At 44.8% G+C, this 144,179-nt stretch overlaps 2 protein-coding genes across 4 annotated transcripts; one reads left to right on the top strand and one right to left on the bottom strand.

The window, feature by feature from the left end:
- Positions 1-51,573: 51,573 nt before the first annotated feature.
- On the bottom strand, positions 51,574-99,844 carry GPS1 (G protein pathway suppressor 1). 2 transcript variants are annotated; one of them, XM_069752475.1, is made up of 14 exons: positions 99,710-99,844; positions 95,054-95,146; positions 93,370-93,551; positions 92,904-93,068; positions 92,337-92,472; positions 92,125-92,202; positions 79,152-79,212; positions 61,542-61,627; positions 61,360-61,454; positions 61,170-61,275; positions 57,432-57,512; positions 55,389-55,526; positions 55,176-55,310; positions 51,574-52,272 (listed from the first exon to the last, which is right to left on the bottom strand). In XM_069752475.1, exons 1-14 carry the CDS (start codon positions 99,740-99,742, stop codon positions 52,198-52,200), a joined length of 1,464 nt encoding a protein of 487 aa, XP_069608576.1. In that variant the 5' UTR covers positions 99,743-99,844; the 3' UTR covers positions 51,574-52,197. The 2 variants fall into 2 exon arrangements, with proteins under 2 accessions (XP_069608576.1, XP_069608575.1); XM_069752474.1 differs by lacking the exon at positions 99,710-99,844 and adding an exon at positions 95,286-95,436.
- Positions 99,845-99,897: 53 nt separating this feature from the next.
- Positions 99,898-118,017, top strand: RFNG (RFNG O-fucosylpeptide 3-beta-N-acetylglucosaminyltransferase). 2 transcript variants are annotated; one of them, XM_069752478.1, is made up of 9 exons: positions 99,898-100,068; positions 101,853-102,274; positions 103,090-103,138; positions 105,021-105,123; positions 109,534-109,687; positions 111,061-111,146; positions 111,231-111,396; positions 115,274-115,359; positions 115,438-118,017. In XM_069752478.1, the coding sequence occupies exons 2-9, from the start codon at positions 101,906-101,908 to the stop codon at positions 115,502-115,504; spliced, it is 1,080 nt and encodes a 359-aa protein (XP_069608579.1). In that variant the 5' UTR covers positions 99,898-100,068; positions 101,853-101,905; the 3' UTR covers positions 115,505-118,017. The 2 variants fall into 2 exon arrangements, with proteins under 2 accessions (XP_069608579.1, XP_069608580.1); XM_069752479.1 differs by having other exon boundaries at positions 99,925-100,065.
- The last annotated feature ends 26,162 nt before the right edge of the window (positions 118,018-144,179 follow it).

Here is a 144,179-nt window from a genome sequence, read left to right as displayed (position 1 = left end):
TCGGTATTATACGGCTTTCTACGGCCGTAGAACATCGCAGCATGCTGCGTTTGTCACCGTATTGCGCAAATAAAACGTCAATGAAAGTCTATGGAAGCCCCAAAAATACGGATTACACACGGACCAGCAGTGTGACTTGCGAGGAATACGCAACGGTGTTAGAGAGAAAAGCCGGCAATTCAGTGCGGTGTACAGTAAAATCACACTGAGCTTACAGTAGAATAGGTAGAATAAATGTGGACACATAGAATAGGTATATATATATATACAGTGGGGCAAAAAAGTATTTAGTCAGTCAGCAATAGTGCAAGTTCCACCACTTAAAAAGATGAGAGGCGTCTGTAATTTACATCATAGGTAGACCTCAACTATGGGAGACAAACTGAGAAAAAAAAATCCAGAAAATCACATTGTCTGTTTTTTTATCATTTTATTTGCATATTATCGTGGAAAATAAGTATTTGGTCAGAAACAAACAATCAAGATTTCTGGCTCTCACAGACCTGTAACTTCTTCTTTAAGAGTCTCCTCTTTCCTCCACTCATTACCTGTAGTAATGGCACCTGTTTAAACTTGTTATCAGTATAAAAAGACACCTGTGCACACCCTCAAACAGTCTGACTCCAAACTCCACTATGGTGAAAACCAAAGAGCTGTCAAAGGACACCAGAAACAAAATTGTAGCCCTGCACCAGGCTGGGAAGACTGAATCTGCAATAGCCAACCAGCTTGGAGTGAAGAAATCAACAGTGGAAGCAATAATTAGAAAATGGAAGACATACAAGACAACTGATAATCTCCCTCGATCTGGGGCTCCACGCAAAATCCCACCCCGTGGGGTCAGAATGATCACAAGAACGGTGAGCAAAAATCCCAGAACCACGTGGGGGGACCTACTGAATGAACTGCAGAGAGCTGGGACCAATGTAACAAGGCCTACCATAAGTAACACACTACGCCACCATGGACTCAGATCCTGCAGTGCCAGACGTGTCCCACTGCTTAAGCCAGTACATGTCCGGGCCCGTCTGAAGTTTGCTAGAGAGCATTTGAATGATCCAGAGGAGTTTTGGGAGAATGTCCTATGGTCTGATGAAACCAAACTGGAACTGTTTGGTAGAAACACAACTTGTCGTGTTTGGAGGAAAAAGAATACTGAGTTGCATCCATCAAACACCATACCTACTGTAAAGCATGGTGGTGGAAACACCATGCTTTGGGTCTGTTTCTCTGCAAAGGGGCCAGGACGACTGATCCGGGTACATGAAAGAATGAATGGGGCTATGTATCGTGAGATTTTGAGTGCAAACCTCCTTCCATCAGCAAGGGCATTGAAGATGAAACGTGGCTGGGTCTTTCAACATGACAATAATCCAAAGCACACCGCCAGGGCAATGAAGGAGTGGCTTCGTAAGAAGCATTTCAAGGTCCTGGAGTGGCCTAGCCAGTCTCCAGATCTCAACCCTATAGAAAACCTTTGGAGGGAGTTGAAAGTCCGTGTTGCCAAGCGAAAAGCCAAAAACATCACTGCTCTAGAGGAGATCTGCATGGAGGAATGGGCCAACATACCAACAACAGTGTGTGGCAACCTTGTGAAGACTTACAGTAAACGTTTGACCTCTGTCATTGCCAACAAAGGATATATTACAAAGTATTGAGATGAAATTTTGTTTCTGACCAAATACTTATTTTCCACGATAATATGCAAATAAAATGTTAAAAAAACAGACAATGTGATTTTCTGGATTTTTTTTTCTCAGTTTGTCTCCCATAGTTGAGGTCTACCTATGATGTAAATTACAGACGCCTCTCATCTTTTTAAGTGGTGGAACTTGCACTATTGCTGACTGACTAAATACTTTTTTGCCCCACTGTATATATATATATATATTTGTCAGTGAGACACATATATGTATATATATTATTACTTCATCCAGCGCGATATAGCAGAAAGCCGGTAATTCAATTACCGGCTTTTGCTTTCTCCTTCCTAAACCCGACATGATATGAGACCTGGTTTACATACAGTAAACCATCTCATATCCCCATTTTTTTGCATATTCCACACTACTAATGTCAGTAGTGTGTCTATGCAAAATTTGGCCGTTCTAGCTAGTAAATTAAAGGGTTAAATGGCGGAAAAAATTGACGTGGGCTCCCGCACAATTTTCTCCGCCAGAGTAGTAAAGCCAGTGACTGAGGGCAGATATTAATAGCATGGTTACTGGCCCCCCCTGGCTAAAAACATCTGCCCCCAGCCACCCCAGAAAAGGCACATCTGGAAGATGCGCCTATTCTGTCACTTGGCCACTCTCTTCCCATTCCCGTGTAGCGGTGGGATATGGGGTAATGAAGGGTTAATGTCACCTTGCTATTGTAAGGTGACATTAAGCCAAATTAATAATGGAGAGGCGTCAATTCTGACACCTATCCATTATTAATCCATTACTAGTAAAGGGTTAAAAAACACACACACATTATTAAAAATTATTTTAATGAAAAAATCACAAAGGTTGTTGTATTAATTTATTCTACTCTCAATCCACTCACTGAAGACCCTCGATCTGTAAATAAAAAAAAAATAATAAACCAACAATATACATACCTTCCGAGGATCTGTCACGTCCAACGATGTAAATCCATCTGAAGGGGTCAAAATATTTTGCAGCCACGAGCTTTGCTAATGCAACGTTGCTCATGTCTGCAAAACCCCGGAGAATGTAGGTAAAGTAGGTCATTGACTTATATTTTCCTGCATTTGCGGTGAGGCTCCCTCTGCTGGCTGTTCCTAGATCGTGGGAACTTTCCTAGAAAGCTCCCTGGCTCGAGTTCATATGAGGACAACCAGCAGAGGGCGCCTCTTATGATCTTATGATAACCCTCTCCAGGCTATTAATATCTGCCCTCAGTCACTGGTTTTACTACTCTGGCGGAGAAAATTGTGTGGGAGCCCACGCCAATTTTTCCGCCATTTAACCCTTTAATTTACTAGCTAGAACGGCCAAATTTTGCATAGACACACTACTGACATTAGTAGTGTGGAATATGCAAAAAAAATGGTGATATGAGATGGTTTACTGCATGTAAACCAGGTCTCATATCATGTCGGGTTTAGGAATGAGAAAGCAAAAGCCGGTAATTGAATTACCGGCTTTCTGCTATATCGCGCTGGATGAAATATTAATATATATACATATATGTGTCTACTGACATATATATATATATATATATACAGCATATATGTTTTTTTTTTTTTTTAACACATGGATCCCTTGTATAGCCGTATGTCGGTTTTGCAAGCCTGCGATAAAAACACGCAGTACGGATGACATACGGATTACATACGGAGGATGCCATGTACAAAAAACGCTGAAACACCCTGCCTACGGAGGAGCTACGGACCACTATTTTGGGGACTTTTCAGCGTATTACGGCCGTAAAAAACGGACCGTATTTTCATACGCTGAGTGTGAAGCCGGCCTAAGACAAAACCAGGAGTGGGTGATAAATACAGAAGTGGGGACGTGTTTCTATTATACTTTTCCTCTGATTGTTCCTCTCCTGCTTTTGGCTTACAGATACTGAGGTAAAATACTGACCAAATACTGTTAGTGTGACTGTAGCCTAAGTCACCTGTGTGCATTCTAAGTGTCACATGGTCTGTCAGTATGTACACACCTTTTCTGGAAGGCCACAGAGGCTGAAACACCATTAAAGCCTCTTTCACACATCCAGATAATTTTGGTACCGGAGTTATCCGTGTCCGTGTGTCCGTGTGCTCACGTAGCACATCAGTGTGGCACACGTGCGGCAGCCGTGTGCCGCCTGTGTGCCGACTGAGGACCACACGGACCGTGCAGGAGACAGCGCTACAGTTAAGCGCTGTCCCCTGCTTTTGGTGCTGAAGCCGGCATTCATTCCTTCTCCCCAGCAGCGTTCACTGGAGAAAAGGAATGAAAAATCAAGGGTTTTTTTGTGTTAAAAATAAAGTTTGTGGGTCACCTCCCGCCTCCCATCCCCTGTGCGCTCGCCCGCTTGCTGAGAAATACTCACCCAGCTCCTGCGATGTATTCTCTTAGCGCCGGCAGCAGGTCCTGTGTAAGTGGTCACATGGTACCGCTCATTACAGTGATGAATATGCGCATATTCATCACTGTAATGAGCGGTACCATGTGACTGCTCACACAGGACCTGCTGCCGGCGCTGAGAGCATACATCGCAGGAGCTGGGTGAGTATTTCTCAGCAAGCGGGCGAGCGCACAGGGGATGGGAGGCGGGAGGTGACCCACAAACTTTATTTTTAACACAAAAAAAAAACCTTGATATTTCATTCTCTCCAGCGAACGCTGCTGGGGAGAAGGAATGAATGCCGGCTAAAGCACCACACGCAGGGGGGACAGCGCTTACTGTAGCGCTGTCTCTCCTGCGGGCGGTACGTGCACATGGAGGAGAGTGCACACTGTTCTCCGTGTGCATGTGTGCAGAACGTATTGCGGTACGTGCTGCCGGAGAAAAGCGGACATGTCTCCGTGTTTTGCACACGGACACATGGTCCGTGAAAACACGGAGACATGTGTATAGACCCATTCTTTTGAATGGGTCTACGTGTCTCAGTGTCTCCAGTACGTGAGAAAACTGTCAGTACGCGTACCGGAGACACTGACGTGTGAAAGAGGCTTAAGAAAGAGACACCTCTAACCAAACAACACCATGAAGACCAGGGAGATCTCCAAACAGGTCAGAGATAATAAAGTTGTTGAGAAGTACAAGTCAGGGTGGGCTTATACAAAAAAAATCCCAACCTCTGATGATCCCCTGGAGCCCCATCAAATCCATTATCATTAAATGGAAGGAGCATGGTACCACAACAAACCTGCCAAGAGAGGGCAGCACACCAAAACACTTAGCCCAGGCAAGGAGGGCATTAATCAGAGAGGCAGCACAGAGACCAAAGGTAACCCTCAGGGAGCTGCAGAGTTCCCAATCAGAGACTAGAGTATTTGTCCATATGAGCACAAAATGAGCTGTCCACGCCATAGAGGTGGCCTTGATGGAAGAGTAGGCAGAAAAAAGCCTTTACTTACACAAAAATTGTAAGGCTCATTTTAAGTTTTCCAGAAGATATGTGGGATACTCTCCAAAGGTATGGAACAAGGTGCTGTGGTCAGATGAGACCAAAATTGAACTTTTTGGCCAGCAAAGTAAAAGCTACGTGTGCCGTTAAAGCAACACGGCTCATCACCCCAAGAACACAATCCCCACAGTGAAAGATGGTGGTAGCAGCATCATGTTGTGGGGATGTTTTTTGGCAGCAGGGACAGGGAAAATGGTCCATGTCGAGGGGAAGATGGATGGTGTGAAATACAGGGATATTCTTGAGCAAAACCTGTTTCAGTCTGTCAGTGATTTGAGAAAGGGACCGAGGTTCATCTTCCAACAAAACAATAACCCAAAGCATACTGCTAAAGCAATACTTGAATGGTTTAAGGGAAAGCATGTAAATGTTTTTGCGTGGTTATTCAAAATCCAGATCTTAATCCAATTGAGAATCTGTGGTCAGACATGAAGATTGCTGTTCACCAGAGGAAACCATCTAACTTGAATAAGCTGAAACAGTTTTGCATTGAGGAATAGGCAAAAAATCCCTGTAGCAAGATGTGGAAAGCTCTTGGAGATGTATGGCAAGATGTGGAAAGCTCTTGGAGATGTATGACTTGCACCTATAATTGCCACAAAAGGAGGCTCTACAAAGTACTGACTTGGGGGGGGGGGGGGGGGCTGGGGGAGGAATAGTTATGCACACTGAAGTTTTCAGCTATTTTGCTCTATTTGTTTGCTTCATAATAAAAATAAAACCAAATGTTCACAGTTATTGGCATGTTCTTTACATGAAATGATGCAAAACTAATGATGAAAACTGCCAAGGGGGAGAATACTTTAGCAAGCCACTGTGTATGATGCAGCCAACATTTTAATTCCATTTTAAATTGCTATTTCAGTGATGCATGTGAATCCTGAATTCTACTTTAGCCACACCTGGTAGGTGACGCTAAAACTGAGGTATAAGAAACACAGATGAGGCAGCAACAGCAAGTGAAGAGGCTAGTGGTGTTGAAAAATCACCTAAAATATGAAGTGGCAGTAGGTATGGGCTCCCAATGCATCAGTCATTAAAAGGAGCTTGTCACGTGACAAAAAAACATTATTAACCTCCAGATATAAGATTAATCTGCATTAAAAGTGTTCTGAAACTGTCCGATGCCAGCACTTAGACCCCCGCTGCTGGGAGGAAATACTTTATTCCTCCCGGTAGCATCCTAATTTCAGTGACAGGGATGGTGTCGGCTAGGTTCAGTCACCCCTCTGTGTATAGAGAGCAGTGGCTGTAACTGCACCCTCGGCACTGACTGACAGCAGCTCAGCACTAGACCCAGCTGTCAGTCAGTGTCGGGGTACGGTTACAGCCACTGCTCTTTATACAGAGTGGTGACTGAAGCCGTGCCGGCTGCCCCCTATATCTGAAATCGGAACTAATATCTCATAAATAGAATTTAATAGTGTTTTTTCCTGTGACAGGTTCCCTTTAAGTTAGCCACAGTCTATTGTCATGTTTTCTTACATTCACTGCTCTGTAATGGGCACAGATGCCGCTCAGCCAGGCGTGCATACAACAGGGTGAAAGCATCTCCTGGCACCAGGAAAGGTCACTTGTGTTAAAGGGACTGTCAGCACATGATGGCTGTTCAAACCAAGTAGAGGCGCTCGGTGCATTACGGTGAGGACAAACATTTATATATACCCCCCACCTACTTGTTTTCCACCTGTATGGATGCATGCAATGAAAAAATACTGCAGCAGAGTCTACAGAACAAATATAGCTATGATGTACAGTATATTAGGGAATTTCTATGCATACAATCCCTAATATTAAAAAATGAATCTTAATATTTTTCACTTTTTTTTTAACATAAAATATGAAATCAAGATTACCAGAAAAAAATCACCTTTATGTTTTAAACAAAGCTTTTATTTCTTGACAACATCGCCAAGCCGCGCTACAGCTCAGAGGGTGGAGCTGCTGACTTTTTACAGTGCCGCAGGTGCGGTGACATATTACATTTTTCAAAGACAGCAATGTTACATAGATCCAGAATGTAGCGTTTGCACAGAGCACAGTCCAAGGCTACTGCAGACTCAAGCCTTCCTGCTTGTCGTATAAGTGCAGGCATAGCCTCTCTTCTTGGTGGCTTGGTGTTCACGCTTATGTCTATGTATTACTATGCAGCAAACACAAAAGGGGGAAATATTACTGTTTGCACAAATGGAGGCAACTTAAAAAGTGTCGGGAACCAAGAACGGAACTATTACTGTGTGGACATGAATGGGGGGATACCAACGTTTTGTTGGGTGCCAAAAGAGGCAAAACACCTTTATAGACCCACGCAACATAACTGGGCCCCACATCCAAACATCAAATTGGTGGGTGAGGGGTCCCACTCCAAAATTTTCTCCCGGACCCCTTTGTATTCTAGTTACATCCCTGCATGTGAGCAGTTTGTGGCCAGACGGCTGAGTTTCAAAGAATGGCATCAAGAGCCACAGGTTGTGCAGCCCTGTTCTAAAAAAATAAACAAAATTACCAACCTAAACCACTAGTGATGTAACATCTTTACTTCCTAAGGGTTGTGAGCGAAATACCCTCTCTCCTATGCCTTTTGAACTCCAAATTAATAAGGTTTGATTTACGAGCCCTCGGGAAATCAATACAGCACAGCCTTTTATGGTGTACCGAGGATTTCAGTTTTTTTAGCACGTGTAGGCACTTTAAATAGTGTCACAGACAAAGGACAAGTTATGAGCCAATAAGAACTTTAGGGGCATGAATAGAAATGTGAAACCTCCCCTACCACATACTCAGAAAGAATTCTGTTCTCTTACAGGGTCCTGTAATATGAATTCTTTGACTGATGTCGACTAAAAATATTTAAAATACAACTTTTATTTTTATGCTTAAAATAATGTTGTCATATCCGCCGTGCTTGTTCCAGTCTATCCACTATGGACTTTCAAATTACATCCAGTTCATACGGCTCATATCATGGCCGGGAGTGTGAGTTCCAAAAAGAATGTACAGCACTAAATTGATTATATCACACAGTTAATAAAATCTATACAGTACCTAATGATGTGCCCATCACAGAGAGGGATGGGTGAAACGCGTGGTAGCATCTATATAGATAGCATGGGGATGGAAAAATGTCTCAAATGCTAAATGAATTACTGTCATGAAAGAGGGAATGGATAATCCTCAATAGGCAGTGGATTATAGATATAACATGGTGACTATACGATAGTTATTGTATGAAATAGTGACTCGGAATTAATACAATAGGAGCGACGAATGCACAGTGAGCAACTGTGTGACCGATATATGGAAGGGTATGGAAATAATGGCTCTCTTTCTGTGTTACCCCTATAAATAATATTAATCATTATTGCACTGAATTAGAGAGGCCCCCTAGTATGATACAATTATTAATAAGGGCAGTGTGCAATATCCCAGTTTATATATTACTAATACCTTAGTATAGAAATATGAAAAAGAACAAAAAAACTATGTCTGAACCAACACGTACCAAGTGGTTTGATATCTACAGGTACGTTTGGGATAAGTGCAATAAAATAACCATCACTAAGTGACGGCTATTGATAGTGATTCTGAGGAAATAGGTGAGGATATATACTGCTGAAAAGGATCTGAGAACAGACATATTAAATGTGTCACAAGGAGGATCTTTATATAGGAAGACCAGTACATGGAGATAGAAGAAATGACTAATAGTCTGCTAAATAAAACAGAAAGGGATGTAGTGGTTTCTGTTTATTTATTATTTATATTGTTTTTATTATTTATTATTATTATATTATTATGTATTTATTATTATTACATATTTATTATATATTATTATCTAATATATAATTGCCTAGAATACTACTTCCTGCAATTTGTGCCAACTTCCTGTCCGGAGCTAATGTCCGGAGCTAATGTCCGGAGCTAATGTCCGGAGCTAATGTCCGGAGATAAGTGACGTCAACAGTGTCCAGTGTCTGATTGGTTGCCGCCTGCTGTGAGCGACCAATCAGAAACGTGCCGTACTGTGACACACTCCGCCCGCCATTTTGGTGTGATTTTTGAATTTTTACCTCACAGCAAGTTTCTACTGCGTGGAGGCGGGCCCAGTGACGTTGCTCTTCAAGCTCCTGCCGAATTTCGTAAAAAAAATGATAATACCATTTACCAAAACTATATATATTTAGTTGTGAAGTTGTTCAGTGACATTTTCACACCAATTTTGAACTTTTGTTTGGTGTTTTCTCCATATACTGCCTATTATTTTTGTTCTTTCTTACTATTATTTATTAATTGTATTATTCTTACATTTGAATAAATAAAGTATATATGGATTCTAGACTCCCGATTCTTTAGAATCGGGCTGCCATCTAGTTTATATTATATTTATAGATTTTTTTTATATACTGTATATATATATAATTTATTATATTTATATACATTTATTAATCGTTTATATTATTTTATATTATTAGTATTCACAGAATGGCCTGGATGTTATTTGATAGGCCATAGTGGATAGACTGGAACAAGCACAGTGGATATGACATTATTTTAAGCATAAAAATAAATGTTATATTTTAGTGGGAATGTGTCACTACATTTGACCTATCTGACCTATTAATACGGGCATACATGTTATAGACAGCTGAAAAAAGTCCTGTATGTTTCATATCAGATGCCTTGTGGCTGAGAAATCATCTTTTATCACTTTACATAAGTGACCTCTTCCAGGCTATGTGGAGGACGTTGCCTGGAAGATACAGTATCTCAGCCTCCAGAGTTTATTTTACATGAAGGGGAGTTACTAGACTGAGACAAGTAAGGCATCTTTCCCACTTCCGTCTTTCTTTTTCAGTCACAATGCGTCGCTTTGTGAAAAAAACAGATCCAGCAAATGTTTCTGCTGGATCCGTTTTTTTCTCATGGACTTGTATTAGCGATGGATTGTGACGGATGGCCATCCGTTTCATCCATCGTGCACTGGAGCCGTCGTAAAATTGCTGTCCGTCGGGCGGTAGGCATAGGGGAACCTCAAGAGATGACCGCACTGTTATTGAAAATATATCTCCTTCCAAATACCAACACTGACATTATTGCCATATGGTGACATATAGTGGTAGGTACCAGTGCTGCAGAATATATAGAGATTACAGTACAGTTATTGATGGTGACTTACAGCCGATGTTCTTTCTGATGGAATCGTTCACTTTTCCCATCTTTTCCATCTGGTCCAGACCAACATGTCGACTTCTCCAGCCAAGACTCTGCTGTGGAGATTACAACAACGAAACATCTGACTTCCCACATTTCCAGCCGTCTCCATCTATTCCCACCCTGCACAAACCTCTCATCCTGCTAATACCCCAATACTGAGCCTCGTCTGCCTTATGTGTCCCTATTACTGCACCTGCTGTGTGGTACAAAAACAGCGCTCCTCTTAGTGTCCCACTTAGTAATGCCACCACTGTGCCCCTTACATAGTAATAACGCCTCCTTTGTGGCCCCTAGATGGTAAATTTGCCTCCTAGAAAACATTAATTTCCTGTGCATGTGCCCTCCACATTTTGTCCCTAGAAAGTAATAATGTAATCCATGTGCAACTTTGATGGTCACAATATTGAGTGCCCCTCTTTATAACAATGTTTAAGTGCCCACTTAACATTTAATAATGTCCCCTGAGTTCCCCATGTACAACTCCCCTATACAAAGTATGATCCCATAGCTCCCCTATATACCATATGATGTCCCCACTGCTCCTCTATATACAGTATAATGCCCCCAGAGCTCTCCTATACACAGTATAATGAGTCAACAGCTCCCCGATACATAGTATAATGCCCCCACTGCTTCCTTGTACACAGTATGATGGGCATACAGCTTCCTTATACACAGTATTATGGGCCCACAGCTCCCCTACACATAGTATTAGGTCCCCCGAGAGTTCCTCTATGCATTGAATGATGTCCCCACTGCTCATCCAAAACACAGTATAATGACTCCCACAGTAGTCCTCTCACTTTATGATGGCCCCCACACTGTATATTGGCATGCACAGTAGCCTCCACAATGTTTATTGGTCCTCACAGCAGCCCCCATACTGTATAATGTCACTCACATTTCATAATAGCTGCCAAAGTAGTCCCCACACATTATGAGGGCCATGCACAGTAGTCCACACACTGTATAATGGCCCTCCCATTAGCTCCCACACTGTATAATGGCACCCACAGTACTCCCCACACTGTATATGGGCCCCCACATTGTATAACGGCCCAAACTGTATAGTGACCCTGTTGTTAGCTCCCACTCTGATGCTCAGTTTTTCAGTGCGGCTGTAACTGCACCTCAGCACTGACAGCCAGGTCAGTAACATGTGCCGTCCAACGTTTGCCTACAAATAATAATGCTTCTTAAGTGCCTAGTAAATATTTAACAAAGAGTCCCCCTATGTATAGTAATAATAGCCCCATCATTGCTGATGTGTGCAGGGGTGACGATTCCTTCGGCTTCTCCCAATTATCTTCTATTGAGAGAAGTCAAACTTATCTAGTCGACACGTGCAAATAGCAAACGTGGTTGCATGACCACCTGATAACGCCAGTGGTACTGGGGTCTCATGACATCAGGTGCACCCTATCATGATTTGGTAGTCTGCAGATTCAGAGTGACTGCAGACATTTATCCCAAGCCTTTAACCCCTTAATCCCATATGACGTACTATCCCGTCAAGGTGACCTGGGACTTAATTCCCAGTGACGGAATAGTACGTCATATGCAATCGGCCACGCTCACGGGGGGAGCGCGGGCGATCGCGGCCGGGTGTCAGCTGACTATCGCAGCTGACATCCGGCACTATGTGCCAGGAGCAGTCACGGACCACCCCCGGCACATTAACCCCCGGCACACTGCGATCAAACATGATCGCAGTGTTCCGGTGGTACAGGGAAGCATCGCGCAGGGAGGGGGCTCCCTGCGTGCTTCCCTGAAACAATCGGTACAAGGCGATGTGCTCACCTTGTACCGAGCGTCTCCTCCCTGCAGGCCCCGGAACAAAAATGGCCGCGGGGCTACTTCCGGGTCCTGCAGGAAGGTGGCTTACCAAGTGCCTGCTCAGAGCAGGCGCTGGTAAGCCAGGAGCCCTGCATGTCAGATCGCTGATCTGACATAGTGCTCTGCAAAGTGTCAGATCAGCGATCTGTCACTATACAGTGATGTCCCCCCTGGGACAAAGTAAAAAACATTTTTTTTTAAATGTCTAAAAAAAAAAAAAAATTTCCTAAATAAAGAGATAAAAAAAATATTGTTCCCATAAATACATTTCTTTATCTAAATAAAAAAAAACAATAAAAGTACACATATTTAGTATCGCCACGTCCGTAACGACCCGACCTATAAAACTGGCCCACTAGTTAACCCCTTCAGTGAAAACCGTAAAAAAAAAACGAGGCAAAAAAACAATGCTTTATTATCATACCGCCGAACAAAAAGTGGAATAACACGAGATCAAAAAGACGAATATAAATAACCATGGTACCCGCAAAAAACGAGCCACCATACAGCATGATCAGCAAAAAAACAAAAAAAGTTATACTCCTCAGAATAAAGAGATGCAAAAATAATAATTTTTTCTATAAAATAGTTTTTATCGTTTAAAAGTGCCAAAACATGAAAAAAATCTAAATGAGGTATCACTGTAATCGTACTGACCCGAAGAATAAAACTGCTTTATCCATTTTACCAAATGTGGAACGGTATAAATGCCCCCCTCCCCCCAAAAAAAAGAAATTCATGAATAGCTGGTTTTTGGTAATTCTGACTCACAAAAATCGGAATAAAAAGCGATCAAAAAATGTCACATGCCCAAAAATGGTACCAATAAAAACGACAACTGGTCCCGCAAAAAACAAGACCTCACATAACTATATGGACCAAAATATGGAAACATTATAGGTCTCAAAATGTGGTAACGCAAAAACATTTTTTGCAATAAAAAGCGTCTTTTAGTGTGTGATGGCTGCCAATCATAAAAATCCGCTAAAAAATCCCCTTCATCACTGCCTTAGTTAGGGACGCATAAAAAAATTTAAAAAATGTATTTATTTCCATTTTCCCATTAGGGTTAGGGTTAAGGCTAGGGTTAGGGTTTGGGCTAGGGTTAGGGTTAGGGTTGGGGCTTGGGTTAGGGCTAGGGCTACAGTTAGGTTTAGGGCTGCAGTTAGGGTTGGGGCTAAAATTAGGGTTAGGGTTGGGGCTAAAGTTAGGGTTGGGGCTAAAGTTAGGGTTATGGTTTGGATTACATTTACGGTTGGGATTAGGGTTAGGGGTGTGTCAGGGTTAGGGGTGTGGTTAGGGTTATGGTTGGGATTAGGGTTACGGGTGTGTTTGGGATAGGGTTTCAGTTTGAATTGGGGGTTTCCACTGTTTAGGCACATCAGGGCTCTCCAAACGCGACATTGCGTCCGATCTCAATTCCAACCAATACTGCGTTGAAAAAGTAAAGCAGTGCTCCTTCCCTTCCGAGCTCTCCCGTGCGCCAAAACAGAGGTTTACCCCAACATATGGGGTATCAACATACTCAGGACAAATTGGACAACAACATTTGGGGTCCAATTTCTCCTGTTACCCTTGGAAAAATAAAAAACAGGGGGCTAAAAAATAATTTTTGTGGAAAAAAATTTATTTTTTATTTTCACGGCTCTGCGTTATAAACTGTAGTGAAACACTTGGGGGTTCAAAGCTGTCAAATCACATCTAGATAAGTTCCATAGGGGGCCTACTTTCCAAAATGGTGTCACTTGTGGCGGGTTTCAATGTTTAGGCACATCAGTGGCTCTCCAAACGTGACATGGTGTCCCATCTCAATTCCAGTCACTTTTGCATTGAAAAGTCAAATGGCGCTCCTTCCATTCCGAGCTCTGCCATGCACCCAAACAGTGGTTTACCCCCACATATGGGGTATCAGCGTACTTAGGACAAATGGCACAAAAAAAATTGTGGGCAAAAAGATCATATTTGTGAAAAAATATGATTTTTTATTTTGACAGCTCTGCATTATAAACTTCTGTGAAGCACTTGGTGGGTCAAAGTGCTCACCACACATCTAGATAAATTCCTTAGAGGGTCTACTTTCCAAAATGGTGTCACTTGTGGGGGGTTTCAATGTTTAGGCACATCAGGGGCTCTCCAAATGCAACATGGCGTCCCATCTCAATTCCATTCAATTTTGCATTGAAAAGTCAAACGGCGCTCCTTCCCTTCCGAGCTCTGCCATGCACCCAAACAGTGGTTTACCCCCACATATGGGGTATCAGCGTACTCAGAAAAAAATTCTACGACAACTTTTGTGGTCCATTTTCTCCTGTTACCCTTGGTAAAATAAAACAAATTGGAGCTGAAGTAAATTTTTTGTGAAAAAAAGTTAAATGTTCATTTTTTTTAAACATTCCAAAAATTCCTGTAAACACCTGAAGGGTTAATAAACTTCTTGAATGTGGTTTTGAGCACCTTGAGGGGTGCAGTTTTTAGAATGGTGTCACACTTGGTTATTTTCTATCATATAGACCCCTCAAAATGACTTCAAATGTGATGTGGTCCCTAAAAAATATTGGTGTTGTAAAAATGAGAAATTGCTGGTCAACTTTTAACCTTTTTAACTCCCTAACAAAAAAAAATTTTGGTTCCAAAATTGTGCTGATGTAAAGTAGACATGTGGGAAATGTTACTTATTAATTATTTTGTGTGTATACTAATGCTAGAAGCCTCGCCAACAAAATGGATGAATTAGAATTAATGTTGTTGGAGCATAATTATGACATGGTGGGGATATCTGAAACGTGGCTGGATGAGAGCCATGACTGGGCTGTTAACTTGCAGGGCTATAGCCTTTTCAGAAATGACTGTACAGATAAGCGAGGGGGAGGGGTGTGTCTGTATGTAAAATCGTCCTTAAAACCCATCCGGCGTGATAATATAGGTGAATTTAATGAAAATGTAGAATCCCTGTGGGTGGAGATAAGGGGAGGGGGAAAAATAATAAATTACTGATAGGGGTTTGTTATAAATCTCCAAAAATAATGGAAGCAATGGAGAATATCCTCGTAAAGCAAATAGATGAAGCTGCGACTCAAGGAGAAGTCATTATTATGGGGGACTTCAACTACCCTGAAATAGATTGGGGAACAGAAACCTGCAGTTCCAGCAAAGGTAATCGGTTTTTGACAACTATTAGAGACAATTACCTTTTACAACTCGTTCAGGACCCAACAAGAAGGGGGGCACTGCTAGACCTAATATTAACCAACAGGCCAGACCGCATATCAAATATAAGGGTTGGGGGTCACTTGGGGAATAGTGATCACAAAATAATAAGTTTTCATGTATCCTTTAATAAGATGTGTAGTAGAGGGGTTACACGGACACTAAACTTCAGGAGGGCAAATTTCCAACGGATGAGAGATGATCTTGGTGCAATTAACTGGGACGATATCCTGAGGCATAAAAAAACACAAAGAAAATGGGAGACGTTTATTAGCATCCTGGATAGGACCTGTGCACAGTATATACCGTATGGGAATAGGAGGAAACCAATATGGCTAAAGAGAGCTGTAAGGTGCGCAATAAGTGACAAAAAGAAAGCATTTAGAGAATTAAAGGAAGTAGGTAGTGATGAGGCATTAAATAAATACAGAAAATTATATAAAGTCAGTAAAAAGCAAATCAAGGCAGCAAAGATTGAGACAGAGAGACTCATTGCCAGAGAGAATAAAAATAATCCCAAAATATTCTTTAACTACGTAAATAGTAAGAAACTAAAAAATGATAGTGTTGGCCCCCTTAAAAATAGTCTGGGTGAAATGGTGGATGAGGAAAAAGCCAATATGCTAAATGACTTTTTTTCATCAGTATTTACAAAAGAAAATCCCATGGCAGACAATATGATCAGTGATAACAAAAATTCCCCATTAAATGTCACCTGCTTAACCCTGCTGTTTTGTTCGCATTTACTATACACTTGTAGTGTTCCGGGTCACTATGACCCGGCTTATTAAACCTTGATTTTAGACACTCTAACTCAATTTTTTAATACTTTTTGCTTACTAGACTGTTTGTGAACATGTTTGGTAGTAAAAAAAAAAGAAAAATGAACTAGAAATCTTTTTTTTTTGTTTTTATTCTGAAAAAACAGATCCATCCAATGAGCTAAACTACACATATTTTGTAAAAAAAAAACAAAACAAAACAATCAAATCAAACATTTTGTGATAAAAAATTAAAGATAATAAACATTACAATGTGAATATATTTACATGATCATATAAATTTATGGATTCTTGCATGAAAAACAATACACATGATTTTTGCATAGAAATGTTTTACAGCCAGAACATGTTATACTCGTCTTGTTGTCAAAAGTAGAAGGGCAATAGCTGCATCTTTTTCTTTTGATGCCGGAAGAGGCCATGGGGCTAGAAGCACACAGCTGCTCTCCAAAGAAACTGAAAGGTAACATGTCTGGGCTAGCATATGTGTACTGATAAGAGCAGAGAAGATAAGAACCCTTCTGAAAACAAGCAGATAAGCCAGGAAGACAGACTTACTTAGCAAAAAAAAAATTATTTGCAAGACTTTACAGCTCAGCTTTACAAAAAAAAAGTCTTAGACAGCGCGTTCTGAGCAGTCCGTTCTGAGCATAATATACACGTGTAGTGCACACCTAGTGATCTCTCCGGATGCACTCTACATTTTAGAATAGACTGCGCACCAAAAATAATCAATATAAAGCCATTTTTATGGTGCGCAGATCTCAATGCATACCCCCGGTAGAGCGCGTGTACGACCCCATTGAAATAATTTAGGAAATAAATCAATTGATATACAATAGTAGATGCAATAAATAGACCCAACTGAGGTTATAACTCCTTTATTTCACTGAAAATATGGCCTCACAGCTGTAAAAAACGATGTCGGGTCACTATGACCCGAACACAACAAGTGTAACTTTTTGCGTGTAGCAAAAAGTAAACGAAAAAAAAAAAAATACTCATAGGTAGATCCCCCCAAATGAGGAAAAGTCAAGGAGTCTCAAATTTTAGAGACTTACAGAAAAAAATCTACAGGGCCGCAAAAAGTCTGTTCGGGTCACTATGACCCGAACAGAACAGCAGGGTTAACCCAGCAGGAAGTACGGCAGCGTCTATAAATCACTAAAATTGACAAATCTCCGGGCCCGGATGGGATACACCCCCGCGTACTGCAGGAATTAAGTACAGTCATTGATAGACCATTATTTTTAATCTTTAAAGAGTCCATAATAACAGGGTCTGTGCCACAGGACTGGCGTATAGCAAAAAGGGGACAAAAACTGAACTCGGTAATTATAGGCCAGTAAGCTTAACCTCTACTGTGGGTAGAATCATGGAGGGCATTCTAAGGGATGCTATACTGGAGTATCTGAAGAGGAATAACCTCATGACCCAGTATCAGCACGGGTTTACTAGGGACCGTTCAAGTCAGACTAATTTGATCAGCTTCTATGAAGAGGTAAGTTCCGGACTGGACCAAGGGAACCCAGTGGATGTAGTGTATATGGACTTTTCAAAAGCTTTTGATACGGTGCCACACAATGATGCATAAAATACATATAATGGGGATAGGGGATAATATGTGTAAGTGGGTTGAGAGCTGGCTCAGGGATAGGAAACAAAGGGTGGTTATTAATTGAACACACTCGGATTGGGTCGCGGTTAGCAGTGGGGTACCACAGGGGTCAGTATTGGGCCCTCTTCTTTTGAACATATTTGTTAATGACCTTGTAGGGGGCATTCAGAGTAGAATTTCAATATTTGCAGATGATACTAAACTCTGCAGGGTAATCAATACAGGGGAGGACAAGTTTATATTACAGGATGATTTATGTAAACTAGAAGCTTGGGCTGATAAATGGCAAATGAGCTTTAATGGGGATAAATGTAAGGTCATGCACTTGGGTAGAAGTAATAAGATGTATAACTATGTGCTTAATTCTAAAACTCTGGGCAAAACCGTCAGCGAAAAAGACCTGGGTGTATGGGTGGATGACAAACTCATATTCAGTGGCCAGTGTCAGGCAGCTGCTACAAAGGCAAATAAAATAATGGGATGCATTAAAAGAGGCATAGATGCTCATGAGGAGAACATAATTTTACCTCTATACAAGTCACTTGTTCGACCACACTTAGAATACTGTGCACAGTTCTGGTCTCCGGTGTATAAGATTGACATAGCTGAACTGGAGTGGGTGCAGAGAAGAGCGACTAAGGTTATTAGAGGACTGGGGGGTCTGCAATACCAAGACAGGTTATTACACTTGGGGCTATTTAGTTTGGAAAAACGAAGACTAAGGGGTGATCTTATTTTAATGTATAAATATATGAGGGGACAGTACAAAGACCTTTCTGATGATCTTTTTAATCATAGACCTGAGACAGGGACAAGGGGGCATCCTCTACGTCTGGAGGAAAGAGGGTTTAAGCATAATAACAGACGCGGGTTCTTTACTGTAAGAGCAGTGAGACTATGGAACTCTCTGCCGTATGATGTTGTAATGAGTGATTCGTTACTTAAATTTAAGAGGGGACTGGATACCTTTCTGGAAAAGTATAATGTTACACGATATATACACTAGATTCCTTGATAGGGCGTTGATCCAGAGAATTAGTCTGATTGCCATATGTGGAGTCGGGAAGGAATTTTTTTCCCCAAAGTGGAGCTTACTATTTGCCACATGTTTTTTTTTGCCTTCCTCTGGATCAACATGTTAGGGCATGTTAGGTTAGGCTATGGGTTGAACTAGATGGACTTATAGTCTTCCTTCAACCTTAATAACTATGTAACTATGTAACTATATCTCTGTGATTTAAGGGCATACAAATTCAAAGTTGGAAAATTGCAAAATTTTCAAAATTTTCGCCAAATTTCCATTTTTTCACAAATAAACGCATGTTATATCTAAGAAATTTTACCACTATCATGAAGTACAATATGTCACGAGAAAACAATGTCAGAATCGCCAAGATCCGTTGAAGCGTTCCAGAGTTATAACCTCATAAAGGGACAGTGGTCAGAATTGTAAAAATTGGCCCGGTCATGAACATGCAAACCACCCTTGGGGCTTAAGGGGTTAATAACTTTATAATAATAAATTGCTTATTATGAAATTATAAAATAGAATGCAGCTCATGGCTACTATACTGTTATACTTGTTAGGGGGCAGACAGATGGACGCATTTCTTATGCAAGGATCTCATCGCAATGATCGGACCGTCGGCTCTTCTGACCTGAGCGTGACAGCTGCATAGTAATCCATCACACTGTCACGCTCATGTCAGGAGAAGTGTCGGACAAATCCGACGATTGTAAGGTGATCCTCACATGAGTTATACAGCCGTCTGTCCGTGCCCTTATGCTAATACTTATCCTTGTTATACTAATTCTTAAACATTAACATATTATTAACATATTAACGCTGTTAACCTATATTGTTGTACTTGCTATACCAATAGTTATAAAAGACCCAGCTCGCAAGTATAAAAGTCTCCCTAACTCCCCATCTCCAGCCCCCCAGATAGCAACTATTACATGTAATGGAGGGCATATAATCTCCTAACAAAACAGTATAATACTCAGCCCCCTGTCCCATCCCAACAACTACAATACCCCCATTCTCTCACATTCACCCTACAGTGCCCGGTCCCCCTCCCTCACAATACCCCATCCTCTCACATTCACCCCACAGTGCTCAGTCCCCTCTCCCCCACAATCCCCCATCCTCTCGCATTCACCCCAGTGTGGTGTCCACCCTCCCCCACAATACCCTTATCTTCTCACACTCACCCCCCCCCCCCCCAGTGCTCTGTCCCGATCTCCACTTCAGCCCCCACAATACCTTCATCCTCTCACATTCACCCTACAGTGCCTGGTCCCCCCTCCTCCACAATAACCCCATCCTCTCACATTCACCCCACAGTGCCTGGTCCCCGCACAGTACCCCAATCCCCCCATCCTTTCACATTCACCCCCAGTGCCCTGTCCATCCTCCCCACAATACTCCTATCCTCTCATATTCACCCCCCAGTGCTCTGTGACATGCCTACATTGAATTATTGAATCAATCTAATTAATAAATCCCATCCCCACTTACCGATGAAATTTGCAGGTTGTGAGGGAGGTCCAAGAAGTGTCCAGTTAAATGCAAGGTGGGCACTAAGACCCAGAGTGCCTGAGCCAATCAGTTTCTCGCTGTGCAGGATCTAACTGTAGCTGCTGTTGCCAGCCTGGAAGAAGCTTCTGGGGTGAGATACCATCATACACTGCACGGATTGAGGCTCTGCATCCTGCCACCAAAGATGGTTACTACCTGACCATCCCATAATACCCACTTTCCATGGTCTTCCCAAAACCCACATCCCATCCGCTCCATTATTTCGGCATTGATTCCTTAAACGAGAACTTAAGCTAATGGCTGGATGAGCATCTCCAGCCACTAGTCATTAGGATCCCTGGTTATTTGAAAGACACTACTACTGTACTGAGTGTTTTTGAACATTTTACATAGACGGACGACTACTGGTTCATTATATGCGACGTGGTGAACCTTTACTCTACTATCCCCCACAATCAAGCTGTTTCAGCCATTTGACACCATTTGGACAAGTACAACAACTATTCCGTTAATTTAAAACAATTTATCATTATGGTTCTTCAGTATTTACTATGTCACAAATTTTTAATGTTTGACTCCAAATACTTTCTCCAGGTTCTGGGCACCCCGATGGCCTCGAAATTCTCTCTGGAGCTAAACTTTATATGTGCTGGTAGAAAGAAACTTTCATATTTTTCAGTAACAACCCTTTTTTCATGAAATCAAATGGTTTGGAAGGTATCTGGACGACCTGACTGTAGTTTGGCAAGGAGACTTGCGGCGCCCCAGTGTCCTGGTCGTCGCAGTGATGTCATTATCCTTTCAGGGGAGAAGTGATGTCATGTCTGAAGGCAATGAAAGACAACCACATCCAGGTATTACACACATACAACATGTTCACACTCCAGACCAGAAGGGGGAGCTCTAAGCCTGTTTAGGGTGAAATTCCCTATTTAACATCCTGATCTGGAGGGAAAGAGTTCAGTTCCTGTCAGGCAGACTGAAGAAGAGGAGCACTGCTGGCATGAAGTGCTGTAACTCCTGGGAAAAGACACTAAAAGGTGAACATACTGCAGAGAGTGTGCAGGAAAGCAGGGCACAGGAGAGAAATACCGGGAGATCAGCCAGGAACAAGCTGCTCCTTTCTGAAGCGCAGGAGCCGGTAGCCAGGGACACAGAGGGAGCAACTGTCTCTAAGCCTTGCTCCAGAGACTGGAAGGGCAGTCAATTCCAAGTTAGCTGTCTGACCTAAACACCTAAGAAGACACGGTGGCAACTTATGGGGGTCGGGGCGTCTCTAGTGTCCCTATAAACAAGCCTCAGGCCATCAGTCATATGGGTTTGTCCTATCCACACCATCTGGGGGACAGAGAGGAAGAAACAACATCCAGAACATCTACAAGAGTTGTGAGGACCTTACCGAGAAGCTCAGCAGGGAGGTACTACAACACCCAGGCGCTAGTAGGAAGGCTACTGATTTCCACCTGGATAAGGGGACTCTGGAATTGCCTTCAGACCAACCGGACTTTGCCTGCCCTGTCATCTGGCGCTCCGGGCTGAGGATACCATCTGAGGTCTTCAGTAAACAAGGTAAAAGACTGCAAACCTGTCTCCTCGTTCTTTACTGCACCTTGCCCCTATATAAACTCTTTTACTGGACACCCCTGAGGGCCACGGACCGGGTCAGCCACCGTGACATCCCCCGAACCGCAGGACCCGATGCCGAGTACCCCATTGCCCTACTCTGGGGGGGCGATCCAGATTCACTTAACCCCTTTACCCCCAAGGGTGGTTTGCACGTTAATGACCGGGCCAATTTTTACAATTCTGACCACTGTCCCTTTGTGAGGTTATAACTCTGGAACGCTTCAACGGATCCCAGTGATTCTGACATTGTTTTCTCGTGACATATTGTACTTCATGACAATGGTAAAAATTCTTTGATAGTACCTGCGTTTATTTGTGAAAAAAACGGAAATTTGGCGGAAATTATGAAAATTTCGCAATTTTCCAAATTTGAATATTTATGCAATTAAATCACAGAGATATGTCACACAAAATACTTAATAAGTAACATTTCCCACATGTCTACTTTACATCAGCACAATTTTGGAACCAACATTTTTTTTTGTTAGGGAGTTATAAGGGTTAAAAGTTGACCAGCAATTTCTCATTTCTACAACACCATTTTTTTTTAGGGACCACATCTCATTTGAAGTCATTTTGAGGGGTCTATATGATAGAAAATACCCAAGTGTGACACCATTCTAAAAACTACACCCCTCAAGGTGCTCATAACCATATTCAAGAAGTTTATTAACCCTTCTGGTGCTTCACAGGAATTTTTTTAATGTTTAAATAAAAATGAACATTTAACTTTTTTTCACAAAAAATTTAATTCAGCTCCAATTTGTTTTATTTTACCAAGGGTAACAGGAGAAAATGGACCACAAACATTGTTGTACAATGTGTCCTGAGTACGACAATACCCCACATGTGGGGGTAAACCACTGTTTGGGCGCATGGCAGAGCTCGGAAGCGAAGGAGCGCCATTTGACTTTTCAATGCAAAATTGACTGGAATTGAGATGGTACGCCATGTTTCGTTTGGAGAGCCCCTGATGTGCCTAAACATTGAAACCCCCCACAAGTGACACCATTTTGGAAAGTAGACCCCCTAAGGAACTTATTTAGAGGTGTGGTGAGCACTTTTACCCACCAAGTGCTTCACAGAAGTTTATAATGTAGAACCGTAAAAATAAAAAATCATATTTTTTCACAAAAATTATCTTTTCGCCCCCAATTTTTTATTTTCCCAAGGGTAAGAGAAGAAATTGGACCCCAAAAGTTGTTGTACAATTTGTCCTGAGTACGCTGATACCCCATATGTGCGGGTAAACCACTGTTTGGGCGGATGGGAGAGCTCGGAAGGGAAGGAGCGCCGTTTGACTTTTCAATGCAAAATTGACAGGAATTGAGATGGGACGCCATGTTGCGTTTGGAGAGCCACTGATGTGCCTAAACATTGAAACCCCCCCAAGTGACACCATTTTGGAAAGTAGACCCACTAAGGAACTTATCTAGAGGTGTGGTGAGCACAAGTGCTTCACAGAAGTTTATAATGCAGAGCCGTAAAAATAAAACAAAACATTTTTCCCACAAAAATTATTTTTTTAGCCCCCAGTTTTGTATTTTTCCGAGGGTAACAGGAGAAATTGGACCCCAAAATTTGTTGTCCAATTTGTCCTGAGTGCGCTGATACCCCATATGTGGGGGGGAACCACTGTTTGGGTGCATGGGAGGGCTCAGAAGGGAAGGAGCTCCATTTAGAATCGAGACTTAGATGGAATGGTCTGCAGGTGTCACATTGCATTTGCAGAGCCCCTAATGTACCGAAACAGTAGAAACCCCCCACAAGTGACACCATTTTGGAAACTAGACCCCCTAAGGAACTCATCTAGATGTGTTGTGAGACCTTTGAACCCCCAAGTGTTTCACTACAGTTTGTAACGCAGAGCCGTGAAAATAAAAAAAAAATCTTTCCCCCAAAAATTATATTTTAGCCCCCAGTTTTGTATTTTCCAGAGGGTTAGAGGAGAAATTTGACCCCAAAAGTTGTTGTCCAATTTGTCCTGAGTACGCTGATACCCCATATGTTGGGGGGAACCACCGTTTGGGTGCATGGGAGGGCTCGGAAGGGAAGGAGTGCCATTTGGAATGCAGACTTAGATGGAATGGTCTGCAGGCGTCACATTGCGTTTGCAGAACCCCTAATGTACCTAAACAGTAGAAATTCCCCACAAGTGACCCCATATTGGAAACTAGACCCCCCATGGAACTTATCTAGATGTGTTATGAGAACTTTGAACCCCCAAGTGTTTCACTACAGTTTGTAACGCAGAGCCGTGAAAATAAAAAATCTTTTTTTTCCCACAAAAATTATTTTTTAGCCCCCAGTTTTGTATTTTCCCGAGGGTAAGAGGAGAAATTTGACCCCATAAGTTGTTGTCCAATTTGTCCTGAGTACGCTGATACCCCATATGTTGGGGGGAACCACCGTTTGGGCGCATGGGAGGGCTCGGAAGGGAAGGAGTGCCATTTGGAATGCAGACTTAGATGGAATGGTCTGCAGGCGTCACATTGCGTTTGCAGAACCCCTAATGTACCTAAACAGTAGAAATCCCCCACAAGTGACCCCATATTGGAAACTAGACCCCCCATGGAACTTATCTAGATGTGTTGTGAGAACTTTGAACCCCCAAGTGTTTCACTACAGTTTATAACGCAGAGCCGTGAAAATAAAAAAATCTTTTTTTTTCCCACAAAAATTATTTTTTAGCCCCCAGTTTTGTATTTTCCCAAGGGTAACAGGAGAAATTGGACCCCAAAAGTTGTTGTCCTATTTGTCCTGAGTACACTGATACCCCATATGTTGGGGTAAACCCCTGTTTGGGCACACGGGAGAGCTCGGAAGGGAAGAAGCACTGTTTTACTTTTTCAACGCAGAATTGGCTGGAATTGAGATCGGACGCCATGTCGCGTTTGGAGAGCCCCTGATGTGCCTAAACAGTGGAAACCCCCCAATTATAACTGAAACCCTAATCCAAACACACCCCTAACCCTAATCCCAACAGTAACCCTAACCACACCTCTAACCCTGACACACCCCTAACCCTAATCCCAACCCTATTCCCAACTGTAAATGTAATCTAAACCCTAACCGTAACTTTAGCCCCAACCCTAACTGTAGCCTTAACCCTAGCCCTAACCCTAGCCCTAGCCCTAACCCTAGCCCTAACCCTAACCCTAGCCCTAATGGAAAAATGGAAATAAATACATTTTTTTAATTTTTCCCTAACTAAGGGGGTGATGAAGGGGGGTTTGATTTACATTTATAGCGGGTTTTTTAGCGGATTTTTATGATTGGCAGCCGTCACACACTGAAAGACGCTTTTTATTGCAAAAAATATTTTTTGCGTTACCACATTTTGAGAGCTATAATTTTTCCATATTTTGGTTCACAGAGTCATGTGAGGTCTTGTTTTTTGCGGGACGAGTTGACGTTTTTATTGATAATATTTTCGGGCACGTTACATTTTTTGATCGCTTTTTATTCCGATTTTTGTGAGGCAGAATGACCAAAAACCAGCTATTCATGAATTTCTTTTGGGGGAGGCGTTTATACCGTTCCGCGTTTGGTAAAATTGATAAATCAGTTTTATTCTTCGGGTCAGTACGATTACAGCGACACCTCATTTATATCATTTTTTTATGTTTTGGCGCTTTTATACGATAAAAACTTTTATAGAAAAAATAATTATTTTTGCATCGCTTTATTCTCAGGACTATAACTTTTTTTTTTTTGCTGATGATGCTGTATGGCGGCTCGTTTTTTGCGGGACAAGATGACGCTTTCAGCGGTATCATGGTTATTTATATCTGTCTTTTTGATCGCGTGTTATTCCACTTTTTGTTCGGCGGTATGATAATAAAGCGTTGTTTTTTGGCTTTTTTTTTTTTTTTCTTACGGTGTTTACTGAAGGGGTTAACTAGTGGGCCAGTTTTATAGGTCGGGCTGTTACGGACGCGGCGATACTAAATATGTGTACTTTTATTGTTTTTTTTTTTTATTTAGATAAAGAAATGTATTTAGGGGAATAATATTTTTTTATTTTATTTTTTTCATTATTTAGGAATTCTTTTTTTTAATTTTTTTTACACATTTTGAAATTTTTTTTTTAACTTTTTTACATTGTCCCAGGGGGGGGACATCACAGATCAGTGATCTGACAGTGTGCACAGCACTCTGTCAGATCACTGATCTGACATGCAGCGCTGCAGCCTTCACAGTGCCTGCTCTGAGCAGGCTCTGTGAAGCCACCTCCCTCCCTGCAGGACCCGGATCCGCGGCCATCTTGGATCTGGGCCTGGAACAAGCAGGGAGGGAGGTAAGACCCTCGCAGCAACGCGATCACATCGCGTTGCTGCGGGGGGCTCAGGGAAGCCCGCAGGGAGCCCCCTCCCTGCGCGATGCTTCCCTGCACCGCCAGCACATCGCGATCATCTTTGATCGCGGTGTGCCAGGGGTTAATGTGCCGGGGGCGGTCCTTGACCGCTCCTGGCACATAGTGCCGGATGTCAGCTGCGATAGGCAGCTGACACCCGGCCGCGATCGGCCGCGCTCCCCCCGTGAGCGCCGCCGATCGCGCTGGACGTACTATCCCGTCCGTGGTCATAGGGGCCCACCCCACCTTGACGGGATAGTACGTCCGATGTCAGAAAGGGGTTAAAGTAGATCATTTTTCAACCTCCATAAATTCACATAATCTCAGTCTCAAATTCACTGTTAGTATGCCCTGTAATGAAATTCTTTTCCTGGACCTTTTCTTGTCCGGCAATTCACACACCAAAAAAGTGGATACAACAGTTTTTAGGAAGAAAATTAGTGGCAACTCCCTTTTACATCGATCCATTCACATCCAAATCACACTATGCGTTCTATACTGTATGGTGAATTTTTTTGTGCAAAACGGATCTGTTCCACCAAAGATGCATTCATTAAAAAAGGTGCGGTCATTAGTAAATGTTTGAGAGAAAGAGGTTATAATAACCTGCAGGTTAAAAACACTTTTAAAACTTTATTAAACAAACCCAAACCCTCTTTATCTAATAAAATTATTTTTTCTCTCCCTCAAGACAATCGATCATCTATCACGTTTTCGATTCCATACAGCACACAGTTTAAACAAATAAAAGACATTCTATACACCAAAATAAAAGAGCCTGAACCGCACCTCCAATAATCGTACAATAATCTAATGCCGCTAGGCCAAAATATATACTGTATATAAAAGCCCCAAATATCAAAACAAAAAACCCTTTTAAAAGTTAATTTTACATTTTTTTTTTTTAAACCGGTTTGTTACAGTACAGGTAAAGTGCCACAGAGTTCCACATTTGATGGAGTGAATTCAAGTATTCATGCCCCAAAACAGAAGCTTAACTGAGAAATAAGGAACAGCCAATGAACATTTGTGCCCTAGGAGTCGTCGAGGGAATGCTTTTCCAGTTCATATTTAATCAACCTCCTCAATTGTGGGCCCAGATGAGGCACCGCCGGAGGGAGCGCCACCTGCTCCTGGGAAGTCCCCGAGCATTCCTCCTGGCATGCCACCAGCACTCTGGTACAGATTGGTGATTATGGGGTTGCAGATCTTCTCCAGCTCCTTCTGCTGATGCTCGAACTTTACATTTTTTAAATTTTTTAAAGTTTTAGATAAAAAAATACCACAGCTACTGGCAATGAGGCACTGCGTGACGCAGTCGGGATGGGGTACCAGTCCCTTGAGATTATGAAGCCACATAATCTGTATATTTGATCATGTGTCATTTGACTATTCCTTCTGTGTTGGGGTGGTTTTTAAGAAACCTGTTGTGAATTCCGCTCTTGGGCTCCCTCCGGTGGTTGTAAGTGGCACTTTTGTGAGTTCTGCTCTTGGGCTCCCTCCTGTGGTTTCTAGTGGTATGGCTGCTCCTTGGAGTTAGCGGTCATCAGCTGCCTCCACTTATCGTCTCTTCTGCTCTGCTATTTAAGTCTGGCTCTTTCTTCAGCCTGTGCCACTTGTCAATTTTTCCTGGCTGGATTCACATCTCTGCTTGGATTCTCCTGGTTTCCTGACCAGTTCTGCAAAGATAAGTTCTGGCTTTGCTCATTTCAGTCCACATGTTGTGGACTTATTGTTCTGTGCATTCTATATTTGTCCAGCTTGTCAGTATGGATTATTTCTGTTAGCTGGAAGCTCTGGGAAGCAGATTTACCCTCCACACCTTTGGTCAGGTGTGGAGATTTTGTAAACTCTGTGTGGATTGTTTTCTAGTTTTTATACTGACCGCACAGTATCCTTTCCTGTCCTATCTATCAAGCTAGACTGGCCTCCTATGCTAAAATCTGATTTCATTTCTGCGTATGTTATTTTCCCCTCCTCTCACCGTCAATATTTGTGGGGGGCTATCTTTCCTTTGGGGATTTTCTCTGAGGCAAGATAGGTTTCTTGTTTCCATCTTTAGTGGAAGTTAGATCTTAGGCTGTGTCGAGGGGTCTAGGGAGCGTCAGGTACCCCCCACGGCTATTTTTAGTTGCGCTGCTAGGTTCAAGGTTTGCGGTCAGTACAGATACCACCTCCTTCAGAGCTTGTCTCATGTTGTTCCTAAGCCACCAGATCATGACAGAAACCCTTGTGAAAATACATCTACATGCTTTGAGTGTTCCTCTAATTGGAGGGTATAATTAACCCCCCTCTCTCATTTCTCATCATTGGGATATTAATGGAAACAGGAATATTAACCAATGTCGTATCTTTGTGAGCTATACCTTTGCCTAGAAGGCTCATGACAGATTACAGCTATGTGGTCACTCTGCATGTCCCCAAGACACTGAGCTCCATTGTCTGCACAGCTCAGCAGTAGTGATGAGCGAGTGTACTCGTTGCTCGGGTTTTCCCGAGCATGCTCGGGTGACCTCTGAGTATTTGCTAGTGTTCGGAGATTAAGTTTTCATCGCGGCAGCTGAATGATTTACAGCTACTAGACAGCTTGATTACATGTGAGGATTCCCTAGCAACCAGGCAACCCCCACATGTACTCAGCCTGGCTAGTAGCTGTAAATCTGTAAGGAGGTGAAGCACAAGGAGAGTCTGGGGGCAGTTACCTTCTCCGCTCTGTGCCTGGAACCATTGAGCTGTGCTGCAGGTTCCCCAGGGGGCAGATTTAGAGACTGGGACAGGAAGAAAGCGAGGCAGAGAGCGGGAAAGGCATGCACGCAAGGCACAGAGCAGCGTGAGCAGCGGTCAGAGCAGGGTGCAGCTGCGCTCCGAAGAGAGAGAGAGAGCTCCCGGTCAGAGGACAAATACAGGGAGATTGCCCAGAAAGACTGCATCTTGTGAGTACCTGAAAGCGGACTCTGCTGTGACTGGTGAGGGGCGCTTTGAGACCCGTGTAGAGACATTGGCCCGTGTAGAGACTGCGACCCCCTGGTACCCGTGGTATCAGTACAGAGACTGTGATTCCTGGTGAGAGACTTAACAGTGCAGAGCCCCTGATTCCTGGCTGTGCTGTAAAAGCTAAAGACTCAGAGCCTGTGCATATCACATTCACTCTCAAAACCCCAGGCAGCGGGCTCCTAGAGACTACTCAGCTCACGGACAACAGAGGGACGACAAGTGCCGCTGTTTCTCGGCACCTACACTGAAGAAGACGACCCTTCAAGCAAGTCCTCATCAGACTGATAAGTGTTCTTTTCTCAAGAAAATCCTGCTTAATTCTGTTACACTGTTTGACTCCCATATTTTTGCACTGTTTTATTTCTAGTTATTTCCCACTGCTTCCTCCCTGCGAGGAGAACCTTATTCCTGTTATTAAACCCCTCAACTGTTGGTCTGTCTGTTCCGTGGTGACATACTCAGTACCTGCATGCTATTACAAATCATTCAGCTGATTCGATGAAAACTTAATCTCCGAACACTAACAAATACTCGGAGGTCACCTGAGCGTGCTCGGGAAAACCTGAGCAACGAGTACACTCGCTCATCACTATTCAGCAGTCATCAGGCACCAAGAAACAGACCAACTAGTTTTTTTGCACTTTATTTGGTGTTTGGTGGTGGCTTTGATAAGGAGTCCTGGTGAGGGTCATTGAGGGTCAGCCGACGTGGAGCGGGGGCGCCAGTTCGCTACCCAGGGTGCCAACCTCCGCTGATAGGAAGGGCTACCTTTAGGGAGAGGCACAATTTATCCTCCCTAGATATTTTCCTATTGTGTCAATTTTTTTATTTATTGTGCCATTGTTGCATAACCCGGTGGTTAGCTTTCCACGGGATTATTGCCTCAAGACCCTACACCTATTCCTTTTTTAAGACCTGTGGTATTTTTTTTATCTAAAAATTAAAAAAAAATTTAAAGTTAAATTTTAAAAGAGTTTTTTGTTTTGATATTTGGTTCTTTCCTATTACCAAAACCCTACACCATTTATTGCTTTTGGTTTTCGAAAAATATATATATAACTGATCATGAGGTTCTTAGTTTAACATTCTGATCAGACTATATGAAGCCCACTGCCATGTCATAGCGAACCTCTTAGTGGGTCCTACCGCCATAACAGAGCTGAGACAGGCAGACGGCCTGGCGCCTCACAGCAGTAGGCTTCATACAGTCTGATCAGAATGTTAAACTAAGAACCTCATGTTCATTTATATATATTTTTGCCTAGCGGCATTAGATCAATGTATGATTTTTGGAGGTGCAGTGCATGTGCCTTTTTTTAAAAATAAAAGACATTATCTGCAAGTACTTACCTGCTATTAATCAGGACGATACTGTGCAATATAATTGATGGTGGATATAGATGTGTTGCGAGGTGTGGCGTCACCCTTGGCAACATGTTGCCACCCAGCTTTTCCAGATGTTTTGATTCCACCTCTAATTGGTTAACAATAAAAAGCTTCCACAAGTGTGGCGGCACCAGATGTAATGTATGCCCCTTTGCGTTGGTCCACAAAAAAACATTTCCGATATCCCCCACAATAAATCGTCAGATATCCACTTTTATTATGATACCAGACACATGGTGTACTGCATTCACTGCTCTTCATGCCAAGACAAATACATCAGCTGCACGATCCGTAAAATCACAAAGAGGATCTCCAAACATGTCGCTAATATCAGCACCAACAATAGCTCCTGCTCTGGAGCAACAGAACATTTTCTTTCTATCCATAAGGGCGACCTCACTAATTTTACATGTTTTGCCACAGAAAAGGTCAGTTGTCCCAGACGAGGAGGGGACTGGCATAAATATTTATTGATCAGAGAAGCTTATTGCATATTGCGCCTAAATACGAAATTCCCCAAGGAAATGAATTATAAAAGCGATTTGTTCTATATCTATTGATTCTATTAACCATTTACCGTCATGCCCTCCTATGTTTTGTGCTACAGCTGCTGCATTTCATTAAGCAATTATTTTTATTATTTTCTTTGCTCTGATTGGTGCTTGTTCCTTATTTATATCTGTCTGTTTGTTCTCACTATAGCCTATGACTAAGGATGCACCATTGCACCAGAAACACGTGAGGTTGTTTTTATTGTTTTATTTTTAATCATGTCCAAATAAACTTTTTTCATTTTAACTGGTCAGTGTTCCGGAAACATATCCTCTCATTTCCTACGTTTGCTGAATGCACCAGCAGGATCGGCATCCACCAGACACATGCTAGCAAACTCGCTTGGATTCCAGCTGGATACTGCTCACGTGGAGACTCCCTGTCTCTCTTCCCTGCCTAACTAACTTAATCATATGCCTTTGGAAAGTTATGAATCTCTGTAATATATTCCATTACCTTATCATCTTTTTTTCTCTCTCTCAGACACAAACATGAAAGTGCTGTGATGTGAACTCTGCTCAGACCAGTGTTTGTAAATAGTGTTTGAGTATGGATTTTTTGTAGCGCAGCAGTTCAAAGTGACTTCTAAAGGAGCATGAAGAAAGGCAGTTAAAACAGCCTTTCAGCTTGGGGTTTAAAAGAAAAGGAATCAAAATATGGCAACAGAGTATACATTTTTAAAAAGTTTAGTTACCAGGTACTCAGCTGTGGAGACACAGGGGGTCAGCGGGCACCCCGGTCCACTAGCCAGAACCGCATGGACCAGGGATCTTCCTGCCGAATGCCTGCTCTCCCTTTAACGTGGGCATAACGCTGCTCAGACAACACAGGGTGAAGGTAAAACTGTGTGGCAATGCTTTATTGAACCACAAAACATTCATTTTTTTCTCATCAATGTACACTCTGCACCCCATCTTGACTGAGAAAAAAAGCCAAAAATGTCGAAATTTTTGCAAATTTATTAAAAAAAGGAAAACTGAAATATCACATGGTCATAAGTATTCAGACCCTTTGCTCAGTATTGAGTAGAAGCACCCTTTTGAGCTAGTACAGCCATGAGTCTTTTTGGGAATGATGCAACAAGTTTTTCACACCTGGATTTGGGGATCCTCTGCCATTTTTCCTTGCAGATCCTCTCCAGTTCTGTCAGGTTGGATGGTGAACAGACATTTTCAGGTCTCTACAGAGATGCTCAATTGGGTTTAGGTCAAGGCTCTGGCTGGGTCAGTCAAGAATGGTCACAGAGTTGTTCTGAAACCACTCCTGTGCTATTTTAGCTGTGTGCTTAGGGTTATTGTCTTGTTGGAAGGTGAACCTTCGGCTAAAGGTACCGTCACATTAAGCGATGCTGCAGCGATCTAGACAACGATGTCGATCGCTGCAGCGTCGCTGTTTGGTCGCTGGAGAGCTGTCACACAGACAGCTCTCCAGCGACCAACGATGACGAAGTCCCCAGGTAACCAGGGTAAACATCGGGTTACTAAGCGCAGGGCCGCGCTTAGTAACCCGATGTTTACCCTGGTTACCATTGTAAAAGTAAAAAAAAAAACACTACATACTTACATTCCGGTGTCTGGTCACGTTCCTCGCCTTCAGCTTCCCGCACTGACTGAGCGCCGGCCGTAAAGCACAGCGGTGACGTCACCGCTGTGCTTTGCTTTACGGCCGGCCGGCGCTCACAGTCAGTACGGGAAGGAGATTTATCTATATCCTACTTCCCAGTTCCGGATTGGAACCTGCAGCTCTCTGGCGCCTCCCTTACCCTCAGGTCAGTCAGGGTATTGCAATAAGATAATTAGTCGCTAGAAAGGCTGCCTTACTTTGTACTGGCTAATGGGCACACTGCAGCATCGGTGATATAACTACTCCCACTCAGGCGGGAACAATAATTTATTAACGCCATCAGTCGCTACAAAGCCCCCAATCGCACAGAACAAATTCTGCTGCCACCAGCTCCGATTTCCTAATTATTAATGGGTCTGGAGCCAACCCAGATTAGTAGCACAATTCACTTCAGAGGACGCGACAGTTCGTTATAGAGCAAAGAGAGACAAGCTTGTAGTTTTTATATTTTACTCAAAAAAAGGTAGGCAGTGTTTACAGAGGTATAAAAGGTATTATAAAGAAGACAAATATCATATGTACAATACAATTACAATTAAAATGGGATTAACGTTGAAAAATCACTTACATTTCGTTATGTCATCTTATCTCATGGCCGACTGTGTGTTGTGGAGGAGGGGATACAGATGCATAGCAGGCATCTGTACAGCAGCTAGACCCCCAGACAAAAGACACTGAAGACTGCTTGCTTCCCTCACTTATTTCCTAGCCTAAACCCAAGGCACTCCCCCTGTGGTGACCTCACTTAGAGGCAGAACCCTCCCCTTAGCATTATGTAAACCATTTTATGCCTAGCTTCAACATTCTTGCACCCGGGATTGAATGTGATAAGAGAAATTAAACAAGGACCATCTGGCGGGAATTAATCGTTTAGCGGTTTCAAAGGAAACTAGATTTTTGTGATCAGTGACCACAGTAACTTGATAAACCACCCCCGACAAAAAATGTCTCCATTCCTCAAAGGCCAATTTAACAGCAAATAACTCACGGTTCCTAGCATCATAATTTCTTTCAACAGAAGAGAGTTTTTTAGAAAAAAAAATGGATACAGGTTAGTCAGAGTTTTGGGCCCTGCGATAAAGCTTACTCTGAAGCACCAACCACAACAATGAATGGTTCTTGGAGATCAGGATGGATTAACACAGGAGCAGAAATAAAATACTCTTAAGTTTTCAAAAATCCTGATAGCATCAGGCGACCAAACCTTGACATTTGCCTCTTACATGTAAGGTCAGTAAGAGGTTTAGCAATTGGAGGAAAACCCTCAATAAATTTCCTAGAATAGTTGGCGAATCCAAAAAACATAATGCTTTATGGTCACGAGGTTGAATCCAATCAACTATGGCTTGCACCTTCCCAAGTCCGTCTCAAACCCCTCTGTTGACAAGATAAATCCCAAAAATGACATTTCCTGTACAGAAAAAAAAACATTTCTCTAGTTTTGCAAACATAGTTCTCCTTCAACCCCTGCAATACTACATGGACATGCTACTGGTGGGAGTCCAAATCCAGAGAGAAATTATCGTCTGGGTACATCACAACAAATCTTTCAATGCAATCAGAAAAAATATCCTTCATAAAATTTTGAAACACTGTTGGTGCATTGAATAACCCAAATGACATAACAAGATTTTCAGACAGACCCTCTGACATCAAGACTGCAATTATTCACTCATCACTCTTCTATATGCGCATTAAATTGTAAGCCCCTCTAAGATCAGGTTTAGAAAACCATTTAGCCTCCAGAAGCTGATTTAAATACAGTGGAAGTGGGTATGTATTTTTAACTGTGATCTTGTTTAGTTCTCAGAATCAAAGCAAATATCCAGCAGCTACAGGGTAGGAGGAAGGACTGATATGACCTAACTGATATGACATAAACTTTCATTAACATATTCTTTCCTGGCACTCTGTTCATGCCCAGACAAAATGTAAAGGTGAGCTTTGGGTAATTTGGCTTCAGGGACAAGACTGATAGCACAATCAAAAGGACAATGGGGAGGTGCTATCCCCGCCTCTTTTTCCGAGAACACATCTCCGAAATCCTTCAGCTACCTTGGCAGATTCTTCAGACTTATTGAATAATAATGAGAATTGACATAAGGAAAAAGTATTGAATATGCTTACTGAAATGTATTTACTTCGTTCAAAAGCCTTGGTTGGTGATGATGACAGCTTCAAGACGTCTCCTTTGTGGAGAAACTATTCGCATAATCAAAATGTATCATTCATTATCTATCCACAGTAAGGTCTCGCTCACAATGGCGAGCTGCCAGCATATAACATGGACGAGTGCTACCAATGTTATACTATGGAGCAGTGCCGACTAGCGGTTATTTTCTCATGCCAAGTTGGCGTGGGAAAAAAATTGCTGCATGCTGTGATGGGCAGTATAAATTGGACAGCGCACACTCATACAAGTCTGTGGGTGCATTCAAAACGTCGGACTGAAGTGGGATGTCATGCGAGTGCAGTCCGATATATGCTGCCTCATAAAATAGAGAAATTAAGTTCTCCATCTTATCCATACCTATAATCTGCTTCTCGTATGCAAGAATATGATCACAGTAAATTAAGACTCGGCTCACGAGTGGAGCTGAGAGTAATTTGCAGATAGCATCCAATTCTCTCGCATGAGCAAATCATCAGATGCTACTCGCCAGTGTGAGCGCGCTCTAAAGGTGAATAATTTCTTATTGCTTGAACCCTCACTGATCCCAAGAGCATGGGTTCTGAGTCACCCCACATCTCTTCACCACCCAGCCACATTGAGAAGTCTTAATAATCTGTTGGTAAAAAATGCACCATGTTCCTCCATTTAATGTCTAAGGAAATGACAGTGAGAGCCACTGGAGGGAGACCTCTGAATATATTATACTGAAAGACCACTTATTACCAGTGTGTAGTTGTTCTTTAAGAATCAATGGCAGCGATGATCTGATAATATATCTAAATAGCAATTATTATCAAAAATGATAAGCGCCCCTAATGGCCCCAGGGAAAACCAAACTTTTTAGCGAAAGCAGGGTTCGAACTTCTGGGTTGTGCAATCCCAACACACAGAGAGGGTTCCCCCAACCCTCCATGGCCCCTCTGACATTGAAAGTGCAAGATCTTGTGTGTTATTGCAAGATCTTGACATCAAGAAACCTACAACTTACTGTATATGGCAGTAAGGAGTCGGGAGAGGTATGATATCAGGACAAGGACCCAACAATGAAGGACGCCTTGACGTTGGCCGTTGGGCTTACATATATATTGGTCAATCTATGCACTAAGTACTGTGTTTTTTACTGGAAGTTTTCATAGCAATACTGCAGTTTCATTTTTCCAATATTCCATATGCACATAATGTATCATTTTCCTGTTTTCTATGGCAGTAATGCAGTTCAAATGTTCTACAGTTATCACTCTTAGGAATTCAGGGTGCAACATATGCAAATGCCAATTTTTAATTATTTGATCCAATAGATTAAATTTGTGGCTAGATTTTTCTCATCACCAATTTAGAATATTTAAGGTACCGTCACATTTAGCGACGCTGCAGCGATCCAGACAACGATCCCGATCGCTGCAGCGTCGCTGTTTGGTCGCTGGAGAGCTGTCACACAGACAGCTCTCCAGTGACCAACGATGCCGGTCCCCTGGTAACCAGGGTAAACATCGGGTTACTAAGCGCAGGGCCGCGCTTAGTAACCCGATGTTTACCCTGGTTACCAGCGTAAACGTAAAAAAAAACAAACACTACATATTTACATTCCGGTGTCTGTCCCCCGGCGCTGTGCTTCTCTGCACTGACTGTGAGCGCCAGCCGGAAAGCACAGTGGTGACGTCACCACTGTGCTCTGCTTTCCAGCTGGCCGGCGCTCACAGTGCAGAGAAGCACAGCGCCGGAGGACAGACAGCGGAAGGTAAGTATGTAGTGTGTTTTTTTTTTACATTTACGCTGGTAACCAGGGTAAACATCGGGTTGCTAAGCGCGGCCCTGCGCTTAGTAACCCGATGTTTACCCTGGTTACCAGTGAAGACATCGCTGAATCGGCGTCACACACGCCGATTCAGCGATGTTTGCGGGAAGTCCAGCGACGAAATAAAGTTCTGGACTTTCTGCTCCGACCAACGATGGCACAGCAGGATCCTGATCGCTGCTGCCTGTCAAACTGAACGATATCGCTAGCCAGGACGCTGCAACGTCACGGATCGCTAGCGATATCGTTCAGTGTGACGGTACCTTTAGTGCTGATCCATCACACACAAATCGGATCACAAAAATATTTAAACATAGGTTGTAATGTAACAAAATAGGTAAAAAGCCAAGGTTAGCAAAAAGCCAATACGTTAGCAAGCCGCTGTACATGCAGGTCTGAACCGGTATGATAATTAAAGTAATTCAATCGTGCTTCTCCGTGTATAGAGGTAAATGGTTGGTAATTGGTTTGTTTAATTCACTGGGACACACAGGCAAAAGCAAACCCAAAAGTGAGAGGGGAAAAAACATTACAAAAGTATAAAAAAGCCAAAAGTTAGAAACTATGTAGTCTGGATAGCAGAAAAAGTGCACGAGTAATGAGAAAAATTGGGACGGTAGAATTAACAGATAAATATCAGGACGGTATCAATAGAAATAAATATGTTGTTCATAACATGTTATTATTAGTTTTAGAATTTGTGTTATCTGAATGAACGTGTGTTCGACTTGTTCGGTATTTCCTTCTTTATCATTCTAATTACAATCATGCTGAAATGTACATCTTGGTCATGACAGTAATGTCTTTATGCACCTTAATGCTCCAAACGTTGCACACTCCAAATAGTCTTTCACTGAACATACTGTATTCATGCTTGCTTTCATTATCATTATTATAACAATTTTTCTTATTTCAATTTTTTTCTTAATGACATTTTGTAATAGTTATTAGCTAGGAAAATTGATTACTGTTATCTAATTTTGTATGCCACATGCATTTGAGATAATTATTGAGACCATTATATCTAACTGCTTCCCAGATTACAACAATCATACAGCATATTTTCCTCTATAATAACTTAGGATAGACATATTTATTTGTACTGGGAGCATGCTGATTATCTGTTAATTCTGCTATTCAGACTGCATAGTGTAACTTTTTTGTACTTTGTATTTTTTTTTTGTTTTCAGCTCACTTTTGGGTTTGCTTTTGCATGTGCGTCCCAGGGAATTAAACAAACCAATTACCAACCATTCAACTGTATACATGAACAAGTACTAATGAATCACTGTAATTATGATGCCAATGTCCATAGGGACAGACGGTCTACTGTCACCGACAGCGGGCAACTCCAGGAGCTTCCCCCACTGCCACCCGCAAGATTACCGGCGGATACCGGATCTAGCTATCACATACCCTTGCCATTAAGGGATCACATTACTTAAAGGGAACCTGTCACCAGAATTTGGCGTGACTGGTTTTGGGTCATATGGGCGGAGTTTTCAGGTGTGTGATTCACCCTTTCCTTACCCGCTGGCTGCATGCTGGCTGCAATATTGGATTGAAGTTCATTCTCTGTCCTCTGTAGTACATGCCTGCACAAGGCAAGATTGCTTTGCGCAGGCGTGTACTATGGAGGACAGAGAATGAACTTCAATCCAATATTGCAGCCAGCATGCAGCCAGCGGGTAAGGAAAGGGTGAATCAAACACCCAAAAACTCCGCCCATATGACCCAAAACCAGTCCCGCCAAATTCAGGTGACAGAGTCCCTTTAACACTCGACATCCATATACCCAGTATATGGTCCACTTAGGGCAGATAACTATCTCCTGAGCAGGAAAATTACAAGCTTATACTTAAGACATCATACTACTTCAATACTTTATTTCCCAAGCAGTCGGTACGCTGAGGAAGGTCAGTGATTGACCGAAACGTTCTGTTGTACTACTTTTGGATTTCATTAAAGTCTTCGCAGCATATCACTACAAGTTACAAAAACACAAGTTAATCATAAAATCTTTATACTAGTTTTTATTTCCACACATTGGGAACATTGCTCACTGTTTTCTAATTCAAAACATGAATAGAAATGTATATAATTTTTTAACTACTTTACAGAAAATAAAAAAATGAACATTGGGCTTGTTATTCCAGCCTAGGATGCTTGGACTACATCCTGCAATTTGTTGTCATTTGTCAGCTTTGCCTCAGAAATGACATGTTTGCTATCACCCCACAGGTGTTCTATTGGATTAAGGTGTGGGGATTGGGCTGCCCACCTCATAACCTTTTGCTGGACTGGAACCAAGATTTTGCTCATCTACTAGTGTTTCAGGGTTGTTGTCTTGTAGAAACACCAATTTCAAGGGCATATCCTCTTTAGCATAAGGCAACATGGCCTCTTCAAGTATCTATAATATAACGCTGGGAGCGTCACTCTGTCCGAAGCCTCTATAGACTGCGCAAGCGCAAGCGCCGGCGCAGTCTGGGCCTCACAGAGCGACGCTCCCGGGAGATCGCGGTGTGCGTTTACACTGAACGCACACCGCGATCTCCACCGCAGAAGCAGGGACCGCCAGGAGGGTGAGTATCGCCTATATTCACCTGTCCCCGTTCCATCGCTGAGCGGCGCCATCTTCCCGGTCTTCGGCCTGTGACCTTCAGTTCAGAGGGCGCGATGACGCGCTTAATGCGCGCCGGCGCCGCCCTCTGACTGAACAGTCACAGCCAGAAGACCGGGAAGATGGCGGCGCTCAGCGATGGAACGCCGGACAGGTGAGTATAGTAAGTGCTGGGGGGGCCTGAGCTGGCGGCGATACCGGCACCTGACCCCCACAGCGCGCCGGTGTCCCCGCCTGCTCAGGCCCCCCAGCACTCGGCGCCGAGCGGGTCAGAGGCAGTATGGGGACGCAGGAAGGAGCAGCACATAAGGATGGGGACGCAGGATGGAGCAGCACATAAGGATGGGGACGCAGGATGGAGCAGCACATAAGGATGGGGACGCAGGATGGAGCAGCACATAACAGTATGGGGACGCAGGACGGAGCAGCACATAAGGATGGGGACGCAGGATGGAGCAGCACATAAGGATGGGGACGCAGGATGGAGCAGCACATAAGGATGGGGACGCAGGATGGAGCAGCACATAAGGATGGGGACGCAGGATGGAGCAGCACATAACAGGATGGGGACGCAGGATGGAGCAGCACATAAGGATGGGGACGCAGGATGGGAGCAGCACATAAGGATGGGGATGCAAAATGGAGCAGCACATAACAGGATGGGGACGCAGGATGGGAGCAGCACATAACAGGATGGGGACGCAGGATGCAGCATGAACATAAGGATGGGGACGCAGGATGCAGCATGAACATAAGGATGGGGACGCAGGATGCAGCAGCACATAAGGATGGGGACGCAGGATGGAGCAGCACATAAGGATGGGGACGCAGGATGCAGCATGAACATAAGGATGGGGATGCAGGATGCAGCATGAACATAAGGATGGGGACGCAGGATGCAGCATGAACATAAGGATGGGGACGCAGGATGCAGCAGCACATAAGGATGGGGACGCAGGATGCAGCAGTACATAAGGATGGGGACGCAGGATGGAGCAGCACATAAGGATGGGGACGCAGGATGCAGCAGCACATAAGGATGGGGACGCAGGATGCAGCAGCACATGAGGATGGGGACGCAGGATGGAGCAGCACATAAGGATGGGGACGCAGGATGGAGCAGCACATAAGGATGGGGACGCAGGATGGAGCAGCACATAACAGGATGGGGACGCAGGATGGAGCAGCACATAAGGATGGGGACGCAGGATGGGAGCAGCACATAAGGATGGGGACGCAGGATGGAGCAGCACATAACAGGATGGGGACGCAGGATGCAGCATGAACATAAGGATGGGGACGCAGGATGCAGCATGAACATAAGGATGGGGACGCAGGATGCAGCATGAACATAAGGATGGGGACGCAGGATGCAGCAGCACATAAGGATGGGGACGCAGGATGCAGCAGTACATAAGGATGGGGACGCAGGATGGAGCAGCACATAAGGATGGGGACGCAGGATGCAGCAGCACATAAGGATGGGGACGCAGGATGCAGCAGCACATGAGGATGGGGACGCAGGATGGAGCAGCACATAAGGATGGGGACGCAGGATGGAGCAGCACATAAGGATGGGGACGCAGGATGGAGCAGCACATAACAGGATGGGGACGCAGGATGGAGCAGCACATAAGGATGGGGACGCAGGATGGGAGCAGCACATAAGGATGGGGACGCAGGATGGAGCAGCACATAACAGGATGGGGACGCAGGATGCAGCATGAACATAAGGATGGGGACGCAGGATGCAGCATGAACATAAGGATGGGGACGCAGGATGCAGCAGCACATAAGGATGGGGACGCAGGATGGAGCAGCACATAAGGATGGGGACGCAGGATGGAGCAGCACATAAGGATGGGGACGCAGGATGCAGCATGAACATAAGGATGGGGACGCAGGATGCAGCATGAACATAAGGATGGGGACGCAGGATGCAGCATGAACATAAGGATGGGGACGCAGGATGCAGCAGCACATAAGGATGGGGACGCAGGATGCAGCAGTACATAAGGATGGGGACGCAGGATGCAGCAGCACATAAGGATGGGGACGCAGGATGGAGCAGCACATAAGGATGGGGACGCAGGATGCAGCAGCACATAAGGATGGGGATGCAGGATGCAGCAGCACATAAGGATGGGGACGCAGGATGCAGCATGAACATAAGGATGGGGACGCAGGATGCAGCAGCACATAAGGATGGGGACGCAGGATGCAGCAGTACATAAGGATGGGGACGCAGGATGGAGCAGCACATAAGGATGGGGACGCAGGATGCAGCAGCACATGAGGATGGGGACGCAGGATGCAGCAGCACATGAGGATGGGGACGCAGGATGCAGCAGCACATAAGGATGGGGATGCAGGATGGAGCAGCACATAAGGATGGGGACGCAGGATGGGAGCAGCACATAAGGATGGGGACGCAGGATGGAGCAGCACAAAAGGATGGGGATGCAGAATGCAGCAGCACATAAGGATGGGGACGCAGGATGCAGCAGCACATAAGGATGGGGACGCAGGATGGAGCAGCGCATGACAGGATGGGGACGCATGATGGAGCAGCGCATGACAGGATGGGGACGCAGGATGGAGCAGCACATGACAGGATGGGGACGCAGGATGGGAGCAGCGTATCACAGGATGGGGACGCAGGATGGGAGCAGCGCATGACAGGATGGGGACGCAGGATGGGAGCAGCGCATGACAGGAAGGGGAACGCAGGATGGAGCAGCACATGACAGGATGGGGACGCAGGATGGAGCAGCGCATGACAGGATGGGGACGCAGGATGGAGAAGCACATGACAGGATGGGGACGCAGGATGGAGCAGCGCATGACAGGATGGGGACGCAGGATGGAGCAGCACATACCAGGATGGAGACAATATACCAATATAAATGCTCGCCACCCGGGCGTAGAACGGGTTCAATAGCTAGTTTTAATATATGCAAACTGGTCCATGATCCCTGGTATGCGGTAAAAAGGTGCGGCACCATAGTAAGAGAAACATGCCCATATCATAATGCTTGCACCACCATCTTCACGTTCTTCAGAGTGTACTGTGGCTTGAATGCAGAGTTTGGGGGTCGTCTGTCTGCAGCCCTTGGATCCAAAAATAACAGTTGTACTTTCATCAATCCACAAAATGTTTCTCCATTTCTCTTTAGGCCAGTTGATATGGTCTTTGGCAAATTGTATCTGCTTCAGTACGTTTTTTTTTTTTTTTTTTAAACAGTGGGACTTTGCGGGGACTTCTTGCTAAGAGATTAGCAGGCGTCTTCTAACGGTCACAGTACTCACAGGTAACTTGAGACTGTCTTTGATCATCCTGATCATTGGCTGAACCTTTGCCATTCTGGCTATTCTGTCAGCCATTCGAATCATAGTCTTCTGTTTTCTTCCTCGTCTCTCTGGTTTGACTTTCCATTTTAAAGCACTGGAGATTAGTGATGAGCGAGTGTACTCGTTGCTCGCGTGTCCTCAGAGTATTTATGACTGCTCGGAGATTGTTTTCCTTGCCTCAGCTGATTGATTTACAGCCAGCTGATTGATTTACAGCTGCTAGCCAGGCTGATTACATGTGGGGATTCCCTAGCAAGCAGGCAACCCCCACATATACTCAGGCTGGGTAGTAGCTGTAAATCATTCAGCTGGGGTGATGAAAACTAAATCTCCGAACACTAACAAATACTCGGAGACCACCCGAGTGTGCTCGGGAAAACCCGAGCAACGAGTACACTCGCTCATCACTAGTGGAGATCATTTTAGCTTGAACAGCCCATCATTGTTTGCACTTCTTTATAAGTTTTTATCCTCTCCAATCAACTTCTTAATCACAGTACGCTGTTCTTCTTAATGTCTTGGATGATCCACATTTCTTAGGCTTTCAAGGAGAAATGCATGTACAATATGTCCTAGCTTCACCCTTAAATAAGGGCCACCTGATTCACACCTGTTTCTTCGCAGAAGAATTGACCTCAATAATGGAATTCCACACTGCTATTATTTTGAACACTCACCCTTTTCAATTAATTATTCGAATACACTGACTCAAACATGCAGATCATGAATGCGGAATCTGTTGGTTTTCTTAAAATCTACTGCACCAACCTGTAAATTGTTTGACATGTGGAAATAAAATTAATACCAAAAACAGTGATTAATCTGGTTAGTCATACTGGACTGCTATTATTTTGAACACTATTGTATGTACCGTATTTCATATACTGTGAAAAATGAGCTATAATCATCATAAAAGCACTGTTTTTCTACATGGACATTTTTGGACGCCTACTGGGATTAAAGTATGACCCAATAAAGATTCAAGTTTTTAACTCCATGGAGCCAGATCTACCCTTTATTCACTTGGAGTGCTGCTCTGTCACCTTGCGGATATATCGGGCGTGGAGAGACATTACTGCTCTGACAATTTGCGAGTATATTGGGCGTAGAGAGAAGTTGCTGCTCTGACACCTTGCCAGTATATTGGGTGTAGAGACATTGCTGCTCTGACACCTTGCAGATACACGCCATGAGTCCTATGATAAACAATAGGAGACATGCATATTAACTGGGCGTTGAGCGGTTGCTTTTGGCTACTGTCCTGCGATCAGCACATATGATTTGTTCCTTTGTTTGCCTCAGTACATTAAAATGAAAACTTGTTTGTAAACATTAATGTATCACAGTTTTAATCCATCATATGAAGTCAATTCCCAGAGTAAAATGTGTGAATGGTTGTAATTGACTTGTAGAGAGTCTTTTCAGCTTCTGCTATTAATTCCATGTAAAACTCCACAAGGGACAAATTGAGCCAAAATTCTGAGTGGGCTATTGATCTGTGATAAATTTAGGCATGGTGTGAGGCGTAAAGGGAGCAGGAAAGCAAACAGACAAGCGTGCAATCCTGTCACAGACAAGGCGACTGAACACATAAGCGTCTCCACGGTAACAAGAATAGCAACTAAAAATGTACAGAATATGCAGCAGGTGGTAATAGTTTGAGAAGGAAACCAACAAGCCCCCCAGAGGCTTCTTTCTAAAGAAAACAGAAAGGAGGGCTATTTTTACCTTCCTTGCATAAACATGGCTCACAGAAGCAGTCTCATGCGATTGTTACAGCAAATACCAATGTGAACGCTGTTCCCACTTTTATCCAAGAAATGCCCATAGATTCGCTGATAATAGAAAAGTAGGACAAAGTATATGACAATCTATATAGGGATCCGCCGATGTGCCACCAACGGACTACACCAGAGAAATGCACTTACTAATGATCTCCAATATGTGTCCTGTACATAGAGCTCATGTCATGTCCATCATCAGGGCAATCCACAAAGGTGAAATCAAATAACACAGGCAGCAATAGTGGTAGGAAACAGATTGGGAATTTGATGGCCATGTACATCAGATTTCAATAATAAGGCTGTGGACATCAACATATCAAGCTACTGGCAGAGTTTCAGTGTCTCCTATGTGATGTATAGCAGAGTCTCAGGGTATCTTAGATGATTTATACAGAGTCTCCAATTTTCCTATGTGATGTATATACCGTAGCAGTGTCAATGTGTCTCATGTGATGGAAACAGCAGAGTCTCAGCATAGCCTATGTCATGTATAAAACAGAGTCTCAATGTATGCTATGATGTTTACAGCATTTTTAGTGTCTCCTACACGATGTATACATCAGAGTCTCACGATGTTCTATGTGATGTATATACAGCAGTCTCGGTGTATCCTATTAACCCCTTTCCGACATTAGGCGTAATAGTACGCCGATGTTGGACACCCTCCCTTTGATGTGAGCTCCGGCAGTGAGCCCACATCTTTTCCAGCACGTCAGCTGTTTTGAAGAGCTGACATCCACCCATGGCTATTAACCCCTTAAATGCCAATGTCAAACTCCGACAGCGGCATTTAACATGTGCTTCCGGAAATCCGCCCATCGGTGACCCCTGTCATGAGATCGCAGGTCACTGATGGGTTGGTATGACCACCAGAGGTCTACTGCAGACCTCTATGTTGTCACTGCCAGCTTGCTATGAGCGGCGCCAAACAAACAAAAAAACAAAACAAAAAAAACAACAACACATATTTGGTATTGCCGAGTTCAGAATCGCCAGATAAAAAAAAAATGGATTTAAACTGATTGCTAAATGGCATAGCGAGAAAAAAAAAAGTAAAAACGCCAGAATTACTATTTTTTTGTCTCCACGACATTGCATTAAAATACAATAATGGGCAATCAAAAGATCATATCTGCACCAAAATGGTATCAATAAAAAACTTCAGCTCGGTGTTCAAAAAATAAGCACTCACCCAACCCGAGATCACAAAAAATGGAGATGCTACGTGTATTGGAAAATGGCACAATTTATTTATTTTTTTTTTAAACAAAGTTTAGAATTTTTTTCACCGCTTAAAAAAAAGAACCTAGACATTTTTGGTGTCTGAACTCGTAATGACCTGGAAAATCATACTCGCAGGTCAGTTTTAGCATTTAGTAAACATAGTAAAAAAGCAAAACAAAAAACAACTGTGGGATTGCATTTTTTTTTTTCAATTTCACCGCACTTGGAATTTTTTTCCCCATTTTCTAGTGCACGATATGTTAAAACCAATGGTATCTTTCAAAAGTACAACTCGTTCCACAAAAAACAAGCCCTCACATTGCCATATTGACCAAGAAATAAAGAAAAAGTTAAGGCTCTGGGAAGAAGGGGAGCAAAAACCGAAAACGCAAAAACAAAAATACCTCCAGTCATGAATGGGGTTAGTATAGAGCAAGATCTGAGTGTATCCTACTTGATGTATATACAGCAGTCTCAGCATCTGCTAAAATAGGGATTTTTGTGTACTCACCGTAAAATCCTTTTCTCCGAGCCACTCATTGGGGGACACAGGACCATGGGTGTTATGCTGCTGTCACTAGGAGGCTGACACTAAGTTGAGACAAAAAAGAGTTAGCTCCTCCCCTGCAGTATACACCCTCATGCTGGCATCCAGAGACCCAGTTCGGTGCAAAAGCAGTAGGAGATTAATAACAATATATTACAGAACATTAGAGTATAACATTTCAGAGAAAGTCAAGGACCAAAAAGGTAAGGAGCCATAAGGCTAACAGGGTGGGTGCTGTGTCCCCCAATGAGTGGCTCGGAGAAAAGGATTTTACAGTGAGTACACAAAAATCCCTATTTCTCCTTCACCACATTGGGTGACACAGGACCATGGGACGTCCCAAAGCAGTCCAAGTGTGGGGAACAATACAACCAAATAACTCTGTGTACCATCTGACTATAAATGCACAACGACCGCCTGCAGAATACGTCTGCCAAGGGCCGCATCCGCGGAAGATTGATTGTGCTCAATCAAGATTGTAGTGCTTTGTGAAAGTATGCAGGCTAGACCATGTTGCGGCCTTGCAAACCTGCTCCGCCGTTGCCTGGTGCCGAATGGCCCAGGAAGCGCCCATCGACCGAGTAGAGTGGCCCTAACCCCCGCCGGGACAGGTCTGCCCCTGACCCGATAAGATTCTTGGATAGCCAATCGGATCCATCTAGCTATCGTGGCCTTAGACGCGTCTGAATCCTTTCTGTGACCCTCCGGGAGGACAAAGAGGGAGTCCGACTTGCAGAAGGGAGCAGTCCTAGAAACGTACCTCCTGAGGGCCCGTACCATGTCCAAGGTGTGAAGGGCCTTTTCGACCCTATGTCTCGGCTGTGGGCAGAAGGAGGGAAGAATGATATCTTCATTAAGGTGGAAGGATGAAACCACCTTAGGGAGAAAAGCCGGAGATGGGCGTAGGACTACTTTGTCCTGGTGGAAGGAAAGGAAGGGCGCCTGGCAGGATAGTGCGGCCAACTCTGAGACGCGCCTGATAGAGGTTACTGCCACAAGGAAAGCAACCTTCCAGGAGAGGATGGTCAGCGAGATATCCTGCAGAGGTTCAAACGGAGATTCCTGAAGGACGCTCAGGACCAAATTGAGATCCCAGGTCTCTAACGGCATTCTGTAGGGGGGTACCACGTGGGAAACCCCTTGAATAAAGGTCCTGGACTTGCAAGTTAGCAGCAATCTTACGCAGGAAGAACACCGATAACGCTGAGATCTGACCCTTGAGGGAACTGAGCGCCAGGCCGGAATCCAAGCCGGACTGACTGGAGAAATTCCAGAATGGAGGGAATGGAGAAAACGAGAGGAGGGCGACCGCAGAGCCTGCACTATGAGAAGAAGGCTTTCCAGGTGCGGTGATAGATGTGAGCACATAGAGGGTGGCATTTCTTTGGAGGGCTGCACAGCCCTCCATGTGCTCGCCAGAGGTAGCCTGACTGCCATTAGGTACCGAGAGGAGATCCTCAGGCCCTTTGTGAGACCATATGCTTGTGCGATTGGCCCTGGGTTCCTCCTAATGCAGGACAATGCCAGACATCATGTTGCTCGAGTGTGTCAGCAGTTCCTGCAAGATGAAGGCATTGAGGTGGTGGACTGGCCCCGCCCGTTCCCCAGACCTGAATCCGATTAAACACATCTGGGACATCATGTCTCGCACCATCCACCTACGTCCCGTTGCACCACAGGCTGTCCAGGAGTTGGTGGATGCTTTAGTCCAGATCTGGGAGGAGATCCCTCAGGAGACCATCCGCCGCCTCATCAGGAGCATGCCCGCACATTGTAGGGAGATCATACAGGCACATGGAGGCCACACACACTACTGAACATCATTTTCTTGTCTTGAGGCATTTCCATTGAAAATGGATCAGCCTGTAATTGGATTTTTCACTTTGATTTTGAGTGGGATTCCAAATCCAGACCTCCATTGGTTAATAAATTTGATTTCCATTGATAATTTTTGTGTGATTTTGTTGTCAGCATATTCAACTTTGTACAGAACAAAGTATTCAATGAGAATATTTCATTCATTCAGATCTAGGATGTGTTATGAGTGTTCCCTTTATTTTTTTGAGCAGTATATATATATATATATATATATATATATATATATATATATATACTAGCTGAAGAGCCCGGCGTTGCCTGGGCATAGTAAATATCTGTGGTTATAGCATCTCTTATTTTCCCATCACGCCTCTCATTTTCCCAATCACATCTTTAATTTTCCCCCTCACATCTCTCATTTTCTCCCTCACACCTCTCATTTTCTCCCTCACTCCTCTCATTCCCGCCTAACACTTGTCATTTCGACCTCACATCTGTCATTTTCCAATCACTACACTATTTTCCCTCACTCCTCTCATTTTGCACTCACACCTTTTCATTTTCACCTCACACCTCTCATTTTCACCTCCGTATATACGTTTGTCATCTCCCTTATATATAGTATACACCTGTATGTCATCTCCTGTATATAGTATATACCTGTATGTCATCTCCCCTGTATATAGTATATACCTGCTGTGTGTCATCTCCCCTGTATATAGTATATACCTGTATGTCATCTCCTCCTATATATAGTATATACCTGTATGTCATCTCCTCCTATATATAGTATATACCTGTATGTCATCTCCTCCTATATATAGTATATACCTGTATGTCATCTCCTCCTATATATAGTATATACCTGTATGTCATCTCCTTCTATATATAGTATATACCTGTATGTCATCTCCTCCTGTATATAGTATGTACCAGTGTGTCATCTCCTCCTTTATATAGTATATACCTGTGTGTCATCTCTCCTGTATATAGTATATACCTGTGTGATCTCCTGTATTTGACCTCGTTAACACATTATTTGCTCAGTATTTTTACCTCAGTATTTGTAAGATAAATTGGCAGCCTGATAAATCCCCAGCCAACAGGAAGCCCTCCCCCTGGCAGTATATATTAGCTCACACATACACATAATAGACAGGTTATGTGACTGACAGCTGCCGTATTTCCTATATGGTACATTTGTTGCTCTTGTAGTTTGTCTGCTTATTAATCAGAATTTTATTTTTGAAGGCTAATACCAGACTTGTGTGTGTTTTAGGGCGAGTTTCGTTTGTCAAGTTGTGTGTGTTGAGTTGTGTGTGGCGACATGCATGTAGCGACTTTTGTGAGATGAGTTTTGTGTGGCAACAGGCGTGTAGCAACTTTTTGTGTGTCGAGTTGCATGTGACAGGTTAGTGTAGCAAGTTGTGTGCAGCAAGTTTTGCGCATGGCGAGTTTTGCGCGTGGTGAGTTTTATGTCTGGTGCCTTTTGAGTATGTGCAAGTTTTTTGTGAGGCAACTTTTGCATGTGTTGCAAATTTTGTGCATGTGGCAATTTTTCCGCATGTGCAAGTTTTGCGTGTGGCGAGTTTTCCATGAGGTGAGTTTTGCACTTGTGGCGAGTTTTGCGTGAGCCTATTTTTTGCATGTGGCGAGTTTTGCGCGTGGTGAGTTTTGAGCGGCGACTTTTGTGTTTCGACTTTTATGTGGCGAGGTTGGTGTATGTGTGGTGAAATGTGTGCTGAGGGTGGTATATGTGTTCAAGCACGTGGTAGTGTGTGGTGCATTTTGTGTGTGTGTTCATATCCCCGTGTGTGGTGAGTATCCCATGTCGGGGTCCCACCTTAGCAACTGTACGGTATATACTCTTTGGCGCCATCGCTCTCATTCTTTAAGTTCCCCTTGTTCACATCTGGCAGCTGTCAATTTGCCTCCAACACTTTTCCTTTCACTTTTCCCCATTATGTAGATAGGGGAAAAATAGTTTGGTGAATTGGAAAGCGCGGAGTTAAAATTTCACCTCACAACATAGCCTATGACGCTCTCGGGGTCCAGACGTGTGACTGTGCAAAATTTTGTGGCTGTAGCTGCGACGCCTCCAACACTTTTCATTTCACTTTTTCCCCATTATGTAGATAGGGGCAAAATTGTTTGGTGAATTGGAAAGCGCGGGGTTAAAATTTCACGTCACAACGTAGCCTATGATGCTCTCGGGGTCCAGACGTGTGACTGTGCAAAATTTTGTTTCTGTAGCTGCGACGCTTCCAACACTTTTCCTTTCACTTTTTTCCCCATTATGTAGATAGGGGCAAAATTGTTTGGTGAATTGGAACGCGCGGGGTTAAAATTTCGCCTCACAATATAGCCTATGACGCTCTCAGGGTCCAGACGTGTGACTGTGCAAAATTTTGTGGCTGTAGCTGCGAAGCCTCCAACACTTTTCATTTCACTTTTTCCCCATTATGTAGATAGGGGCAAAATTGTTTGGTGAATTGGAAAGCGCGGGGTTAAAATTTCACGTCACAACGTAGCCTATGATGCTCTCGGGGTCCAGACGTGTGACTGTGCAAAATTTTGTGGCTGTAGCTGCGACGGTGCAGATGCCAATCCCGGACATACACACACACACACATATTCAGCTTTATATAGTAGATATATATATATACTGTGTATATATATATATATATATATATATATATATATATATATATATATTTATATATATATATATATTTATATATAGTATATTATTGCTATAATCAGTAAAGTATATACAGCAATCTCTGTATTCTACATAATTTATGCAGCATAGTCTTGATGTACATTACGTGATGTATACAGCAGCATCTCAGTGTATCCTTTGATGTATATCAGTCTTTGTATCCTATGAAGCCGAAGCCTGTCTTGTGTGCTCTACTAACGATTTTAGATTTCTGAAACTCAAAACAAAGAAAAACATTTTTTTTTCAAAAGCAGTATATAAAATGAACCCTGTCGCATCATTGATTGATATGACAGTTTTTATCTATATCTTTAGCTGAATTGGAGGACAAATAGAAGGAAAGCAAAGGTGGAGCTGAATAGGGATGGGTTTGGAGTCAGCAGCCAGGAGGAATTTTATGGCTGGTGATGTCATCCTATAGCTAACATGAAGTCAAGGACTGACTTCCTGTCTACACATTACATGTACTGGACTGGTTGTCAGACTCCCAACTTCCTATACTAAAGGAGGAAAATATGTAAATGTACAGTAATTTAGGTGAGCTTAAATAATTTTAACAGCATTAATATGATGGTGAGTAATCATATGTGAAAAAACATACTGCAGTGCTTCTTTAAAGTAATACTACAGTATAAGAGTAAACCATGTCACAGTGAGACAAAACGCAAAAACAGAAACATGTTTAATTCCAAACCAGAAGAAACAAGAAACATGTAACTTGCAATGCTTTATAAGGAGTCAGAGGAGTTTTTTTATGGGATAATAATGCAGTCATATGTCCCGTCTTCACAAAGAAAAAAATGGGAAAAGCCAGCATCTTGTCTGTAGAGCGAATTGGTAGCAGTGTCTCTGGAGCTACGGAAGGGTAGCCTGCTTCAGAAGGGCAGAACGTGAATCAGAACCAGTGAAGAGGTGAGGGGAGCGAGGACCTGAGAACATGGTAGTGTCAAACACATGAGCTGCTGAAACGAAGATGATAGCGTAACGGTTCCCCACCACCTACATCACAATTACTTTTCTGTTCTGCCCCAGTGCGGCCACTACCTGGAAACTATCCAGAGAATCAGCGTCACATCACTACTCCTAATTCCACTGGAGAGAGCAAGGCGATCATGTCCAATAAACTGAGACCATTGAGACAAACCAGGCAGCTCCTGACAAGCTCTCACACAAACATAGCTGAGGGAGCCTATGGGAAGGTAACGTAAGCAGGTGGTAATGTCTCTGCAGTATAATCTGATCGCCCTGCATGGGTCTGTGCAGATGGCAGGGCCAGGAGAGCGCAGTGGTCACATGTTGGTGCTGAGTCGAGATTGACTGTTAGCTGGTGTCAGTTCTCCTTGGCTTCCTTCCCTGGGAGGTGACTAAATGGAGAGAGATCAAAGTCTAGTAAATATGTGATCAATGACTACAAATAAAGGCATCTCATGCAAACACAAACTTGGTGCTGGAAAGGTTTTAAAACGTTATATAAAAAAAAAAATAATACAATAGAATTCTACTACTCCTACACCAATACTCTAGTGGTCCTGATTAATTTTCCAGAACCAATAACACGCAGTACACTCATAAGACCACTGCACACGATCACTGGCTTTAGATGTCCTGTGCTCACAATACGTAGCCGACATCTGGGAATTCAATTTAGTGATGAAAATCAAACAAATTCTTCTTCTACATCTAGTTTCAAAGAACTCCTTACCATAGCTAACAAAGGAACTGTAGCAGGGTCACTGCTGCACATATTAATGGGGATTGAATGCCTTTCCTTTGTACCAGAATTCAATGTCAGATGAGTTGGCATCTGATACCTCGCATCTCTGCCAGTCGAGCCGGCATTACCTTCAAAATGCTATACTTTTGTAGTGCTCATGCCTGGTATTGAAGCTTAGTCACATTCATTTAAAGGCTAAGTAAACTGTAATGACCTAACGATTATGTACACCTTCGTTCTACTGTGAAAACAAAAATCGATAGAACTCATATGCTATCTTTGTGTCATCGTAGTGATGTCTTAACTGAGCAGTTGATAGAAGTTTTGGAAAAACATCATTTTTTTCTCTTACTAGAAAAAAGAAAAATGATACACAGAACCATCCCAACGAACCAAAAAAAAACATGGTATGTTTTGTACTTAAAGGGGTATTTCACTACTAGGACAACCCCTTCTGAAACTAGATCTTATGCCCTGATAAAATAATAAAGCCTATACTCCCCTCCAGTGCCTGCGCCGTTACCGGGGTCGGCACTCGCTCTCCCCAGGGCAGCGATGCAGGCTGCAGCTGATCCCTGCCTTTCTCTTCTTGCTCAGTTTGTCCCAAGGCGGAGACAGCGAAGCCAGCGTTGAATGGGCGCCGGCGTCACAACTACACATCACAGCCCCGGGAAGTAGAGTTGAGCGAATATGTTTGGAATTGGTCGCCGAATCTGAATTTGCCATATTCGTGTCATATTCGTACCCTATTCGTGCCGAATTTATGTTTGACGATCGATTACAAACACATTCGGTCATTTCTACTCCCACTGACTCCAATGACGTTCGGCGAATGTTGCAAATACAATATTCGCCGCCAATCGTAATCGGAACCGAATTTTGAAAAATACGATAAACTCTACCGGGGAGAGCAAAGGGGCAAGTTTAAGAAGGGGTTGTCATAGTAGAGGAAAACCCCTTTAAGAACAAAAAACTAATGTCCGAGTGAGGCCCAATTCTGCATTCACATTCTGAAATGCCTTGAAGGGGGGCATGTCTGTAAACCATTTTCATCTATATTCAGCGTGTGGAGGCAAAGGTAGTCCACAGGATGAATGTTTGAACAGTTTGGCCTATCTTCTACAAAGAGGCCACCTTTTTATTTAAACTTTGAGGCTGGTCACACTGCGATCAGCAGTGTGTTTCAGTTTCTGCCTGGTGTTACAATCCGAATTTTTACAAAATTGCATTCAGATGGGTCCCTGGACCACCTAATGCATTTTTGTTGGCTATGGCCAGTCAAATTGTACACTGGTTTGGCTCTACATGCTGCTCTATATTCAAATCACAGAAGGGTGCAGAAGCAGATGTGGAGAAGGGAGAGCTCAGCATGTACTGTCCTCATTTATGAGAAATCAGATACCGTATTTTTCGGACTACAAGACGCACTTTTTCCCCCCCAAAAAAGGGGGGAAAACGGGGGGTGCATCTAATAGTCGCAATGCAGGCTTACCGTGGCGGCAGAGGTGCAGCGGCAGAGGTGCGGCGGCAGAGGAGGCGCAGTAAGCGGGGTCCCTTTCTCCGGTGAGGTGATGCAGCAGTCCGGTATGCAGCAGAGCCGGGTGAATCCTGTTGTTATCGGTGGTGGCGGCCATTTTCCTGAGGCCGCGCGTGCGCAGATGGAGCGCTCTGCTTCCCGGGGCTTCAGGAAAATGGCCGCCGCGATCTCCATCTGCGCACGCGCGGCCTCCTGCGGCCATTTTCCCGAAGCCCCGGGAAGCAGAGCGCTTCATCTGCACACGCGCGGCCTCAGGAAGATGGCCGCGCCCACCGATAACAACAGGATTCACCCGGCTCTGCTGCTTACCGGGCTGCTGCATCACCATACCGGCCCGGGGAAAGGGAACCCGCTTACTGCGCCTCCTCTGCCGCTGCACCTCTGCCACCGCACCTCTGCCGCCACGGTAAGCCTGCATTGCCTGCATGGTAAGCCTGGGACCCCTCTCACGCCATACCTCTCACTGCACCTCCTGATCCCAGCACCTCCTGATCCCAGCACCTCCTGATCCCAGCACCTTCTGATCCCAGCACCTCCTCATCCCAGCATCACCCCACCTCTGCCGACACCTTGCCTCCTGTGACCCTGCTCTGCCACCGCCAGCCCTCAGGTAAGATACTGTAAATTCGGACAATAAGACGGACCCCCATCTTATAAAAAAATCTTTTTTTCTGCAATTTTCACCCCAAATTTGGGGTGCGTCTTATGGTCCGGTGCGTCTTATAGTCCGAAAAATACGGTACCCTGCGACCAGTACTGGGGAAACGCCACCACACCAAAAAGTGTGAACATGGAAGATGAGGAAAACCAGTCATGAGGGTTTCTGAAAGCATGAGACAGACGTGGCTTGTGTTTTTAGATTTTTGAGGCACAAAGGTGTCTCCATGGCCTTTAAACGGCACTGAGCTGCAGTATCAAGTATTAACACTACCAAAAGTACAAGGCTGGGACTAGTAGGCCTGTTCAGGTTAACCTTTTTGAGTCCTATTTAGTCTTACATTTTCAAACCAGCGTACCTTAACATGTATCTGATTACGCAGGACAGCAGCTCGTAGGATCATGGCTTTGGCTCTTCTCTGAAACTCTCTCCCCATCTGTAATGACTTCTCAAACGTGGTGCTGCGCTGGTCCACGTCTCGTGCATATAAGATCTGTAAGTAAATTAAAAACTTAATAACAATCATGGTTTCAGCCCCTCAAAACGTACTAAAAAGTTGAAGGGCCCATACCTTGCTATGAGAATCGATGCGAGCATTTATTAACCCTTCAAGGATGAGTTGAGTCAGTTCGTCCTCAAGCGCAGACACCGTGGTGTTAAATGCAATGGCCATTTTATACATGTCTGCTGATACATATGGGCTGAAATACTAAGAAACATAAAAGGAAACAGTAAGTAGGTACATTTATAGTATATTGTAGTAAATCAATAGTCACGTAGTACATGCGACTCTATAGAAACCTGCATGCAAAACATGCAGCAAAGAAAGAATATGACTGTCGGAATAAGTATTGTTGTATCGTTCGCAGAAAACACTCACGTTCATGCCTGATGGCCTCACGCAGGTGTGATAGTAACAATCTAATTCTTACGCAAGTTCCTACTCAGGAAAATTAGCTCCCAATGCCTGAGATGCCGGTTGTTACGTGCCTGCACATATACAATGCAGGTGCAAACAGAAGCGAGCATCATGCTCTAGTCGTGGGCTGGGATTACCCTCGTATGGTCAGATGGATCTAATGTATGCAATAAAGACAAGCGCACTTCTCAGCCAGCTGGGTATTATTCCTGCAGTATCTGAATGGGGTGGAAGGAACTACCAAATCACCATGGCTTTCATATTCAATCTGGAAGTGTTTTGCTTTGTACTGTTCACATTTTATTTCTGAAACTAGTCTGTTCACATTAGGGTCAAAGCCTATAATCCATAATCATCGCTTGATATGGGTAAAGCCCTGTGGACCTCGGTTAACCCTTTGATTGCCAAAGCCATCAATGTGTCACCGGATACACAAGTCTCTTTGTTTAATGAGGAATTCTCATCCCAGTTAGTGATGCTACTTAATTATCACTGCGAGTGCCACGTCTGGGCCCCAAGAATGACAGCACTGTAGTGCTGCGTCCCCTTCAGTTTTTTTCTGCACAGCACCATTCAACCACCCAGCCCACACAAAGCCAAGCTGCAGCAGGGCAGTAAAGCCACTGTACAGAAGGTAGATCTGAGAAGGGGACACAGCACAGCTGCATTGTCGTCCTTCTATTCCCAGGTTTGCTGGGAGTCCCATAAGTAGGCTGCAAGTGATCATTACATTATAACTAAAATGGAAATAGCCATTTAACACTAACAGGTGCCACACGTCCATTATCCTACATTTTCAGCTACTTTAGGACCAGATCTGCATAAATGCCAAAAACGTAACGGCATGAAGAGGCCTTCATAAAGGAATATGCATCCGGTTCTACGCCTTGGATTATGGCGTGAGGTGGCATAATGTATGGTAGTCAGACCCTCTATACTCTACCAACACAACAATACCATGCCTCCTGTTGCTCGTGCTGCTGTGAGCAGCCTGTGTGGTCTACGTCTTTGGACTTGTCTCCCATCGAGCACATCTGGGACGTTATTGGTCTCCAATTGCAATGAGAGCTGCCAGCAGCGGATCGTGAAGATTGGCGTGCCCAAGTACATTCAGTGTGGAGGAACATTCCTCAGACATCCATTAATAACCTCTCTGATAGCAGCCTAGACATGTAAGTGCAGGGATTTCTGCACGAGGTGGTCATACGCAATACTGAATAAATCGCCATGTATTGAAAATGTTGTTTCCATATTGTCATCAAATGCATTTCATTAACATGTCTATCCATCCTGCGTCCGTAATGCCACAATTTTTCCTTCTTGGTATTGCAGTGTCAGTGTTGAGGAGTTTATGCATCTCTATATATACATTTATTAAAGTAAAAATATAACTGACGATAAAGTGACTTTGAAACCAAATATAGCAGTGATAACCGTCTTCACTTAAATTGACTCCCTGATGAGCAAAGCACAGACATGAAATAATGCCTTCCCTAGGGCAGACATAGGATGACAGGAAGAGAAATACAAAGTAACAGCAGGTGATCTGAATGAAACATAGCATGCTGCAGACACAGCAGGCAGCAGCAGAAGTAACATGAGGAGCAGCAGGCAGCGGAAACCCAGCAGAGAGCATCAGAATAGCAATCAACTTGTGTAGAGGATGTGAAAAGCAGAGGAGTACATGATAGATACCTGTATAAGAGCACGGTTCCGGATCTGAGTATACAGTGTGCGGACGTGAGAAGCGAGATACATGTCCAGAAGCAGGTTATCCTGATGAGAAATAATTCACAGGTATAAGGGTAAGTGCACACAGTCAGTAAACACTGCAGGTTGGAAGCTGCGTACTTCAAGAAATCCCATGCCCACTGTGCGTCCAGAGATGCCCGCGGCTCACCTGCGGAGACGGACATGCGGCGCAGCAGGTCTCTGAAAGATACATTTCACCCATACAATGTATTGGACTTGGTGAATCAGTGAACACATGAAGATTCACCTATGTCCAATAGCTGGCAGCGCTTTGGACGCAGCAGACATGCGCTTTTGCATATGTCCAATTCCTTATCGTCTACACATACCCCGGTATGACCATATGCAACATAACGTGTGCATGTAGCATGCATTTAGTTCAGTTACAATGGTAATACACCGACCACCGACTTCTATTGGTGCTGGCAAATAGGGCCATAAAAAGGTGAATACCACCTAGCAGGCTTGTATGGCACATACTAAGCCTATGTAAGCAATGTATTACGGGAGAATACCTGACATTTTATTTCAGATCTTCTATCTTTAATAGTGTTTATTAAAGGAAATCTGTCAGTAAGATGAGCCCTCCTAACCCGTCTATATGGAAATGTAGGTGATAGAAATCTGAATAAAATGAAACCTTGATATATGTGATCCGATTATCAGAGAGATCTGTGTCCAGCACAGAAATCGTAACGGCTCAGACTGCATTTGCCCCAATGAAGCTGCATAGGTAGCGGCAAAACGCGTGGGGTAACATGCCTATCTCTGTAGCACACAGCAGTCTTACACGATACCCTTCTCAAAACTTTACTGGTCTTGCTGATATAGTATATTCATTTAGACAATAGATCATATTACATGAACATAGAATTCCTTTTGCATCGATATCAAGCATGTCACATATGAAAGTATGTTTGCAACATTGCACTGTAATTGTCTGTATTCTTTTTAGTCAGGTGTGACATCATTTGAAGTGACATCTTTTAAGTGTATCGTCATATTCTCCTTCACGCTGACATGCCCTGACCCATCTGCTTCCATCCACAGGTACGTTTGAACTGTCTGCTAACCTGGAATTCCCACTGCACCCCTGAATCCTCTCTCTCCCCCCCTGTTCTACCTGGTACACCGCTACTTTTTCCCTGACTTTAATTCAATGAATCATACGTCTAATTTACTGCATACTGATTGTCATAACCAGGCTTTTCACACCTAAAGGTACCGTCACATTTAGCGACGCTGCAGCGATCTAGACAACGATCCCGATCGCTGCAGCGTTGCTGTGTGGTCAACTGGAGAGCTGTCACATAGACAGCTCTCCAGCGACCAACTATGCAAAGTCCCCTGGTAACCAGGGTAAACATCGGGTTACTAAGCGCAGGGCCGCGCTTAGTAACCAGATGTTTACCCTGGTTACCAGCGTAAACGTAAAAAAAAAAAAAAACACTACATACTTACATTCCGGTGTCTGTCCCCCGGCGCTGTGCTTCTCTGCACTGACTGTGAGCACCAGCCGGAAAGCACAGCGGTGACGTCACCGCTGTAATCTGCTACTAACTACTACAACTACTAACACTGATCTACAAAGCCATCCACAATCTGTCCCCTCCCTATATCTCTGAACTAATCTCCCACTATCTTCCCTCACGTAATCGTCGATCCTCCCAAGACCTCCTCCTCTCCTCCACACATATTCGTTCCTCACACAACCGCCTCCAAGATTTCTCCCGAATATCCCCCATCCTCTGGAATTCCACGCCTCAACATATTCAATTATCCACCACCCTCGGATCTTTCAGATGGAAACTGAAAACCCATCTCTTCAGGAAAGCCTACAGACTGCAACAACCATTCTGCCGCCTCACCAACCACCCGAGCTACCGCCTCACCAACCACCCGAGCCGCTGCCATGTCACCAACTACCCGAGCTGCCGTGTCGCCACCGCCAGAGCTGCTGCCTCACCACCACCAGTGCTGCAGCACACCGACCTCCTGTCTCTTCCCTATTATCCCGAAGAATGTAAGTAAGCAAGCAAGGACAGGGTCCTCTCCCCCCTTTACTACTCTGTCATTGTAAATTTGTTTACTGTTAACGATATCTATAACCCTGTATGTAACCCCTTTTCACATGTACAGCACCATGGAATTAATGGTGCTATATAAAATAATAATAATATTCTGGATGATATAACTTATAGGTAGTAAGTGCGGTGCACACTGATCCATTCCACGTATATTTTCTATGTGAAAAAATTGATTATAACCGGTTTTTAATGAGATCTGTGTGTATGGATCAAACCTACATATATAGAGTGAGGGAACTTTCATGGTATATTTGCCAGCTGAGATGGTTACATTTGTTGTGTGCCCCTGTACTGAGATTGACTCATGTAATGGAATATTTGCCCAATGCACGTTTAAAAAATCTGGCCCAACTACAATCTCTGGTGCCCAATTGGTGATATATTAGGGATACGATTCTTTATTATTGGAGGTTATATCTACTAATGCATGTCCTGATATTTAAAATTGACATATGCAGAGAGACAATTGTGCCATATACTCTTCATAAAATCTAGTGTATTTTACATTTTGTTATGGTACCAAATTACTGATATATCAGGGACACACATCATTAGCTGTTAGTTGGGAGCAACAAGATAGACACACCTGCTCTTTATATACACTTTTTTGGTCTTTGGGGTTATTTGTATTACAGCGAATGTTGTGCTTTTTAAAATGTTTCTAAAAAAAAAAAATCTTGGTTTTATTTTTTTGTAACTAATAAAAATATTGTAAGGTGATCGCTATTGTCTATATATCTTTTTTTTTCTTTTGCTATGGAATAAGACATTGTATTGCAAATAACAAGACATCGCTTTCTTTATCTTTCTATGACCTAGATGCCCATATAGATGGCTTAGGGCAGGGGTCCCCAACTCCAGGCCTCGAGGGCCGCCAACAGTGCAGGTTTTCAGGATTTCCTTAGTATTGCACAGGGGTTGGAATCCTCACTTGTGCAGATGATCACATTACCACCGATGCAATACTAAAGAAATCCTGAAAACCTGCACTGTTGGCGGCCCTCGAGGCCTGGAGTTGGGGACCCCTGGCTTAGGGGGTTCATCCTACTATGAGAGCAGGGCTATGGAGTCGGAGCCCATGGAGTCTGAGTCATGGAAATTGAGGAGTCGGAGGTTTGGCTTAAGGTACCTTCACCCTGAGCAACTTTCCAACGAGAACGACAGCGATCCGTGACGTTGCAGCGTCCTGGATAGCGATCTCGTTGTGTTTGACACGCAGCAGCGATCAGGATCCCGCTGTGACATCGCTGGTCGTAGCTAGAAGTCCGGAACTTTATTTGGTCGTCAGGTCGGCATAATTTGTCATGTTTGACAGCAAAAGCAACGATGCCTGCAATGTTTTTTCATGGAGCCAACAACCAGCGAGAACGATAAGTACGTCACTGGATCGCTCCTTCATCGCTCAGCTGTTGCCGGTGTTTGACATCTCCTAGCGACCTAAACAGCGACGCTGCAGCGATCGGCTCGTTGTCTATCGCTGCAGCGTCGCTAAATGTGACGGTACCTTTACAGACTCCACAGCCCTGCTGAGAGTCCTTTTGCATAGAGTAGGCAAAAGAAACAACAAAACACTAAAAGCTTGTCCCCCACTCACCTTCATTTCATCCAACATCTTTAGACAGGATGCGTACTTGGACTCATAGAATTTGAATATTATATCACGGACTTGAGGCTCCAGCTCCAGGAACAGTTTGAAAGAACTACACATAGAATACAATTATATTATTTAGCCCCACAATGAAGATATGCACCCATCCCACACTTCATACTCCTCAAATATTCACCTGCTAGAGATGACATTCCTTTGGAGCTCTTGACGGTCAAATGTGGCCAGGGCACAGAGACCCCCGTATACTGCAACATTACTAGAGGAAAGAAGCTGCGAAAAGGAAGAGGAAGAAGCAAAATAAGGTGAAATTAAGGTGAAGATATTCTGCAAGTTCCATAAACAGCTGTGTGAACATACCTCTGGAAAGTCACAATGATCAAACGATGCCAGTAAAAAGCATTTTGCTGCTTGCTTATATTTTCGAGCTGCGAGCTCTGCCAACCCTGAAAGAACGGGAAATGTTATCAGTTTCTTTTGTGTCTAGAAAGGTCGGACAACCTGCTCTCCTGATTGAAAAATAACAATGTCCACTGTGGTCGGCTGCCCCAGCAGCCTCTGCTAATAATATGTTAATAATACATGCAGGGCAAGGATTTTAATATTAGTATTAGACTATGTAAGGGGAGCAAGACACCTCTATATATACAGTGTGAGCCCCACATAGCCTCCTATATACAGTTAGAGACCCATACACAGTGTGAGCCCCACATAGCCTCCTATATACAGTGAGAGCCCCTTACATACAGTGTGAGCCCCACATAGCCTCCTATATACAGTGAGAGCCCCTTACATACACAGTGTGAGCCCCACATAGCCTCCTATATACAGTGAGAGACCCATACATGCACACACACACACAGACAGTGTGAACCCCACAAAGCCTCCTATATACAGCGAGACCCATACATGCACACACACACGCACAGTGTGAGCCCCACATAGCCTCCTATATACAGTGAGAGACCCATACATGCGCGCACACACACAGTGTGAGCCCCACATAGCCTCATATAGTGAGACCCATACATTCGCACACACAAAGTGTGAACCCCACATAGCCTCCTATATACAGTGAGAGACCCATGCATACACACACAGTGTGAGCCCCACATAGCCTCCTATATACAATGAGAGACCCATGCATGCACACACGCACACACACTGTGAACCCCACATAGCCTCCTATATACAGTGAGACCCATACATGCACAGAGTGTGAACCCCACAAAGCCTCCTATATACAGTGAGAGACCCATGCATGCACATGCACACACAGTGAGAGCCCCACATAGCCTCCTATATACAGGGAGAGACCCATACATACACGCACACACACACAGTGTGAGCACCACATAGCCTCCTATATACAGTGAGATACCCATACACACACACAGTGAGAGCCCCACATAGCCTCCTATGTACAGTGAGAGAGCCATACAAGCACACACACACACACACACACACACACACACACACACACACACACACAGTGTGAGCCTCACATAGCCTCCTATATACAGGGAGAGACCCATACATACACACACACACACACACAGTGTGAGCACCACATAGCTTATTATATACAGTGAGAGACCCATGCATGCACACACACACAGTGTGAGCCCCACATGGCCTCCTATATACAGTGAGCCCCATACATGCGCGCACACACACACACACTGTGAGCCCCACATAGCCTCCTATATACAGTGAGAGTCCCATACATACAAACAACTGTGTGAGCCCCACATAGCCTCAATACAGTGCGATCTCCACAGAGCCTACTACATACGGTACAGCCAAATATCCCATACACATGTATGAAATGTTGTAAAGATTTAAATCATTGTCATAAATGGAGTTAGAAGTTTACAGATCAAAGGCTGGGGTCATTGGATTACTGCCTGCACCCTCCGCTGTGAACAGGTAATTTTAACCCCTTCATGACCAGAGGTATTTTCGTTTTTGCGGTTTCTTTTTTTTTTTGCTCCTCTTTTTCCCCAGTCATAACCTTATTATTCGGTCAATATGACCATGTTGGCTTGTTTTTTTGCGGGACAAGTTGTACTTTTGAACCACACCATTGGTTTTAATATATTGTGTACTGGAAAATTGCAAGTGTGGTGAAATTGCAAAAAAAGTGCAATTCCACAGTTTCTTTTTCTTACCATCTTCACTAAATGCTAAAACTGACCTGCCATTGGCACCATTTTGCGAGACCTTCAGCGTCTTTATTTTTTGTGATCTGGGGCTGGGTCAGGGCTTAATTTTTGCACCAAAGAAAATGTAGGGACAAACAAAATCATCCAGAGTGGATTCTCATACAAAATAATTTTATTAAAGTACATACCGTATATACTCGAGTGTAAGCCGACCCGAGTATAAGCCGACCCCCCTAATTTTGCCACAAAAAACTGGGAAAACTTATTGACTCGAGTATAAGCCTAGGGTGGAAAATGCAGCAGCTACTGGTGAATTTCAAAAATAGAAATACATGCTCCATACCGTTCATTATGGCCCCATAGCTGTGCCATATAGTGCTCTGCACCGTTCATTCTTGCCCCATAGATGTACCATAGAAAGGTGTGCCATATAGTGCTCTGCACCGTTCATTCTTGCCCCATAGCTGTGCCTATAGTGCTCTGCACCGTTCATTATTGCCCCGTAGCTGTGCCATATAGTGCTCTGCACCGTTCATTCTTGCCCCATAGCTGTGCCATATAGTGCTCTGCACCGTTCATTCTTGCCCCATAGCTGTGCCATATAGTGCTCTGCACCGTTCATTCTTGCCCCATAGATGCTCCGTATAAAGCTGTGCCTTTGCTGCTGCTGCAATAATAAAAAAAAAAAATGCCATACTCATCTCTATTGCTAGCAGCTCCCGGCGTCTCGTCGTCTCTCCGCACTGACTGATCAGGCAGAGGGCGCCGCGCACACTATATGCGTCATCGCGCCCTCTGACCTGCACAGTCAGTGCAAGAGGACGCGAAGACAGAGCGGCGCCCGGCGTGTGGAACGCGGACAGGTGAATATAAAATACTCACCTAGTCCCGGCGCTCCTGACGCTGCCCCTGCCTGTCACACTGTCTTCGGGTGCCGCAGCTCTTCCTGTCAGCGGTCACTGGCACCGCTCAGAGAAATGAATATGCGGCTCCACCCCTATGGGAGTGGAGTCCATATTCATTTTTCTAATGAGCGGTCGCACGTGACCGCTGTACAGGGGAAGAGCTGCGGCACCCGGAGACAGTGTGACAGGCAGGGGCAGCGTCAGGAGCGCCGGGACTAGGTGAGTATGCCTCAGCGCCCTCTCCCCCTCACCCGCCGACCCTGCCGCCCACCGTGACTCGAGTATAAGCCGAGAGGGGCACTTTCAGCCCAAAAATTTGGGCTGAAAATCTTGGCTTATACTCGAGTATATACGGTAATTTGAATTAAAAACCATTAAAAATTGGAAATGCAACTCAACCACAAAAATTATGAGAAAAAGCGCAAACACTGTACATGATAATGATATGGTACATGAAGTGCAACAATACAAATTATACAGAATAGCGAACAAGTAATAATCCGACAGACAGTTTAAAGATAGAAAAATTTGCCAATATACAGGTCCTTCTCAAAAAATTAGCATATAGTGTTAAATTTCATTATTTACCATAATGTAATGATTACAATTAAACTTTCATATATTATAGATTCATTATCCACCAACTGAAATTTGTCAGGTCTTTTATTCTTTTAATACTGATGATTTTGGCATACAACTCCTGATAACCCAAAAAACCTGTCTCAATAAATTAGCATATTTCACCCATCCAATCAAATAAAAGTGTTTTTTAATAACAAACAAAAAAACCAACAAATAATAATGTTCAGTTATGCACTCAATACTTGGTCGGGAATCCTTTGGCAGAAATGACTGCTTCAATGCGGCGTGGCATGGAGGCAATCAGCCTGTGACACTGCTGAGATGTTATGGAGGCCCAGGATGCTTCAATAGCGGCCTTAAGCTCATCCAGAGTGTTGGGTCTTGCGTCTCTCAACTTTCTCTTCACAATATCCCACAGATTCTCTATGGGGTTCAGGTCAGGAGAGTTGGCAGGCCAATTGAGCACAGTAATACCATGGTCAGTAAACCATTTACCAGTGGTTTTGGCACTGTGAGCAGGTGCCAGGTCGTGCTGAAAAATGACATCTTCATCTCCATAAAGCATTTCAGCCGATGGAAGCATGAAGTGCTCCAAAATCTCCTGATAGCTAGCTGCATTGACCCTGCCCTTGATGAAACACAGTGGACCAACACCAGCAGCTGACATGGCACCCCACACCATCACTGACTGTGGGTACTTGACACTGGACTTCAGGCATTTTGGCATTTCCTTCTCCCCAGTCTTCCTCCAGACTCTGGCACCTTGATTTCCGAATGACATGCAAAATTTGCTTTCATCAGAAAAAAGTACTTGGGACCACTTAGCAACAGTCCAGTGCTGCTTCTCTGTAGCCCAGGTCAGGCGCCTCTGCCGCTGTTTATGGTTCAAAAGTGGCTTTACCTGGGGAATGCGGCACCTGTAGCCCATTTCCTGCACACGCCTGTGCACGGTGGCTCTGGATGTTTCCACACCAGACTCAGTCCACTGCTTCCTCAGGTTCCCCAAGGTCTGGAATCGGTCCTTCTCCACAATCTTCCTCAGGGTCCGGTCTCCTCTTCTCGTTGTACAGCGTTTTCTGCCACATTGTTTCCTTCCAACAGACTTACCATTGAGGTGCCTTGATACAGCACTCTGGGAACAGCCTATTTGTTGAGAAATTTCTTTCTGGGTCTTACCCTCTTGCTTGAGGGTGTCAATGATGGCCTTCTTGACATCTGTCAGGTCGCTAGTCTTACCCATGATGGGGGTTTTGAGTAATGAACCAGGCAGGGAGTTTATAAAAGCCTCAGGTATCTTTTGCATGTGTTTAGAGTTAATTAGTTGATTCAGAAGATTAGGGTAATAGGTCATTTAGAGAACCTTTTCTTGATATGCTAATTTATTGAGACAGGTTTTTTGGGTTATCAGGAGTTGTATGCCAAAATCATCAGTATTAAAACAATAAAAGACCTGACAAATTTCAGTTGGTGGATAATGAATCTATAATATATGAAAGTTTAATTGTAATCATTACATTATGGTAAATAATGAAATTTAACACTATATGCTAATTTTTTGAGAAGGACCTGTAAATGGAGTAAAGGTGAGTATAATATCAGCAATACTAGTCATAGAAATAATATGACCAATCAAGAATATGGTGTGAAGATTAGGTAAAGTGCATAGTGCAGACTATTTTCAATGAAATATATAGAGAGGGATAAATCAATCCAGTATCTAATTGCATATCAAATCTGTCCATTTTTCATCTGAAAGCTAAGAATATAAAGAAAAAAAATCTTATTTTAATTGAAGCAGTGTAGCAGGACCAGTAAGATCCAAAGCCTTCAAAGGAAAAACAGAGCATAATGTGCACACCATGACCTGAAATGGTTAAATAGACCGCAATAGCAGCAACTGAAAGTATCAAACGTAAATCAAGATACAACCTGTCTGAAGTCACATACCAGTGTACCCCTTAACGTGCGTTTCGATGAAAAATGGACAGATTTGATATGCAATTAGATACTGGATTGATGATCAGATCGCCTGCGTGTGTCAGAAATACTCCCTTGCTATGAGTGCCGACCACGGGGCGGCGCTAATAGCAATCTGGCTATGACAAGCATAGAGGTCTGCTGGAGACCTCTGGTTGTCATGTCGACCCATGATCATGTGACAAGGTTACCGTTGGGCGGGATTAGCGACGTGCTTCCGGAAAGCGCTAGTTAAGCCCCGCTGTTAGAAATTGACATTGGCACTTAACTATTTAACAGCAACGGGTGGGTCGCTATTCCACCCGCGTCTGTTGTGGGCACATGTCAGCTGTATAGATCAGCTCTCATGTGCACTGAAAAGTGTGGGCTCAGCGCTGGAGCCCGCACCAAACAGGCGGGAGTCTGACAATGGCGTACTATTACATCCAATGTTGGAAAGGGGATAAGCAGGTTATTTGATGGAGAGCAGACATGGAGTGTGTGTGAAGAGTAATTAACAAATAGCCAACAGATGATGGAAGTGCAAACTTTGATTGTGTATATCCTCATTATCAATCCTTACAGACAGAAATCTTCACCTTGCATTGGCAGAACTCACATGGCAATGGAAGTACAATATTTTCCACACCACATCTACAAAATTTTGACACAATCGATTGATATATGCATGATCGGAGAGCATATTCCCATCTGTGGGTAAAGTCGAAAAAGTTTTGATAGCTGACAACGAACAGGAAAGAAATATCTCTTTATGAATATATAATATTCATGTGTGAAATGGATGCTTGAAGGATGTTCAGTAGGATGATGACAACTGTATCGTTTCTCTAGGAGATTCCGGGGGGAAAATACGACCAACAGCAGAAATATGGCCTAGAACTAGATTAGAATCAAATCTAATCAGCCATACTCCACTTATCACAGTTAAAGAAGCAGTGATGGGTCTGGCTGACCCCTTTATAACATCTCATCTACTGAATTTCAAGGTCAGACCCCAGGAGAAGCAATAAGAATTGCAGATCTGTCCATATTTCAAGCGGTGTCCTACTTCACTAGCTGACATTGATCCAATTCATAAGACGTATTTGTATTTTAGCCCTTTTATTTTATACTGTTTTACTTATGTATTTTTATTATTTAATCTTTTGTAACCCTTTTAGGCACTGTCCTTTTTTATATATGAAATCTAAAATTGAATATGTCTGTTCCTTGCTGCTTTATACGTACCCACAAACCCTGAAGAGCGATAATATAGCTGTGTATGGGTTATGCTGTGCATGTCAGAGTGCAAAAAGCATCCCTATGAGGTGCTTGGGAAAGCTGCGTGGCCCAGTCCAGGCATCTCGCTGGGGTATCAAAATGGAGAGTGGGGGCAGCGAAAAGTGTGGTGTAGGTGAGAGAACTGGCGCTGGGGTGCGCTTAGCTACTTGTCGGCCAATTGTGATAGGCGAGTGGATGAGTGAGTGTGGGAAGCTGAGCACTCCTCTGCAGTAGCATTCAAGGCACGTACGTCGTGAGCAAGTGATGTTTGTCACAAATTTGTGTTAGCGGTAGTGAGGTTCATGACAGTCATGTTACAACATCTAAGACAACATCTAAAGGTACCGTCACACTAGACGATATCGCTAGCGATCCGTGACGTTGCAGCGTCCTCGCTAGCGATATCGTCCAGTGTGACAGGCAGCAGCGATCAGGCCCCTGCTGGGAGATCGCTGGTCGGGGAAGAAAGTCCAGAACTTTATTTCGTCGCTGGACTCCCCGTAGACATCGCTGAATCGGCGTGTGTGACACCGATTCAGCATGGTCTTTGCTGGTAACCAAGGTAAACATCGGGTAACTAAGCGCAGGGCCGCGCTTAGTAACCCGATGTTTACCCTGGTTACCATCCTAAAAGTAAAAAAAACAAATAGTACATACTTACCTACAGCCGTCTGTCCTCCAGTGCTGTGCTCTGCACTCCTCCTGTACTGGCTGTGAGCGTCGGTCAGCCGGAAAGCAGAGCGGTGACGTCACCGCTCTGCTTTCCGGCCGCTGTGCTCACACAGACAGTACAGGAGGAGTGCAGAGCACAGCGCTGGAGGACAGACGGCTGTAGGTAAGTATGTAGTGTTTGTTTTTTTTACTTTTAGGATGGTAACCAGGGTAAACATCGGGTTACTAAGCGCGGCCCTGCGCTTAGTTACCCGATGTTTACCCTGGTTACCGGCATCGTTGGTCGCTGGAGAGCGGTCTGTGTGACAGCTCTCCAGCGACCAAACAGCAACGCTGCAGCGATCCGGATCGTTGTCGGTATCGCTGCAGCGTCGCTAAGTGTGACGGTACCTTAAGTAATCCAGAGAACACAGATGGTGGGGTGGGGAATCAAGCCTCTGAGCTTTCATCAATTAAGAACCATAACATTTTTTCAACTGGCTAGCACGATAGCAAACTTTCTTTCTTTCTTTATGCTCCATACTAACAGTCATGCTTCAACAGCTAAATCCACATTCTGCAAGTAGAATTTCATTTCAAGCCTTCAGAGGGTAAGATCTAAGCAATCAGATGTACTGGAGAGACAGGATTTGCAGCATTTAATGAGACAGCAAGTCGCTATCTCGTAGAGATAAAAAGAAGGAGGGCCAGGAGACCAGAACAATAGTTAGTATAGTCCGGAGCTTAGCATCATAATTGCGGAGTTGGACGTTCATACAAGTGTAAAGAACAAATTCTCCTACAGTCAGAACAAGGAAACAATTCCTCCGTGGAACCAGAGACCCAGATTCACAACAATGGACTCCGATAAAAGGGTTATTGGAGGTGAGCTCCAGCGGTATGCACCGTAATCATTATGACTATCAACTGGATTCATCTCTTTTATATCATCATTAACAATTATTTTCTTTAAGTATTACCTAAACATTTCCAAAACTCATCTCATACATAATATCTGTGTAGACAACAACCCCCTATTTTTGTTTTTATTTTTTTATAGTGGAGTTCTGTAATCAGGTTCATGCGCTAAAAGTCAAAGCAGAAAATAGCTCACTGCGGAGGTCACGGCATTACACATGGGCATACATATTGACCACTGTGGGTCTAAGAACAAATGTGTCTCCTTGCAGAGAGTACCAAGTGATGTATGGACAAAGTCAATAAAAGGCGGATTCTTTAGGAGCGCCGGATAGGTAGCCCTAGTGAGGGGAGGTCACACAGTCCCCTAACCCCTCCCCCCCCCCCGCAGCTCCAGCCGAACACCTCCAAAGGAGGACAGAAACAGGAAAAGGGTGAAACTCGGTCAAAGGAGCCCCGAAAGGAAACTCTGACACCAGAAAGGGGGTTAAGCCACAAATGTCCACCTGATGAAGACGGTACTTCCGTTGAAATGCGTTGTCGCTTAACCCCATTCTGGTGTCAGTTTCCTTTCGGCGCTCCTTTGACCGAGTTTCACCCTCTTCCAAGTGATGTATGGAGACTTACTGGTCATGCAATGTTCCTCTTGGAAGTTAAATATACAAATATGCTCTTCAGAAGGAAGAGGACTTGATCTCTGGCGCCACCTATTGGATGTAGTAATTCTAAAAAAATCAATATTGACCCATTAATGAGACTTGCCACATGACTTTGGGTAAGAAGCCAAAACAGAAACTCCATTTGCAGACATGTGTTTCGGTGTTGCCAATGCTCAGTGCAAAAGCAAGAGATCTGATTTAGCTAGGTGAGAGGACTCTGACTGGAGGTGCAAGGGCAAATATTTCTCATTGCGGAGAGTGCCAAACTGGAGTAAGATGCTCCCTGACAACTGTGTAATGCTTCATTCCCCAAGGCATGACTTCTTTTATCACAATGCCGGTACCTGGTAAAATTAATGACATTTCAAGAGAGGACAAACTATCTACATAAACCATGATCTAGCCAAAGGTAGAGGGTCCTTGATTAATAGGCACTGTTAGATCTCTGATCACAACTGTCTCAGTAATTACTTGTGTTCACCGAGTAATAGGAGTGCAGTTAATAGATTTGCAGGATCCTTGCTTAATGGTGGCCACATCAGTAGTCTGTGGCTGCTAGATCCTTCCAACGAATTATCTGCAAGCATCCCCGCTGTGTCTTCTGATTAGTAGGCCTAACGATGATGATGTGTTGGGCACATTAATCAGAAGAGGAGGCAGAGATGCCAGAAGCTAGAACGAGGTTTCAATGGCTCTGGTCCAGCAGACATGAACTATAGTCTTGCAAATCCTTTTGATCATAGGGATTTTTGTGTACTCACCGTTATATACTTTTCTCTGAGCCACTCATTGGGGGACACAGGACCATGGGTGTTATGCTGCTGTCACTAGGAGGCTGACACTAAATTGAGACAAAAAGTTCGCTCCTCCCCTGCAGTATACACCCTCATGCTGTCTTCCAGAGACCTAGTTCAGTGCAAAAGCAGTAGGAGATTAATAACAATATATTACAGAACATTAGAGTATAACATGTCAGAGAAAGTCAAGAACCAAAAGAGTAACGAGCCGTAAGGCTAAGAAGGTGGGTGCTGTGTCCCCCAATGAGTGGCTCGGAGAAAAGGATTTTACGGTGAGTATGCAAAAATCCCTATTTCTCCTTTGCCACATTGGGGGACACAGGACCATGGGACGTCCCAAAGCAGTCACTGGGTGGGGAACAATACAACCAAATAACTCTGTGTACCATCTGACTACAAATGCACGACGACCGCCTGCAGAATATGTCTGCCAAGGGCCGCATCCGCGGAAGATTGAGTGTGGACATTGTAGTGCTTTGTGAAAGTATGCAGGCTAGACCATGTTGCGGCCTTGCAAACCTGCTCCGCCATTGCCTGGTGCCGAATGGCCCAGGAAGCACCCATTGACCGAGTAGAGTGTGCCCTAATCCCCGTCAGGACAGGTCTGCCCCGACCCGATAAGATTCTTGGATAGCTGATCGGATCCATCTGGCTATCGTGGCCTTAGAAGTGGCTGAACCCTTTCTATGACCCTCCGGAAGCACAAAGAAGGAATCCGATTTGCGGAAGGGAGCAGTCCTAAAAATGTACCTCCTGAGGGCCCGTACCACGTCCAAGGTGTGAAGGGCCTTTTCGACCCTACGTCTAGGCTGTGGGCAGAAGGAGGGAAGAATGATATCTTCATTAAGGTGGAAGGATGAAACCACCTTAGGGAGAAAAGCCGGAGATGGGCGTAGGACTACTTTGTCCTGGTGGAAGGAAAGGAAAGGCGCCCGGCAGGATGGTGCGGCCAACTCTGAGATGCGCCTGATAGAGGTTACTGCCACAAGGAAAGCAACCTTCCAGGAGAGGATGGTCAGCGAGACATCCTGCAGAGGTTCAAACGGAGATTCCTGAAGGACGCTCAGGACCAAATTGAGATCCTAGGTCTCTACCGGCATTCTGTAGCGGGGTACCATGTGGGAGACCCCTTGAAAAAAGGTCCTGACTTGCAAGTTAGCAGCAATCTTACGTTGGAACAACACCGATAACGCTGAGATCTGACCCTTGAGGAAACTGAGCGCCAGGCCGGAATCCAAGCCGGACTAGAGAAATTCCAGAATGGAGGGAATTGAGAAAACGAGGAGGATGACCGCTGAGCCTGCACCATGAGGAGAAGGTGCGGTGATAGATGCGAGCGGGAAGACGCCTTGTGAGCGCTGATCATGGTGGTGATGACCTGCTGGGAGAAACCCGCTTGAGTTAGGATCCAAGTTTCAACAGCCAAGCCGTTAAACGTAGGGCCCCTGAGTTCTGGTGGTAGATTGGTCCTTGGCGAAGCAGATCTGGGCGGTCTGGTAACCGCCAGGGGACGTCGGATACAAGGTGAACGAGCTCCGCATACTATGCGCGACGTGGCCAATCCGGGGCGATAAGGATCACAGGAACCCCCTCCGTCTTGATTTTTCAGATTACTTTCGGCAGCAAAGGAAGTGGAGGAAACACGTACGGGAATTGGAACCGGTGCTATGGGGATATCAGTGTGTCCACCACGACGGACCGAGGATCTCGAGAACGTGATATGAAGTTGGGAACCTTGGCGTTCAGTCTGGACGCCATCAGGTCCACGTCCGGAGTTCCCCAGCGAAGGCAGATTTGTTGAAAAACCTCTGGATGGAGTTCCCACTTCCCCGAGGCGAGACCCTGACGGCTGAGAAAGTCCGCCGCCTAGTTCTCGACACCTGGAATGTGCACTGCAAAAATGGTGGAGTGGTTGGTCACGGCCCAACGGAGAATGTGGGAGACTTCCCGCATCGCCACCCTGCTGTGGGTACCCCCCTGATGGTATATGTACACCACCGCTGTGACGTTGTCCGATTGAATTTGAATTGGGTAACCCGCGAGCAGGAAGTGAAAATGTCTCAGGGCAAATCTGATAGCTCGGATCTCCAAGATGTTTATGGGAAGTTTCGATTCCCGAATCGTCCAACGCCCCTGGGAAGTGTGGTGGTGAAACACCGCTCCCCATCCAAGAAGACTGGCGTCGGTAGTCACCACCAGCCAATGGATCGGGAGAAAAGACCTCCCCTAGTTGAGAGATGATTCCAAAGTCCACCATTTGAGCACTTGCCTGATCCGTGGGGGCAGAGGACATGGCCGGTCAAGAGTTAAGGGACTCCTGTCCCAATTGTCTAGCAGGGCCTGCTGTAAGGGACAGAGATGCAGTTGAGCGAAGGGAACTGCTTCCATTGCGGTCACCATTTTCCCCAGGATCTTCATGGCAAACCGAATGGACTGCGGACAAGGGCGACAGAGCATCCGGGCTCCCTACTGAAACGCTCGGGGCTTGGACCGCGGAAGTAAAACCAGCCCCTTGGACGTGTCCAGGATCATGCCCAGGAAAGAGATCCGTCGGGCTGGAATGGGGGAAGACTTGTCCAAGTTGATTAACCAGCCCAGGCACGAAAGAGAATCCAAGGTAATGCGGACGCTTGCTTCGCAGGCATGATAAGACAGACCTTTGACCAGGAGGTTGTCTAAGTATGGCAAGACGACCACTCCTCGGGAGTGAAGAATGGCCAGGATAGCTGCCATGACCTTTGTGAATACCCTGGGCACAGTGGCAAGGCCGAAGGGTAAGGCCGTGAATTGAAAATGTTCCTCTTGGACGGCGAAATGGAGGAACCTTTGATGTGGCGGGAAGATTGGGATATGAAGATAAGCATCTTTGATGTCTATTGATGCTAGGAACTCCCCTATCTCCATTGAGGAGATGACCGACCGGAGGGATTCCATCCTGAAGTGCCATACTTTTACGTACTTGTTTAGGAGCTTCAGGTCCAAAATGGGGCGCACTGTCCCGTCCTTTTTTGGCACGACGAAGAGGTTTGAGTAAAAACCTCTGAATCTCTTGTGCTCCGGAACGATGACCCCGTTTTGGTGGAGGGATTCGATGGTGCGGTGAAGTGCGCGAGATTGAGCCCCTGAACTTGGGAGACGAGAGGGAAAAAACCATGCTGGAGGGGAGGCGGAGAATTCTATTTTGTAACCAGAAGACACCAGGTCTCTGACCCATTCGTCGTGGATGACGAAAAGCCAGACGTGTTGAAAAAGAAGCAGGCGTCCGCCTACTTTGGTAGTGTCGACTGGAATACCCCCGAGTCATTGTGAAGGAAATCTGGAAGACCTGGAGCCTCTGGTTCTGGATTGTCTAGGTTTTCCTCGCCAGGACTGATTTGGCCTGTAAGAAGGCCGAGAGTCTCTGTCTGTGTGTGTAGATCGTTCGGATCTGGACGATGCTGTGGAGTTGGACCAGAAAGGGCTACTACGAAAGGGGCGAAAATGAAAATGTTGTTGGCGCTGAAAGGCAGCTTTAGGCCTGTGTTGAGGGAAGAACTTGCTTTTCCCTCCTGTAGCATCGGAAATAAGCTGGTCCAATTTTTCTCCAAACAGAAGTCCGCTCTGAAAGGGAAGGAAAACCAGAGATTTTTTTGAGGAATCTGCACACCATTCTCTAAGCCAAATAGCTCTCCTAATGGTGATGGCGTTTGAAGCCGCAGTTGCTGCACAGTCCGCTGCGTCTAATGACGCGTACATCACATAATCTGCAGCCATAGCAATTTGTTTGGCGAGATCCGCCGCCTCAGACGGAAAAGCCTGGTCCTGAATGGATTTTGCAAGAGCATCTGCCCAGAAAACCATTGCTTTGGCGACCCTTGCCGCAGCTAAGGAAGGAGATAGGGAGGAACCTGAGGCTTCATACACTGAGCGCGCGCCAGAGAATCTAACTGGCGTTCTGTGGGATTTTTAATTGAAGCCCCATCAGGTACTGATAAAAGCGTTTTGGTAGCCAAACGCGATACCGCAGGATCTACCAGCGGTTGTTCTGTCCAATCTTTGACCAGATCTGCAGAAAAGGGATACTTTGATTCCAGGGCCTTTTTACCCGTAAAGTGTTTATCCGGTCATTCCCTGTGCCGCCGAACTATCTCTAGGAAGTCTGGATGGGAGGCCTTATGGGATCGCTTGGTTCTCGTAATGGAAACTGCGTGATCCGGAGCTGAATTAGGGTCATCAACCACCTTTAGCGCATGATTGACAGCCTCAATGAGGGAGCCAACAGTTGATCGAAACTCCGGAGAATCCGGGTCCAGGGACGCCTCAGACCCATATTCAGAGTCGTGATCGCTTCGAGCCCCTGGAGAGGGTGAGCGAGAAGTGGAGCTACCAGAGGCTGAATGGTGTGGTGAATGCTCAGGAGAGGTAGTGTGGATCTGTTTTTTGGATATCCGTACTTCCTTAACCCAGAGGGATCATGAAGAGATTCAAATCGCTTTGGCTATCGAAGCCATGGATTGTGACAGTGACGCGGCCCACTCAGGGGGGCTAGAGACACTGGGGTCGGTAGCGGTGGAGGGCTCCTGGGCACATTGGGCATCACAGGCAGGGCAGAGTGGGGAGCTTTGAGGCCGAGGGCGGGGGGCCTGGCAGGTGGTACATGCAGAGAAAAGGTGGTATGTACCTTAGTGGTCTTTTTAACCCTTGACTGCGACATGTTGTACCACAATGAGAGAAGAAAAAAAGGGAGTTGCTAGCGGAAGCTGAGGGGTAACGCTGCAGGGAACCACGCAGTGCCGTCTCCTTACCCAGGTCCTGTGCCCCGCAATCGTGATAGGTGGCGCTGAGTGGAAAAACCTCCGGAGCTTTGTGGAAAAGAAGCCGGCTGGTGCTGCTGTGCAGAAGGAAGATGGCTGCCGAGAGTCTGTGGGGTTGTCTCGCAGGGAGCGAGAAGCACCAGAAGTGTGGGCGGAGTCGCTGGAATGATGCGTGCGATGAGCGGAGCCTACCGGGATGCGGCCTAGACTAGGCCGAAGTCGGGGACTAAATTTCTGGCTTCGGCCGGCGCGCACCCGCGGACCGCAGGGAAAGGAGTCGCGGTGCCCTGGGGGGAAAACTGCCGCTATGGAGCCCTCCAAATATCTGGTGAGCGCCGGAAAAAACGACCCCTAGTACACTTACCCCAAAATGAAGGTGCCCGGGGTAAATAGGACGGTGCAGGGTTGGGGAAGCCTCATCCACCATCCCCTTAAAAGGGGGTGGAGAGGAACCGTCCGCCTCCTTCCATCATCCACTCTTTTTCATTGGTGATGCAGTGGGGGCTGCACGGACGCCACAGTGGAATAGTGCCTCTGAATAGCCGAGGGTGAGACCTGGTGGGCAGGGCAGATGTCCGGCAATAAGGCCTGGCTGCAGAAGAGGTTACTGGAGGTGACACCAGTGCGTGCTCGTCTGTAAAGCAGGGAAGGGTGGGGGGTTTGGAGGAAATCTGTGCCCTTGAAGGGGCCCGTCGCCCCAAAGTTCAGCTCAGGCAGTGGCATCCCACGTCGCAGGAGAGGATACGGAGAGGTAAAACTCCCGTGCCCGCCTGTTGTTGGTTCGGGGAGATCGGAGCCTTGAAAGGTTCCGTCGCCCCTTCGTCCAGAAAGAAGGTTTAAATCCAGTGTGCCTCCTACAGACACTAAGCTTGAACTGGGTCTCTGGAAGCCAGCATGAGGGTGTATACTGCAGGGGAGGAGCTAACCTTTTGTCTCCACTTAGTGTCAACTTAGTGTTAGCCTCCTAGTGACAGCAGCATCCAGTGACACCCTATGGTCCTGTGTCCCCCAATGTGGCGAAGGAGAAATAACAATCTTGGTAATCTTTTCTTAGTACTGTGCATTGTGCGCTTCCTCATTTACGGCTCCTGGAAAAGTATGAACAAGTTGATAACTGGTTACCTTTCCTATTGTCAATGGGATACCGTAGGAGAGCGCTCGTAGTTCCTACTGCCAAGATGAAAGGTCCCACCAAGTTATATGGGAGAAGCACAACGCAGAGCCCTCCATCAGTATTGTGGAGTTGGGAATTCATACAGTATTAAACAATTACCGTATATACTCGAGTATAAGCCGAGATTTTCAGCCCAAATTTTTGGGCTGAAAGTGCCCCCCTCGGCTTATACTCGAGTCACGGTAGCGGTGGGGTCGGCGGGTGAGGGGGTGAGGGCGCTGGGGTATACTTACCTAGTCCCAGCGATCCTCGCGCTGTCCCTGCCGTCCCACGGGCTTCGGCGCTGCAGTTTCTTCCCCTCTTCAGCGGTCACGTGGGACCGCTCATTACAGAAATGAATAAGCGGCTCCACCTCCCATAGGGGCGGAGCCGCTTATTCATTCCTCTAATCAGCGGTGCCGGTGACCGCTGATAGAGAAAGAAGCTGCGGCACCGAAGACAGGAGGGGACAGCGCGAGGATCGCCAGGACTAGGTGAGTATAGCATATTCACCGGTCCTCGTTCCAGCCGCCGGGCGCCGATCCATCTTCCCGGCCGGCGCCTCCATCTTCCCGGCGTCTCTGCTCTCTGACTGTTCAGGCAGAGGGCGCGATGACGCATATAGTGTGCGCGGCGCCCTCTGCCTGATCAGTCAGAGCAGAGACGCCGGGAAGATGGAGGCGCCGGAACGAGACGCCGGGAGCTGCAATCAAGGGAGGTGAGTATGTGTTTTTTTTTCTTTATTGCGGCAGAGATTTATGTGGAGCATCTATGGGGCACAGTGAACGGTGCAGAGCACCGTATATGGCACAGCACAGCTATGGGGCACAGTGAACGGTGCAGAGCACCGTATATGGCACAGCACAGCTATGGGGCACAGTGAACGGTGCAGAGCACCGTATATGGCACAGCACAGCTATGGGGCACAGTGAACGGTGCAGAGCACCGTATATGGCACAGCACAGCTATGGGGCACAGTGAACGGTGCAGAGCACCGTATATGGCACAGCACAGCTATGGGGTACAGTGAACGGTGCAGAGCACCGTATATGGCACAGCACAGCTATGGGGCACAGTGAACGGTGCAGAGCACCGTATATGGCACAGCACAGCTATGGGGCACAGTGAACGGTGCAGAGCACCGTATATGGCACAGCACAGCTATGGGGCACAGTGAACGGTGCAGAGCACCGTATATGGCACAGCTATGGGGCACAGTGAACGGTGCAGAGCACCGTATATGGCACATCTATGGGGCACAATGAACGGTGCAGAGCACCGTATATGGCACAGCACAGCTATGGGGCACAGTGAACGGTGCAGAGCACCGTATATGGCACAGCACAGCTATGGGGCACAGTGAACGGTGCAGAGCACCGTATATGGCACATCTATGGGGCACAATGAACGGTGCAGAGCACCGTATATGGCACAGCACAGCTATGGGGCACAGTGAACGGTGCAGAGCACCGTATATGGCACAGCACAGCTATGGGGCACAGTGAACGGTGCAGAGCACCGTATATGGCACAGCACAGCTATGGGGCACAGTGAACGGTGCAGAGCACCGTATATGGCACAGCACAGCTATGGGGCACAGTGAACGGTGCAGAGCACCGTATATGGCACAGCACAGCTATGGGGCACAGTGAACGGTGCAGAGCACCGTATATGGCACATCTATGGGGCACAATGAACGGTGCAGAGCACCGTATATGGCACAGCTAGGGGGCACAATGAACGGTGCAGAGCACTATATGGTTCACACCTATGGGGAAATATGAACGGTGCAGAGCACTATATGGCACAGCTATGGGGAAATAATGATCTATTTTTATTTTTGAAATTCACCGGTAAATGCTGCATTTCCACCCTAGGCTTATACTCGAGTCAATAAGTTTTCCCAGTTTTTTGTGGCAAAATTAGGGGGGTCGGCTTATACTCGAGTATATACGGTAATTCTTCTACTGTCAGAACAAGGAAACAATTCCTCCAAGGAAGCAGACCAATATGGTGAATACATGTCAGGAGAGTGGTGAACGCAGTGTCATTTTGTCTTTAGTTGTAGGGGCTCAGCCCTTTTATTTCATGTAGGTCTGGTAATACTAACCTGCAGCACACTTTAGTTTGGTTAGCACAGACTGCGTCTGACTGTCTCTTTCTCCTCGTTGCTGAAAAACAAAACAAAAAGAAACCGAAGTCAGAGACGTGACATGCCTGGACTAGTGTAGACTTAAAGGGGTTGTCCGGCCATGGGGACTTACCATTTTTGCAGTTGGGTTTCATTAATAATTTTGCACTATTTACCTTCTATAGTCACTGTATATTACACTGTTTTTGTGGCTGAGAATCCATGAGTCCGCCTGCTAGGATTATGGAACACATCTCTTTATTAGTGCCAAAGAAATCATGTTTCCCTGTATGATAATTCAGGATCCTGCTTCCATTCAGCCAAAGGAATATTTGTCAGCACCGCTGATCAGCCAAGGCCCCATCTTGACAACTGTACCAACTAGCTTAGATTTCTTAGGACATCTTTCTATTAACCCTTTCTTTGCAGTACAACCCATAACCCTTTCTAAAAAGTACAAAAAATCCCAAAATGTAGCTGCATTTAAAACTAGCATGTGTGTAATATTTCCTAAAGCCAAAACATCTGTCAATAATAAAGTCACCAAATGGTAATTTTACACTTCATGCACCCCAGCATATATGCATACCAAACATATCAGGAGCACATGGATGGAGCAAACACAAGGGTTAAGTCTGCTCCACACAGTGCATGCTGGGAACGCCGCTGTTTAACCACTTGGATGCAACAGTAGCAGCTACGTGATCTTTGGGGAACTGCATTTTCTCACCCATCGGCCTCAACCTGTAACATGATCATGGGGATCTGGTGTGTAAAAATGGCAGTCTGGTGCCTGCTTAAGGAGCCTGTCACCAATGTCCCAATACTCTTATGACACCCAGTGTAGTGTGAAAGTATTGCAGTGTATGGTACAAGCAATCAGATGATTGCAGCTTTATAGAGACCCTGTCAGCAGGATTTTGCCATGTAAATTACACACAGTGCTAGATTAGTGCTGTAATACTGATACCTGCAGTAAAGAAATTAGTTTTGTGGTTCTTGTGTAAATAGTGTTTCAAGTTTTGCTGTAATCAAGTCTTTGTGCATTGGGGCGAGCTTTGGCAGTCTTTTTTCTCATGGCTCTGGCACCTCCGTCTGCCTCCTGATCCATCAGTGACCTGCCTCCTATTTTAAAAATGAAGCCACATGCGCGGTTGCATTAAAAGTCTATACTAATTATCAATTAGTGCATGCACAGCTCACCGTGGCCGGCGTTCATAGCAGATGATCATTTCTGCTGCACACAGGAGGGCTGCAGCCCTGCTATGTGTAACACAAGCGATCAGAAGATCGCAGCTTCAAGTCTTTTAAGGAGACTATTGAAGTAAAAAAAAAAAAAAAAGTTTAAAAATAAAAAATTAAAATATAAAAGTTCAAATCAACCCCACTTTTGCCCCATTAAAAAAAATTGGGATTTTTGTGTACTCATCGTAAAATCCTTTTCTCCGAGCCAATCATTAGGGGACACAGACCATGGGTGTATGCTGCTGCCACTAGGAGGCTGACACTAAGTAATACAAAGAAAATTAGCTCCTCCTCTGCAGTATGCACCCTCCTGCTGGCTCTCAGCTAACCAGTTCGGTGCAAAAGCAGTAGGAGATCAATAACAACATGTGAGCATATAGCATGTCTCATTATATATATGTGAGAGCATAGCATGTCAAATTATAAAAGAAGCACAAGCTAATAATAGGATAGGAGCTGTGTCCCCCCAATGATTGGCTCAGAGAAAAGGATTTTACGGTGAGTACACAAAAATCCCTATTTCTCCTACTCCTCAATGGGCGACACCGACCATGGGACGTCCCAAAGCAGTCCCTAGGTGGGGGCAACATCAGATCAAGCCCTGTGTAACCACTACTTGAAAGTGTGACACCGCGGACTGCAGAATCCGCCTGCCCAGACTCACATCTGTGAAAGTCTGAGAATTATAGTGCTTCAAGATTGCATGCGGACTGGATGAACTCGCAAGCTTGCAGGCGTGCTGTGCCGACGCCTGGTGCCTAGAATCCAAGAAACCTCGATAGACAGGGAGATAGGCTGACATCTAACACGGAAGGATTCCTGGATGGTGTAACAAATCCACCAAGCTAACATATCCGATGAAACGGCTAAACCCTTCCTGTAACCGTCAGGAAGCAGTCCTCTTACAGTGAGGTAGCCCAAATAAATTGTCCAACCTTCGGAAGGACGCCGTCCTCGAGACGTACCTACTCAGAGCACTTACCACGTCCAGAATATGGGGAACCCATTCCGTTACGTGGACTGGTGCCGAGAGAGATGAGGGAAGAACGATGCCCTCATAACTGTGGGAATACAATAACACCTTGGTAACAATGGATGGGGATTGCCTGTAGACAACCTTACCTTGATGGTAATAAGGGAAAAGGTCTGAAAGAACAGAGGGGCTAGCTCCGAAGACTCGTCAGGATGAGGAGATCGCAGAGAAAAAAGGGCGATGTTCCCTGATAGTAAAGTCTGTCCGGATCAAAAGGAGTCTACTGTAAGACTCCCAGGATCATTAAAGTCCCAAAGATCTAATGGTATGCGATAGGGAAGAACCACATGTGAAGACTCCCTGCGAGGAAGTCCATATTTGCAGTTTTGTTACACTAAGACGGAAAAATACTAGTTCAACGAGAAAAAACCTAACATGGTCAGTGCGGATCTAATAGGATCACTGGGGCCTTTCCTGCTTCCGAAAACATCTCGGAAGTAGTGGAAGAGGGGTGAAGAAAACTGGTATCATGGAAGAACTAGAGCATGAACTGCGATGGCTTTTGGACCTGGAGGCCGAACCATGAACTTAGAGTACATTGGCGTTCAGTCTGGATGCCATCCGGCCTACATCTGGAGTGCTTCAGAGAAGACGGATCTGATGGAAGACTTCCGGGTGAAGTTCCCACTCACATGAGGCGGGACCCTGACGGCGTCCGCCACCCAGAGTTCTACACCCGAGATGTGTAGTGCCGTGATCACCAGATGATAGATCGTGGCCCAACAGAGAATGTGAGGTACCTCGGCCATGACGCCTGACCGTGGGTACCTGCTAGATGATTGACGTATGGCACAGACGTGGCATTGTCCGATTGAATTGGATGGGGTGACCCGCCAGAAGGCAGTGGACCTGCTGTAGAACTAGCTGTACCGTTCAGATCCCCAGAACAATGATCAGGAGGAGAGGACTGGCATCGGTAGTCACTAATAACTGGGAGAATGAGCTCCTTCCTTATCCTGAGACTACCCTCTGAAAGTCTGATTGACCTGCAGAAAACGAGAGGAGCAAAGCAAACCACTTCCCCATTGTCGTCACCAATTTTCCTCAGAATACTCCTAGCAAATCAAATGGAATGAGGGGATGAGTGAACAAGTGCGCGAGCTCCCTGTTGAAGGCCCACGGCCTTGTCTCAAGGGAGAATCTCCACACTTCTGGAATATTCCAGGATCATCCTCAAAAAGGATATCTGCTGGGCTGGAAATGAGGAAAAAACTTGTCTAAGTTTAACTGCCAGCCCAGGAGAGAGAGGGTATCACAAGAGGTATAGACGACTCAGCGCCGGGCTGAAGGAGCGGCTAGAAAGTCGACCAGATAGGGCAGGACGACCACGCCTCTAGGGTGCAAGAGGAACATGACAGCCTCAAAACCCTTGCTAACACTCTGGGTATGGTAGCAAGGCCGAAGGACAAGGTCGTGATTTGAAAATGCTGTTTGCAAAAGGGAAAGCGAAGGAAGAGGGAAAAACATAGGAATGTGAAAGGAAAGCATCCCGAATGTGGGTGGATGCCAGAAACGCCCTCTTTTTCCATTGAAGTAATGGCGGAGAGGGGGAACTACATCCGAAGAAGATTGGGGACCTTGTCTGGATTGGTAGAAGTTTGAGGTTCAGGATCGGTCTTACTTTTCGGTCCCCATTTTGGAACCAAGATCCCTTAGATCTAGACTGTCCTGGACAACTGATCCATTGCTGGTTGGGTCTATAGGAAATCAAAATAGTTAAGGTCTCTGACCAAGAGATCATTGCTCTAGCAACTCATGCGGCGGCTAAGGGAGGGTAGAGCGCTGAACTGGAGGCCGCAAGACGGAACAAACTAGATTTGCTATCTGACAGTTGGTTGTATTTTTAATTGATGATCCATCAGGTAGGGATACTGGTAGGTATACAACAGGAGATTCTACACGGTTAATATGCCAAGTGGCAGAATGCACAGCTGCATGCAGAAGGAGGAAAAACCGTCTCTTACTATCGACTCTCTATTAACTGTGCGGAGTTAAAATGATGAACCCTCGATCCACCATCCTCTTAACAGGGAAGTGGAAAGGGATGGTCCGCCTTCTTGCATCATCTGCTAAATAGTGGAGATGCAGAGGGGGTGTTTGGACGCCAAAAAAAGGAGCCTCTGTACATCCACAGAGTTAGGCCGGCGTCACACTCGGCGTAAGACAATACGGTCCGTATTTTACGGCCGTAATACGCTGAAAAGTCCCCAAAATGTGGTCCGTATCTCCTCCGTAGGCAGGGTGTGTCAGCGTATTTTGCGCATGGCATCCTCCGTATGTAATCCTTCAAAAACCCGACATGACATGTGACATGGTTTACATACAGTATGTCCAAAGACATACTGACAGGGAATTTAGATTGTGAGCCCCAATGGGGACAGCAATGATAATGTGTGTAAAGCGCTGCGGAATATGTTAGCGCTATATAAAAATAAAGATTATTATTATTATATCCCCCTTTTTTTTGGGCTGTAAAACCCCAGCGAATGAATGGAAACTAGGTCAATGACCTGTAGTTACTTTCATTCGCGGTGAGGTGCCCTCTGCTGGTTGTCCTCATATGAACTAGAGCCTGGGAACTTTTCTGAATTTTTTCCCAGGCTCGAAGGACATCCTGGGTGCCTCACCGCGAATGAAGGTAACTACAGGTCATTAACCTAGTTTCTATTCATTCGCTGGGGTTTTACAGTCAGGAGCATAGCTGCATTATAGCACAGCTCCTGGCTGTAAAAAAAATTAACCCCTTCAGATGGATTTACAACGTGGGACGTTACAGATCCTCGGAAGGTATGTATATTGTTGGTTTATTATTTTTTCTTTGTCACAGAGCGAGGGTCTTCAGCCAGTGGATTGAGCGTACAATAAAATATTACAACAAACGGTGTGTTTATTTCATTAAAATACTTTTTAATAATGTGTTTTTTTTAACTCTTTCATACAATTGGATTAATAATGGATAGGTGTCATAATTGACGCCTCTCCATTATTAATCTGGCTTAATGTCACCTTACAATAGCAAGGAGGCATTAACCCTTCATTACCCCATATCCCACCGCTACACGGGAATGGGAAGAGAGTGGCCAAGTGCCAGAATAGGCGCATCTTCCAGATGTGCCTGTTCTGGGGTGGCTGGGGGCAGATGTTTTTAGCCAGGGGGGGGGGCCAATAACCATGGACCCTCTCCAGGCTATTAATATCTGCCCTCAGTCACTGGCTTTACTACTCTGGCGGAGAAAATTGCGCGGGAGCCCACGCCAATTTTTTCCGCCATTTAACCCTTTAATTTAATAGCTAGAACGGCCAAATTTTGCACATACACACTACTAACATTAGTAGTGTGGAATATGCAAAAAAGGGGGATATGACATGGTTTACTGTATGTAAACCATGTCTCATATCATGTCGGGTTTAGGAAGGAGACATCAAAAGTCGGCAATTGAATTACCGGCTTTTAAGCCATCTAGCGCTGGATGAAATATATATATATATATACATATACACATATATGTGTCTCACTGACATTATATATATATATATATACACACACACACACACACACACACATATATATACATACACATATATATATATACATATATATAGATATCTCTATCTATCTATTCTATGTGTACACATTCATTCCACCTATTCTATTGTAAGCTGTCATTGTGATTTTACTGTACACCGCACTGAATTGCCGGCTTTTCTCGCTAACACCGCTGTGTATTTCTCGCAAGTCACACTGCTGGTCCGTGTGTAATCCGTATTTTTCGGGCCCCCATAGACTTGCATTGGCGATTTTTTTGCGCAATACGGTGACAAACGCAGTATGCTGTGATTTTCTACGGCCGTAGAAAGCCATATAATACGGATCAGTAAAATACGGCAGATAGGAACTGGGGCATAGAGAATAATTGGGCCGTGTGTAATGCGTGTTTTACGGACGTATTTAATGCGCTCATACGTCCGTAAAACTCGCTAGTGTGACGCCGTCCTTAAGGTCCCTGGGTGGACAGGGCTGGTTGTCCGGCGTTAGGCCTGGATGCAGAAGAGGATACATGGAGGCGACACTCCATGTTATCGTCTATTGATGGTGTGGGGAGATCGGTGTCCTTTAAAAGGACCCGTCGCCATTAAAGGGAACCTGTCACCCCGTTTTTTGAGATTGAGCTATAAATACTGTTAAATAGGGCCTGCGCTGTGTGTTCCTATAGTGTATGTAGTGTACCCCGATTCCCCATGTATGCTGAGAAATAACTTACCAAAGTCGCCGTTTTCGCCTGTCAATCAGGCTGGTCAGGTCGGGAGGGCGTGGTGACATCGCTGGTTCTTCCTCAGCTTTACGTTGGTGGCGTAGTGGCGTAGTGGTGAAGACAGCGCGCGATCTGCGCTGTCATCCCTTTCGTCGGTGGGGGCGGCCATCTTCCTGGGGCCGCGCGTGCGCAGATGGAGTGCTCTGCTGCACGGGGCTTCAGGAAAATGGCCGCGGGATGCCGCGCGTGCGCACAAGAGATCGCGGCAGCCATTTTCCCAAAGCCGAGATGCAAACTCGGCTTTGGGAAAATGGCCGCCGAGATCTCTAATGCGCACGCGCGGCATCCCGCGGCCATTTTCCTGAAGCCCCGTGCAGCAGCGCACTCGATCTGCGCACGCGCGGCCCCAGGAAGATGGCCGCCCCCACCGACGAAAGGGATGACAGCGCAGATCGCGCGCTGTGTCTTCACCACTACGCCACCAACGTAAAGCTGAGGAAGAACCAGCGATGTCACCACGCCCTCCCGACCTGACCAGCCTGATTGACAGGCGAAAACGGCGACTTTGGTAAGTTATTTCTCAGCATACATGGGGAATCGGGGTACACTACATACACTATAGGAACACACAGCGCAGGCCCTATTTAACAGTATTTATAGCTCAATCTCAAAAAACGGGGTGACAGGTTCCCTTTAAGAATCAGACCAGGCATGGCATCTCACGTCTTAGGTGTGTATACGTGGAGGGGACACCCCACGTGTTTACATATTGGCTGAAAAAGGATACCACGCTTGCAGAGGTTTCTGTCCAGTGGATCGCTTATCCGGACGCTCCCTGTCCGGGTGAATGGCAAATGCTCTGCTGGGAGTTCAGTTTCCTCATGAGGGACATTGTGTGATCTAGAGTAGAACTGAAGTCCTCGTCATTCTACAGAGATTGGTTGATGATATAAATAGGCGAATCCATCCTTTTCTGAAGTTCTGGTGAGTCCAGAACCAAGGCAATATCCGATCCATATTTAAAGACTTGTTCTCAGCAAATCATTGGTGAGGGATCAGGAAATAAAACTTCCGTTTTCTAGACGCCTGTACATATCTAGAATACTTGCGGCCCCTGCTAGCCGACGGCTTTAAGATCAGGAAATACTGGTCAAGTGCCTTTAAGACCAGGTAATACTGGTCATGTGCCTTTAAGACCAGGGAATACTGGTCATGCGCCTTTAAAGGGCCACTGTCACCCCCCTCCAGCCGTTATAAACTAAAAGAGCCACCTCGTGCAGCAGTAATGCTGCATTCTAACAAGGTGGCTCTTTTAGTTTTAGGTTCAAGTATACCCCAAATAAAGCGTTTTTATACTTAGCCACAATTCCTGTCTCTAGCCAGGGAGGCGGGTCCTCACTCCCCAGCTCTAACCGCTCCTCTGCCGTCACTCCAATCTTGCTGCGCTTTCGGCGGCGCCCCCTCAGCGCTGTGTACGTTTCAAAACCGGCGCCTGCGCAGTGTACTGCTGTGCTGCGCAGATGCAGTAAGCTCTGGCCGTCTGATGTCCCAGCCAGGATTGCAGACTGTGCCTGCGCGGGCATTGCGGCCAGCCACCTTTGGAATCCCCGCCCCGCACTGTGCATAATGCATAACACAGTGCGGGGCAGGGATTCCAAAGGTGGCTGGCCGCAATGCCCGCGCAGGCGCAGTCTGCAAGCCTGGCTGGGACATCAGACGGCCAGAGCTTACTGCGTTTGCGCAGCACAGCAGTACACTGCGCAGGCGCCGGTTTTGAAACGTACACAGCGCTGAGTGGGCGGCGCCGAAAGCGCAGCAAGATTGGAGTGATAGCAGAGGAGCGGTTAGAGCTGGGGAGTGAGGACCCGCCTCCCTGGCTAGAGACAGGAATTGTGGCTAAGTATAAAAACGCTTTATTTGGGGTATACTTGAACCTAAAACTAAAAGAGCCACCTTGTTAGAATGCAGCATTACTGCTGCACAAGGTGGCTCTTTTAGTTTATAACGGCTGGAGGGGGGTGACAGTGGCCCTTCAAGGCCAGGTAATACTGGTCATGTGCCTTTAAGACCAGGAATATTTACTGGCCATGCGCCTTTAAGACCAGGGAATACTGGTCATGCGCCTTTAAGACCAGGGAATACTGGTCATGCACCTTTAAGACCAGGAATACTGGTCATGTGCCTTTAAGATCAGGTAATACTGGTCATGTTAAGTACAGGGGGAAGATGCAGGGGAAGTGTGCAGTACTTCCTTATCCGGATTTCCCTTTAATACAAAACCATAGCCCCTGTGTGTGTGCTGGCAGGGTGGACCAAGATGGCCACTGGAGTTGCAGAGGTGGTAAAGTCTCGCAGAGAGCGAGAGGCGCCAATTCGGGGGGTGGGCGGAGCTTCGTGACTTCCATGAATAGGCCCAAGCTGGGCCCTAAATTTCTGCAGCCGGCGGGAGCAATACCAGAGTTGCTGAGGGAAGCGATCGCTCCAGTGCCAGGGAAGAAGCGCCAGAAAAGGTGGGCGGAACCGCCTTAGCGCACCATAGTGCGGGCGTGGCTTCCGGGATGCGGCCTACATATCGGCCTAAGCCGGGGGCTAAATTTTGGCAGCTGGCCGGGGCATTACCTCAGAGAGGTGGGCCACAGGGAGGCTGAGGCTGCCTGTCAGCATGTGAATATCCCACTGCAGAGGCCCATCGCTGATCCACTCACCATCGGTGCGCGTCCCAACATGGAGCCGCCGCGATGACTGGGTTTCAGCGCCGAGGAAAGCGCGTGCACTCTACTGTTCTGCTGCAGGTCGGGTATTGCAGCGTGGACGGTGCAGGGATAAGCCTCAATCCATCATCCCTTTGTTAGGGAGGTGGAGAGGAACCGTCCGCCTCCTTGTGCCATCCGCTTTCACAGTGGTGGGACAGTGGGGGCTGCTCGGACGCCATAGAGAGGGGCCTCTGTACATGCACAGAGTTCAAGCCCCCGGGTGGACAGGGCCAGTTATCCGGCTATAGGCCTGGCTCCAGGAGAGGATACATGGAGGCGACACTCCATGTGGTCGCCTCCTGCTGGTGTGGGGAGATCGGGACCATGAAAGGAACAGTCGCCCCTGAAGTGAGCTCAGCCATGGCTTCCCACGTCATAGGAGAGGGTACGGGGAGGTATACTCGCCTGTGGATTCAGGGGAGATCGGAACCTTGAAAGGATCCGTCGCCCCCTTCACTCCGTTAATTAAAAAATAAAAATTTACAGAAAAGTAAAAAATAAAATAAAAACGTTGGGGTCTGAACCAGACCCATGTGTCTCCTCCAGACAGTAAGCAAGAACTGGTTAGCTGAGAGCCAGCAGGAGGGTGTATACTGCAGGGGAGGAGATCACTTTCTTTGTATCACTTAGTGTCAGCCTCCTAGTGGCAGCAGCATACACCACGGTCTGTGTCCCCCAATGAGGCGTAGGAGAAATACACATATTTGGTATCATTGTGTTCAGAAATGTCAGATCAAATCTAAAAATTAATCAAATCAGTAAACAGTGTAACAAAAAAAAAAAGCCAGAATTACATCTTTTTGGTAGCAGCAACATTGCAATAAACTGCAATAAAAAGCAATCAAAACATCATATCTACCCCAAAATGGTGTCAATAAAAACATTAGCTCAGCTTGCAAAAAATAAGCCCTCACCCAGCCCCATATCCTAAAAAATGGAGACGATATAGTTATTGGAAATTATTTTTTTTATTTACAAACTTTAGATTCTTGTTTTTCACCACTTAAATAAAAACAAGAACCTATACAGGTTTTGTATCTACGAACTCGTAATGACCTGGAGAATTATGTTGCCAGGTCAGTTTTAGCATTTAGTGAACATAGTAAAAAATAAACCCCAAAACTGTTGTGAAATTGCACTTTTTTATTGCAATTTCACCACACTTCCAGTTTGCTATATAATAAAATAAATGGGGTCGTTCTAAAGTACAACTCGTCCCGCAAGAAAAAGGTCCTCACAAGGCCATATTGACAGATAAAGAAAAAGTTATAGCTCTTGGAAGGGGAGCAAAAAACAAAACAAAAACAATCTCAAGGTCGTGAAGGGGTTTCTTCACTGCAGGTATCACTTTAATCAGTATTACAGCACTAATATGGCACTGTCTGTAGTTTACATAGAAAAATCCTGACAGGTTCTTTTTAGGATATGTGCACACGCTGCAGATTTTGCTGCGGATCCGCAGCATTTTTTCATGAGTTTACAGCACCATGTAAACCTATGGAAAACAAAATCCCCAGTGCCCATGCTCCGGAAAAAAAAAGCGCGGAAACGCTGCGTTTATTCAGCAGCATGTCAATCCTTTGTGCGGATTCCGCAGCGGTTTACACCTGCTCAATAGGAATATGCAGGTGTAAACCGCGGTGATTCCGCAGTGCAGATTTCCTGCGGATTTACCAAAATCAGTGCGGAAAAATCCGCACACCTTTCCGCAACGTGTGCACATACCCTTAAAGGGAATCTGTCAGCAAGTGCTTGCAGCTTTTTTGTTACGTTTTTTAGGATTCCAAAGTTCAGCTTTGCTTCCACCATACAAGAATGAACAATGCAAGGCGTTAGGCCACCAATGCAAGACATATTTGAAAAAATAAAAAACATTTTTAGAAAAAAATGACAATTTGATCAAATTATTTAGTGGATAAAGATTTTTAGGTCTGAAAAATTAGTGACTGTTCTGAACAAAAAAGTACACAATTGCAATAGGTAAAAAAAAGCGGGGGGAGATGAATTTGTCAGACATAGTTTACCCAAGAAATTGGCAGAGCATTTTGTAGGTCAGCCATTGTTTACTATCACTCTTTGGTCAGCCATTGAGATGATCAGATATTGTTCAATTTGACACACTGGCCAGACATTCTTTACTTTCACACATTTCTCATGGGAACGGCGCTTTTCTTTTTTCCTCCTCTGAAAACCCTTCTTTTCGTCTGAGGCTCTTTCTAGTATGTCGCCCAATACTGGATCAACACTTGGAGACTGGAAAAAGGAATGGAACACAACTTGTTCATTTAGCGACTATCCCCTGACCATGTTTTAAGCCATATAGCTCACCTTACAGTACGAGACTGCCCCATTCTTTGCAGAAATCTGATTGATTCTGCTTAGCGTCCGCCATAAATCCTGTAGCCAGTTTGTGTAAGGGAATGGATTCCAGGATGTCATCTCCGGGTGTCTTCTTCCTAAGATGAGCCTCTACCTCCTCTATCCATAGATTTATGGATGTGGCAACAGAGGTAGCCGCTATGTTAGCTTTAATAATTGCTGCTGAAGTTTCTCAAGTTCTCTTGAGTAGCCCATCTGATTTCCCTTTACATCTGAATTGTCAAAAAGGAGCTTCCCATTCAATTAGGTCTTGGCGCTCTTTAATTCAAAATCCCGGACGTGTGGTCCATGCTGGAACGCACGCCATGTACTAGAGGTTTGCGCGTCATCCATTCTGTACACCGGAAGTGCCCAGCATACCAGTGTCTTGAGTAAGTACAGCAGCCGAGCACAGGAATGGCGCCATGAGCAGAGAGCTTCCCTCAGGGGAAAGTGGCTAAATCCAGGAGATCCAACTGTGCTGGCCAGGTTGAAGGACCCCTTGTTCAGCGAGGTGTCAGCCTCCAGACTCTGCTGCGGGTGCAAGAGATATGCGTGGACCCTCCACCCAGATCCTCCCGTGTCCGTCAGTCAGGAGCTCCTGCTCAACCGACAGGTAAATTCTGCTCTTCTACTCCATGAGTGCACCCCCTATGCGTATGTCCTTGATAGGGACAAGAAAAATTGTTGGTAGAGGGATGGGCTTTTTAACCTTGTGTGTGTTCCTGTCACTATCAAGGACATGAAGGACTATCTCCTGATGGTGATGTCAGGATTGACGTCCTGGAAAACATGGCTTTTAATCTGCATAAAAAAAACACAGCAAATAATGCAGCAAAAATGCAATGTTTGAACATCGCCAAATTAGCCCAATTGTTTTCCCTGCCTGAATAAATATTTTCAATAAGTCCTAATAAAAATGTAAAATATTGATTGATTTCTACAGCTCAGATGCAGACTATGGATATCCATGGTAACAGAAAGAAAACATTCTTAGGAGAGTAATCCTGCAGCCTTCTATTTCTCCACTTGTTCCCTACTTTGGGTTAACATAGGTTTGCCAGGACAGATAGAATGGAATATGTCTGCAGAATGAGACTACTCAGAATGTCTTTGATGTTGGTTACCATAGAGACACATAGCCTGCATAAGAAGCTGTAAGCAAAAAACAGTAGGAAATTGTGTTTCGTTCATTCTAATTTTATATGCATAGAGGCTACTTTTTTCTTTGCAAAAGCGGGCAGCGTCTTTAATACAATATAGACCTTGTCAATAAAGACACTTGTTTGTATGCCACTATAGGGGCTCACCTCAGCAATCTCCGGTGTGGACTCCGCTTTACTGACATAGCTGAGGACATGAGACCAGTTCTGGAGATACACGCTAACCTGCAGAGGTAGAGAACAGAAGAAATGGATCAAACAGTAATCCTGGCTATAGAAGACACTAGACAGACAAGCTCTTGGAATGATGTCAGAATGCAGAGGAAATGTGAATGGCATAGACCGTGGCATGTCGTCACCTTGATAACATTCAAGCACATGTTGATGACGTGCTTAGCACTGGTACAGTAGTCTCTAGCACGGGAATAGCATTTCAGTGCGTTGCTTAGGTCTCCACAATCCAAGTAATGATCCCCCAAATCATCATGGCCCCTCCTGGAAAAATAGAAAAGTTTCAACAAGAAAGTCGTAATACAAGCCTAACTCGTTTCTGCATAAACATACATTATAGACAAACACCAAGACTGGGGTTATATGGTGACTTTTGACCAAGACACAGGTGAAGAGGCCAGATAAGAATATATGCTGCTGATACAGATCAGCATAATGCAAGTGAATAGAGCCACATTGCGAGCCAAGGTACTGCAACCAGTAAGTCACGAAAAGGTAGAACTAGTTGGATTCTTTTGCAAGTTGCTTGCCGCAATATCTTGTGAGTCGCAATGCCACCCATTCACTTGCATTACGCTGTAGTGTAGCAGCGATCTTTGGCCAAGCCCCCTGTGTGGTGCCCAAAGTCACTATTCAACTAACTGGTTGATGTGCTCCTTCATGGATCACATTATCTTTCTTTACTGTGCTACTACCTAATGCTTTCTTTGATGGAATTCCCCTTATAATTCTTCAGGTCAGTGTCCAATTTTTCCAGTTTCAGAAGTGCTTTTTTACGAGTTGCCTCCACCCAGGCTGTGTCCAATGGAGGAGGGTCCAGCGAGCCTTCGGGCAAAGCATCCGGTGCATTTTGCAGGTCCCTGTACAAATACACAGTGTGAGTGCTGAAGATAGGAAATACTACAGGGTTAGTGAGTGCAGACAGGGACAGTAAGCAGAACAGACAGTTAAAAATAGGCAGAAAAGGGGTGTACAAAAACTGTAGAGAAGTTATGAGACAGAGGACACAAGGGGATGCAGACAGAATGATCTTTTTTTCTATAGCCAATGTAAAGAAACGTAAAATTGAAGAATACCAATTTATAAATAAAGACTCGGAGAAAAATAAAGGTGCTAGAAGGGAGGATTGGAGACTCTCGCGACAATCTTTATCCTAATCACCTTGATGCCTCCGTCAGCTTCCGATGAATCTCCTCATACACGTCAACATTAAAAGTTCGCTGTACAAACGATAGAGCCATTTTTAAAGCTTCAACCCGCAGCTGAGGGCACCGATCTGCAATAAACTGCAGCCTCTCAATACGCATGAGGCCACTGTAGCTGGAAGCATACTGCTCCAGGTCCTGCGGAGGCAGAAAAACCCACATGAGGAGCAATTGTGGAAGTGCAGGAGTGTGTAGGGTGATTATTTTTATAAACTCATTTCTGTGATGATTTTGCTTCACCTAATGTCAGTGGTGACAAATTTAATATGATTACTACAAGACTGGCTCCTCCACTGGAGATAGACACTTAGGAGGCCGCACAAACCAATAAGGCTACGTTCAGATTAGCGTTTCCCGACGCGGCGTCGGGAAACGCAGCGGCGACGCACGCGACATGCGCCCCTATGTTTTACATGGGGGACGCATGCGTTTTTCTTGTTGCGTTTTCCGACACGTGCGTCGTTTTTGACGCTAGCGTCGGACGCAAGAAAACGCAACAAGTTGCATTTTTCTTGCGTCCGATTTCGTCAAAAAAAACGACGCACGCGTCGCAAAACGCAGCGTTTTTGCGTGCGTTTGCACGCGTTTTTTCGTGCGTTGCGTCGCCGACGCAGCGGCGCGCAACGCTAATCTGAACGTAGCCTAAGAGAAACCAATTCTGCTTTATTCTCCAATACTAGAACTATTTTTTTTTGTGTGGGTGTAAAATTGGAGGTGCATTTTAAAGGGAACCTGTCACCCCGTTTTTTTGAGATTGAGATATAAATACTGTTAAATAGGGCCTGCGCTGTGCGTTACTATAGTGTATGTAGTGTACCCTGATTCCCCACCTATGCTGAGAAATACATTACCAAAGTCGCCGTTTTCGCCTGTCAATCAGGCTGGTCTGGTCAGGTGGGCGTGGTGACATCGCTCTTTTCTTCCCCAGCTTTCCGTTGGTGGCGTAGTGGTGTGCGCATGTCCAAGGTCCGAATTCCCTGCGCCCACGTGAAGACACAGCGCGCGATCTGCGCTGTCATCCCTTTCATCGGTGGGGGCGGCCATCTTCCTGGTGCCGCGCGTGCGCAGATGGAGTGCTCTGCTGCACGGGGCTTCAGGAAAATGGCCGCGGGATGCCGCGCGTGCGCACAAGAGATCGCGGCGGCCATTTTCCCAAAGCCGAGATGCAAACTCGGCTTTGGGAAAACGGCCGCCGCGATCTCTTGTGCGCACACGCGGCATCCCGCGGCCATTTTCCTGAAGCCCCGTGCAGCAGAGCACTCCATCTGCGCACGCGCGGCCCCAGGAAGATGGCCGCCCCCACCGATGAAAGGGATGACAGCGCAGATCGCGCGCTGTGTCTTCACGTGGGCGCAGGGAATTCGGACCTTGGACATGCGCACACCACTACGCCACTAACGGAAAGCTCGGGAAGAAAAGAGCGCTGTGAACACGCCCACCTGACCAGACCAGCCTGATTGACAGGCGAAAACGGCGACTTTTGTAATAAATTTCTCAGCATACATGGGGAGTCAGGGTACACTACATACACTATAGTAACGCACAGCGCAGGCCCTATTTAACAGTATTTATAGCTCAATCTGAAAAAACGGGGTGACAGGTTCCCTTTAAGGCTGGACACGTTGTGAGTATATACATACCAGGGTAGGGTTTTCCACCAAATAATTGATATCCGGGACATTCTGTTGGTCATCCTGGGGGTCGGCATCAATCTGCATGGGTTCGACAGCCACCTGGTGGTACAATACAAAATGATGTCAGGAGATAGGCCATACTTCTGCTGACATTATTGACAATGCAATGGCTTATTTGTACATGTACGGGCACAGCTAGACTGAGCTTTCTACAGGTCCTTCTGTCCCTTCCTGATACCTCAAATAGTGCGTAGTTGCATTGGCCGGTGCTCAGGATCCATTTTCCGGAGGCACCTGGCATGACGTCATCTGCCCCTGACAAAGATGGTGAGCTGGAGCTACTCTTCAGTTGTTTCTGACTGTCTGAATTCTCCGACATTGACCAAGAGCTTACCTGCTGAAAGCAAACACATCTGTAACATTCTTCTGCTTGTACTATGGAAGGCACCATATACAGTTAAGTCCATACATACCGTATTTGGACAGAGTCAACATTTTTCTAAATTTTGGTTATAGACATTACCACAATGAATTTTATACAAAACAATTCAGATGCAGATGAAGTTCAGACTTTCAGCTTTCATTTGAGGTCATCCACATTCAAATTGGATAAAGGGTTTAGGAGTTTCAGCTCCTTAACATGTGCCACCCTGTTATTAAAAAAGTAATTGGACAGATTAAATAATTTTAAATAAAATGTTCATTTCTAGTACTTGGTTGAAAACTCTTTGTTGGCAATGACTGCCTGAAGTCTTGAACTCATGGACATCACCAGACGCTGTGTTTCCTCCTTTTTGATCCTCTGCCAGGCCTTCACTGCGGTGGTTTTCAGTTGCTGTTTGTTTGTGGGCCTTTCTGTCTGAAGTTTAGTCTTTAACAAGTGAAATGCATGCTCAATTGGGTTGAGATCAGGTGACTGACTTGGCCATTCAAGAATATTCCACTTCTTTGCTTTTATAAACTCCTGGGTTGCTTTGGCTTTATGTGTTGGGTCATTGTCCATCTGTATAATGAAACGACGACCAATCAGTTTGGCTGCATTTGGCTGGATCTCAGCACACAGTATGGCTCTGAATACCTCAGAATTCATTCAGCTGCTTCTGTCCTGTGTCATATCATCAATAAACACTAGTGACCCAGTGCCACTGGCAGCCATGCATGCCCAAGCCATCACACTGCCTCCGCCGTGTTTTACAGATGATGTGGTATGCTTTGGATCATGACCTGTACCACGCCTTCGCCATACTTTTCTTTTTCCATCATTCTGGTAGAGGTTGATCTTGGTTTCGTCTGTCCAAATAATGTTCTTCTAGAACTGTGCTGGCTTTTATAGATTTTTTTTTAGCAAAGTCCAGTCTAGCCTTTTTATTCTTGATGCTTATGAGTGGCTTGCACCATGCAGTGAACCCTCTGTAGTTACTTTCATGCAGTCTTCTCTTTATGGTAGATTTGGATATTGATACGCCTACCTCCTGGAGAGTGTTGTTCACTTGGTTGGCTGTTGTGAAGGGGTTTCTCTTCACCATGGAGATTATTCTGAGATCATCCACCACTGTTGTCTTCCGTGGGCGCCCAGGTCTTTTTGCATTGATGAGTTCACCAGTGCTTTCTTTCTTTCTCAGGATGTACCAAACTGTAGATTTTGCCACTCCTAATATTGTAGCAATTTCTCTGATGGGTTTTTTCTGTTTTCGCAGCTTAAGGATGGCTTGTTTCACCTGCATGGAGAGCTCCTTTGACCGCATGTTTACTTCACAGCAAAACCTTCCAAATGCAAGCACCACACCTCAAATCAATGCCAGGCCTTTTATCTGCTTAATTGAGAATGACATAATGAAGGGATTGCCCACACCTGTCCATGAAATAGCCTTGGAGTCAATTGTCCAATTACTTTTGGTCCCTTTAAAAACAGGGTGGCACATATTAAGGAGCTGAAACTCCTAAACCCTTCATCCAATTTTAATGTGGATACCCTCAAATGAAAACTGAAAGTCTGAACTTCAACTGCATCTGAATTGTTTTGTTTAAAATTCATTGTGGTAATGTCTATAACCAAAATTAGAAAAATGTTGTCTCTGTCCAAATATATATGGACTTAACTGTACTTAAATGGTAGGGCTGGACAATTTTCTAGCATCAGTGAGGCTCTCATTTTTTTGTGGTCCATGAGAAAAAAAAAACAGTCCAACAAACACAATTACCATAATTTTTTTAAAGACACAATGGCTACCCATCTCCTTGCATTTCTCAAGCCCTGTTAAAGGGACTGTCACCCCCTCCAGCCGTTATAAACTAAAAGAGCCACCTAGTGCAGCAGTAATGCTGCATTCTAACAAGGTGGCTCTTTTAGTTTTTGGTGCAGTTACTGCCAAAATAAAGCGTTTTATAATTTTGCCAAAATACCTTTCTTTAGACAGGGAGGCAGGTCTTAACCCCCCTGCTGGAAACGCCACACTGGACGAGTCCCTTTAAAGAAATAATCCATAAAAATAAAAAAGGTGCTTAAAGAGAAGCGATCATCAGAAAATTAACTACCGTATTTTGAACCCAATTCCAACATGGCTATTTTCCAATTTTGTGTTTTTGTTTTTCCTCTCCTCCAAGAGCCATAAATTTTGCTGCATGCAGACTGTCATGCCAACGCATGGCAGATTTTATGCTTTGCATTGCTACATGTCCATCCTTATTAGGTTCCAAAGGAGGAAGCAATGTACACTACAAAGAGAGAAATCATCTTTGTGGCAGCTTTCTGACTCAGCTAGTAGGCAGGAACCTGGACAGAGGATCCCCCTGACATTAACTCAGAAGTTTTCACAAAAAGTGACTACTGAGCTACTCAGGTCAGCTTATCTTACACTCAAGTGAAGCACCGTCAATTTAAGTGCTTGGAAACATATAAACCATCACGCCCCTTTATGAAGAAGCGGTAACGCGAAACGGCGCTCGTCTTCTTGCTCCGGCGAAGGCGTACTTTGCCCTGTTGAGGGCAGAGCAAAGCACTGCAGTGTGCAGGAAAGGTCAGAGACGCCCAGCGCCTGCGCAGTGCAGTACTTTGCACTGCCCTCAACAGGGCAGACAAAGTACGCCTGCGCCGGAGCATGAAGACAAGAAGAGGACGCCATCCTATTAAGCTATGAAGATGGGAGGCCCTGGACCGGACCGCGACATCCAACGCAGCGGGACCGCCCCTGGGTGAGTATAATCTATCCTCTTTTTCTTATCTTTCAGGATACATCGGAGGAGGCTTATCTACAGCATTACAGAATGCTGTAGATAAGACCCTGATGCTGGTGAGCTTAGCTCAACTTCCATTTTGGGGGTGACAGGTTCCCTTTAAGAGGATATATTTTAAAGATCTGGTAGTTTTTTTCCTAGCACTGCTAGAGGTGACTGACAAGTCTCAGCATGGGAAAGACCTGTCAATCACTTGCTGCAGTGCTAGGAGAAGCTGACTGAGGTGAGTTTGGGGAGGGGGAGATGAACTAGTTTCGTGTTCTGCTATGGTCCCTGGCTGGACCTGTAAATTATACTCTCAGAAATGCAGGAGAGTTTCAGAGAAAAATACACCTGGCTTCAGTAGTGAAGTCAGGCTCTGTCATGCTGTCAACAGCTTGGGCAGCATGAATCAAGCGAGAGGTTCTCTTTAAAGAAAACCTGTCAGGAGATTCATATTGCACAGGCATAATCAATAGTTTTCAAATGGGTGTTTTACTATGAAGTGAGTAGGGCTAGTCTCCAATAGCCTTATCCAGTCATGAGTAGCTCGATTGACAACTCTATGGCTTCGAACTTAAGGGAGAGATGTGAAAACTAAGCAGAGATGTGTTAGAAGATAGCAGAGGGCTGCCTCGATCCCCCTTCTCTGTATCCAGGGCTCATTTCATAGTCAAGAATAGTTGTCTAGCAGGATCTCAAACTGAGCCACAAGCCACATTTATGAAATATTAACTAAGCTTTTGTCCTGGTCTTTCATATCTATCAGGCTCTTGAATTGCCTGCGGATTGTTCGGTGTCTGGCAGATATGTCCCCGATCGTGCCAGGGACCTCAGAGCAAGGCGAGGGTCTGTGTGCGGAGCCACACACCGCTTATCACGCCACAGTAAGGGCTGAGCGGATAGATCAGGTTTCAGAGCAATCATATATGTTCATATGACACTCAGCAACCAGTGACATTCCGGTAGACGTGTGATTGCCCGGTGAGGGTCTGCGCGCTGAGACCCCCTCTGATCAGAGAACGGAACATACAGAAGCAATCACCAGACACTACACATGGCTCAATAGTCTGCAGCAATAGTCTATAGAAATGGTGTCATATCTAGCACAGTCATTCTGTAAATCAGGAGAGTCCCATGATGGGAGCAGCACGATCCTACCCGGCAGCCCTTCCCATCTATACAAACACTCCTATTCACTAGCAGCAAGCAGAGATGGAGAACACCCTGTAAGGAAGCTCAGGGCACAGCAGAGCTCCCCGCCATACCATGGTCAGGCACCTGCTGCGGCCATGTCACCGCGAGCCACACACTACACACCGCAGTCTATCAGCCCCGCCGTGTACATGGGCTGCAGGTGACACGGGGAGTGACAGCTCAGCTCCCGCCACCTTGCACACACCGCTATGGCGGATTGTCACGCTGCGCTCATGCAGGACGGCCTCTGACCTGCAGGTTGAAAACTTGCACCGGGAGAGGCATCTTCCCCTCGTTTTCCGTTGCTCCGACCCGGACCCGCAAAGTACTTCCGGGTTACAAGCCGCACACTTCCGGCGCAGGCTGTCAAGAGACCAGCGTCGTGACGTCACGACGTGGAACGCAACGGAGCGAGTGGGAGCGTTACAGTCACGTGATAGAAAGTGCGTCAGTTTCGCCAGGGATGGCGTCATTGTTCGTACTCCGGCAGCTCTGCGGCGTGTGCCGGGCTACCTGAGCAGGAGAGGGCGCTGTGTGCAGGGACGGAGCTGCGGCTGCTTCTCCGGTCTGGAGGTGGCGTTGGATTAGGAGGCATAGCAGACAATATGGTAGTATGTAGCTTGACGTCATGGCTTTCTGCTCTGACGTCACTAAAAGTTACATTTCTTGACTTCTGTATCTTAAACATTCCTACAATAGTCTTTCTTTTCCTTATTGGCCCCTATTACTCCTTACTGAGCGCTGCCCATTGTACCCAGTGTCCCTCAGTGCCCATAGAAGTCAGTGTAGCCCTGGCCATTCTTCCCCTTACTGGCCCCTATTACTCATTATAGTGCTGCCCATTTTATGCAGTGCCCATAGAAGTCAGTGTAACCCTAGCCATGCTCTCCCTTACTGGCTCCTATTATTCCTTACTGAGCGCTGCCCAGTGTCCCTCAGTGCCCATAGAAGTCACTGTAGCCCTGGCCATTCTTCCCCTTACTGGCCCCTATTACTCATTATAGTGCTGCCCATTTTATGCAGTGCCCATAGAAGTCAGTGTAACCCTAGCCATGTTTTCCCTTACTGGCTCCTATTACTCCTTACTGAGTGCTGACCATTGTACACAGTGCCCCTCAGTGCCCATAGAAGTCACTGTAGCCCTGGCCATTCTTCCCCTTACTGGCCCCTATTACTCATTATAGTGCTGCCCATTGTATACAGTGCCCATAGAAGTCATAGTAGCACTGGCCATGCTTCCCCTTACTGGCAATTATTACTCTTTATAGTGCTGTCCATTTCACACAATGCCCCTCAGTGCCCATAGAAGTCAGTGTAGCCCTGTCCACGCCTGCCCGTACTGGCCCCTATTACTCCTTCCTGAGTTCTGACCATTGTACACTGTGGCTCTCAGTGCCCATGGAAGTCAGTGTATCCCTGGCCATTCTTCCACTTACTGGTCCCTATTACTCCTTACTGAGTGCTGAGCTGACCATTGTATACAGTTCCCCTCAGTGCCCATAGAAGTCAGTGTATCCCTGGCTATTCTTCCCCTTACTGGCCCTTATTACTTCTTACTGAGTGCTGACCATTGTACCCAGTGCCCCTCAGTGGCCATAGAAGTCACTGTAGCCCTGGCCATTCTTCCCCTTATTGGCTCCTATTATTCCTTACTGAGGGCTGACCATTGTACACAGTGCCCCTCAGTGGCCATAGAAGTTACTGTAGCCCTGGCCATTCTTCCCCTTATTGGCCCCTATTATTCCTTACTGAGTGCTGATCATTGTACACAGTGCCCCTCAGTGGCCATAGAAGTCACTGTAGCCCTGGCCATTCTTCCCCTTATTGGCCCCTATTATTCCTTACTGAGTGCTGATCATTGTACACAGTGCCCCTCAGTGCCCATAGAAGTCACTGTAGCCCTGGCCATTCTTCCCCTTACTGGCCCCTATTATTCCTTACTGAGTGCTGATCATTGTACTCAGTGCCCATAGAAGTCAGTGTAGCCCTGGCCATTCTTCCCCTTACTGGCCCCTATTATTCCTTCCTGAGTGCTGACCATTGTACACAGTGCCCCTCAGTGGCCATAGAAGTCAGTGTAGCCCTGGCCATTCTTCCCCTTACTGGCCCCTATTATTCCTTACTGAGTGCTGATCATTGTACTCAGTGCCCATAGAAGTCAGTGTAGCCCTGGCCATTCTTCCCCTTACTGGCCCCTATTATTCCTTCCTGAGTGCTGACCATTGTACACAGTGCCCCTCAGTGCCCATTGAAGTCAGTGTAGCCCTGGCCATGCTTCACCTTTTGAAGTCTATGGGAGTCACAATTCTTTCCCACCGTTGATTGCATTTTCCCTTGATACACGTGTACTTTGGGAATAATCTCATTTCTGCCATTAATGCTTTCTTGTCTCCAGTGTCGGCGATGCCTGCGCTGGCGGAGCAGGGCCCACCCCCAGAGGGCTGAAGAATGAAGATCTCCTGTGTCGGGCTGACGAAGATCTGCTTCCTGCTCTGCGTTTGTGGATGTGTCGTGTTCTTCCTGCTCCTTCCATGGATGAAGCAAGGTTTTCTGAAGCGTCACCTGCTCCTACCCTGTAACCTCACCTGCGGCCGCTGGTACCTACAGTCTCCGCTGGAAGTTGTCAGGTTGTCTCCACATGGCCACACTGGTGTCCTCCAGAGAGGGAAGAGCCACAATGCACAGGAAGACCCCGCTGACTTACAGGAGCCGCTGCACCTTAAAGATTTATTCATAGCAGTGAAGACCACCAGGAAGTATCACAGACGGCGTTTAGATCTTCTCCTGCAGACCTGGATCTCCCAGGCCAAGGAGCAGGTGAGGGACCCGGGGCCGTATTCATCATTTGAAGTTTTTTTTTGTTAGTTTTGTGTCAAATTCATATAAATGGTGCACATAGTTCATGAGTTTGGCTCAAAGGCAAAAATGTTTGTTTTTTATTTGTTTTATGTGTTTTTTTTGTCTAAAGCAACTCTTGTGACTTTTTAGCATAAAAAGTTGTAAAAACTGTGCTAAAATGTCTGAATTACATAAATTATGCAAATTGCCTCTTCAGAGAGGAAGAGGATTTGAACTCTATAGCGCCACCTGTAGGAAGCAGCCATCCTAAAAGTCCCTATTAACCCTTTAACGAGTCTTGCAATATGACTTAGGATAAAAGCCAAATCAGAATCTCCATTCGCAGACACGGTGTTTCAGGGTATTTTCTCTCATCAGTGCAAAGTGTGAACTGTTTTGGCTAGGTTCTAGGCTCTGGACTGGGGTCTAAGGGGTAACGTTTCTCCTTGTGACGAGTGACATACCTGCTCTGGCTTGTCAAGGCCTCCTTATCTTGGCATGCCAGAACTGAATTACATAACATCGTTCCAAGGAAGGGACTTGTGTAAATTGGCAACAAATTTAGCAACTTATTAAAAAGGTGCAATTGATCAATTAGGAAAAAAGCCATGGAAAACCCTGAACCATGCCCACAGTGGTGAACTAAACAAACACATCTAAAAAAAAAAAAAAAGGCACAAATTGAAAGATACATTTTGTGCAAAGAGGGGAAAAAAAGGTCCAAATACAACAACGTATAGGGTCCATAGTGTTTGTACAGTATCTTACTAAAATATCATGTTGTGTCCTCACAGACCTTCATCTTCACGGATTGGGAAGACAAAGAGCTGCGGCAGAAAGCGGGTAAGAGTTCAGACTGTGTTGGTAAACTGCACTACAGGACTAAAATTCACCATATATCTGAATATCGCACCTACCCAAGTAGGCGAGCTATCCTCTAACAGGAGAACCCTGGGGCCCGAAACCTGGGCTCGGAAATAGAGTAGAGCTGTGGCCACACACTGCTGCGCCCTCAATGTCTATAGGCATCCCAGACATAGCCGAGTACAGGACATACAGCGCATAGCCATGAATAGAGCAATTTGTAGCCCCATTCCCAAGTGAGGACAGCCTTTTTAAGTGTATAGGTTTTTTTTCATAAACAATTAGGGCATGTAAAGAAAAAAAAAAAAAAAAAAGTAAGCATGCCAGAATTTGATCAATGCGTGTCCAGCTTACAGGACCTCCCCTTTGGTCTCATGTACAGGACTGGTTTTCTTGTACAAGTGTGGTTTTCACAGATGGAACTCATACATGTGATATTCTATGGGGCTGTGCACATGTCCGATTTTTGTCTTTTTACTCTGATCGAGTGGTCTGCAGAGAAAATCTGAGTCGTGTCCGGTTTTGATCCAAGTGTCGGATTAAAATCGGCAATATCAAGTTTATGGGTTTGTGAATAAAATCGATCTGCACTCGGATGATATTGTAGTGTGGTCCGATTTTCATAGACTGAGAGACTGGAGAAACTTTTTTTTTCTTTGATCAGAATAATCTGAATGTTTCTCTCGGATGTGGAGAAACCGATCACTAAGCCTTAATCGGACATCAGTGAGTCGCATATGTGTTGTATCAGTGATTGTCATTAGTAAAATAATTACCCATTATATAGTCTACTGCGCTGTTCACATGTACGTTTTTTTATGGCGGACCATGTGTGTCCATGCAGAAATCACAAGAGACGTCTTTTTTTTTTTTTATCAGTATCATGGATGAACATCATCCATTCAAGCCTATTATTCAGGGTTGCCAACCGTCCAGAGATTCCAGGGCAGTTCATAAAAATACGGCACTTTTTTCCCCTGTCGAAAAAAAAAAATTGTCTGCGAGATAGCTATATATATATTTTTTTGAAGCTGAACAAACTGATACAGATTTTCATGTCCTTGTCACCCTGTTACAGTTTGAAGTGAATGCAGCTCTTGCCTTCATATAGGATTTATGGTCTGTAAACATGTATCAGATCTTAGTGATTTATTATGTTTTTCTAATGTGTTTGTGATTTTATGAGAGTCTGTTCAGAAAAAATAAATCACGTTGGCAACCCTGCTATGGTTCTGTCACAACCACGGATACCACATGGATGACATTAGTGTACAATCCCTGATCTGTCCGTAATTAACATTGTAGTGGATAGGAGAATCGTTGTCATTAATTTATCTTGACTATACGTGAAAATCACTGATAAAACACTGGTTAAAAGTGACACTGACCAAACACTGCTGATACTCAGATCTAGAACCTTGATAGTAAAAACTGACACTGACCAAACACTGCCGACGCTCGGATCCAGATCACTGCCGACGCTCGGATCGAGAACACTGCCGACGCTCGGATCGAGAACACTGCCGACGCTCGGATCCAGATCACTGCCGACGCTCGGATCCAGATCACTGCCGACGCTCGGATCCAGATCACTGCCGACGCTCGGATCCAGATCACTGCCGACGCTCGGATCCAGATCACTGCCGACGCTCGGATCCAGATCACTGCCGACGCTCGGATCCAGATCACTGATGGTATACACTGACACTGACCAAACACTGCCGACACTCGGATCCAGATCACTGCCGACACTCGGATCCAGAACACTGCTGACACTTGGGCCATCTTTTTGCAAACTTGAACACACAAACTGTTCGGAAACTGACCCTCACATCAGTATCACTTCTCTTTTCTTTTGCAGGGAATCGGATGGTGAACACTAACTGTTCTGCAGTCCACACTCGCCAAGCTCTTTGTTGTAAGATGGCAGTGGAGTATGACAAGTTTGTATTGTCATCCAAAAAGTAAGAAATGATCTGTAGTGTGGACACACTGTCATTTAATATTTAAACAGATTACCACTAACTTTATTTGATTATATTTACAGATTTCTATTTCATCCCTAAGTCGCTGCATCCTTCAGTGGATTTTCCTTTTAGGACTATTATGAGCTGTATTGATTACCTCTATTGGTTATCGTCTAGCCTTCTCAGAACTCATTATTATTAAAGTATTTGTAATTTTTAATGCTGTGCAAAAATGTAGTGCTAGGCCCCCTTCACACATCTGTTTTTAAGGACTGCAGATATGGACACATGGCGTGTACGTGTGAAAAACCTGCAATCTTGTTCATTCCCCCCCCCCCCCAAACACCACGGACGAAATGCATGCTGCACACTGATGGAACACAGATAACATCTGTGTGTCATCAGTGTGACAAGTACAGGCGCTTTAGAAAAATCAGTACAGTTATTGCTGTTCCCAGTCGCTGAGTTCCGAGAGTCTACAGATCACTCTGGATACCCTCTCATCTGGGCTGGATCATCAACACAGTTAAGTCGTCTTTGATCCTGGCCCAATGCATTGTTTTTTTTGGGAATGCTGTACGACACCACGTGATCAAGAGGGTTTTCCTGACCGAAGAAAAGTACTCGGCTCTAACACGCAGGATTTGCTCCCACAGAGGCTCATCACCTAGTTCTTTCCGCTTCTACATGAGCGTACTTGGCAGGATGATTGCTTCAAGGGAATCCGTTCCATTCCATCAGTGTCCCACATGTTCTCTTCAACTTTTTCTTCTATCAAGGTGGGACAGATCAACTTGATACCTGGATCACCTGGTCACACTCCCCTATCAGATAAAGAAGTTTCTAGAATGATGGAGTCGTTCTTCCTTAGTTCATCACGGAAGGTCGTTCGTGCCATTGCATTGGAACGTTGTAACAATGATGCCAGTCTACTTGGTTGGTGAGTAGTCTTTCAAGACTTAGCAGTCCAGGGCATATGGACTGCTCCGGAATTTTCTGTTCCCATCAACAGCCTTCTCTCCAATTGCCTGATATGGGTTTAATCAGACAATGCCACGGCGGTGGCATACATCAACCACCAAGGGGGAACACTAAGTCAAGCAGTGATGTCAGAGGTGGCTCGGATTCTGTTATGGACCAGCAGTACTGTCACTGGGTTGCCACAACAGAGGAAAAACAAGAAGACTGGGCAGTCTGATTTCTCTTACTCATGCACTGACTAAAAACACTTCACCTTCATATTAAACTGTGCAGATTTCTTCTAGCAGTGCAGGGGTTAATCTCAGTGAAGAGCTCCTGGAAGCTTACCTGCATTAAGACTCTCTGTTGTTCACTGTTAGCCACTCCCATCTCCTATATAAACTGGACTCTGACAATCAGGAAATGCCAGCGTTGGCTTCATCACTGCATAGTCCAACAGTTGGTGGTTGTGTTGTTTGAGAAGGTGTTTGGAGGATTTAGCTACGACTGTTGCTAGGTTTAGGTTGTATGCAAATCCTACCCTTCTACTTTTGTTTTTCCCATCCTTCACTCCTCGGTGCCTCCCTTTGTTTGTGTGTGCATTTTTGTATGATTCCTTTATCCCTGTTCGTATTACCTTGTTAGACTAGTTGGTGTATTGCCATTCACTACTACTTCCCTGGGTGGGGGGAGAGAACAGATTGAGGGCGGATTCAGGAGCTCCGCAAGGTACGTGGCCACGGCGTCTTCACTATTAGAAGTAATCCGGAGAACAGGGCTAGCTAGGGCGCCCCTAGCGTAAGGTACAGAGAAGGAGCCCCAGGATACCCACCAGCAGAGTCATGACAAGTATGCATTCGAGGAGTGAACCAACCACTGAGTCGCCGATTTATCAGCCAAGACTGTCCCTGAATCCGTCGGTCTTCCACAAAATTTGTCTCAAATTGGGAACTCCCGACATCGACCTGATAGCTTCTAGATTGAACCACAAGGTTCCTCAGTTTGTATCCAGATCCCGTGATCCACTAACAATCTGCTCCAATGCGCTGGCAATTCCCTGGACCCAGTTCTCCCTCCCATTCCTGTTTCCACCTCAACCTCTGATTCCCAAGGTGGTCAAGAAGATCAAGGCGGAGGGAGTACCCGTCATACTTGTCTCTCCAGACTGGTCCAGAAGACCTTGGTACGCTGAAGCAATCAATCTTCTCACCAACACTCCGTGGAAGCTACCGGATCTTCCAGGGCTTGGAGAAACCGCCTAAAGGAAATGGGATTTACATACAGAAAAGCTAAAGGAAAGCCATCACTACATCTTCAATAAATGCACAAGTTTATGTTGATATTTTGGACACTTTTCTTATCCCATCAATTGAAAGGATGTTTGGGGATGATGAAATCATTTTTCAAGATGATAAAGCATCCTGCCATAGAGCAAAAGCTGTGAAAACATTCCTTCAAAATAAACACATAAGGTCAATGTCATGGCCGGCAAATAGTCCGGATCTCGATCCAATTGAAAATCTTTGGTGGAAGTTGAAGAAAATGGTCCATGACAAGGCTCCAACCTGCAAAGCGGATCTGGCAACAGCAATCAGAGAAAGTTGGAGCCAGATTGATGAAGAGTATTGTTTGACACTCATGAAGTCTATGCCTCAGAGACTGCAAGCTGTTACAAAAGCCAGAGGTGGCGCACCAAAATACTAATGATGTTTTGGAGTGTTTTTTTTTGTTTTTGTTTTTTCATGATTCCATAATTTATTTCCTCAGAATTGAGTGATTCCATAATTTTTTCCCTATGTTTGGTTAAAAAAAGTAACCATTACTGACTACCACATTTTTTGTTCTTGATTTCTTTTAGTGTTCCTTAAAGCCAGAAAGTTGCCATTTGAAATGACTTTAGTTTTGTGCCGTGTCTGTGATCTGCTTTTTTTCTACAAAATTAAACAACTGAAGGAACATCCTCCAAGGCCGGTGATTCCATAATATTGCCAGGGGTTGTATACTGGAAACCTATTGGCTACGGGACAGAGTGCATCCACTTAAGATCACGACACACTCTTGCTCACGCAGTGGGGGCCTTCTTGGATGTCTGCCATCAGGTGTTGGCCTCACAGCCTTCCTTTCATACCATTGCTAAGTTCTTCAGGGTTCACACCTACACCTTGTGAGATGTGAACCTCAGTAGAAAGGTCCTGCAGACCACAGTATCCCAAGCTCAGATTTGAAGGTACACATTCACCCACCCTTGGGACTGCTTTTGGACGTAAAATGGTTTCATGTGTCCTCCAATGAAGCGATAGAGAAGTAAAGATTTTGGGTACTCACCGTAAAAAATTTCTAGGAGCCTTCATTGAGGGATACAACACCTGCCCTTGTTTACCGTTGCCTTGGTTTCTGTTATGGTTTGTTGTATTCCTGTTGCTTCTCCTACTGCTTTCTCACTAACTGATTAGCTTCGTGCCAGGCGGTGCGGTGTACACTCCTGGGGAGGAGCCAACTTTTCTTGTCAGTTGTCAACCTTCTAGTGGAAGCAGCATACACCCATGGTTACCTGTGTACCGGTGTCCCCCAATGTCGTGCTTTTTTAAAAATATTTAATAAAGGCGATAATCTTGCAGTAAAAGCAACCTGGCAATATGATTTTTCAGGCCTGTACAATTATGGCAATACCAAACATGTATAGAGTAGTTGTTTTTATGTTTTTTTTTTTTTTTTTTACTGGCTTAGAAAAAATCATTACCATTTGTTAAAGGAGAAACAAAACAGACATATTAAACAATTTTCAATTTGGTATATCAAACTTTTATGGACAATGCAATACTGAAAATGTATTTTATTTTTTCAATTTTTTCACTTTTACTTGTAGTCCCTATTGGAGACTTGAACTTGCGATCGTTTGCATGCTTATATTATATACTACAGTATTGTTATATTTAGCAGTAATCGTAGTCTTATATGATGCCCACACTGTGGATGTCACAGAAGGATAAACAAAACAGATGCAGGGATCTTATGACTGCCCCTTGCTGTCGTGGCAGCCCCTCTGCTCCCTGCAGTCGCATCATGGAGTATTGATGGGCGTCCAAACACCAAGGCTTGAATTTGGTGCTTAAGTGCCGCTGTCAGTGATTGACAGTGGTATTTAAGGGGTTATCGTCAGCAATTGGCGTTAGTGCCAGTTGCTGTTGTTTAGACACCGATGAAGGTATCTTCTTTGTGTGGAGTGGGCTCTGTTCATGGGTCTGTTCCACACACCCTGACACGCTCCATGATGTATATCTGATTAGTTAAGAAGCTATGGAATTGAATTCTAGCAGGTTGATATGCAACGACTACTTTGACTTTTGGCATAAAATGCTCTTTAGTGTCTAATGGTACGATATAAGTAGTATACATAGTAGGATCTTTCTAAAAATGTATAATACCGCATATTCTTTCATGTTCTAGGTGGTTCTGTCATTTGGATGATGACAATTATCTGAACTTGAGAGCCCTGATAAGTCTTCTCTCTGCATTCCCACACAACACTGATGTCTATGTAGGAAGGCCCAGTCTAGATCATCCCGTAGAGACCCTGGACAGCGTAAAAGGAGATGGTTCAGTAAGCAGAAATACATTTTAATGTTATATCGCTGTAATGACGTTGTGCTGACTTCTTACGTAATGGCTTCTTCTTCGTCTAAGTCATCAGTGCCTGAACAATGGAGAGCCTAAGGGTACCGTCACACTATACGATTTACCTACGATCACGACCAGCGATATGACCTGGCCGTGATCGTAGGTAAATCGTAGTGTGGTCGCTGGGGAGCTGTCACACAGACAGCTCTCCAGCGACCAACTATGCCGAGGTCCCTGGGTAACCAGGGTAAACATCGGGTAACTAAGCGCAGGACCGCGCTTAGTTACCCGATGTTTACCCTGGTTACAAGCGTTAAACTAAAAAAAAAAAAACAGCACATACTTACATCTGGTGTCCGTCAGGTCCCTTGCAGTCTGCTTCCCGCACTCAGTGACTGCCGGCCGTAAAGTGAAAGTGAAAGCACAGCCGCTGTGCTTTCACTTTCACTTTACGGCCGGCAGTCACAGTGCGGGAAGCGGAGACGGCAAGGGACCTGACGGACACCAGAATGTAAGTATGTGCTGTTTGTTTTTTTTTTAGTTTAACGCTTGTAACCAGGGTAAACATCGGGTAACTAAGCGCGGTCCTGCGCTTAGTTACCCGATGTTTACCCTGGTTACAAGCGAACGCATCGCTGGATCGCATCGCTAGATCGGTGTCACACACACCGATCTAGCGATGACAGCGGGAGATCCAGCGATGAAAGAAAGTTCCATACGATCTGCTACGACGTACGATTCTCAGCAGGATCCCTGATCGCTGCTGCGTGTCAGACACAGCGATATCGTAACGATATCGCTGGAACGTCACGAATCGTACCGTCGTAGCGATCAAAATGTTATAGTGTGACGGTACCCTAAGAGTCCCCAGCTTGGCTCCTTTTGTTTATCCGTACATATTGTGGGCAGCATGGTGGCTTAGTGGATAGCACTGCAGCCTTGCAGTACTGGGGTCCTGGGTTCTTATCCCACCCAGGACAACATCTGCAAAGAGTTTGTATGTTCTCTCCGTGTTTGCGTGGGTTTCCTCCAGGTACTCCGGTTTCCTCCCACATTCCAAAGACCTACTGATAGGATATTTAGATTGTGAGCCCCATCGGGACAGTGATGATAATGTGTGCAAACTGTAAAGCGCTGCGGAATATGTTAGCGCTATATAAAAATAAAGATGATGATTATTATTATTGTGTGACTAGGTGGTGTTCAGATTATTTAAGTGCATGTAGTCTGGATGGATGGTAACTTGCAGGCACAATAAAGTAGATTTTTAATTCTTGGTTTGCCCAAGTTCTGAATAAAACACTATGTATAGTAGCTGTATTATGCTGTGACTTGTTGTCATGTGTTCATTTTTAGACCTCTCTTAAATTTTGGTTTGCAACTGGAGGTGCAGGCTTCTGCATTAGCCGAGGACTGGCCCTAAAGATGAGTCCTTGGGCTAGGTGAGTGGGTTGAGCGTGTTTGACCATCTGGCTGTTGCTCCCCAAAATTGAATAGAACCCTAATTTGTTTCCCCTTTTCTTTAGTATGGGAAACTTCATTAGTACGGCAGAGAAGGTTCGTTTACCGGATGACTGCACTATTGGGTACATTATTGAAGGGATGCTGGAAGTAAAAATGCAGCACAGTAATCTGTTCCATTCACACCTAGAAAACCTACATAATCTTCCACAGAGCTCTTTACTTCAGCAGGTAGGTAGCTCTGCCCTAACTTTTATCGCATATGACTCATACTACCTTTAGAACAAGTTTATGGGTACACAGGGCAGATTTAAATATGGTTCCACTTCCAATAAATTGGCTCTGGCTTCTTGAAGTCCTTGTCTTAACCAGACTTATATCATTTTTTTTTATTGGTGCTACAAAGTTTTATTTGACTGATCTTACCACTGTGCTTTCTTTAAAAGTTTGACATCTGGCTTCACTCTGGAAACCCGCAAACACATGTAAATTGTGGGCCACTAGGAAAGTGGGCTCTAACTGACTGCAAGTGATATGACAGTCATATCTTTAACACCAGAGTCACTGGCTGGTGTTATCACGTGATGTCACATTATAGCTAGGAGTGTTATGGTTGGCACAATTGGGTCTATCTTATGAAGGTGCTCAGTGGTGAGATCCTGATGAACCTGGAACACTCAATGTAGAAAACCACAGCACTCGATGGTCTTCAAAACTAAGTGTACTTTGTTGGAAGATTAGCATATGGTAGTGTTAGTGACAGGCAATGTTTCTGTCCATCGTTAACCTTGTCCAAGGTTTGTGTCTTGTGGAGTTGGTGTGTATAGCTGCTAAAGACCCAGGCCATGGAAAAGGTCCAGGATAGACTGAAATCTCTTTTCAAGGCTTGTGTTGGTCATCAGTAACACAGCCATATGCTGATCTTCCCGTAAAGTACATTGACTTTGCAAGACCTATTGAGTGCTGTGGTTTTTTACATTGACTATGGCTGGGGGTGATATTACCAAGAAAAGTGCATCATGCATTACATTACAGTTTACTTTTAGTATTCCAGAGTGTGGCTGAGGCACAAACCTGCATGTTGGCACAGTTATTATCAGTAGCGTGTTCTGTATGCTTATGTTCAATGTAATGTCAGAATAAAGAGTAAAACAGACCCTTTTTAATCGTCTACATGTAAGATGCATATTCTGTTGTTGTCCTAAATGTAATGGGGCATGATGTAAAGTTTTTGATTAGTCCCCAATTTCTGATTGATGTGCTAGTGTGTGAATGTATACAGTTAGTTCCAGTAATCTTGGACAGTGACCCAATCCTGGTGATGCCACTTTGCATGCCACTATTTTGGGTTAAAAATAAAACAACTGTGATGCAAGTAGACTTGAAAGTTTAATTAAAGCAGTTGAACAAGAATATCCTGTGAAAAGTGTAAGAATTGCAACCATTTTTTCTACAAAGCCGCCTAATATTAGGAGCTCAAGAGTAATTGGACAGATTAGCTTTATCATAAATAAAATATTTGTAGTACTTTGCAGAGAATCCTTTGCAGGCAGTTACTTCCTGAGGTCTGGAAGCCATGGACGTCACCAAACACTTGGCTTCCTCCTTTATGATGCTTTACCAGACTTTTACTGCAGATGACTTCAGTTGTTGCTTATTTGTATCTTTCTTCCTTAAGTTTTGACTCCAGCATGTGAAATGCATGCTCGATGGGGTAGAGGTGTGGTGATTGACTTGGCCATTGCAGAATTCCACTTCTTTGCTGTAAAAAAAAAAAACTCCTGGGTTGCTTTCGCAGTATATTTTGGGTTATTGTCATGGAGTCCCACGGCTTTCAGTATCATCTCTATGTTGATGACACACAGATCTGACCGCTGTTTCTTCTTTCTTCTCTACTAGATTTCTAAAACTTAACATGGATAAAACAATTCATTATCTTTTCCCCCATCTCACGCAACCTCTCCCAACAGACTTATCGATCAAGATCAATAGCTGCTCACTTTCTCCCGTCCCGCAAGCTCACTGCCTCAGGATAACCCTTGACTCTGATCTCTCCTTCAAACCGCATATCCAAGCCTTTTCCACTTCCTGCTACTCCAATTCAAAAATATCCCCTGGATCCGTACATTCCTTAACCAAGAAACTGCAATCTCCCGCCTTAACAACTTCAACCTCTTGCTCTCTGGCCTTCCTTTTAACACTGTCTCGCACCCCTCCTATCCATTCTAAACTGTGCTGCTCCACTAATCTACCTGACCCCCACTATTCTCAGGTTTCTTCTCTCTGTCAATCCCTTCACTGGCTGACCATTGCCCAAAGACGCCTGTCCAAAACCTTAACCATGATATACAAAGCCATGCACAACCTGTCTCCTCCATACGTCTGTGACCTAATCTCCTGGTACTTACCTGCATGCAACCTCCAATCACCACAAGATCTCCTTCTCTACTCCCCTCTCATCATCTCTTCCCACAATTGCATACAAGATTTTTCCCATGCATCACGCCTACTCTGGAACTCTACCCCAACATATCAGACTCTCGCATACTGTGGAAACCTTCAAAGGGAACCTGAAGACTCGCCTCTTCTGACAAGCCTACAACCTGCAGTAACCCTCGTTCCACCATGCCGCTGCATGACCAGCTCTCCCCTCAACTATTGTATCCTCACCCATCCCTTGTAGACTGTGAGCTCTCACGGGCAGAGTCCTCTCTCCTTCTGTACCAGTCGATGACTAGTTTTGTTCAAGATTATTGTCCTTGTTTTAATGTACACCCTTTTTCACATGTAAAGCGCCATGGAATAAATGGTGCTATGATAATAATTGTCCATCAGTACTATGAAATGCTGTCCAATGAATCTTGCTACATTTGGTTAGCTCTGAGCAGAAAATATTTCCCTGTACGCTTCAGAATTCATACTGCTGCTTCTGTATGCAGTCACCTCATCAATAAACACTAGTGACCCAGTGCCACTGGCAGCCATGTATGCCCAAGCCATCACACTGCCTCCACTATGTTTTACAGAGGATGTGGTATGCTTTGGATCATGAGTCATTTCCAGTCTTCTTCATACTTTCTTCTTCCCATCATTCTGGTACAGGATGATCTTAGTTTCTTCTGTCCAAAGAATGCTTTTCCAGAACTGTTGGCTTCTTTAGCTGTTTTTTTTTAGGCAAAGACTAATCTGGCCTTTCTATTTTTAAGGCTGATTAATGGTTTGTGCCTTGTGGTGAACCCTCTGTATTTGCTCTCATGAATCCTTCTCTTTGTGGTAGAAAGTAGACTTAGATACTGAAACACCTACTTCCTAGAGAGTGTAATTCATTTGGGTGAATGTTGTGAAGGGATTTTGCTTTATCATGGAAATGATTTTACAGCATTTTTGTCTGGCATCTACGTCCTGGCCTTTCTGAATTTCCCAAGCTCACCAGTGCAGTGCGCTCTTTCTTTAATTTCTTTTTTTTTTAAGCAGAATGTACCAAACTGTTTATTTGGCCACCCCCAACATTTCTGCTATGGATTTCTTATTTTTATTCAGCCTAATGTTGGTTTGTTTCACTTCCATTGAGAGCTTCTTTGACCGCTTGTTGTGGGTTCACACAACAGCTTTCTAATGCACATGCAAATTAGCTCCAGATCTTTTACCTGCCTGCTTAATTGATGATGGATTAACGAGGGAAAAGCCCATGCTGGCCATTTAAAGAGCTTTTGAGATAATTGGACAATTACTTTTGGTCCCTTGAAAAAGAGGCAGCTACACATTAGAGAGCTGAAATTCCTAAACCCATATCCAATTAGGAGGTGAATATCCTCAAATTAAAGCAGAGAGTCTGCACTTTAAGCCCATATTGGTTAGATAACTGTATCTTGGATATATTTTGGTAAACTGCCAAACCTTGTGCCACTGTCCAAATATTTCTGGATCTAAACAGAGTGGACTCAGACTGGTGGAAAGTCCTTCGTACTTTAGACAAGTCTAAGCTGTAAGTGATCCCTCTCTAAACAGCAATAACTCATTGTATAAGTAATCATTTAGTCTCCAACATTTGATAGAGAGCTTGGTCTACAAGGATTCATTTTAATCAGTACAGAATTTTCTTTCCCAGGTAACTCTAAGCTACGGTGGTCCTGAAAAAAGAAGGAATGTTATACATGTAGCTGGGTACTTTGACCTGGAGCAAGATCCTACTCGGTAATTGAAGTCCTGTTCTATAATGCAGTCTTGTATACTTTGTTAATCTGCGTATTTAATATATCCTCTTTCCTGCAGGTTCAAATCTGTCCATTGTATGTTGTATCCCGACATAAGCTGGTGTCCTAACAAGAAGAAAAGCTGATATTACCTTTAGGCCACGTTCACACATTCAGTATTTGTGAGACAAAATCAGGAATGGAACAGTCAGAGTAAAAGTATAGTAGAAACACGTCACCGCTTCTGTATTTGTCATCCACTCCTGGTTATGGCTGACAAATACTGAGGTAAAATACTGACCAATGAGAGGAAAACTATAAAACATGTCACCACTTCTGCATTTATCACCCACTCCTGGTTTTGGCTTACAGATACTGAGGTAAAAAACTCACCAAATACTGAACGTGTGAACATGGTTTAAGAAGTGATCCCTATCCTGGACAACTGTATATCTTCTTCTGTGAAATGAAAGACTACTTCAGAAGGTTCTGGATTACACTTTTCTTGACCCATGCTCTCGGGAAAGAGCAGACACTCTCCATTTCTTAGCATTTTCTCAACTTCTTTGAGAAACAGAATGCTTAAACGGGTTTTTCCATGAACACAAGTACATTTTAATCAATAGATCATGGAAACTAATTAATTCCACAATTGGATGTGTTTAAAAAAATATTGCTGTGCTAAGAAGCTTATGAATGTACCCCTGCTGTAACTGGCTGTGCTGTACCATGTAGAGATGCGGTAGCTGATGGTCACGCTTACACAACGTCTGCCAAGGGGAGAAAGCATAAGTGAATATACTGATGCCATGGACAAGGACTCTTCCAGCTGTTTCTATGCGAGTTTACTCATTTTCCTGCCTGCTTGTTTTGTCAAAGGAGCGTGAGTATCTGCTGTTTCACTGATGCTGTGAGCTGAGCTAATCTAAATAAATGCTATTGTGGTACTGGTAAGAGGTGGCCAGGGACAGCACTGGCCTAATCCAGTCTCCAGCTATGGTGCTTGGTCTATCAAGTAAGTTATCTCTGTAACACCATAATTTCAGAGTATAATTTACCTGGCTGCAATCCTGCACTCTAACTAATGGACATTGTCCAAAGTCGAGACCCCTTTAAAGGGAAAGTGCCACCAGTTTTCTTGTATTTTGTTTTTTTGTGATTTTAAGCTTAAAATAGTAATTAAAATGTATTAATGCAATGTTTGCACTGTTTGCAAACATTTCTATATGAAAAATATTATATATTTTTCTACAAATATACATATTTACCACTAGGGGGAGCATTTTCCGTTTTAGACGTCAAGCAGCTATAGTAAGATTTACCAGCAGCAAAATTGGGGCAGTAACTGCTGACATCACCATTTCCCTCCCCTTTTGGGTGGTCTAATATCCCTGGGGCAGAATGAAGAGCAGCATCATAGGGCAGCACCATTTTGTGTGTGACTGCCCTGTGACCTGCTATCACCAGCAGTTACTGCATCAGAGGCACAGCTTGTTTACAGAGGAGCAGAACACAGTGGACTCAGCATTTTTTGTGAATAACATTCTTGCCATCCCCCTTCCCCCACCTTAATCCCTGTCCTGTCAGCTGCCCTGCTCTCTCTCCAGGTGTCACCTCCCTCTCTGCAGGCTGTGAGTGCAGCTTACCAGAGATCACAGGGACTGTGTGTGAGGGGGGAGGGGGAGACACAGCAGGAGAAGCACACAGGGCAGCATGTGAGGAGCAGAGGATGTGTGCCTGCTTGGAGTACAGAGGAGCAGTGAGGGCTTCTTCTGTCCTGCGATAGAGAGTAAGTGGAGCTCGGCAGATAGCACTGAGCTATAATAAAATGGCAGCTAGTCACACCTACAGCAGTGAGTTGTGCAGCCCACAGAGGCGTGCCCAGCTCACTGCTAATGTTGCTGCAATGTTACAGATAGGGTCAGCGCCAGTCTATTATCTCCTATGTCCATGGGGTGCCGTAATCTGACACTGATAGTGCCCTGCTACTGCTGCAAAACCAAGATGTCAGCCCCCAGTGCATTCTTTAAACTCATATAACACATGAAATCTGTTTCACATGCATTTCAAACTTGCTTATAGCAGCATGTTACGCTACATTACAGTGATTTATTAATGACCTACAAACGCGGTACCTTCCCTTTAAAGAGTCTTCACCTATCCTTACTTGTAGATGAAGCATAGGGCAGAGATTGTCATTATGTTCAACCCTTCATGAGCCACTTTTGGCTTTGATTATTTTTTACCATGAGATGAATAGCTGTGATAAAATCATGACCTACTTTGAGGGTTTTTAAGACTAGTTTCCTTAAATGTTGCACTATTTTACGACATCCTATTAGAAGCTGTTCCCATTATAATGTTTTGTGACCTGATCTGTAATGCATATAGTTGGCGGTCCAGTTAAACCGTCCCATTCAGGCTCCTGGGGGGCCCAGCAGCACAATCCCAACCAACCAGTTGACGTCACCCTATCGGGTAATACTGCCCTTGCGTGTTCTGGCTATGGCTCTATGTACTTATTGCGCTAGTTTTCCCTTGGTACTAAGCATTGGATGATATTTTGTATATAATTTTTGACAATTGTTTGTATTGTAATTTATTACATTTCGACATCAGCACAGTATTCACTGTTAATAAAATGTGCATTTTTTTTCAATTGTCAGAATTTTTTTTATCATTGATTAAAACTGTTAATTTTATATTTGCTGATGGCAAGACTAGATCACCATGCTCCTACATAATAGCGCCAACATTGCTGTACGATTTTCACCAACAACAGCGTTCTCAGACTAATGGCTCTTAAAGTGTAACCAGGGTAAAAATACTATCACTGCCAGGTGATGCTAAGGTAAGGACCATGAATCAGTCTTGTCGAATTTTTAATACCCAGTGTAGCTGTATATCATCCCTGGTACTACTGTGATATTTAGCAAGAGCCTTGCATAAATGGGTGGTCCAAAGACAAGGTAATTTTCATACTTAATTCCTATCTTTTTTTTTTATGGCGTAACCTAAAGTATTTTCTAACATACTTGCTAACTACACTATCTGACTATTCTATTCTATTTTGTTCCCTACTTCCTTTTTGATACTTGGTTTGAAAATCCAGTGGAACAAAAACAGAAAAAAACGATTGTTGGTCCAAAATAATGAACAAGGATAAGTTTTATTAGATAAAAAAAGGGGATAATAACAGGGTACGGGGAAGGGACATTAACACGTCTCACGTGATAAACTGTACAAGACTGGGGCGCACACAATATGGGGACAGCTGCATCTATCATGTATCCTAAAAATGCTGAAAGATTAAATGGTAAAGTGCATTGAAGCTAAAAAATGTGGTCAATTCTGTACTTAATATATCCTATCATGATGTATATGGTCCCCTCATTCCCATCCTGGTATTTATAGCCTCCTCATTCCCATCCTGGTATGCATAGCCTCCTCATCCCTACCCTGGTATGCATGGCTCCCTTATCCCTATCTTGGTATGTAGGGCCCCCATCTTCATCCTGGTATGCATGGCACCTTCATCCCTATCCTGCTATGCAGGGAACCCATCTCCGTCCAGATGTGCATGGCCCCATCCTTATTCTGGTATGACTGGTCCCTACCTCCATCCTGGTATGCATGGCCCCCTCATCCCTATCCTGCTATGCAGTAACTCCATCTCCATCCACCCCTATTGGAGTGGAGAGCAGTGAATATTCATTGCCTTAAGTAGTGGACACACGTGAATGCCCGGCAACTGCAGGAAGCCGGCTGCTGCAGCTAACAGCGTTTCCGCTATTAAAGCAATGCCAATGCCCTCCATGCCCATGGGCATGGAATATTGTGAATATTAATTTCTGTTTAGCAGCAGGCACAGGAGTTAGCCGCAGCCGCTGGCGCTTGCCTCTTGTGACCCGCTGCTCCGCCGCTGCCACTCCCCCACCACAGTCAGAGCAGGTACATCCGGACTATAAGACGCACCCCCTATTTTCCTCCACTTTTTTGGAGGAAAAAAGTGTGTCTTAGGCCGGCGTCACACACAGCGTATGAAAATACGGTCCGTATATTACGGCCGTAATACGCTGAAAAGTCCCCAAAATAGTGGTCCGTAGCTCCTCCGTAGGCAGGGTGTGTCAGCGTTTTTTTTGCATGGCATCCTCCGTATGTAATCCGTATGGCATCCGTACTGCGTGTTTTTTATCGCAGGCTTGCAAAACCGACATACGGCTATACAAGGGATCCATGTGTTAAAAAAAACAAAAAACATATATACTGTGTGTATGTATATATATGTATATATATATATATATATATATATATATATCTATCATTGTCTAAGGGTTTTTCCGTCTGTCTGTCTGTCCTGGAAATCCCGGCTCTCTGATTGGTCGAGGCCTGGCGGCCTCGACCAATCAGAGACCAGCACAGCATCGACGTAGAAATCCCGCGTCTCTGATTGGTCGAGGCCGCCAGGCCTCGACCAATCAGCAACGGGCACAGCGACGATGATGTCATAATTGTTGCCATGGCGACGATGATGTCATAAAGGTTGCCTCGACCAATCAGCGACGGGCACAGTCTGCCGCGAATTCTGGAATCATTGTTCATATACTACGGGGACATGCATATTCTAGAATACCCGATGCGTTAGAATCGGGCCACAATCTAGTATATATATAATTGCCTAAGGGTTTTTCCGTCTGTCTGTCCTGGAAATCCCGCCTCTGATTGGTCGAGGCCGCCAGGCCTCGACCAATCAGCGACGAGCACAGCATCGACGTAGAAATCCCGCGTCTCTGATTGGTCGAGGCCGCCAGGCTTCGACCAATCAGCAACGGGCACAGTATCGACGATGATGTCATAATGGTTGCCATGGCAACGATGATGTCATAAAGGTTGCCTCGACCATTCAGCGACGGGCACAGTCTGCCGCGAATTCTGGAATCATCATTGTCCATATACTACAGGGACATGCATATTCTAGAATACCCGATGCGTTAGAATCGGGCCACAATCTAGTATATATATATCTCAGTAGACACATATATGTATATATATATTAATATTTCATCCAGCGCGATATAGCAGAAAGCCGGTAATTCAATTACCGGCTTTTGCTTTCTCCTTCCTAAACTCGACATGATATGAGACATGGTTTACATACAGTAAACCATCTCATATCACCATTTTTTTTTGCATATTCCACACTACTAATGTTAGTAGTGTGTCTATGCAAAATTTGGCCGTTCTAGCTAGTAAATTAAAGGGTTAAATGGCGGAAAAAATTGGCGTGGGCTCCCGCACAATTTTCTCCGCCAGAGTAGTAAAGCCAGTGACTGAGGGCAGATGTTAAAGGGAACCTGTCACCCCGTTTTTTGAGATTGAGCTATAAATACTGTTAAATAGGGCCTGCGCTGTGTGTTCCTATAGTGTATGTAGTGTACCCCGATTCCCTATGTATGCTGAGAAATAACTTACCAAAGTCGCCGTTTTCGCCTGTCAATCAGGCTGGTCAGGTCGGGAGGGCGTGGTGACATCGGTGGTTCTTCCTCAGCTTTACGTTGGTGGCGTAGTGGTGAACAAGCAGCGCGCGATCTGCGCTGTAATCCCTTGCATCGGTGGGGGCGGCCATCTTCCTGGGGCCGCGCGTGCGCAGATCGAGTGCTCTGCTGCACGGGGCTTCAGGAAAATGGCCGCGGGATGCCGCGCGTGCGCATTAGAGATCGCGGCGGCCATTTTCCCAAAGCCGAGATGCAAACTCGGCTTTGGGAAAATGGCCGCCGCGATCTCTAATGCGCACGCGCGGCATCCCGTGGCCATTTTCCTGAAGCCCCGTGCAGCAGAGCACTCGATCTGCGCACGCGCGGCCCCAGGAAGATGGCCGCCCCCACCGACGAAAGGGATGACAGCGCAGATCGCGCGCTGTGTCTTCACCACTACGCCACTACGCCACCAACGTAAAGCTGAGGAAGAACCAGCGATGTCACCACGCCCTCCCGACCTGACCAGCCTGATTGACAGGCGAAAACGGCGACTTTGGTAAGTTATTTCTCAGCATACATAGGGAATCGGGGTACACTACATACACTATAGGAACACACAGCGCAGGCCCTATTTAACAGTATTTATAGCTCAATCTCAAAAAACGGGGTGACAGGTTCCCTTTAATAGCCTGGAGAGGGTATATATATTATATATGTATAATATATATACATATATGTGTCTCAATGATATATATATATATATATATATATATATATATATATATATATATATATATATATATATATATATATATATATATATATATATATATATATATATATATATATATATATATATACCTATTCTATGTGTACACATTTATTCTACCTATTCTACTGTAAGCTGTCAGTGTGATTTTACTGTACACCGCACTGAATTGCCGGCTTTTCTCTCTAACAGCGCTGCGTATTCCTCGCAAGTCACACTGCTGGTCCGTGTGTAATCCGTATTTTTGCGCAATACGGTGACAAACGCAGCATGCTGCGATTTTCTACTGCCGTAGAAAGCCGTATAATACTGATCAGTTTAATACGGCAGATAGGAGCAGGGGCATAGAGAATAATTGTGCCGTATGTTTTGCGAGTTTTACGGACGTAGTTTCTGCGCTCTTACGTCCGTAAAACTCGCAACTGTGACGCCGGCCTTATAGTCCCAAAAATACGGTATATATGTATTTACAACGCAAATCAGCCTCTGCATAGGAAACATTAATGGTATCACAATTTCAGTTAAAACAAATATTCAATCATGTAAGTAAACTAGTACCTATACAAAAAACAGGCGTCCCCAGAGACTGCGCGCCCGCCACAGCGTGGGTTTCGGTCCTGCCTTTGTCAGAGGGCTTACGTGAGACAACAAGTGTAGTGTTTTTATCAAAAATAAAAGCAAAAAAGAATGAAATACTTAATAAAATAAATAATTAAAAATTATTAAAATGGACAAAAAATGGTTCTACACCATAATAGCATAATTCATATAGGAATAGATGTAAAAATGAACCCACATCAGAAAAGTATGAAAAATATATAAATCTTTATTATTATATAGATAGAAACTAAATCACAGAAAATAATTAATTAACACATTAATCCAAAGTTAGCCATGAGGAGGTGCTACAGCAAAATAGCCAGCATAGTTGCATTAACCTGAGGTAAAACCAAAACCAGTAAAAAACAAAAAAATAAATAATAAAAATAAAGTGCATATGTGCAAAGCTATAATCTCATGGTGTAGGTGAAACCCTTACAAGAGTTGAAAGTGTAAAAATGAGCCAAATTGGAAGTTATGAAAGACTGTGCAAAAAAAACAGCGTGATCTAGTTTTACCTTTCAGTGTTCTGGCGCCTGGCGTCCCTTACGTAATTTTCGGCGATAGTTGCCTTCTTCCGGGGGAGTGTCTAGATAATCTAACCTAGCACCTATTTTATATAAATGTGTGACCAATAAGTGGTGTATCAAGACTTCTCACAGGTGCATCGGTTATAACCCATATATATTAATATCAATGTTACATATGTAGTAACCAGCAATGGTGCAGTCTAAGTAGAAACAAAAATGCATACATTTAGGAGACCTAAAGAAACATAATGGAGCAATTCAGAACAAACTGTTCACCGTAAATCCAATAGATACAGTCATGGCCAAAAGTATTGACACCCCTGCAATTCTGTCAGATAATACTCATTTTCTTCCTGAAAATGATTGCAATCACAAATTATTTGGTATTATTATCTTCTTTTAATTTGTCTTAAATGAAAAAACAGAAGAGAATGAAGCAAAAAGCAAAACATTGATCATTTCACACAAAACTCCAAAAATGGGCCAGACAAAAGTATTGGCACCCTCAGCCTAATACTTGGGTGCACAATCTTTAGCCAAAATAACTGCGACCAACCGCTTCCGGTAACCATCAATGAGTTTCTTACAATGCTCTGCTGGAATTTTAGACCATTCTTCTTTGGCAAGCTGCTCCAGGTCCCTGATATTTGAAGGGTGCCTTCTCCAAACTGCCATTTTTAGATCTCTCCACAGGTGTTCTATGGGATTCAGGTCTGGACTCATTGCTGGCCACCTTAGAAGTCTCCAGTGCTTTCTCTCAAACCATTTTCTAGCGCTTCTTGAAGTGTGCTTAGGTCATTGTCCTGCTGGAAGACCCATGACCTCTGAGGAAAAGTATTCACATCGATTGATGCGCAGTCAAAAGTTTACATACACTTTTTTTTTTTTGCAACATCTGAGTTAATTAGAAACACACCTGTGGATGTATTTTAATGCACACCTGAAACGCACTGCTTCTTTGTGTAGCATCATGGGAAAGTCTAAACAAATCAGCCAATATATCAGAAAAAGAATTGAGGGCTTGCACAAGTACGCAAGTACAAAAAAGATGGGAATATCCAGCCATCATACCGCTCAGGAAGGAGACGGGTTCTGTGTCCCAGAGATGAACGTGCTTTGGTCTGACGTGCATATCAACCCAAGGACAAAAACAAAAGACCTTGTGAAGATGATGGTGGACGCTGGTAAGATTGTATCAATATCCACAGTGAAACAACTACTGTATCAACATGGGCTGAAAGGCCACTCTGCCAGGAAGAAGCCATTACTCCAAAATAACCATAAAAAAAAGCCAGATTAATGCTTGCAAATGCACACAGGAACAAAGACTTTAATGTTTGAAGACGTCCTGTGGTCTGATGAAACTAAAATTTAACTTTTAAGGCATAATGACCATCATTACGTTTGAAGGAAAAAGGGAGACACTTGGAAGCCTAAGAACACTATCCCAACTGTGAAATACGTGGGTAACAGCATCTTGTTGAGGGGTTGTTTTGCTGCAGGAGGGACTGGTGCACTTCACAAAATACTGTGGGGAAAAAAGTATTCAATCAGCCACCAATTGTGCAAGTTCTCCCACTTAAAAAGATTAGAGAGGCCTGTAATTGACATCATAGCTAGACCACAACTATGAGAGTCAAAATTGAGAAAACAAATCCAGAAAATCACCTTGTCTGATTTGGCAAGATTTATTTTTCAAATTATGGTGGAAAATAAGTATTTGGTCACCTAAAAACATGCAAGATTTCTGGCTCACAGACCTGTAACTTCTTTAAAGGGACTCTGTCACCTGAATTTGGCGGGACTGGTTTTGGGTCATATGGGCGGAGTTTTCAGGTGTTTGATTCACCCTTTCCTTACCCGCTGGCTGCATGCTGGCTGCAATATTGGATTGAAGTTCATTCTCTGTCCTCCATAGTACACGCCTGCGCAAAGCAATCTTGCCTTGTGCAGGCGTGTACTACGGAGGACAGAGAATGAACTTCAATCCAATATTGCAGCCAGCATGCAGCCAGCGGGTAAGGAAAGGGTGAATCAAACACCCGAAAACTCCGCCCATATGACCCAAAACCAGTCCCGCCAAATTCAGGTGACAGGTTCCCTTTAAGAGGCTCCTCTGTCCTCCACTTATTACCTGTAGTAATGGCACCTGTTTGAACTTGTTATCAGTATAAAATACACCTGTCCACAACCTCAAACAGTCACACTTAAACCTACACTATGGGGTCATTCCATGTCAAGTGAACCAATGATTTTTACCACTATCTTTTTAATTCTTTTGAGATTTTGTTATTTGGTAATAGTGTGTCAGGGAATGCAAAATGTGAGGAAAAAAAAATTCTAGATTTTTTTTTTTTTTATTGATTTTCAAAGTTAGGAAAAAGTGCGAATTTCGGTGTTGCCTTCCTTTACATTTCTCCCCATAACTCAGGCTAGAAAAAAGATAGAGAAACAAAATAAACACTATTCTACTCAGAACTGTACAGGCTTTCACCAGATATGTCACAAGAGTATCTTTGATAATATTTTACCTATGCGAACGCAAGCGCAAAACTTTAAAACGCATTTCAGAAAAAAAACGTTTAATTTAAAAATTTCAAAAACTGCACATGTGCCTGCTTTGCTCCTAGCCACATCTGTACCAAAATACAAGCTGGGATCGTGATGGGATCATATTTTAAAAAATAAAACTATTACAGTGTCAATTCGAAAATCTCGCATTCAGATCTGTTCAGCCTGTGGTCTAACAGTGTGGGGTCTATATTTACCAAATAATCCATGATTTTTAGATATTACTGTATTATTTTATTATGTTACAGCTTGGAAGCAGGAGAGGGCAGAGGAGAAAGCTTTGTTAGGGCTCAACCTGAGAATGACCAGGGGTAGACAGTGAATGCAGAGCAGATGCCAGGCCGGCAGCTCCCGCCTCCAGAGGCCACGTTCACACCAAATCTTAACACCCAGACAACTCCTCAAATGGAGTGAGAAACATATTCTCAACATCCAGTTCATGTATTGTACAAACCGGGACTACGAAGAGGAGGAGGAGAGTTTGTTATAACCTCAGTTACAGGAAGCAGAAAGGGGACTCAGCAATACCACACTGTCATCCCATATAGGGAAACAAATAAAAACAAGGGTTTCTTCATTCAGCAAAGAGAGTGACGTCCATGATGTGGTAGAAGGCGGCACAAGATCGGCAATGGATGACATAACTGGTCATGTGACCTGTCAATATGATCGGCGCTGGTGGCGGCTGCTGTACTCTCCAAAGATTGTGAAAATGGAGAAGTAGAAAGGACTTTTCTGCATCTTCTGGTCCAGCGCCGTCCTTTGTGTATCCAAGAAAACCAGACATTGTAAAAGTTACAACAATCAGATATTGACTCAGGTGCAGCTGAATGCCATAACAGGCCGCACATACTCTGACACAAAAGGAAATGGCCATTGCTAGTAAGCGCTTATGGACAAGATGACATTTCACCCACTAAAAAAGGACACATTTATGATAGAAGGCCAGTGTAAAAACCTACTATTAATTGTTTGATTAGGGGGGGGCGTGACCGGATGTGGAGCTGAGCGGACGTGTGAGGCTCAAGCTCCCTAACCACCAGCTATCATAAGCGGCCCAAAGCACAGTGAGGTGACCGGAGGAGGTCAGATCCGAAGATAAGATAAGCCAGGCGGTGGTGCATTCCGGGAATGAAGCGAGGGAGAAGGAGGGGGCAGGCGCCCAGCAGGGTCCAGGTCTTTGAAGCGATGGGTAGTTGGATCCAAGATGGCGACCGCAGCTCTCACCACGCGGCCGCCGGCAACAGCAGGAGTAATGGCAGTGTGAAGCAAAGGTCAGAGCTGCACAGTGAATCACTCTACCAGCCCCAAACTCCCAGCAAAACTGCAAGATCCCTGAGCACACAGAGCTATTCACCAACGCTGCAGTCACTGCTTTCCCCCCCCTGCTAGGAATGCTGAAGGTTCAGAGCCTGAAGATTTACAGCCACTAAACACAGCCCTGACCATCTCCTCAGACTCTACTATTACAGATTCCAATTCTGCCCCTGTCACTGTAGCCACACTCAGATCCCTGCTGGGAGACCTGAAGCAAGCCATTCACATTGATATCACAACGGCTTTCACTGAGCTACATAAAGAAATAACGCAGATTGGCGACAGAACCTCACACATAGAGGGGAAACTGGAGGAATATACTACGGCGCACAACCAACTAGTAGACGCGCATAATGAAGCCGACGAAGAAATCATGGCCCTAAAACTGAAGCTTGCAGACTTAGAAGACCGATCCAGGCGCAATAACCTATGTTTCAGAGGAATCCCTGAGACTGTGTCAGCGGATACACTAAAGGAGTTTCTAATGGACTTCTTCACAATTCTGGTGCCGTCAGCAGAACAGAGGGACCTGCTGATTGACAGGGCACATCGGATCCCCAAACCAAAGTCTGCTCCCAGCTCCGCACCGCGAGACGTGATAGCCAGGCTGCACTTCTACCACTTCAAGGAGGCAGTGACCAAGTCAGCGTCAGCAAAGCAAGAACTTCCAGAAAGATTCCGGAACATTCTAGTGTTCACCGACTTGTCTGCGACAACCCTGAACAGGAGGCGAGAATTCTCATCCGCAACCAAGATTCTACGGGACAACAGTATTGTCTACAAGTGGGGATATCCAGTAAAGTTCATCGTGACGAAAAACGGAACTTCACACGTCCTTGCGTCTCCCAGAGAGGCCATGACCCTGCTCCAGGAATGGTCCCTGACATCAGTGGATGAAGATACCAGCTCCCCACTAAAGAAAAGACCCCCGACGCTGAACAAAGAATGGACCTGATTCTCACGCAAGTACTCTGTTACCATATGCATCCCCTGTGTGCCTATGCCAGGACACCACACTGTTATTTTTTTTTGCCTGGCTGGCAGGTTGAAGGGGCATGAGAATATTGCTTTCGTTTTTTCTATTCTCTCCCCCCCCTTTAATACTGGATAGGAACGACTATCCAGTTGGTTCACATAGAACCGGACTCTGAGTTGTACAAGTTGTACTTGTTCTGGTTGTTGTTAATTAATTTAACCCCTTTGTTTCCCTTATTATTATCCTGTATCTGGTGACTGATTTGAATTTTTTTTCTTTTTTGTAACTGATGGTATTTCAAATATCTAGCATTAATGCGAAAGGCCTAAACAGCCCTTTCAAGAGATCATTATTATGGAAAGAAGCCCAGGCACTCAAAGCGGACATACTATGTGCCCAAGAAACTCATTTAAATCGTGACGATACACATGGACTACAACATAAAAATTACCCCCATATCTATGTGTCATATGCGGCGAAAAAGAAGAGAGGAGTAGCCATTGCAATAAAAGACACTGTAGCATTCCAGCTTGTTGATAGCGTTCTGGATGATGAAGGCAGATATGTAATATTGATATGTAGTATCGATAACAAGGTGTATACAATTGCATCTATATATGCACCCAATACAGGTCAAATCACTTTTATTAAAGACCTCATAACTAAATTATCCAAAATAAAACAAGGATCCCTGCTAATCTGTGGAGATTTTAACATCGTCCCTATCCCCAATATAGACAAATCTTGGTGCTCAAAGAAAAAGTCCCAATCCCATGCGTTGTCCCAGTGTCTTATATCAGAAGAATTGTATGACACATGGAGGGTCCTTCATGCTTCTGAAAGGGATTATACATATTACTCCCACCCACACAAAGTATATTCAAGAATAGATCTAATAGTAGTGGATAAATGGCTCCTACAAAATATACAATCAGCAAAAATTGGGAACATAACCTGGTCGGACCACGCTCCTGTAACATGCCAAATTAAAGAGACGTACAATAATTTAACTTATTCTCCGTGGAGAATTAATAACTTCTTAATAGCCTCAGATAATATTAAATCCCAAGTTAACGACCTTCTCCAGGAATTTTTTGATATCAATAGTACCCCTGACATATCCCCGACCACAGTGTGGTGCGCCCACAAGGCCTATATAAGAGGGCGGCTAATACAGATAGCAGCGCAACACAAAAAATTGAGAATGCGACAAATAGAAGAGCTCAATAAAAATATAGCAACATTGGAAAACAACCATAAACATAGCCCATCACCCACGGTATATAGAAAACTACAAAAGGCAAGATACGAACTATATCAGCTATTCCAATATAAATATGAGCATAATTTGAGGCGGAATAAAGCGAAATATTATTGGCAGGGGAATAAAGCGAGTAAAATACTTGCCAATAAGATTAAAGTGAGATTAACAAAGCAAAAAATAGCTCACATACAAGATGATCAGAAGAACAAAATATACAACCCTAAAGAAATTGCGAATACTTTCACAAGATATTACTCCTCACTCTATAATCTCAAGACCGACAACCTTATCCCACAACCCAACGCTGAGCTAATTAATAATTTCCTGAATAGCATATCTTTACCCCAAATCCCAGAGGATAAATTGATGGCAATAAATCAACCTATAAGCCAAAAAGAAATCCAACAAACCATTCAGGCAACAAAAAATAATAAATCCCCAGGACCGGATGGTATAACTAATGAATACTTGAAGTTATTCAACCAAATATTGTCCCCACATCTATTATTAGTCATCCAAAATATATTTGAAACGGGCAAAATACGAGAAGAAATGTTACAAGCGACTATAGTCCCCCTCCCCAAGCCAGGAAAAACGCCCGATCATCCAAGTAATTTCAGGCCAATATCCCTTCTAAATACTGACCTCAAGCTGTACTCAAAAATCTTAGCAAATAGACTCTCCGATGTGATCCCTTCCCTGGTGCACAGAGACCAGGTTGGATTTATCAAATCTAGACAGACATTGGACGGCACCAGACGAATGATTGACCTCATCCATGTGGCGGTGAGGGATCGGGCGCCTTCTTTGCTCCTATCCCTGGACGCGGAGAAGGCGTTCGATCGGGTGCATTGGGGATACCTGTTTGAGGTTCTGGCCAGATTCGGATTTGCGGGTAATATTGCTAAAGCAATCACTCTGCTATATTCTCACCCATCAGCATCGGTTTCTGTCTCTGGAATGATGTCGGACAGGTTTACTATTACTAACGGGACGAGACAGGGGTGTCCGCTATCACCCCTTATATTCGCTTTGGTGATTGAGCCTCTAGCGCAGAAAATTAGATCACACTCGATGATATCAGGAATTCAGGTGAATAAAACGGAACACAAAATAGGTTTATTTGCTGACGACATCGTTCTAGCGTTAACAAACCCGACAGAATCATTACCGGCAGCAATGCAAGTAATCGATTCATATACTAAAATATCATATTATAAGCTGAACGTGTCTAAATGCCAGGTATTAACCCCTTTACCCCCAAGGGTGGTTTGCACGTTAATGACCGGGCCAATTTTTACAATTCTGACCACTGTCCCTTTATGAGGTTATAACTCTGGAACGCTTCAACGGATCCCAGTGATTCTAACATTGTTTTCTCGTGACATATTGTACTTCATGACAATGGTAAAAATTATTTGATAGTACCTGCGTTTATTTGTGAAAAAAACGGAAATTTGGCGAAAATTAGGAAAATTTCGCAATTTTCCAACTTTGAATTTTTATGCAATTAAATCACAGAGATATGTCACACAAAATACTTAATAAGTAACATTTCCCACATGTCTACTTTACATCAGCACAATTTTGGAACCAAAATTTTTTTTGTTAGGGAGTTATAAGGGTTAAAAGTTGACCAGCAATTTCTCGTTTCTACAACACCATTTTTTTTAGGGACCACATCTCATTTGAAGTCATTTTGAGGGGTCTATATGATAGAAAATACCCAAGTGTGACACCATTCTAAAAACTGCACCCCTCAAGGTGCTCAAAACCATATTCAAGAAGTTTATTAACCCTTCTGGTGCTTCACAGGAATTTTTTGAATGTTTAAATAAAAATGAACATTTAACTTTTTTTCACAAAAAATTTAATTCAGCTCCAATTTGTTTTATTTTACCAAGGGTAACAGGAGAAAATGGACCCCAAACATTGTTGTACAATTTGTCTTGAGTATGCTGATACCCCATATGTGGGGGTAAACCACTGTTTGGGCGGATGGGAGAGCTCGGAAGGGAAGGAGCGCCGTTTGACTTTTCAATGCAAAATTGACAGGAATTGAGATGGGACGCCATGTTGCGTTTGAAGAGCCACTGATGTGCCTAAACATTGAAACCCCCCACAAGTGACACCATTTTGGAAAGTAGACCCCCTAAGGAACTTATCTAGAGGTGTGGTGAGCACTTTGACTCACCAAGTGCTTCACAGAAGTTTATAATGCAGAGCCGCAAAAATAAAACAAAATTTTTTTCCCACAAAAATTATTTTTTTAGCCCCCAGTTTTGTATTTTCCCGAGGGTAACAGGAGAAATTGGACCCCAAAATTTGTTGCCCAATTTGTCCTGAGTGCGATGATACACCATATGTGAGGGGAACCACTGTTTGGGCACATGGGAGGGCTCAGAAGGGAAGGAGCTCCATTTGGAATGAGGACTTAGATGGAATGGTCTGCAGGTGTCACATTGCATTTTCAGAGCCCCTAATGTACCTAAACAGTAGAAACCTCCCACAAGTGACACCATTTTGGAAACTAGACCCCCTAAGGAACTCATCTAGATGTGTTGTGATAGCTTTGAACCCCCAAGTGTTTCACTACGGTTTGTAACGCAGAGCCGTGAAAATTAAAAAAAAAAAAATCTTTCCCCCCAAAATTATTTTTTAGCCCCCAGTTTTGTATTTTCCCGAGGGTAAGAGGAGAAATTCGACCCCAAAAGTTGTTGTCCAATTTGTCCTGAGTACGCTGATACCCCGTATGTTGGGGGGAACCACCGTTTGAGCGCATGGCAGAGCTCGGAAGGGAAGGAGCGCCATTTGGAATGCAGACTTAGATGGAATGGTCTGCAGACGTCACATTGCGTTTGCAGAACCCCTAATGTACCTAAACAGTAGAAACCCCCCACAAGTGACCCCATATTGGAAACTAGACCCCCCAGGGAACTAATCTAGATGTGTTGTGAGAACTTTGAACCCCCCAAGTGTTTCACTACAGTTTATAACGCAGAGCCGTGAAAATAAAAAATCTTTTTTTTCCCCACAAAAAATATTTTTTAGCCCCCAGTTTTCTATTTTCCCAAGGGTAACAGGAGAAATTGGACCCCAAAAGTTATTGTCCTATTTGTCCTGAGTACGCTGATACCCCATATGTTGGGGTAAACCCCTGTTTGGGCACACGGGAGACCTCGGAAGGGAAGAAGCACTGTTTTACTTTTTCAACGCAGAATTGGCTGGAATTGAGATCGGACGCCATGTCGCGTTTGGAGAGCCCCTGATGTGCCTAAACAGTGGAAACCCCACAATTATAACTGAAACCCTAATTCAAACACATCCCTAACCCTAATCCCAAACCTATTCCCAACTGTAAATGTAATCTAAACCCTAACTGTAACTTTAGCCCCAACCCGAACCCTAACTTTAGCCCCAACCCAAACTGTAGCCCTAACCCTAACCCTAGCCCTAACCCTAGCCCTAACCCTAGCCCTAATGGGAAAATGGAAATAAATAAATTTTTTTAATTTTTCCCTAACTAAGGGGGTGATGAAGGGGGGTTTGATTTACTTTTATAGCGGGTTTTTTAGCGGATTTTTATGATTGGCAGCCGTCACACACTGAAAGACGCTTTTTATTGCAAAAAATATTTTTTGCGTTACCACATTTTGAGAGCTATAATTTTTCCATATTTTGGTCCACAGAGTCATGTGAGGTCTTGTTTTTTGCGGGACGAGTTGACGTTTTTATTGGTAACATTTTCGGGCACGTGACATTTTTTGATCGCTTTTTATTCCGATTTTTGTGAGGCAGAATGACCAAAAACCAGCTATTCATGAATTTCTTTTGGGGGAGGCGTTTATACCGTTCCGCGTTTGGTAAAATTGATAAAGCAGTTTTATTCTTTGGGTCAGTACGATTACAGCGATACCTCATTTATATAATTTTTTTATGTTTTGGCGCTTTTATACGATAAAAACTATTTTATAGAAAAAATAATTATTTTTGCATCGCTTTATTCTCAGGACTATAACTTTTTTATTTTTTTGCTGATGATGCTGTATGGCGGCTCGTTTTTTGCGGGACAAGATGACGTTTTCAGCGGTACCATGGTTATTTATATCTGTCTTTTTGATCGCGTATTATTCCACTTTTTGTTCGGCGGTATGATAATAAAGCGTTGTTTTTTTGCCTCGTTTTTTTTTTTTCTTTCTTACGGTGTTTACTGAAGGGGTTAACTAGAGGGCCAGTTTTATAGGTCGGGCCGTTACGGACGCGGCGATACTAAATATGTGTACTTTTATTGTTTGTTTTTTTTTTTATTTAGATAAAGAAATGTATTTATGGGAATAATATTTTTTTTTTTTTTCATTATTTTGGAATATTTTTTTTTATTTTTTTTACACATTTGAAAAAATTTTTTTTTACTTTTTTACTTTGTCCCAGGGGGGGGGACATCACAGATCGGTGATCTGACAGTTTGCACAGCACTCTGTCAGATCACTGATCTGTCATGCAGCGCTGCAGCCTTCACAGTGCCTGCTCTGAGCAGGCTCTGTGAAGCCACCTCCCTCCCTGCAGGACCCGGATCCGCGGCCATCTTGGATCCGGGCCTGGAGCAGGGAGGGAGGTAAGACCCCCGCAGCAACGCGATCACATCGCATTGCTGCGGGGGGCTCAGGGAAGCCCGCAGGGAGCCCCCTCCCTGCGCGATGCTTCCCTGCACCGCCGGCACATCGCGATCATCTTTGATCGCGGTGTGCCAGGGGTTAATGTGCCGGGGGCGGTCCGTGACCGCTCCTGGCACATAGTGCCGGATGTCAGCTGCGATAGGCAGCTGACACCCGGCCGCGATCGGCGGCGCTCCCCCCGTGAGCGCCGCCGATCGCGCTGGACGTACTATCCCGTCCATGGTCATAGGGGCCCACCCCACATGGACGGGATAGTACATCCTATGTCAGAAAGGGGTTAAACCTAACCCCTCTCGCAAAACACCCCAAAAACTTTGAGAATAAGTATCCTTTTAAGTGGGAAAATGACCATATTGAGTATTTAGGTATTCGGCTGACACTCTCGGCAGATAAAATGCTATCACTGAATTATGAGTCTCTAAGGAAGAAAATCCAAACTGACATGTTACGCATGAAGAAACACAAACTATCATGGCTGGCAGGATTGCATCGGTGAAAATGCTCATTCTCCCACAAATACTGTATTTGTTCCGCAATCTCCCCATCATATTCCCAATGAAAATATTAAGAGATTCAAGCAATGATTTTAAAATACATTTGGCAAGAGAGAACACCCAGAGTCCAAGCGGACACGCTTTACTTCCCTATGAGTAAGAGTGGCCAAGGGTGCCCCTCAGTGGTCCGGTACTACAGGGCTGCATTATTCGAACAGTTACGATTCATGTGGAATAATGATGATGATCGGCACTGGATAGCAATTGAAAAACATTTGATGAGAACCTCCAATGTCTCAGCTTTTTACCATGCACATCAAACTAAAGTCCCTAATAGAAACCTAAAAATGTCCCCAACAATAGACGCGGCTCTGGAGCTATGGAGAGTGTTGACTAATAAATTAGGCCTTATACAAACCGCATTCCTCAAAGCTCCTATAGAGACACTGGAGCATTGTATCCCGGACCTCAAACTTAAAAATTGGAATTTACCCAAAACCACCTCAATTGGGAACTTGTATGAGGGGGAGGAATTAATTACTTTTACATCATTACGAGATAAATACAATGTTCCTCAAAGAGATTTTTACAAATATTTGCAGATCCGGCATTTCCTAACTGAAAGGAAAAAACAGATGCCTGCACCGCCATCTAAACTTTACTCTATGCTGATGAACCCGACATCACAGATTAGGGCGCTGTCCACAAGCTACGACTGTATGTTGGAGAATACCCTGCCCTCTCTAATTACATACCTGCAAAAGTGGGAAAAAGACCTAAACTGCACATTCACACCGGATCAGTGGAGGGCATCCTTCTTAGTTATTGGAAGCCAATCTAAATGTACTAACCACATAGAAAACGCAAGGAAATTGTTATATCGGTGGTATTTCACTCCCAGTAGATTGTCTAGGATGTTCCGCAGTTCCCCAGACACGTGCTGGAGGTGTGGAGACCCCTGTGCAGACATGTTACATATATGGTGGAGTTGTGACAGAATTAGACGTCTGTGGTAAGCCGTAGATCATCTGATGTCCCAGATTTGTGGTATACCGGTGAATCTTAATGCACAGCAGGCGTTACTCGCTATTGATTTGGACTTGTTTCCCTATGAGTTCCGTACAGTGATTGTACATATTATTGTAGCAACAAGAATCAAAATTGCTAGTTACTGGAAAAACTCCAATTGCCCCTCACTGCCCGAGGTCGTATCACTGATCAACGAAAATTGCCTATCAGAAAAAAATAATTGCTACATCTAATAATAATATAGCTCAATTTCAGAAAAAATGGAACAATTGGTTATCTTTCCGTTTAGATACCGTTCTTAAATAACTTTGCAGATTTGCATATAGAGAATGTGATTGGATAGTTATTGTAATGTCACCATTTCCCCTATCCTCTTCCCTTCCCTAATCCCCATAACGTTGTGTTAATTATTAAGAATTTAATGTCAATAAGATGTAATGCTCAACACAATTTGTAAATAAATAAAAATTTATGTTTAACCCCTTAGCGACCGCCGATACGCCTTTTAACGGCGGCCGCTAAGGGTACTTAAACCACAGCGCCGTTAATTAACGGCGCTGTGGAAAAAGTAAATCGCGCCCCCCAGAGTCGGATTTTCTCCGGGGTCTCGGCTGCCGAGGGTAGCCGAGACCCCAGAGAACATGATTCGGGGGGTTTTTAACCCACCCCGCATTTGCGATCGCCAGTAATTAACCGTTTACCGGCGATCGCAAAAAAAAAAAAAACGCGATCTCTTTTTAATTTCTCTGTCCTCCGATGTGATCGCACATCGGAGGACAGAGAAAAGGGGTCCCAGGTGGCCCCCCAATACTTACCTAGCTCCCCCGATGCTCCTCGTGTCTCCCGGTGGGCGCCGCCATCTTCAAAATGGCGGGCGCATGCGCAGTGCGCCCGCCGGCCGGCCCCGCTAGAATCTTTGGGGTCTCGGCTGCCGGGGGTAGCCGAGACCCCAAAGAGCATGATCGGGGTCGGTTTTACCGACCCCTGTTTTGCGATCGCCAGTAATTAACTGTTTACCGGCGACCGCAAAAAAAAAAAAAAAAAAAAGTCCAAGTGTAATTCTCTGTCCTCTGATGTGATCGCACATCAGACGACAGAGAAATAGGGGGATTCGGGGACCCTGCCATACTCACCTGTGTCCCTGGGTCCTCCTGCTGCTCCTCCTGCCTGCCGGCATCTTCTGGGCAAAAGAAAATGGCGGGCGCATGTGCAGTGCGCCTGCCATCTGTCTCCATCTGCCGGCCGGCAGGAGAAGAGCAGTTGGGGCTAAAATTAGGGCTAGGGTTAGGGTTAGGGTTAGGGCTAAATTTAGGGTTAGGGTTGGGGCTAAATTTAGAGTTAGGGTTGGCGCTAAATTTAGGGTTAGGCTTCTTTCACACTTACGTCGGTACGGGGCCGTCGCAATGCATCGGCCCGACATACCGACGCACGTTGTGAAAATTGTGCACAACGTGGGCAGCGGATGAAGTTTTTCAACGCATCCGCTGCCCAATCTATGTCCTGGGGAGGAGGGGGCGGAGTTACGGCCATGCATGCGCGGTCAGAAATGGCGGATGCGATGTACAAAAAAACGTTACATTGAACGTTTTTTGTGCTGACTGTCCGCCAAAACACTGATCCAGTGCACGACAGACGCGACGTGTGGCCATCCGTCACGATCCGTCGGCAATACAAGTCTATGGGCAAAAAACGCATCCTGCGGGCACATTTGCAGGATCCGTTTCTTGTCCAAAACGACGGATTGCGACGGATGCCAAACAACGCAAGTGTGAAAGTAGCCTTAGGGCTAGGGTTAGGGTTGGGGCTAAAGTTAGGGCTAGGGTTGGGGCTAAAGTTAGGGTTAGAGTTGGGATTAGGGTTAGGGTTTGGATTAGGGTTGGTATTAGGGTTAGGGTTGGCATTAGGGTTACGCTTGGGATTAGGGTTAGGTTTGGGATTAGGGTTAAGGTTAGGGTTGTGATTAAGGGTGTATTGGGATTAGGGTTAGGTTTGAGGTTAGGGTTGAGATTAGGATTAGGGGTGTGTTGGATTTAGGGTTTTGATTAGGGTTATGGTTAGGGTTGACATTAGGGTTGTTTTGGGGTAAGGGTTGTGATTATGGTTAGGGTTAGTGATTAGGATTATGGATCAGGTTGGGATTAGGGTTAGGGGTGAGTTGGGGTTAGGGTTGGAGCTAGAATTGGGGGGTTTCCACTGTTTAGGTACATCAGGGGGTCTCCAAACACGATAGCCAATTTTGCGCTCAAAAAGTCAAATGGTGCTCCCTCCCTTCTGAGCTCTGCCGTGCGCCCAAACAGTGGGTTACCCCCACATATGGGGCATCAGCATACTCGGGATAAATTGGACAACAACCTCTGGGGTCCAATTTCTCTTGTTACCCTTGTGAAAATAAAAACTTGGGGGCTACAAAATCCTTTTTGTGGAAAAATATATATATATTTTTTTTTATGACTCTGCATTATAAACTTCTGTGAAGCACTTGGGCATTCAAAGTTCTCACCACACATCTATATAAGTTCCTTGGGGGGGTCTAGTTTCCAAAACGGGGTCACTTGTGGGGGGTTACTACTGTTTAGGTACATCAGGGGCTCTGCAAATGCAACATAACGCCCACAGACCATTCTATCTAAGTCTGCATTCCAAAACGGCGCTCCTTCCCTTCCAAGCTCTGCCGTGCGCCCAAACAGTGGTTTACCCCCACATATGGGGCATCAGCATACTCAGGATAAATTGGACAACAACTTTAGTGGTCCAATTTCTCCTGTTATCCTTGTGAAAATAAAAACTTGGGGGCTACAATATCTTTTTTGTGAAAAAAAAAATATTTTTTATTTTCACGACTCTGCATTCTAAACTTCTGTGAAGCACTTGGGCATTCAAAGTTCTCAACACACATCTAGATAAGTTCCTTGGGGGGTCTAGTTTCCAAAATGGGGTCACTTGTGGGGGGTTACTACAGTTTAGGTACATGAGGGCTCTCCAAACGCGACATGGCGTCCGATCTCAATTCCAGCCAATTCTACATTGAAAAAGTAAAACGGCACTCTTTCTCTTCCAAGCTCTGCGGTGCGCCCAAACAGTGGTTTACCCCCACATATTGGGTATCGACGTACTCAGGAGAAATTGCACAACAACTTTAGTGGTCTAATTTCTCCTGTTACCCTTGTGAAAATAAAAATTTGTGGGCAAAAAGATCATTTTTGTAGAAAAAATGCGATTTTTTTTTTTTTTTTCTTTTTTTTTTTTTTCACGGCTCTACGTTATAAACTTCTGTGAAGCACATGGGGGTTTAAAGTGCTCACCACACATCTAGATAAGTTCCTTAAGGGGTCTAGTTTCCAAAATGGTGTCACTTGTGGGGAGTTTCCACTGTTTAGGCACATCAGGGGCTCTCTAAACGTGACATGGCGTCCAATCTCAATTCCAGCCAATTCTGCATTGAAAAAGTCAAACGGCGCTCCTTTACTTCTAAGTTCTGCGGTGCGCCCAAAAAGTGGTTTACCCCCACATATGGGGTATTGGCGTATTCAGGAGAAATTGCATAACAAAATTTATGGTTACATTTCTGTTTTTACACTTGTGAAAATAAAAAAAATGGTTCTGAATTAAGATGTTTGCAAAAAAAAGTTAAATGTTCATTTTTTCCTTCCACATTGTTTCAGTTCCTGTGAAGCACGTAAAGGGTTAATAAACTTCTTGAATGTGGTTTTGAGAACCTTGAGGGGTGTAGTTTTTAGAATGGTGTCACACTTCATTATTTTCTATCATATAGACCCCTCAAAATGACTTCAAATGTGATGTGGTCCCTAAAAAAAAAAATGGTGTTGTAAAAATGAGAAATTGCTGGTCAAATTTTAACCCTTATAACTCCCTAACAAAAAAAAAATTTGTTTCCAAAATTGTGCTGATGTAAAGTAGACATGTGGAAAATGTTATTTATTAACTATTTTTCATGACATATCTCTCTGATTTAAGGGCATAAAAATACAAAGTTTGAAAATTGCAAAATTTTAAAAATTTTCGCCATATTTCTGTTTTTTTCGTAAATAATCGCAAGTAATATCGAAGAAATGTTACCACTAACATGAAGTAAAATATGTCACGAAAAAACAATCTCAGAATCAGCGGGATCCGTTGAAGCGTTCCAGAGTTATAACCTCATAAAGTGACAGTGGTCAGAATTGCAAAAATTGGCTCGGTCATTAAGTACCAAATTGGCTCTGTCACTAAGGGGTTAAAAAATAATAATAATTGTTTGATTAGTTCATATTTTATAAAACGAGGATTTAACTACTGTACTATTCTTCTTAAACACTTGTAAGATTACGCTACCTGAGTGTGTTGGGGGACACTCGCTTGGCACAAGATTCAAGCACTCAGGCACGGAACCTCACATGAGTCTGGTTTATTAAACTGCATAAACCATATGATGTACAGTTCAGTACAATACAGCCACGAAACATTAAAGGACATCAGACAGTTCATGTAGCAGATAGGCTTCTCTGCTGTATATTACAATCCCCTTGTCCGGGATTACCGCTCAGGAGTTCCACTCCTCACACTGACTTCACGTCAGTCCCAGGTCCTCAACACCGACCGTCCAGGTCTACGGTCTCCAGGTGCTTCCAGGACGACTCCACTCCCAGGAGCCTCCAACACCGACCGTCCAGGACCTTGCACAGGAACCTCACAGGTACCATTCAGAACCAAACACGGGAACCATGTGACCCACACCCTGGTCACATTACATACCTGTAACCACTCCCCTGGGTGGGAGTGTGGGTGTGTGTGGCTAGTCTGACCCTCCCATCTCTCATGACTAGCCCTGCCAATCTCCCATTAGAACTTACACATTTACATGTGGGACTACAGGTCCCAGACCACAACATAACTTTAGACTGACAGCGCAGAGTGTCCTCCTCTGCGACACACATACCGGCCATCTACAAATCTGCCGGACTTTGTCTCGTCATCACAACTATGCCTCCAAGTGCATCTTGAAGTGCAGATGCAGCGCCCCCTGGCTGTAACATTGGTCACTGCACCACACACTTCATAAATGACATGTTTAGTGATATAATAGAAAAAAATTGTTACGTTTTAAATAGGTGGTAAAAATATTTGTAATTTTAATCTTGTTTTTAACATAATTAGGATGAGACTGTATTTAAAAAATCACACTTGAGGATATGATCACCTTTTTTCTTTTGACTTGTTCAATGAATTCAGGTTGAAAATGCTGAGCAAGTTGTGTTATGATGATTAAGATGTATTTATTCTGGCACTTTGGTATTTGTTTTTTGTGTTTCTTTATTGTTGCATATAAAGGTTGAATTCAATAAGTTGTAATTTGAAAAGAAAAAGGGAAGAAACTCGCCCAGGGTCAGCAGGAGGAGGAGAGGAGCAGAGTGTAGGCGAAGCCTAGTAGAACCAATTTCAAAGGTAACCTTTAACCACCCCTCAGGTGTTACAAACTACAAGAGCCACACCTTGTGCAGCATTAATGCTGCACAAGTAAAAGGTTGCTCTATGAATTTTTCTACTTGCACACGCTGAATGAAACACGTACACAATTTAGCCCATTATACAGTCAAACTGTATTGGAGGCGTGACTTGCCTTTTTAAGGAGACGCAGCACAGGTGTCAAAATTTAGACCTAGGTGCTGGGCGCAGACTATTAAGCGTCGTTATTTGCTGTACGGGAGTCTGCGCTCTTGTGTTATCCCTTGGCCATGCCCTGTTAGCGCTGCCCGTCTTATGACCTCATTTCATGTTGGCTGGTGCGGTTAACGATGGCCATGAATCCCAGACCCACAGTGTCTTTTCATAAAGTTACAGTGCGGGGCTGGGATTCGTGGCCTTGTGCAGTAAATATGTTCGCCGCTCACACATGTCCTTACACCTGCTTCAGACTGTGCGGCCTCAGCTGATCCCTTATCGCATGCCACAGTCATGAGGCCGCACAGTCTGAAGAAGGCGGAAGGAGGGGAGTGAAGACAGGCGAAGATATGCACTGCTCGTGCCCATCAATCACACCCTCGCAGTCAAAATAAATAACACCGAGGGGCGTTGTGTCGGGCTGGGCGGACGCACAGGCGCAGCCAGCCAACCAATGATGTCAGAAGACGGGCAGCACTACCAAGGGGGGTGCTGCGTGTCATTAAAAAGGAAAGTCACACCTCAGGGACAGTGTAATGGTCTCTAATGAGACACATTTTGTACGTGTTGAGTTCGACGTGGGCAAGGAGAAAAAGTTAGCCACCTTGTACAAATGCAGCATTACTGCTGTACAAGGTGGCTGTTATACATAGAAACACCTGGGGGGGGGAGGTTACCTTTAATTTCAGTTCAGGTGCCTGCGTGGCGTTTGCAGGACACGTTGCTGGCTACACAGCAGGGGAACAGCTGGCGTTGCTGAACCCCACTGACACATTGGCGGGTGTTTTTCTCTGTGCAGCTAGCACTTCCGGGCAACAACTGGCGGTGTTAGAGCCCAGGGTCAGCAGGAGGAGGAGAGGAGCAGAGTGTAGGCCGAAGCCTGCACTGGTGGCAGCTTTTGATCTGTTGTGTCTGCGTGGCGTTTGCAGGACACGTTGCCGGCTACACAGCAGGGGAACAGCTGGCGTTGCTGAACCCCACTGACACATTGGCGGGTGTTTTTCTCTGTGCAGCTAGCACTTGCGGGCAACAACTGGCGGTGTTAGTGCCCAGGGTCAGCAGGAGGAGGAGAGGAGCAGAGTGTAGGCCGAAGCCTGCACTGGTGGCAGCTTTTGGTCTGTTGTGCCAGCGTGGCTTGTGCTGGACACGTTGCCGGCTACACAGCAGGGGAACAGCTGGCGTTGCTGAACCCCACTGACACATTGGCGGGTGTTTTTCTCTGTGCAGCTAGCACTTCCGGGCAACAACTGACGGTGTTAGAGCCCAGGGTCTGCAGTAGGAGCAGAGTGTAGGCCGAAGCCTGCACTGGAGCAAGTTGAAAGGGAACCTTTAACCCCCCCCCCCCAGGCGTTTGTTGCTGAAAGAGCCATCTTGTACAGCAGTAATACTGCAAAAGGAAAAAGGTGGCTCTTTAAATTATGCTCCTTGCAAACACTGAACTACACACTCATATAATGTGTCCCCTCACACCATTAAACCGTCCCGGAGGTGGGACTTTCCTTTGTAATGTGACACAGCACAGCCGTCATTCCAACCCCCTTGGTGCCGTGCGCCGCCTCCTCAGCGTTGTTTGATTCTGTCACGGAGCCTGCGCTGTAATGTTATTCCTTGGCCATGCACACTTAGTTGTGCCCGTCTTCTGACATCATTTAGGTGTCAGGCTGGCAGTGCCTGTGCGTTCAAGCTGCCCGAGATCAAACCTCGCAGTGTCATCTAATGTAATCCCACTGCGGGCCTGGGATACATGGGCATGATCAGCTGGCGCCACCTAGTCTGAAGAAGCGGGAAAAAGGGGAGTGAGCGGCTAGTATATGAACTGCGCATGGCCATGGATCCCAGGCCCACTGTGGGATCACATTAGACGACAATGCGAGGTGGGATTTCGGGCAGCGTGGACGCACAGGCGCAGCCAGGCCGACAACAAATGATGTCAGAGGACGGGCAGCGCAAACTGTGCATGGCCAAGGGATAACATAACAGCGCAGGGTCCGTGACAGAATCAAACAATGCTAAGGAGGCGGCGCACGGAGCCAAGGAGGTAGGAATGACGGCTGTGCTGCGTCACATTACAAAGGAAAGTCCCACCTCCGGGACGGTTTGACGGTGTGAGGGGACACATTACAAGAGTGTGTAGTTCACCGTTTCCAAGGAGCATAATTTAAAAAGCCACCTTTTCCTTGTGCAATATTAGTGCTGCACAAGGTGGCTCTTTCAGTAACAAACGCCTGGGGGGGAGGAGGGAAAGGTTCCCTTACATTTTAGTTGTGCCAGCGTGGCGGTCGCATGACACGTTGCTGGATACACAGCAGGGGAGCAGCAGGCGTGACTGAACCCCACTAACACATTGGCGAGGTGTTTGGCTCTGTGCTAACAGCACTTCCGGGCATCAACCAGCAGTGTTGGAGCCCAGGGACAGCAGGAGGAGCAGAGTGTAGGCCGAAGCCTGCACTGTAGGCATGTAAATGTCTGTTAGTGTGCCAGCATGGCGGTCGCATGACACGTTGCCGGATACACAGCTGGGGATTAGCTGATGTTACTGAACCCCAATAACAGAGGAGCGACTGTTGACTGTGCGGACAGCACTTCCAGGCACCAACTGGCGGTGTTAGAGCCCAGGGACAGCACGAGTAGCAGAGGAACAGAGTGTATGCCGAAGCCTGATTGGAGCAAGTTGAAAGGGAACCTTTAACACAACTCCCCCCCCCCCCCCAAGGCGTTTGTAGCTGAAAGAGCCATCTTGTGCAGCACTAAGGATGCAAAAGGAAAAGGTTGCTCTTTTATTTATGCTCCTTGCAAACACATAAGTAAACACTTATAAAATGTGTCCCCTGATACCGTAAAACCGTCCCGGAGATGGGAATTTCCTTCGTAATGGGACGCAGCACAGCCATCATTCCTATCCCCTTGGTGCCGTGCGCTGCCTCATCAGCGTTGTTTTAAGCTGTCACGGAGCCTGCGCTGTTATGTTATCCCTTGGCCATGCACACTTAGCGGTGCCCGTCTTCTGACATCATTTAGGTGTCAGGCTGTCAGTGCCTGTGCGTCCACGCTGCCCGAGATCCCACCTCGCAGTGTCGTCTAATGTAATCCCACTGCGGGCCTGGGATCCATGGGCATGCGCAGTGCATATCCTCGCCTCTCACTCCCCTCCTTCCCTCTTCTTCAGACTGTGCGGCGTCACGGCCGTGGCATGCTATTAGGGATCAGCTGACGGCGCACAGTCTGAAGAAGGCGGAGGGAGATGAGCGAGAGCCTGAGGTGAAGATATGCACTGTGCATGCCCATGGATCCCAGGCCCGCAGTCTGATTAAATCAGAAGACACTGCGAGGCGGGATCTAAGGCAGCGCGGCCGCATAGGCGCAGCCAGCCTGACACCAAATTATGTCAGAAGACAGGCAGCGCAAATTGGGCATGGCCAAGGGATAACAGAACAGCGCAGGGTCCGTGACAGCTTAAAAC

Source organism: Ranitomeya imitator, chromosome 2, assembly GCF_032444005.1.
Source record: "Ranitomeya imitator isolate aRanImi1 chromosome 2, aRanImi1.pri, whole genome shotgun sequence".
In the NCBI taxonomy this organism is placed as follows: domain Eukaryota; kingdom Metazoa; phylum Chordata; class Amphibia; order Anura; family Dendrobatidae; genus Ranitomeya; species Ranitomeya imitator.
The sequence above is the reverse complement of the archived record's forward strand: the minus strand, read 5'-3'. Positions and strand labels throughout refer to the sequence as shown.

Bases quoted from the DNA above. Each gene is read 5' to 3' on its own strand.
- GPS1 (XM_069752474.1), bottom strand. From the start codon at position 95,426: ATGTCGGAGAATTCAGACAGTCAGAAACAACTGAAGAGTAGCTCCAGC. The intron at 95,147-95,285 runs GTATCAGGAAGG...TTGTACCACCAG, and splicing joins GCAACTACGCACTATTTGAG to GTGGCTGTCGAACCCATGCA. The intron at 61,455-61,541 runs GTATGTTCACAC...TCCTTTTCGCAG, and splicing joins ATCATTGTGACTTTCCAGAG to CTTCTTTCCTCTAGTAATGT.
- RFNG (XM_069752478.1), top strand. From the start codon at position 101,906: ATGAAGATCTCCTGTGTCGGGCTGACGAAGATCTGCTTCCTGCTCTGC. The intron at 103,139-105,020 runs GTAAGAGTTCAG...TTTCTTTTGCAG, and splicing joins AGAGCTGCGGCAGAAAGCGG to GGAATCGGATGGTGAACACT. The intron at 115,360-115,437 runs GTAATTGAAGTC...TCTTTCCTGCAG, and splicing joins CTGGAGCAAGATCCTACTCG to GTTCAAATCTGTCCATTGTA.